Raw genomic sequence first — 144,179 nt, 5'->3', positions numbered from 1 at the left:
TACGTAAATTAACGCCCAATACTTGAACAGTTTAGAGTGTAATCCGGCAATTCAGGAGTCAGGACGCAGCCTCTGAATCGGGACGCAGCACCAGCTCTGGCCATGGTCTTTGTTAAGCCGAAAATACATGACCGGCGGTGCCGGGGATGAAACATCCTCGCCATGTCCTCCAGTAAAATATAAAACATAAAAATGACAATAGCCAATTCTGGTTCCATAGCTGTTTACTCAATTATAACAAATAAATTATCAGGATGGCAGTTGTACTCTCGCACCGTTGCTAGGCGCCAGGAGTGGTAATCGGGAACACCTGGTTGCGCAATTAGGAAATCCTATGCGAAGTTCTCTTACGAGAGGTTCTCTCGTATTGCGTAAGTTTAGGTTATGCTACGGGAAAGATTCATCTTCTCGAGATATTGATGGCAAAAAATTATTGTGGCGAACAGGACGATTGCTAATGAGCAACACCTGTGAAGCACACCGGTCTCGCATCTCTCACGGAGGAGCGGAAGCATAAAGGAGGAGCGACGACGTTGATGATCGAGAGAGGAACAGGCCTGTATTTTAGTTGAGTTTTGTTTTTTGTATTTGTGTTTTATTTTAGCCAGCAGTCGTCCGCGAGGGGCTGCTGGCCGTTATGTTTATTTTAGGTAAGCCAGCAGTCGTCCGCGAGGGGCGGTATTTTAATTTGGTTTGTTTTATTTTAATAAAATTTATTTGAATGTTCGCCGGTTCCCGCCTCCTTCTTCCCTGAACACTGCTACAATTATCCTTAATTTTGTATTCATTGTCAACGCAGTGCAGCAGCTAGCAGACCTAGAGCAGGCCATCTTGCGTGCTCATTGGCTGCCCTGCGGGCAACTGCTGCAGCCTACCAGTGAGCCCGGCGTGACGTCACGCCCAATGAAGGGCGCCCGCGCCTTCATAGCGTCATAGCCCGCCAGAAGCTCTCTTTACATTACAAGGGAGCTACCCCGCCCTCGTGTCCCGGTTCGCGCGTCAGGTCTGTACCCACTATCTGCCTGCTCTGTTACACGATCAAAAAAGCACGTTATGAATGTAAGTATCGTGCCCGCCAGAGAGCGTTCACGCTTGCTAACACAAACCTCCCCCCGGGGCCCGCCCGCGCGTTTAAGTGTTATCAAAAAAAGCAGGGCTTTAATAAGACGCTCCCCATCCATTATGATCAAATACACTTGTAAGTCTCGTGCCCGCGCACATGCGCTCACGTTTACAGGAAGCTTTTCCGCCCAGAGCGCTGCTCGCGCGTCAAAAAATGAAAAAAGAATGTTCCCCATCCCTTATGATTGGGACATCTCACATAAATCAGCCGGTTTCGGCTTTCAGCGAGCAGCCATTGCCCAGCTTTCGGCTCCGGTTCAGTTTCACAAGCCCGCAAATGGCGGCGATCTGAACCTGGAGGCCAGTCGCCTCCTAGCGGCTCACATAGCTGCGTGGGAAACTATCCCAGGGATTTCAGAATGGGTGCTGAGCACAATAAAACAGGGCTATACACTTCAATTCATTCGCCGTCCCCCGCGCTTTCCGGACTGCTACGATAGTGAATGCGGAAGTAGCACACCTAACTTCACGCAGAAATAGCAAAGCTGCTGTGCAAAGGGGCTATAGAAAAGGTACCGCCTTCTCTGAGCGAGTCAGGTTTTTACAGTCGATATTTTCTCGTACCCAAGAAGAACGGCGCCTTCAGACCTATACTAGATCTGAGACATTTGAACAAAGTGCTTGCGAAAAGACCGTTCAAAATGCTTACGACCAGGAAAATCCTTGTGCACGTTCGCCCGAGGGACTGGTTTATTTCTCTAGATCTGAAGGATGCCTATTTTCAGATTCAGATAATACCCCGTCACAGGCAATTTTTGAGATTCGCCTTCGACGGTCATGTATATCAATACAACGTCCTGCCGTTCGGCCTGTCCCTAGCACCCCGTACATTTACGAAGTGCATGGGCGCGGCGCTCGCCCCCCTGAGAAGTCAGGGGCTGCGAATAATGAACTATCTGGACGATTGGCTGATATTGGCACAGTCAGAGACAGAACTGCTATCTCACAGAACAGTGCTTCTCAGTCACCTGGAAAGCTTGGGTCTCACGGTCAACTGGACCAAGAGCTCATTACTGCCCAGCCAGTCAATTTCCTTTTTAGGAATAGAACTGGACTCAGTGACCATGACGGCTTGTTTATCGACACAGCGCGCGTGCCGTGTAAGCCACCTAGCCGCATCTTTCCAGAAGGGCAGCTTTCTCCCTTTGAAAACATTTCAAAGGATGTTGCGCTGTATGACATCAGCTGCAGCGGTGCTTCAGCTGGGCCTACTGGGCATGCGCCCGCTCCAACGCTGGTTGAATGCTCGCGCGTCCCGCCGAGCCTGGGTTTCTGGCGGCCAGAAAATCAGAGTGACTCAGACCCGCATAGCGGCTCTGCAGCCCTGGTTAGTAGCCGACTGGTACCAGCAGGGAGTGATGATGGGAACTATCTCTTATCGGAAAGTCATTTCGACAGACGCGTCCAACTCGGGTCCAGGCGCGCTGTTCGAGGGCAGACCGGTCTTCGGCCAGTGGTCAGACCAAGAGAAGTGTTTTCACATAAACTGTCTGGAAATGATAGCGCTTCCTCCCGTTCATACAGGACCAACATGTTCTTGTCCGCTCGGACAACATGTCTGTGGTATCCTATGTAAACCGTCAGGGCGGTGTCAGATCCAGAAATCTCTGCAATCTGATGGAACGCCTCCTTATTTGGTCTCAGATGCACCTGCGTTCGCTGAGGGCGGCGCATGTGCCTGGCCATTTCAACGACGGCCCAGACAAACTGTCCAGGGTCAATGTTCCCCCAGGGGAATGGTCCCTGCACCCCCAAACGATCCAGAAGCTGTGGCGCCTATTTGGCAGAGCGGAAGTCGACCTATTTGCGTCAAAAGACAACGCTCAATGCCCGACGTTCTTCTCGAAGGACGAGGACGCGCAGGCCCAGGTTTGGCCCAGCCTCCCGCTATATGCTTTCCCTCCGGTCTCTCTGTTACCACAGGTGATCAAGAGAATCAGGGAAACGCGCCACTCGGTGCTCCTCATAGCCCCCCTTTGGGAGAATCAGATTTGGTTCCCGGAACTAGCACGGCTGTCACTTACAGCTCCGTGGCCGATTCCGGTGAGGGCAGATCTCCTCTCTCAGGCTCGCGGCGCGATCTGGCATCCCCATCTGGTCTCTGGTCTCTGCACGCATGGTTGATCAACGGGTACTCGTTGCCCTGCCAGAAGGAGTGATGAACACGATCACGCAGTCTAGAGCTCCTTCCACAAAAAGGCTCTACGCGTCTAAATGGTCGGTGTTCTCCGGATTGTGCACCGACAGATGTCTGGACCCATGGACATGCAGGGTGGCGCATCTGCTCACCTTCCTTAAAGAGCTGTTGGATAAGGGGGGGTCCCCATCCACGCTCAAAGTATATGTGGCGGCCGTGGCAGCGTTCGCAGAATCGACGCACAGGCCCTGAAAGCCTTTTTCATTTCAACCACTAGACTCCGTGGGGTTGAAATATCTATCACTGAAAACCGTCTTTCTGACTGCACTGTCATCAGTAAAACGTGTGGGGGACCTGCATGCGCTATCTGTCAGCGCGTTGTGTCTTGAGTTCGGGCCGAATGACTCTAAAGTCATCCTCAGACCTAGATATGGCTATGTTCCTAAAGTGATGGGCACTCCATTCAGAGCGCAAGTTATTTCACTGTCAGCTCTCCCAGCATCTGACAGCGAAGGTGAGGTGAATCTCCTCTGCCCTGTCAGGACGCTGAGATTTAACATTACGCGCACCGCCTTCTTCAGGCGTTCAGAACAGCTTTTTGTTTCGTTTGGTGGGCGCACCAAGGGTCTCGCCTCCTCGAAACAGAGCCTGTCCAGATGGATAGTGGACGCTATAGCAGCTGCTTACGCGTCAAAAGGTCTGCAATGCCCTCAGGGCATCAGGGCTCATTCCATGAGAGGCGTGGCCTCGTCGTGGGCGTGGTCCAGTGGGATTTTTATCCATGACATATGTGTAGCGGCGCGCTGGAGCTCTCCGTCTACCTTTGTCAGGTTTTATAACCTAGAAGTTCCTGCCTTGCAGGCTAAACTTTTGTCAGTTTGAAGGAGAGGTGTATTTTGCCTAGATCTTCCTGCTCAGATCACTCTCACGTGACTTAGCTCTCCTGGTTGAGCTGCACTAGTAGGGTATGTGCCATGTGCCTATACAGACCGGCGCGCTGCTCTGTATTCCCTATGTGTGCTTATGTACAAGTGATGGCCCGCGTGGCTGACCACCTTATTTTTTCCACTTATGGGGTTCCCCTTAAAGTTCGGGGTCTCATGGTGGATGCTTAGCGCGCACGGCGTTGACAAAGTGTTCCTGTAGCATAAGCTAAACTTACGCAATACGATAGAACCTCTCGTAAGAGAACGATACTCGGTTACTAACGTAACCTCGGTTCTCTCTAGAGAGGGAACGAGTATTGCGTAACCGGCCGAGCTCGCGCCACGAGCGACTTCGCTTCAGTCGACAAAAAACCAGGGAATTAAGCCTACAGCCCCTACTTTTATACGCTAAGCCACACCCATTCTGGCGGGCTATGACGCTATGAAGGCGCGGGCGCCCTTCATTGGGCGTGACGTCACGCCGGGCTCACTGGTAGGCTGCAGCAGTTGCCCGCAGGGCAGCCAATGAGCACGCGAGATGGCCTGCTCTAGGTCTGCTAGCTGCTGCATTGCGTTGACAATGAATACAAAATTAAGGATAATTTTTTGGCTTCAATATCTCGAGAAGATTAATCTTTCCCGTAGCGTAAGCTAAACTTACGCAATACTCGTTCCCTCTCTAGAGAGAACCAAGGTTACGTTAGTAACCGAGTATCGGCTACATGGTATGCACCGGCCTTGAAGGATGCAGCCTTCACATTGGGACACAGCTAGAGACTACTGCTCATTTTTTCAAGATTTTGATAGCTTATTTTATGTAGGCTACTTGCTGGCTTTTTTTATCATTCAAATTTGGCTGGGTGGCTATTGACACATTTTTCTGTGGTGTGACAAACTCAGAGCACATACTTAATATTGACTTTATAATTTTGATAAAGATAACTTAATTTTGACAGGGACTTTAAATGTAGGTGTAACATAAACCAGTAAACTGTTTTTTGTTGTTGTTGTTGAATAATTTCCACATAACTCACAGAGCGACAGCCAACGAGCCAGAGGGCAAGTAATGCAATCATTCAGAAATATGACATCAATTATTATTTTTTGCTGATGATATAGGCCTACGCCCAAAAATTTTTTTCGTGCATATGATACGCAGTTTATGGCGTGAAATACACACGCACTCCCCACCCCTAATCCTAACCAAGGGGGTTTCAGTGCGTAGCATCAGGGGCGATTCCAGGATTTTATAAATGGGGGGGCACGGGGGGGACCAAGATCCAGTAAGGGGGGCCCATGGGAAATCAGAAAATTCAAATGGAAATAAATACTTGTTTAGAAAATATTAAGCACGATTTAAAAAAATCTTTGCAACGCTCAGTGACCTAATATAGATGGTATTAAATGTGGCACCGAACAAAAGCCTGAAATCATTTTGTATTTTACATTGATTGGACCAAACAGTTCCCTTTCAGTCGATAACGTCGGACGTAGTCGACGCGACTGAAATGGGATCACGCTAGGGAGCCTATCATCTTCGATTACTATTGAACGAGCCAATGGAATTTGGCGTGCGTGATTTGCATCACACACTCCGCCCCCGCGGCGCGGGTATAAATACGGAAGTGGATGCACGCACTAGTTGCCTTTCGCTTCGGAGCCGTTCGTCTTTGATGTCTCTGAAGAGTGCTGTTGTGTTCAACAAGCGAGTGTGTCGGTGTTCTTGCGGGAAGACCTCTCCAGTGTTGGTGTTCTACAGCGTGGTGCAGCGGTGATCGCGAGCTTCTCAGCTCTCAACTGCTGTTTTAACAGCATCAAATTTCTACTGTTTGTTTGTGTGTTGACGGTTGGTTAGAGGGCGAGAAGTGAGTGCTTCACTGTTAGTTGAAAGACTATTCAGTGTTTGCCGCGGTCATTCCCTGTGTGCTCCGGCACTGGTGACGGTCCCATTTCCTAAAAGAGCAACACGGGTGTGAGTGCGTCTTTTTCAAGATGCCATTCCATCCGTGCGTTTCTGGGTGCGGTCTGGCACTATCCCCTTCTGACGGTCACGAAAGTTGTGTCGCATGTTTGGGCTTACAGCATGCTGAGGCAGCTTTCGTGGATGAGGCATGTTCTCACTGCGGGAACATGTCCATCCCGGTGTTGAGATCTAGACTCGCCTTCGTTAAAAGCGTTGGTGCAGTCCCCACCTCTGGGCCCCGCCCCTGTTCTTCCTCTGGGTTACCTTCCCAGAGGAGGACTGGGGTGCCGTCCAAGCTGGGTGATCTGAGGATCACAGTGAGGGGTAATCCGCCCGGCCACGCCCCGTGGGTCCCTCACTCCTCTTTCACACCGCAACCGGTGGAGCTCCCCATTGATCCCGCTGGTCCCTCTGTAATGGACGGGCCAGCCGTGTCATTTGGGGCCCCTCCAGGGGATACATTGTCAATCGCAGCATCGGAGGGGGAGCTGAACTCTGGAGATGATGACTCGGCTGCACTGCCTCCCTCCGGGAGACCAGTGTTGCCCGAGCCAGATCCAGAGATGTCAGCTATGCTGAAAAAGGCCGCCGAGGCGGAAGGGCTCGTGTGGAACCCTCCACCGTGTCCCGAGCCGTCTCGGTTGGATGATTGGTATATCGGGGCGGGCCGTACTGGTTCTCAGTCCGCCGCCCCGGTTCCTTTCTTTCCTGAAGTGCATGAGGAGCTTACGAGGGCATGGATGGCACCTTTCTCTGCCAGAAACCGCCTGAGTGGCTCCTCCCCCCTCACTACCCTTGATGGGGGAGCGGTGAAGGGTTACGGGGCTATCCCTCCGGTGGAGCGGGCCGTTGCGATGCAGTTATGCCCAACGGCGGCCGCTTCCTGGAGAGGTGATCCTCGTCACCCCTCTAAAGCCTGTAAGTTCTCGTCCGCTCTTACGGGCAAGGCTTACAAAGCTTGTGGGCAAGCCGCTTCCTCCTTGCATGCCATGGCGTTGCTCCAGGTCCACCAGGCCCAGGCACTCATGAACATGCACGAGGGTAGTTCGGACCCTGAGCTCATGGGTGAGCTCCGCACTGCAACTGACCTCGCCCTCCGGGCGGCGAAGGTTGCAGCTCGCGCGGTGGGTTCGGCGATGTCCACACTAGTGGTCCAGGAGCGCCATCTCTGGCTCAACCTGGCCGATATGAGAGATGCGGACAAGGTTCGGTTCCTGGACTCTCCCATTTCCCAGGTTGGGTTATTCGGCGACGCTGTGGAGAACTTTGCCCAACAGTTCTCTACAGCTCAGAAGCAGACGGAGGCCATCCAGCACATCCTGCCTCGGAGGGACGCTGCTGCCTTCACCCGCCCCCCGAGGTCAGATCCTCCGCCTGCTCGTCGCCGAGGGCGTCCGCCTGCAGCCGCCTCAGCTCCCGCCGGACCACCGCAGCAGCCTTCACCCAGGTTCCGGCGCGGAGCCGGCCGCGGAAGGGGCGCCCAGCCCGCTCCAGGCGCTGCCAAGCCAGTTGGTAAGCTCCAGCGCAAAAGAAAACGCTGAACCTGGACGGGCTCTCAGGGATGGAAGAGTTGCTTGTGGAGTGGTCGCCGATCCACTCCCTCTGGCTGGTTGGAGGGCCGGTTGGAGTTTTTTGTTATGTGTGTGTCTGTTCCGCCGCTGGCCCCTATAAAAACGGGGTCAGCGGTACCCACATATTCAGAAAAAGAGCAATTTTTCTATTCCTGAGTCCCAAGTGGGCCAGTATGGCGGATGTGACCCTGTATAATAGCCTTACATCCCCCAGCTTCCCTTGGTCGCCAACAGGCAGCTTGGGGCGTTCGAGGACCCGGTCATCCGCCTTCTCACGTCCCCTGCCGCTAGTGGAGACAGGTAAGTGTTGCACTGCACACTAACACCACTATCTCTACTTTGCTGCCCCACCTCAGGCTCGGCTACCCCGCTCAAGTCAGTGATAGTAACATCACATTAGGTGTTGAGCAGACGTGCTCCTGAAAATTCAGTGATATTCTTCACACCAAGTGTTGAGCAGTGCTCCTGACTTGTGCGTGCTTATCTTATCCTGCTGGCGAAGGATTTGATATAGCCGCTCCTCCAGCCGGTACGAAGGCCAGTTGTAAACTCGTTCTTCGTGCTACTAGGTGGTGGGTCGTGACCATCTTGGCCCAAGATTGGTCTGCAGCTTTGACCTGAAGGACACGTGGTGTCCTTCCCCTCGAGCGCTCCAGAGCCCGTTGGGTCTTCAGGTCAACTGGAAGAGAGTAATCTCACCCACGGGCTGAGTATCTCTTTTTCAGTTTTGGAGAAGTACTCGGTCCAACACGTCTCTCCAGTGAGAATGTGTTCAGCTGGTGTTGAAGTGAGAAAGGGTCCCACTGAAAAGATTCAGAGGCTCCTGGGGTATACGATAGCGCAGCCTAAGTTGGCTTCCTCCGTATGTGACCGCTTCAGCGCTAGCTTTACGATCGAGTCCCGAGGTGACCGTGGCAGAGCAGCTCACCCTGTGTGACTATAGTTCATCCCGGTCTGCTGCCAAACCCTCCTCAGCAGAGGGGCCATGTACAAAGGGCGTGTTTTAACGGGGGCCTGGGCGACCCCCGACTACACGGGCATTCGTGCCTCGAGTTGTTAGACATTGCGGGTGTCACAAACTCTCCCGTCACCTCCTCCTTGGAGTCAGACGCTTCTGAGGGCGCCTTGTTCCACCCCTCCCGCTTACTCAATCGTGCCGCCATCGAGCCTCACGACAGTTATAGCCAGGGCAAGTGGAGACTCCATCCCCTGGGTCCGCTGGGTCTTGACCATTCCGGGGCCGCTCAATTGCCCCCCCGGTTTTATTTTTCCGCCAGTGTTTGGGTAAACCGAGCGGACTACCCTTGGACAAACACTGGGTCCCAGCTGTCCCAGGGGCCCGCAGAATACGTTTAACCCCAGTGAGCCTTCTAAGAAGTGACAGCGACTCAGGGTCGCCTTGCGCTGCTCAAGTCAGTGAGATCATCACACTTCATGTTGAGCAGAGTTGCTCCTGAAACTCAGTGAAGTTCATCGCACTCAGGTGTTGAGCAGCAATGCTCCTGTAGCTCAGTGAGTCCATCACAGGTAGCGCAGTGAATTCATCACACGCAGTGCTGAGCAGAAATGCTCCTGGTGCTCAGTGAAGTTCCTCGCACTCAAGTGTTGAGCAGTAATGCTCCTGAAGCTCAGTGAGTTTATCACACTCAGGTGTTGAGCAGTAATGCTCCTGAAGCTCAGTGAACTTGTCACACTCAAGTGCTGAGCAGAAATGCTCCTGTCGTTCAGTGAAATTCTTCGCACTCAAGTGTTGAGCAGAAATGCTCCTGAAGCTCAGTGAGGGAATGCTGCTGAAGTTCAGTGAACTTGTCACACTCAAGTGCTGAGCAGAAATGCTCCTGTCGCTCAGTGAGGTTCTTCGTACTCAAGTGTTGAGCAGAAATGCTCCTGAAGCTCGGTGAGTTTATCACACTCAGGTGTTGAGCAGGAATGCTCCTGAAGCTCAGTGAACTTGTCACACCCAAGTGCTGAGCAGAAAATGCTCCTGAAGCCCAGTGATCTTCACATGTTGTGTTGAGCAATGCTCCTGTCTTTTGCGCCCGTCACTTGCACCTACGTGCCAAGTCAGGAGAGGAACAGGTCTTCATAGTTGCCCCTTATTGGCCCAACTAGACCTGGCTCCCATCAACAGCCTTCCTGACTTCCCCGGAAAACTCTTCAGGGGCGGGGCACGATGGCACACGCGTTCTTCCCCCGGGGATTCCGGGCGGTCTTACATCTGAACGCGGAGGTTCAGGTGGCTATCACAAGAATGTGTGATAGTTACCATCACTTCTGCGAGCACCCCCTAGAATGGGGTAGCGTGCTGACGCCTTTAGAAGTGGAACCTAGTCGTTGAGTGCGTCTTCTCTCCAGAGGAGATCCTGAAAGCTTTCGATCACTTCAGTGCTCTCTTTCCTGCAAAATGGGTTGCAGTAGGCTGTTTTCCTAAATCACCCTCAAAATGATGTTGCCTCGGTGTTTAAACGACGCTCATCGGGTTGCAGAAGTATGCATAAGCACGTTCTGATTGTCAGGTTCCTGAGGAGCAAGGTCTTGTAAATCCTTGTGTCCCTCTTTATCCTCTTGGGCCTTGTCCCTGGTGCGACTGCACTGCAGAGACCGCCCCTGAGCCACTGCAGGTAGTGAGTTAAAAATTCTGTTATATCAGTTCTCCTGCTCGCGTGGTCTCTACTAGAGGGTAGGGACTTGCTCGCTTTCGGTCAACGTATTGTGCCTGGAGTCTGGGCGGCTAACTCTCACAAGCTGAGACCCCGGCTCGGATTGTGTCCAAGGTTCCTACCTCTCCCGTAATAGGAGCAGGTGGTGAGCCTGCAAGCGCTGCCCTGGAGGAGGCAGATCCAGCCCTGGCTTCTCTGTCCGTTCGCTTGGACGTGTACAGAATGCAAGTCATAGACCTCAGACCAGCTCTTCAAATATCTGTTGGAATTCAGCAGAGAGGGAAGGCTGTTTCCATGCAAAGTTGCACTTAGTGCTTGCCTTCATTTCGGCAAAGATCCGAGATGCAACATGTCCACTTAGGTGTTGAGCTCCTCTATGATGAGTGTAAAGTGCTACGCCTGGGCGTTGACGATATACTTTGCTAAACAGATTCTAGAGTTGGGGGCTGGACGACACCTGGTTGAACCGCTGCTTCCCGTGGGCTCCCTTCTCATGAAGCCAGTTTCACCGTGAGCCCGGTTCAAGTGTCGGCTTGCTGCGCCATTCCCCTCCTATGGACTGGATACGTGCGCCTTTCTACTCCAGTTGAGTTCCCTTAAAATTGAACCCTGTTGAGTTCCTCCACACCCCTCCGACGTCGGACGTGCGGAACGTCTGGTGTTAGGCCTACCACTCGTAAGCAGTGTGGAACCTGTGTTAGGCTGGGTCCATATGTTGCGGTCCCTTCGGTGACCCCATATGTGTATTCTTCCACGATACGGCTCCCTGCGGTGAGCCCGTGTCTTCCCTCGGCAGAGTCTCTCTGCCGTCACTGTCCGGTGTGTCTCCCCCCGTCTTAGGCTGGAGCCACCCCAGTGACATTCCATATGTTAGACTGCCCGGTTTCCGCCCAGTTCATATGTGTATTCTCCACGTTACCTCCCTCGGGTTGGATGTGGCTTCCGCAGCGTCCCTTCCTTCCAACGTACGGGGAACGCTTTCCCAGTGGTCCTGTAGGAACAGCAGTGACTTCCCTGGCCTAAGCCCTGTCCTTCCCCGCCTTAAGTTTGCGGGGGCATCAGGAGGCTTTGGTTTAGGCACTGGAAGGTGGCAGCGTTAGTGGCGTGTTCAATGGTTGATCCCATTTCAGTCGCGTCGACTACGTCCGACGTTATCGACTGAAAGGGAACGTCCTGGTTGCGTATGCAACCCACCGTTCCCTGAAGGAGGGAACGGAGGACGTAGTCCCCTTGCCACTACCGCTGGACCACCGCTGACCCCGGGTTACTCTCGGCTCCTCAGCGAAAAGCAACTAGTGCGTGCATCCACTTCCGTATTTATACCCGCGCCGCGGGGGCGGAGTGTGTGATGCAAATCACGCACGCCAAATTCCATTGGCTCGTTCAATAGTAATCGAAGATGATAGGCTCCCTAGCGTGATCCCATTTCAGTCGCGTCGACTACGTCCTCCGTTCCCTCCTTCAGGGAACGGTGGGTTGCATACGCAACCAGGACGTTTTGTTCTAATAAATAAAAAAACATTGCCTAGGCATTAATTAGTCATTTAACATGGTTTATTCTCAACACAAACATTGAATGTGTGTGTGTTTGTGTGTCGGCGAACGTTATCTGCATGAAATCTGTCTTAAAGAAACCTTGGATGTCCTGTTGCGGTGTAAAAATAAGCAAAAACCCATTCAGTATAAATTACACAGAGTTGCATGTAAAGTTCTCACATTTTAATGTTTACCACGGCTCTGCTTTTTTTGGAAAAAGATCATAGTGCCTTTAGTCTTTAAAACAAAGGATAAAGTAATATGTGGGTCATTCCTGGTATGCGGTGACATTTTGGCTTTATAAGTGTTGGGAAAAAGGACATGATTTTCATGTTTTTAGCATTCTATCAAAATTTTGACATGTTTAACTATAAGGAATACATATAGGTCAAGCTCAGGGACTCTATAATAATAATTATTGGTAGATTGTTCAGACACTGTCCATAAAAATATTACACCCTGTTAGGGACATATACATAGTTATCACAACATGTTAATAATGTAAATGTTAAACAATAACTTGGCTTAAAGCTTAAATAATAAGCTTTTCTTGGATAGTATATGTCCCTTATGCCATCTTAGATATTTTTTTTCTTCTTGAAACAAGCAAAACAATTTTTTATGAATAGAATGTGTTTCACATTCCACCCTGTTAGGTTTATAGATTTAACAGGGTGGAAAATTCTGAGTTAAGTTAGCCATAGCTCTTTGAGTGATCAACATTTGGAGCTAACCTTCTACAGATGAACAGAACTTTTATAACTATGTCAGATTTCTTTTTACATTTTTTTGATTGGACAAACATTCACCATAACATAGCCTAACAGGGTGGAACTTTAAGGGTGGGACAAGCAGGATAACATTTCAAAAACTAAAAACAAAGTTAGGAGTGAGAGTCGAAGCTTACCTCAGTTTGTACAGTTGAATTCCAGCAGGTAAAAGGAATGAAGTCACTTCTTGAAAACGGTCTCAATGAAATTGCAGTTGGATTTGGAAGGCAAAAAAGTACATACTAACAGGGTGGAAGATGACTTCAGGTATGCAGTAATTGAAGAAAATTTTAAGAAAAAGACCTATATTTCCACATGATTTATATGTATGATTAGAGGCAATTTAGCCTAGTCTATAACATAATTTAAAAATATTTTGAGGTTTTTGTCATATCATGGTTTCTATTTCTTGCAGAAGTTGATTACTGTGCACTGAGGACATGATATAATTGAATGCATACATCAATTAAAATTGTGTCAAATACAAAATAGTATTTTTAATGTCTATTATCTCTGTTTAATTCGTAAAGAATACTTAAATCTATAATTTAAGCCATTTATTATAAATATGTGACTAATTATATGTGACTAGAGAAAATATGAGTAAATAAATCATTGGGACAGGAAAGTCACCGCATACCAGGAATGACCCATGTATCTATTTTATATTTATATAGACGCGCTGCCGCGGAATAACACTGAAAAGTCATCTGCCGAAGTTACGTTAGCTAATCTAACTTTACTGGCTTGATCAGTCACACATGAAAGTAATCAGACTAACATATGGTGCGATATTTCAAAATATATACTGTAATTGAGAGTGTATACCATAAACAGTGACGTGTCGAGGTGTCTCTCACTCTCTCCTACTGTTTGAAAAACGCAGACCTGTGATTGCGCTTTGCGAATCGCAAATCAAGCAGTGATTGACAGCGCTCTGATCCAATAGCGTTGGGCATTGTCAGGTTGACAGTAAATCTAGCCCAATGATGTTGGGGGGGCACCAGGGGGGGCCAATCATATTCCAGGGGGGGCCAGTGCCACCCCGTGCCCCCCTTCTAGACACGCCCCTGCGTAGCATATGCACGCAAAAACAATTTTTGGCGTATAAATTGCACGAGAAATAATATTCGTTTCATAGATACGCACTGTTTTTACTTTACATACTGATTCTCTCGTAGTTGGTTTAATTTGTTTTAAAAGAGCTGTATGTAAGAAATTTATTTCAATTAATCATAAAATGGCCCTGATATGTCACTAGATCCGGCCAGGATATTGTTATTTAAAAAGTGAAGTTGCAGCCCTCAACTGATGTTGATGTTGTCATGTTGTGTTTTGGTCTGATGCACCACCCTCCACCTATCTACCAATCACAAAGTCAGTAGTGTTGCGGCATTCGGGTTGCCAGCCCTGCTAGTTACCACAGCTGCAGCTACAAACGTGTCGGAATCGGATTAAAAAAATTTCTAACGTTGCAAAACCAAAAAAAACTCGTTATGAATCCGAAATACTTAGTGACAAAACAAAGTCCGAAATAAAACCAGGATCTGTATAGGAGATGCCTTTGAAAGATGGAGACGGCTGAAAACGGAGAAGAATTTGAAGACAGATGCCAACGTTGCTAATTTTCTCCTGGACAGGTAAGATTCATCTATGTTTGGCTAACTTGTACTTGATGTAAATGGACATTTCAAATATTCATGACGGTCGAACAAAGTTATGCATGTTTGTGCAAAGTAACGTTACGTTAGCTCATATGGAGGAGGTGGGTCATCGAATTGAAAAGGTAAGGAATTGTTTGGGTAATAAAAACGGCGAGTCGTCATCACTAACATTAGCAATGCATTATCAGAGCCCGTTTCTCTGTCATTATGATGAGACGCTGAGGAAAACGTCTCGGTTACGTATGTAACCCTCGTTCCCTGAGTAGGGAACGGAGACGTTACGTCGGATGACGACGAATGGGGTTTCGCTTATAAAGCCTATCAACTTCGAGTATTACAAAACGAGCCAATGGCAAAGAAATGCCATGGGTCTGCGGAATTTGCATGACGTAACTCCGCCCCACCTCGTGGGTATAAAAGGAGGACACCGGCAACAGGCAGATATGTTTCTTCGCGTAGGAGCCAAGACTGAGCTCAGGCGATCCCCGCGGTACAGCGGAAAGTGGCAGGCAGACGTAACGTCTCCGTTCCCTACTCAGGGAACGAGGGTTACATACGTAACCGAGACGTTCCCTTTCGTTGTCACTCCGAGTTACGTCGGATGACGACGAATGGGGTTACCAGTCTAATCACGCCACCTTCTCAGCTGTCTTCCAGTGCCCTGCGTAAATCTGAGATCCCTGTCGTGAGACTGGCACGGACGAAGGACTCCTATTTAGCACAGGAATACCAAGGTACACTGGGGAGCATATCCCAAAGTTTAGGGGAAATATGCAATTACTGCCAACCCAGAGGGGGGGGGCCTTAGAGAATACACATATAACCCGAAGGAGACATATGGAGAACACTGGGGTGTCCAGCCGCAGGTGGAATATTTCAACCCCAGGGGTGGCAAGGTGGCTTGCCAAGGGAAAGACACATGCTCAAAGAGGCTTACAGTGGAAATGCACATGTGGGGGTCGCTCAGAGGAGGGACCATGCACACGGGAGGCACCTAGCCGGTGCGCAGGCAATAGACACTGGTGCCGACGTCAGGAGTGCTGGAGGAGCTCAGGGCTTTCGGGGAAGCTCACCTGAGGAGAATATCGCACGTATCCAGTCCGTGGAGTGGAATGGCGAGCAAGCAAAGACACCTGAGCGGGTCCGGTACTAGCTGGTTGAAGCGAGTACACGAGAGGACACTGGCTCCACTCGGAGATTACAGAATCTGGCGAATGTGTTAGGTGTCGCCCAGCCTGCAGCTCTGCAGATGTCTGTTAGCGAGGCGCCATGCGCTAGAGCCCAAGAGGATGCCACACTCCAGGTGGAGTGGGCAGTCACACCAAGGGGGCACGGTCGACCTTGCTGCTGGTAAGCCAAAGCAATGGCGTCCACTATCCAGTGAGACAACCTTTGCTTTGAGAGAGCCTTTCCCTTCAGCTTCCCACCATAACAGACAAAGAGCTGGTCTGAGGTCCTGAAACACTGCGTTCTGTCTACATAGGCGCGGAGAGCGCGTACTGGACAGAGCAGTGCCAAGGCTGGGTCTGCCTCCTCCAGGGGCAGCGCTTGCAGGTTCACCACCTGGTCCCGGAAGGGAGTGGTAGGAACCTTGGGCACGTATCCAGGCCGGGGTCTCAGGATCACGTGAGAGTAAGCCGGCCCGAACTCCAGGCACGCTTCGTCAACGGAGAATGCGTGCAGGTCCCCTACCCTCTTGATGGAGGCCAGTGCAACCAGGAGCGCTGTCTTCATTGACAGGAACTTAAGCTCAACTGATTGTAGAGGCTCAAAGGGAGCACTCTGCAGGGCAGTAAGAACCACCGAGAGGTCCCAAGAGGGAATGAGAGGAGGGCGAGGAGGATTTAGTCTCCTCGCTCCTCTCAGGAACCTGACGATCAGGTCGTGCCTCCCCAACGACTTACCTTCAACAAAGTCATGCTGTGCGGCAATGGCGGCGACATAGACTTTTAGGGTGGAGGGAGACAGCCTTCGCTCCAACCCATCTTGTAGGAAGGAAAGCACGACACTGATCGAACATCTCCGGGGGTCTTCTCGGTGAGAAGAGCACCAGTTGACGAAGAGGTTCCACTTCAACGCATAGAGATGTCTCGTGGACGAAGCTCTAGCGGAAGTGATGGTAGCCACCACCGGTGGTGGTAGGGTACTCAAACCTACCTCGTCCCATCCAGGAGCCACACGTGGAGGTTCCAAAGATCGGGACGAGGGTGCCACAGGGTGCCCCATCCCTGAGAAAGGAGATCCTTCCTCAGAGGAATGGGCCAAGGAGGTGCTGTCGCGAGGAGTACAAGTTCGGAGAACAAGGTCCAGGTGGGCCAGTACGGCGCGACCAGAATGACCTGCTCCTCGTCCTCCCTGACCTTGCCCAGGGTCTGCGCAAGAAGGCTCACTGGGGGAAACGCATATTTGCGGCCCCCAGAAGCCGGACCTCATTTCGGCTGGAGGGACAGTCTCGTTCGCACCCTTCGCCAGCAGGGTGGCAACCTCCGCTCTCATGATAGAGGCATTGCCACCGACCATAGTGGAGCGGACTCCCCTGAAGCGGGGAGGAGACCGCGCGAACTGAATCGCGTAGCCGAGCCTGATCGTCCACGCGACCCAGTGGGACAGGTTGGGAAGCTATAGCCAGGCTCCCAAGAACTGTACCAGCGGGCTCATACGAACCACAGACTTCCCACCGGTGGTGCAGCAAGGCGGAAAGACTGGCCCAGACGTGGACCGCATAGCGGCCCTGTGTGGGGGCACAGTCATTGACCGCGCCCTGACAGAGGAGACCAGGGGGCTGGCGACAGAGGAGGATGAGAGCGGCACGTTCCGGGGACGGCGCGCACTGTCATCCGGCTCTGGGACAGAGGAGGACGAGGGGTGCACGGCCCGGGGGCGGCGCAGCGTGTCGTCCGAGAACTCTGTGTGCTCAGGGATGGAAATGTCACTTCTTTCTTTAACCACATTAGGGTGCTGCCCACCCGTGGGTGAGCAGCGGTGAGTGGAGAACAAAAGCTTCTCCCCCGGCCCTCCACCGGGGGAAGGAGTGGTCCTGCTACCATCTCCTTAGAAGTGACTTTCAACATCCCTGAGCAGCCCATCTCAGGAGCGCCGCTTGGCCCGGCGTTTAGCGGGGGGCGGGGCTGGAGAGGGCTGGGGCGCCTTCTTACGGCTTCCTCCGCGACCGGGCCCGGGTGGAGGCTGCTGCTTGGGCCAGGCGGGAGGGGCGGGAGCCGTAGGAGGGCACCCTCGGCGGCGAACAGACTGAGGGTTCTGCCCGGTCGGCTGGGTGGAGGCAACAGCGGGCCGTCGGGGCAGAATGTGTTTGATGGCCTCAGTCTGTTTCTGGGCGGTGGAAAACTGTTGGGCAAAATCCTCCACCGCACCGCCAAATAGGCCGGCCTGGGACATGGGGGTGTCGAGCAGACGGGACCGCTCAGCATCCCGCATGTCAGCCAGGTTCAGCCATAGATGTCTCTCCTGGACCACAGCTGTGGACATCACCAGACCCAGGGAGCGTGCGGTCACCTTCGTTGCCTGGAGGGCGAGGTCGGTGGCGGTGCGCAGCTCATCAAAGAGCCCTGGGTCCGTCCTACCCTCGTGCATGTCCTTTAGCATCTGGGGCTGGTAGACCTGCAGAGTGGCCATGGCATGCAAAGAGGCAGCCGCCTGTCCAGCCGCTCTGTAGGACTTCGCCACTAGGGTAGACGAAAACGTACAGGCTTTGGATGGGTGCTTAGGCTCGCCACGAGAAGAAGCACTCTGAGGACACAGCTCCATCGAGGGGAGGAAAGGCGGATGAAACCAGCGATCGGTCACGGGAAGACATGGGAGTCTTCCAGGACTTCGAGATTTCATCATGCACATCCGGGAAGAATGGTATTGGGGCAGGCTGAGGACGGGAAGCCGCAGCTGCACCCAAAAACCAATCGTCCAGCCGCGAGCGCTCGGGACAGGGCGGAGGGGTCCACTCTAAACCGATGCTCGCGGCCGCCCGGGAAAGCATGGCCGTCATCTCTGGATCAGACTGAGCCACAGCCGTATTCACACCAGAAGGTGGCAGCTGTGATGAGTCGTCACTTCCAGATGAATCAGACCCGCCTTGTGATGCTGCGATTGACATCGTGTCTTCATCTGGAGCGCCAAAGGAAACCCGCGGGACATCAAACGACGGTCCCGCGGGAATCCCCTGAACGCTCGCGGGATGCAACACTGATGAAGGTGCTGTGGGGCACGGACAAGTAGTCGGCGCTTTGTTCCACACAGTCACTGTCAGATCACCCTGGCCACCAGCCGAAGTAGAGCCTCTCGAGGAGGCGCTAGATCGGGGTGTGGATGAGGGGACTCTCACTCTTGCGAGATCATTGAGTCTCGATCTAAGTGTTGCGATGGTCATGTTCCCACAGAGAGAACATGACTCATCCACGAGCGCTGCTCTAGCATGATTAATGCCCAAACACACTAGACAACGCTCGTGCCCATCAGAATCAGACACAAGTCGACCGCAACCAGAAGTGCACGGGCGAGGCATCTTTAAAAAGACGTGCCGCGTGCAAGCTCTTTTTGTGAGAGAAACTCAGTGCTGAAGCGCCCGCGGAGAACACACTCACTGGCAAACCACGCTCAGATAGGCAGGAAGTGTGCACTCGCCGGGAGATCGCCGTCACACCAACACTGGAGAGTTGCTCGTCTCGTAAGAAGCTGACAATCAGATAGCTTAGGGAGTGAAGAATACACTTGGCTCCGAAGCGAAAACATATCTGCCTGTTGCCGGCGTCCTCCTTTTATACCCACGAGGTGGGGCGGAGTTACGTCATGCAAATTCCGCAGACCCATGGCATTTCTTTGCCATTGGCTCGTTTTGTAATACTCGAAGTTGATAGGCTTTCTAAGCGAAACCCCATTCGTCGTCATCCGACGTAACTCGGAGTGACAACAAAAGGGAACAACATTAGCACGCCCATTGTTTATCATGCAAGTTCTACAGCCAAAAATAATAGAATGACACGTAATCTTTCACTTCACATATTTTAGCGTTATAGACGTGTACTGCAGGGTAAGTTAAAAAATACAGCTGGTCGCTTTCACTTATCCTCCTGTTTCTCCAGCAACCAATGGGTGGTGACCTACTTCCGGTTTCCGGTATTGTGTTTCCTGTTCAGCAAGGAAACTCTACTTGCTTAGTTGCTAGTGTACCATGATATCGACAGAGAAGGCAACAACATTACTTTGATTAGAATAAGTTGTGTTTAATTATTATTAATATGAGCTCAGGTTTTTACCTTTTTGCCATTTTACCTCAGTGAGTTAAGGTAAATTGGGCCGCGAAGAAAAACATAACTTTTTCAAAAAATATGTTCATATACCAAACTAACAACATTATTTCTGATTGATGCCATCAAGACAGTTCCCCTTCAGGGACTACCACTGCATGTAATCGCAGTGGGAACGCCCCCCAGCGTAACGCGTCTGAAGCATGAATGAAATCAGTCAAAGGAGAAATGGAGCATCACAGCAAGTGACGTCATTGACCAGGAAGCTATAAATATCCCCTGAATACACAAGCCGCCAGCTTCTGTCACTTCAGCAGCGCTCTGTGTGTGTGAACTGAAATCTCGATTGTGTTTGTCTGTTCTGTCAGGAGTTTATCACTATATCTATATAAAATATAAAATATATAAAAACCAAAGAATATGAGCGAGCAGTATAAGAAGTGTGTTTCCCCCTGTACACGATACATCACGGGTGGGGATTCACACCAGCTATGTGTGGCTTGTTTGGGAGTTCAGCATGCCCAGTCGGCTCTCGAGGGAGTCGATTGTGAGAATTGGGAGCGCTTTCCTCTGAGAACTCTGCGCTCGCGGCGATCGCTCTTCGAGGAGAGCGGTATGCTGCGAGCACCCCGAGGCTCGGGTCCCGCTTCTGTTGAGGCAGAGCGGCGGCGCTTGTCTTGGGGCTCCCAGATGGATCTCACCGGCGACGTTGAGACGGGCCCCGACCTATCTCAGCTTTCTCCGGCGGGATCCAGTGCCTCTCACCTGGCTCTGGAAGTATGCGCTGCGGCGATTACTTCTGCCCGGGTGGAGGCACATGATGATGTTGATTTAAGATTGTCCAGTTCTGAGGAGCTGGATGTCGAAAGCTTTGCATCTGAGGAAACTAGTTTGCCACATTATACTGCAAATGATGAAGGTTTGATGGATGTGTTATCTCAGGCTGTTGAAAAGCTTAGTATCGATTGGCCAGCTGATAGACAGCAGTCTACAAATAAAAGTAAACTAGACGATAGATTTCTGTCTGCATCACCTCAACCTTCTCGCCGGTGCCTACCGTTCTTCCCAGACCTTCATTCTGAGGTTTCAAAGACCTGTGTTTGACCGGTTTCTAGCAGGATTTACACAAATCAGTCTAATGCTTATGGTAACATTTCTGGTGCTAAATCTGCTGGTTATGTGACGATGCCGAAGGCAGAGGAGACGCTCGCGAGCTATCTCTCGCCTGCTTCGTCATCTTCACTTAAAGCACCGGCTCTTCCATCAAGACCACTTAAAAATACCTCTGTGCTGGTGGGGAAGGCTTACTCGGCGGCTGGGCAGGCGGCTGCTTGTCTACATACGATGGCTATTATGCAGGCTTATCAGGCCGACCTGCTAAAAGATGCGTGTGAGGGGGGGGGGAAATTTCCGCTGATATGATTAGCGAACTCAGGCAGACTGCCGATCTCACTCTTCGTGCCACCAGAGAGACCGCAAAATCTATCGGTCGGTCTATGGCAGCCATGGTGGCCACAGAAAGGCACTTATGGTTGAGTCGACAAGACTCTCCTTTTAAATGCTCCCGTTTCGCCTGCGGGCCTCTTCGGTGATGCTCTTCTTTCTGTCACGGAGAGGTTCCAGGAAGAGAAAAAACAGGCAGCTGCTTTTCATAAATTCATCCCTCTTAAAGTGCATGTCACTGGGGCTGCTGAACGTGGGCAGTCCCAGCCGTCGAGTTCGTCCTCCAAAAGAGCACAGCAGAAGCGGAGTGTCGCGTCTCGTGCCCCCCCGCAGAGAGACTGGAGGGACGAGGCGGCCTTCCCGGGGCAGGACTGATCTGAGGTCATTGTCGCTAGGAAGGCCGCGTCGAAAAAATCCTGACGGGCTGAACGTCAGGACTCTGAGGGTGGTCCCGATCGGGAAAGACTTGAGTTCACCGCACAAAAACACGGTGCCCTGTCTTTCTCGATGCCCTCAGGGGTCTGTTCTACTAACCCTGCCTATACAGGGCGTAGAGAGACTCGGCGAGCGGTTTCCCGAGGGACGCTCGCTCCCTCTGAGGAGGGTTGTGGAGTGCTCAGACCAGCTGTTTCCTGCCAGTATGTTACAGGGCGCTGCGTCTGTCACTCGGGATGTTCATCCAGAGGCCAGCCTCGAGAGGCTGGTTCCCTTAGTAGAGTTCCTGGCGGAATGGGAAATGCTTCCCAATGTTTCTCAGTGGGTCCTGAATATCATAAAGAACGGGTACGCTATTCAGTTCAGAACGCGTCCACCTCGGTTCAGAGGGGTTCTGCCTACTGTGGTGGGCCCCGAGCAGGCTCTGGTATTAGAACAGGAGGTAAAAACTCTGCTGCAGAAAGAGGCTATAGAACGGATTCCTCCACCCAGCAGGGAGTTAGGATATTACAGCCGGTACTTCATCGTTCCGAAAAAAGATGGAGGGCTGCGTCCCATTCTAGATCTGCGTCTCTTAAATCGCACTGTTGGGAAGCTCAAATTCAAAAAGATCACTCTCAAGCAGATCGTGTCACAAATCAGATCCGAGGACTGGTTTGTCACGATAGATCTAAAGGACGCCTACTTCCATGTTTCTATCCTCCCTCAACACAGGAAGTTCCTGAGGTTCGCTTTCGGGGGCGAAGCGTACCAATATCGGGTTCTTCCGTTTGGCCTAGCACTGTCACCCTGCACGTTCACGAAGTGTATGGATGCAGCTATAGCTCCGCTCAGGCTGCAGGGCATCCGTATTCTGAACTATATAGACGATTGGTTAATTCTAGCTCAGTCGGAACAGCAGGCGGTTCAGCATCGAGATGCTGTTCTTGCTCACATCAAAAGATTGGGGTTGAGGCTCAACGCCAAGAAGAGTGTTCTTTCTCCATTACAGAGAACCACCTTTCTCGGTGTAGTATGGGATTCGACGACGATGCAGGCACGATTGTCACCTGCTCGTGTTGCTTCGATTCTCGCTGCAGTATATCAGGTCAAGCTAGGCCACTCCTCCACCGTAAAACAGTTCCAGAGACTGTTAGGTCTCATGGCGGCTGCGTCCAACGTGATAATCTTTGGCCTCCTGCACATGAGCCCATTACAGTGGTGGCTCAGAACCAAGGGTTTCTCCCCGAGGGGAGATCCTTTTCGCATGATCATGAGTTCGCGACGGTGTCATCGCGCCCTGGTTATGTGGATAGATCCTTGCTTTATGTCCCAAGGACCTGTGTTGGGAGCTCCTTGTCGTCACGTTTTGCTAACGACAGATGCCTCTCTCACGGGTTGGGGAGCGATCATGAGTGGTCGCCCAGCTCGGGGTCTGTGGAAGGACCATCACCGTCTATGGCACATAAATTGTCTAGAGATGTTGGCAGTATTTCAGGCTCTGAAACACTTCCTCCCAGACCTAAGGGGCCACCATGTCCTTGTCCGAACAGACAACATCGGTGGTCTCTTATATCAACCATCAGGGGGGTCTGTGTTCTCGCCCGCTGTACAAACTGGCACGTCAGATCCTTCTATGGTCCCAGGGGAAAATTCTTTCTCTGAGAGCTATTTATCTCCCGGGGTATTTAAATCAGGGGGCAGACATCCTGTCGAGGCAGGGGCCGAGGCCCGGGGAATGGAGTCTTCACCCCGAGGTGGTGGAGCTCCTATGGGAGCATTTCGGTCGTGCTGAGGTAGACCTATTTGCTTCCCGAGAGACATCTCACTGTCCACTGTGGTTCTCTCTCAGCCAGCCAGCCCCCCTGGGGTTTGACGCGATGGTACATCCATGGCCGAGGTCACGCTTGTCTTCTGTTAATAGCCCCGTTCTGGCCGGCCCGAGTGTGGTTTGCGGACCTAGTGTCTCTCCTCGACGGCTCTCCCCTGGAGATACCGATCAGGAGAGATCTACTCTCTCAGGCGAGTGGGTCGATCCTTCACCCCCGCCCAGAACTATGGAGGCTGTGGGCTTGGCCTCTGAGGGGGCCCAGCTCATAGACTCTGGTCTCTCGACTGAGGTCGTTGAGACCATCCTCCAATCCAGTGCTCCCGCCACGAGGAAGTTATATGCAGCGAGGTGGAAACTTTTCACCTCGAGGTGCAGAGAGCGCCAGCAGGACCCAGTTAACTGCCCAGTTGGTACAGTGCTGGATTTCCTGCAGGACCGTCTCTCCACAGGTTTATCCCACTCCACACTGAAGGTGTATGTGGCGGCCTTAGCTGCTTACCACGCCCCTTCAAGCGGAGGTTCTCTCGGGAGACACCCACTTGTATCTCGCTTCCTTTGTGGCGCCCTGAGGCTGAGGCCTGCAGTTCGCACGAGGGTACCATCTTGGGATCTGGCCATTGTCTTAGAGGATCTCTCCCTAGGTCCCTTCGAGCCCATCGAGGAAGTTTCGGAAAAGTTCCTTACACTTAAGACTATCCTTCTTCTTGCTATCTCGTCTCTAAAAAGAATTGGAGATATTCAAGCACTCTCTGTGGCTCCCTCGTGCTTGGAATTTGCTCCTGGTTCGGTTAAGGCTTTTCTCTGTCCTAGACCAGGGTATGTTCCTAAGGTGCCAACCACTCCCGTTAGGCCTATAGTACTGCAGGCCTTCTGTCCTCCGCCTTTTTTGACGTCAGACCAGGAGGAATTGAATTTAATGTGTCCCATTAGGGCTTTAGATGCTTATGTCCACAGAGCTGCCCTGTGGAGGAAATCGGAACAGTTGTTCGTCTGTTTTGGGTCACCATATCTGTCACGGTGTGGCTTCATGTCTTGTTCCTGTCTGTCCTGTGTTTCCCTTGTCTTGTGTGAACTTTAGTTATTTCCTGTTCTGTGTCATGTTTTGTAGTCCTTTGTAGTTTTTCTAGTTTATAAGTATCCCCAGGTGTTTCTGATTAACCACGCCCTCTTGTTATCTTGTTTAGCTCGTTTACCCCTGTATTTAAGCCCTGTGTTTCAGCCCTGTCTTTGTGAGTTGTTAATGTTGTAATGGTTGCTGTTTCTGTGTTCCTGGTCTGAGTTTCTTTTGTTTGTTTTATCAATAAATGTGCTTGCAATTGGATTCACTGCTCGCTTCATTCTTCCCAGATCGTTACAGAACAACTCACCAAATATGAATCCAGCAGCACGGATCTCGCCTGATCTACACAACCTAGACCGGGAGTTCGCTGGACAGATCGCGGCCTTGGCCCTGGAAAGCCTTGATCTATTCCAGTATACGTGGGGATTTGTTCCTCTTGCTGCCTCCTGCTCCCTGGATGACGAGGCAATTAAAGTCTGTTACCGGCTGGGGGCTAAGGAGGTTAACCCGAGGGAACTCCCCAATCTCTCCGGTCTGGGCTGGAGAGAGGCGCTTTCCAGATGTTTGGAGAGATTCATCCCGTGTCACGCCAGGCCTTTACCACTGGTCCCTGTTCCGGTGGTCCCAGTTCCGGTGGTCCCGAATCCGGTGGTCCGGAGACGGAGGAGGAGGAGAAAAATGGCCTCCTCAACGACGTGTCCGGTGGCTCCTAAGCCAAAGACCGTCCAGCCAGAGACTGTCCAGCCAGAGATCGTCCAGCCAGAGCTTCACGTCAGCCACGTCCAGCCAGAGCCATTCTTCGAGCAAGAGCCAAAGCCAGTCTTCGAGCAAGAGCCAGAGCCAGTCTTCGAGCAAGAGCCAGAGCCAGTCTTCGAGCAAGAGCCAGAGCCAGTCTTCGAGCAAGAGCCAGAGCCAGTCTTCGAGCAAGAGCCAGAGCCAGTCTTCGAGCAAGAGCCTGAGCCCGTCGCCTGTTCGCCAGAACCGGAGCATATCACCTGCCCGCCAGAGACTGAACACGCCGCACTTGAGTCTGTCCTGGAAGGCACAGCGCTTATTGTGGTGTCCATGGCTGTTTTGTGTGTGTGGGCAGCACACACATCAGCGACAGCCCATGAACCCAGCCCAGAGTTTCCTTCGCCGCTGGTCCCGTCCAGCCCAGAGTTTCCTTCGCCGCTGGTCCCGTCCAGCCCAGAGTTTCCTTCGCCGCTGGTCCCGTCCAGCCCAGAGTTTCCTTCACCGCTGGTCCCGTCGAGCCCAGAGTTTCCGTTACCACTGGTCCTGCCCAGCACAAAGCCCTCTGCCCTGCTGATAACGCCCAGCCGACAGCCCGTTGATCCTGCGCCAGGGCCCACCGATCCAGAGACTGTTCAAGTCACGTCTGCCGATCCAGGGACTGTTCAAGTCACGTCTGCCGATCCAGAGACTGTTCAAGTCACGTCTGCCGATCCAGAGACTGTTCAAGTCACGTCTGCCCATCCAGAGACTGTTCAAGTCACGTCTGCCGATCCAGAGACTGTTCAAGTCACGTCTGCCGATCCAGAGACTGTTCAAGTCACGTCTGCCGATCCAGAGACTGTTCAAGTCACGTCTGCCGATCCAGAGACTGTTCAAGTCACGTCTGCCGATCCAGAGACTGTTCAAGTCACGTCTGCCGATCCAGAGACTGTTCAAGTCACGTCTGCCGATCCAGAGACTGATCAAGTCACGTCTGCCGATCCAGAGACTTTTCATGTCACTTCCTCCGAGCCAGTGTCTACGGACAAGATGGCCGCCTCCGAGTCAGAGTCTGTTCCTGTTCCCGAGCCAGAGTCTGTGTTGTCTGTTCCCAAGCCAGTGAGTGTGTTGTCTGTTCCCGAGCCAGTGAGTGTGTTGTCTGTTCCCGAGCCAGTGAGTGTGTTGTCTGTTCCCGAGCCAGTGTGTGTGTTGTCTGTTCCCGAACCAGTGTGTTTGTTGTCTGTTCCCGAGCCAGTGTGTTTGTTGTCTGTTCCCGAGCCAGTGTGTTTGTTGTCTGTTCCCGAGCCAGTGTGTGTGTTGTCTGTTCCCGTGCCAGAGCCAGTGTGTTTGTTGTCTGTTCCCGAGCCAGTGTGTTTGTTGTCTGTTCCCGAGCCAGTGTGTGTGTTGTCTGTTCCCGAGCCAGAGCCAGTGTGTGTGTTGTCCGTTCCCGAGCCAGAGCCAGTGTGTGTGTTGTCTGTTCCCAAACCAGTGTGTGTGTTGTCTGTTCCCGAGACAGTGTGTGTGTTTTCTTTTCCCGAGCCAGTGTGTGTGTTGTCTGTTCCCGAGCCAGTGTGTGTGTTGTCTGTTCCCGAGCCAGTGTGTGTGTTGTCTGTTCCCGAGCCAGTGTGTGTGTTTTCTGTTCCCGAGCCAGTGTGTGTGTTGTCTGTTCCCGAGCCAGTGTGTGTGTTGTCTGTTCCCGAGCCAGAGTGTGTGTTGTCTGTTCCCGAGCCAGTGTGTGTGTTCTCTGTTCCCGAGCCAGTGTGTGTGTTGGCTGTTCCCGAGCCAGTGTGTGTGTTGGCTGTTCCCGAGCCGGTGTCTGCTGTTCCCGAGCCGGTTTCTGCTGTTCCCGAGCCGGTGTCTGCTGTTCCCGAGCCGGTGTCTGCTGTACCTGAGCCGGGATCGCCCGAAGGGCCTTCTCCGCCGTGGCCGCCCGAGGGGTCTTCACCGCCGTGGCCGCCGAGGGGTCTTCACCGCCGTGGCCGCCCGAAGGGTCTTCTACGCCCTGGCCGCCCGAAGGGTCTTCACCGCCCTGGCCGCCCGAGGGGTCGTCTCCGCCCTGGCCGTCCGAGGGGTCGTCTCTGCCCTGGTCGCCCGATGGACTGTCACCGCCCTGGCCGCCTGCGCGGCCTGCTCCACCCTGGCCGCCGCCTGCGCGTCCTGCTCCGCCCACGTCCCATGGCCCATGCCCGCCATTGCAAGGCCCTGGTCCTGTTCCCTGCGCGGACCTGGCCCTCCATCCCTGCCCCAAGACCGCCTCCACTTCACCACCCTCCTGAACTTTTTTTGTTTGTTTTTTACGGGCGTCGGGAGCCGCCCATAGGGGGAGGGCTATGTCACGGTGTGGCTTCATGTCTTGTTCCTGTCTGTCCTGTGTTTCCCTTGTCTTGTGTGAACTTTAGTTATTTCCTGTTCTGTGTCATGTTTTGTAGTCCTTTGTAGTTTTTCTAGTTTATAAGTATCCCCAGGTGTTTCTGATTAACCACGCCCTCTTGTTATCTTGTTTAGCTCGTTTACCCCTGTATTTAAGCCCTGTGTTTCAGCCCTGTCTTTGTGAGTTGTTAATGTTGTAATGGTTGCTGTTTCTGTGTTCCTGGTCTGAGTTTCTTTTGTTTGTTTTATCAATAAATGTGCTTGCAATTGGATTCACTGCTCGCTTCATTCTTCCCAGATCGTTACAATATCATCATATTTTTTTATGTATGAAGGATGCAGCCTTGAAGGATGCAGCCTTCACATTGGGACACAGCTAGAGACTACTGCTCATTTTTTCAAGATTTTGATAGCTTATTTTATGTAGCCTACTTTTGCCGGCTTTTTTAATCATTCAAATTTGGCTGGGTGGCTACTAACACATTTTTCTGTGGTGTGACAAACTCAGAGCACATACTTAATTTTGACTTTATAATTTTGACAAAGATGACTTAATTCATTTTGACAGGGACTTTAAATGTAGGTGTAACATAAACCAGTAAACTGTTTTTTTTTGTTTTGTTGTTGAGTAATGCCTAGTTCACACTACACAACTTTAAACGTCGGCAGATCGGTGTGCTGTTCACACTACATGACTTGCTCTGGACTCTTGAAGTCGTTGTGCTGTTCACTCTACGCGATACTACATGAATGATCTGCAACAGGGGGTTACACACTACACGAGCTGACAACAACTCTGTCACTCAACGACTCTCTCCAGTCCCCCAAACCACGTTTAGTCACGAAAACACACGCGAGAGGTGGATGGGAACTATCGCGAAACAGGTGTTAATTACGTCTATTTAAAAATGGACACCGGGACAAAATTGGCGGTGCAAGTTGTTTGCGCAATGGTCTGTTCAGAACAAAGAAAAGAAATGGGGAAAATAAGAATATGGGTCAAAGGCTGGATAAGCGCACGCAGGCAGCAGGGATTGTCCGTGCTACAGAGAGAGTTGGAGGTGAGTAAAACATGTATTGAAGCAGCTGCCTGCTCGTGTTGTGGTTTGGCAAAAATGTTTACAAATACAAAGGGTTGTTGATTGTGATAAGCTGATTTATTTCTTTATTTGTCTTTTACATAGATGAATTATGACAGTGGGTTTAGGGAGATGCTGCGAATGACCGCAGACGAGTTTGATTTCTTGCTGGGGAAAGTCGAACACCTCATAAAAAAAGGACACCAAAATGAGACTGGCAATACCACCTAGAGAGCGTCTGTCTTTGACACTGCGGTTCTTAGCAACAGGTTGGTGTGACTGCTTATCAAAGTTATATAAAAACCGATGTAGTTATTGTTAATGTTATTGTCTCTGTATGTTTTATCATTGTTCTTTTTGTCTCATGCAGGTGAAACATTCAAGTCCCTCAGGTTCCAGTACAGGGTTGGGACCAGCACCATCTCACAGATAGTTGTGGAGACCTGTGCCGCCCTGTACCAGGTTATGAAGGAAGACTTCCTGAAGGTAGGCTGTTACGGCAAGCTGTGATATATTAACATCCAGAACATACATTCTGGATACTTACAATATACAGTACAAATACCTTGAAAATATTATTTGACTACAAAGTATGACCAGAAACCATGTCATTGTTAAATTCTGTGCATTTATTTATATTATGTATTTGTACTTGTATTACTTTATTTTTTATTTTTTATCTGTATATCTGTACTTTTTATTTGTATGTGATGTTATTTTTAACTTTATTAGATATTATTTTATCTACCTATTTTATGATTTATTTATATGCTGTGTGTAATTTTATCCCTAGTTTATCTTTAAAACCTTTTTTATGTTTTTAATTATATGCTCTTTGCACCACAAAAGGATGGCTATCCAATTTTGTTGTACTTGTGACTATGATAATAAAGGCATTCTGATTCTTACATAAATTCCCAACCACTGTTTTTCCCCCCCTATTGTTGTAGACACCATCAACAGAGGCAGAATGGCGGTCAATAGCGCAGGATTTTGCAAGCAAATGGCAGTTTCCACATTGCCTTGGGGCACTCGATGGAAAGCACATTCACGTGCAGTCTCCAACAAAAAGTGGCAGTCTTTACCACAACTACAAGGGCAGGTTCTCTGTGCTAATGATGGCGGCTGTAGATGCGAACTACAAGTTCATATATGCAAGTGTGGGTACCCAAGGTAGGGTGTAAGATACTGGACTGTTTGGACACTCTGACCTGCGCAAAGCAATGGACCAGGGCCTGCTGAACTTTCCTCCACCTGAGCCTTTGCCTAGCTCTGACATACTGATGCCCTATATGTTTGTGGGTGATGACGCATATCCCTTAAGACATGACCTGATGAAGCCCTATCCATTCAGGCAGATGGAGCACAGTCAAAGAGTACTGAACTACCGGCTCTCTAGGGCACAACGAGTGGTAGAGAATGCCTTTGGCATTCTTGCCAACAGGTTGAGGGTTTTCAGGTCGACCATATGCTTGGAGCCACACAAGGTGGTGAAGATAACAATGGCCTCCCTGTGCATCCACAACTTCCTCTGCGAGCGGAGGTCCGAGGCATATACACCTCCAGCCTTTGCAGACTGGGAGAATGCTGACCATAACATGGTTGATGGAGTCTGAAGGAATCATGGGATGGGGGCTTTTCAGCCTGTGGAGCATAGAAGAGCACGCAATGCAACAGTCACAGCAAAAATGAAGCGAAATCGTTTGCGACACTATTTTGTCTCACCAGCAGGTAGCGTTTCTTGGCAGGAGCAACACATTTAGAAAAGAAGAGATGTCGAGGTATCTTGTCAGCCTTTTCGTTGTGTGTGTTCTGCGTTGGCCTTTGTTGTTAAATTCTAAATCAATAAAGATCTTTAATTTACCTGTTATAAATTTTACATCGTCATTCTTTAAATCAGGGGTAGGCAAGTTCGGTCCTAGAGAGCCGCTGTCCAGCAGAATTCAGTTCCAACCCTAAACAAACACACCTGAACAAGCTAATCAATGTCTTCAGGATTACTAAGGCTATAGGCAGGTAAGGTTTTTTTCAGTGTTGGAGCCAAACTCTGCAGGACAGCGGCTCTCTAGGACCGAACTTGCCTACCCCTGCTTTAAATGGATACTTCAAACAGTATATTAACAGTATACATTTTGCACATTCCTGCAGCTTCCAAACTATTTTTAAAAAAAAAATTTGTTTAAAAGGCCAACAGACAATTAAACGTATAAAGAAATACTGTAAAAATGTAATGTATTGACAGGCTTTAAAGACACTATGCAATTTGAGATGCAATGGCTTTGAAAAAAACGTACAGACATGCTGTTTTGGTAATTTGATTTTCAAACATTTATTGGAAAAATAATTTATTAAAGTAAAAAAAAAATACACTGTATATTACTGTGCAAAAGCCATCCAGTGCCTCTACTTTACACTGCAATGTCAACATAGACTTTGAGAACAGTTATGGACATACATTGTACATACTTACTCATCCAAGATAATGGGAAAGTGTGTCCAAACTTTTGACTGGTACTGTATATTCAAATGTGTTGACAAGTGCAATAGTGCAAAAAAAAAAGGACAAATAAATTCACAACAATATGTAAACAGAAACACTGTAACAATGTAAGCTTTTCACAGTCTTTCATAATGGCCATTATCTTGCAGTGTTTGCAAAAAGGTTGGATGAGGACTCAAAGCTGATGAGTAACAAGGATGAGACTGTGCCTGTGGTGGAGCTGAAATGACTTGTGCATGTGAAGACAAGGATCTGTTCCTTTCAGTCTCCTGAGCGTCATAGATCATTACCATTATGTTCTTTTTCAGTCTTGCTAAATATCCAGGGTCTTGAATTTGCCTCAATTCCAGTACAACCTGGTTCCCAAATGCTGTTAATGCATCTGGAGTTGGTTGAACATCTACTTTAGCAGCCATCCTCTTTAGGACTTCAAGCTTCTGCAGCTCTACATCCGTTTCTGGCATCCTCTTGCGTTTCCCTCCCCTGGTTTGCACCGCCATCCTATCAGATGAGGCAGTCGAAGGAGTTTCCTCAACAGCTGTGGGTGAAGCTCCTTCATGTGATGATTCTACTGAAGCTGTACATGACAGGCTTGGTGCTAAAGGTGAGTCCGGTATTGATTCCGAAAGATCCTGCTCCTCTGCGTCACCCAGCTCGCTGAATGAAGCACCAACCTGGAAGAGTGATGATTATGAAACTTACTGGTAACACTTTATTTTACATTGGCCTTGTTAAATACAGGTGCTTCCCAATAAATTAGAATATCTTGAAAAAGGTCTTTTATTTCTGGAATTCAACTTAAAAGGAAATAATAACTAACTGTTATATAGACTCATTGCATGCAAAGTGAGATATTTCAAGCCTTTATTGGTTATAATTTTGCTGATTATGGCTTACAGCTTGTGAAAACCACAAAATCAAAATCTCAGAAAATTAGAATGTTACTTGAAAATACACAGTAGTTACACAGTAATCCCATGGTCATTGAACCCTATGATTGAACCAGGTTTTTGTTATTTTGGCAGTGTGGACAGCATCCCCATAAACCAGGAAGCACCTCTACATTACATGTACTTACCATAGTAATTAAATTATGTCCAATTACATAAACCTTTACAAAAACCTAATCCTACCCTAACCCTATAAGTAAATGTAGTTAATTAATATTACTTAAATATATAATTATACAATAACAATGACATGTTAAAAATAAATAAAGTGTAACAGAGTTACTTTAATCTGCACTTACAGTTTGTGGAACATTTTCCCAGCAATGTGTAATATTCAGTGCACGTTACCACGACATATTTAATCTGAGTAGAAATGTGTAACCTACAGTGGTTTCACATGGATGGTGAACAATGTAGCTTTTAATAAAATCCATGACTCTGAGGAGCCACCTTTGCCTTGGTGTCATGGGTTTGCTGCCACTCCCACTCGGTTTTGGTTTTAGCAACCTACAGTACTGCGTTCGCAGGGATATTGCCCTGGTCTTAACGTCCTCAACTGAAGAAGGAAAAAAATTAATACATTTTATAGTTATCAGTTGTAAATGCAGTCGCAAAATTCTTTGCCTGCTTCAAATTGCCTTGAACAATGTGACCACAAAAATCCAGCAATATGAATCAGGTACCATTAGGCCTAGATGCACATTTGTTTTATTTTAACATTTTAATTTTATTGAACCTATATTTATGTTACCATTACAGATTACAATGGAGATGCAATAAAAGAATATATGATATTTTCATCCTCTAATATAAATTCTCAATTTCAAAGACCACATCACCATTACAACCACAGTCCTGCAAATTATAGCCTAATGCAAATTAATATCATAGCTACACCTTGACTACAACTGCAACTGTAGCCTACATTTGATGTAAATAAACGAAGGTACAACAATTATGTTACAATTTATAAAGTAATAGTCATGTCCATTGAAACATTAATACATACAATGTTGTGTTATTACAACACAACTTCCATCTATCTCTCATCGTGCTAATGAATTTACATATTTGACGTTAGCTCACCTGGCTGCTGAAGAGCATTAGCGACTTCTGTCAAGTCAAGTCAAGTCATCCTCATTTATATAGCGCTTTTAACAATGTAGATTGTTTCAAAGCAGCTTTACAGAGATAAACATATAATTTAAGGTAACAGAGATTGGTTTGGTTTCATAGTGGTTCTTGAAAAATGTTTTTTCCAGCTAAAGTTAGTTTTGATTGATTCACTTCCGTCTAAATGATCATTTGTTATTAAATTAGGGGCCGCTAAGACGACACCATTCTCTCTAAAGAGACTTTAAACGTGAACCTGTGATAGACACTGATGGCGTTCACATGCGCATTAAGAATTGATTCTATAGTTGTGTGCGTTTGAATATATGTGCGCAGGTTTGTAATTCCTTACAAACCATGCCTAAACAAACTACCTGTCTTGTCTATAAATTTTGATGCAGAATTTTATTTTATCTTATCACTTTGGGTAGGTACGCAAACCGAAAAATTCCACAACGCTTTATCTGTAGAGTGGTATAGGGATCCTCCATAGGGAGAGGCTAGTTGGCACTTCAGCACTGCATTGTCATCAGGTCCAGGCGAAAGTCCTTCGTCAGATCTGGAAACGGCCTGGATCCGGCAGGCTGCGGGAAAACCTCGGGATAAACAAAGACACTAAAATTAGCGTAGATGCCATTCTTCTTATGATGTAACGAGTACATCAGGATTTAAGGGAAATGTTCCCAGTTCCGGCTGACCTAATCTAAGCAGCCTAATATTGAATTATAGAAGTCTATAGAGTGTTATGTGAATGCTAGGTCAAAGAGATGTGTTTTTAGTCTAGCTTTGAACTGACAGACTGTGTCTGCTTCCCGGACAATGTTAGGAAGATTGTTCCAAAGTTTTGGTGCTAAATAGGAAAAGGATCTACCGCCAGCAGTCGATTTAGATATTCTAGGTATTATCAACTGGCCAGAACTTTGAGATCGCAATAGACTTGAAGGACTATAATGCGTTAAGAGCTCACTCAAGTACTGGGGAGCTAAACCATTTAGTGCTTTGTAAGTAATCAGCAATATTTTAAAATTTATACGATGTTTAATAGGGAGCCAATGTAGTGTTGACAGAACCGGGCTAATATGGTCGTACTTCCTGGTTCTGCTAAGAACTCTAGCGGCTGCGTTTTGAACTAGCTGTAGTTTGTTTATTAAGCGTGCAGGGCAACCACCCAGTAGAGCATTACAATAATCTAGCCTTGATGTCATGAACGCATGAACTAGTTTCTTCCGCATTTGTCAATGAGAGCATATGAAGTAATTTAGATATATTTTTAAGATGGAAAAATGCGGGTTTACAGACACTAGACACGTGACTTTCAAATGAAAGATTGGAATCAAAGAGCACACCCAGGTTCCTAACTGACGACGAAGACTTAACAGAGCAGCCATCAAGTGTTAGACGGTATTCTAGGTTATTACGTGTGGAAGTTTTTTGTCCAATAATTAGAATCTCTGTTTTTTCAGAATTTAGTAGTAGGAAATTACTAGTCATCCAATTTTTGATATCAACAATGCATTCCGATAATTTTGTGAATTGGTGAGTTTCGTTAGGTTTGGAAGAAATATAGAGCTGAGTATCATCAGCATAACAGTGAAAGGTAATTCCATGTTTCCTAATGATATCTCCTAAAGGTAGAATGTACAGAGTGTACAGCAGCGGTCCTAGTACTGAGCCTTGTGGTACGCCATACTGAACTTCTGTCCACCTCTTCTCTTTCTCAGCTCGGTTGTGATACATCTCGTTTGAAATATCGTAGAGGCAGTTATGCTCCTGCCAGAGTTCTATTAAATTTTGCTCCATTTCTTGGTTGCATAATTTCCTTGAAGCCATTGCTGGTGCTGCTGCTATTTTTCTTTCGGTGACCTCAACCTATGCCTTGCTCTCTCATTGGCTGTAGCTCGCCACGACACGTGACACCACACGCTATCGAGTCGGCCGACAGCTCCAGATATTTGGCATGCTAGATATTTGTTCGGCATCGGTGACGCATCTGCGATGTGTCAGCGAGCGTTTTTGATGCGTCGTTTAGTATTTCACACTTAAAGATTGGCGAGCGCAGATCACCCGCAGATTTGCGCGCGATTACAGCCCGACCTGTCGGCGAGCTTGTTGACTTGCAAATCGGGCTTAAATCGGGCTTAAAATCCTGTAGTGTAAACTAGCCATAATTTCCACATAACTCACAGAGCGACCGCCAACGAGCCAGAGGGCAAGTAATGTAATCATTCAGAAATATGACCTAAATTTAATTTTTTGCTGATGATATAGGCCTACGCCCAAATTTCTTTTGCGTGCATACTGTATGATACGCACTTTATGGCGTGAAATACACACGCACTCCCCAGCCCTAATCCTAACCAAGGGGTTTTCAGTGCGTAGAATATGCACGCAAAAACGTCTATGGTTACGTATGTAACCCTTGTTCCCTGAGTAGGGAACAGAGACGTTACGTCGGATGACGACGAATGGGGTTTCGCTTAGAAAGCCTATCAACTTCGAGTATTACAAAACGAGCCAATGGCAAAGAAATGCCATGGGTCTGCGGAATTTACATGGCGTAACTCCGCCCCACCTCGTGGGTATAAAAGGAGGAAGCCGGCAACATGCAGATATGTTTCTTCGCTGAGGAGCCAAGACTGAGCTCAGGCGATCCCCGCGGTACAGCGGAAAGTGGCAGGCAGACGTAACGTCTCCGTTCCCTACTCAGGGAATGAGGGTTACATACGTTACCATAGACGTTCCCTTTCGTTGTCACTCCGAGTTACGTCGGATGACGACAAATGGGGTTACCAGTCTAATCACGCCACCTTCTAGGTGTCTTCCAGTGCCCTGCGTAAATCGAGATCCCTGTCATAGACTGGACGAAGGACTCCATTTAACACAGGAATACCAAGGTACACTGGGGAGCATATCCCATAGTTTAGAGGAAATATGCAAATATTGCCAGCCCAACAGGAGGAACTTAGAGAATACACATATGACCCGAAGGATGCATATGGAGAACACTGGGGTGTCCAGCCGCAGGTGGAATATTTCAAACCCAAGGGTGGCAAGGTGGCTTGCCAAGGGAAAGACACATGCTCAGAGAGGCTTACAGTGGAAATACACATGTGGGGGTCGCTCAGAGGAGGGACCATGCACACAGGAGGCACCTAGCCGACGCGCAGGCAATAGACACTGGCGCCGACGTCAGGAGTGCTGGAGGAACTCAGGGCTTTCAGAGAAGCTCACCTGAGGAGAATATCGCACGTATCCAGTCCATGGAGTGGAATGGCGAGCAAGCGAAGACACCTGAGCGGGTCCAGTACTAGCTGGTTGAAACGAGTACATGAGAGGACACTGGCTCCAATCGGAGATTGTAGAATCTGGCGAATGTGTTAGGTGTCGCCCAGCCTGCAACTCTGCAGATGTCTGTTAGCGAGGCGCCATGCGCTAGAGCCCAAGAGGACGCCACACTCCGGGTGGAGTGGGCAGTCACACCAAGGGGGCACGGTCGACCTTGCTGCTGGTATGCCAAAAAAAATGGCGTCCACTATCCAGTGAGACAACCTTTGCTTGGAGAGAGCCTTTCCCTTCAGCTTCCAACCATAACAGACAAGGAGCTGGTCTGAGGTCCTGAAACACTGCGTTCTGTCTACATAGGCGCGGAGAGCGATTACTGGACAGAGCAATGCCAAGGCTGGGTCTGCCTCCTCCAGGGGCAGCGCTTGCAGGTTCACCGCCTGGTCCCGGAAGGGAGTGGTAGGAACCTTGGGCACATATCCAGGCCGGGGTCTCAGGATCACGTGAGAGTAAGCTGGCCCGAATTCCAGGCACGCTTCGTCAACGGAGAATGCGTGCAGGTCCCCTACCCTCTTGATGGAGGCCAGTGCAACCATGAGCGCTGTCTTTATAGACAGGAATTTAAGCTCGACTGATTGCAGGGGCTCAAATGGAGGACTCTTCAGGGCAGTTAGAACCACTGAGAGGTCCCAAGAGGGAACGAGAGGAGGGCGAGGCGGATTTAGTCTCCTCGCTCCTCTCAGGAACCTGATGACCAGGTCGTGCTTCCCCACCGACTTTCCTTCGATGAGGTCATGGTGTGCGGCAATGAGGCAACATAGACCTTCAGGGTGGAGGGAGACAGCCTTCGCTCCAACCCCTGTTGAAGGAAGGAAAGCACAACGCTGATCGAGCAACTCCGGGGGTCTTCTCGGTGAGAAGAGCACCAGCTGACGAAGAGGTTCCACTTCAACGCATAGACGTGTCTCGTGGATGACGCCCTAGCGGAAGTGATGGTAGCCACCACCGCTGGTGGTAGGGTACTCAAACCTGCCTCGTCCCATCCAGGAGCCACACGTGGAGGTTCCAGTGATCGGGACGAGGGTGCCATAGGGTGCCCCGTCTTTGAGAAAGAAGGTTCTTCCTCAGAGGGATCGGCCAGGGAGGTGCTGTTGCGAGGAGTACTAGTTCGGGGAACCAGGTCCGGTTGGGCCAGTAAGGCCAGTATGTGTACCCACAGGAGCATAGACCACCTTGATGGTTGATGTACGCTACAGTGGCGGTATTGTCTGAACGGACTAGTACGTGTTGACCCCTGAGCAACGCCCGGAAGCGGTCCAGGGCAAGGTGTACTGCCAACAACTCGAGGCAATTGACATGCCATAGCTGCTGGGGTCCTGTCCAGGAGCCCGCGGCAGCATGTCCATTGCACATGGCACCCCAGCCCAAGGTGGAGGCATCTATTGAGACAACAACATGCCGTGAAGCTCGTTCCAGGGGGACACCCGGCCTGAGAAAACTGAGGTTCGACCACGGGGTGAAGAACTGACGGCAGGTCGGAGTAACTGGTACTCGGAGCGTGCCGTGTTGCCATGCCCACCTTGGGACTCGGTCACGAAGCCAAAGCTGAAGCGGTCTCATATGAAGCAATCCGAGCGGCGTGACCGCGGCTGCAGATGCCATATGCCTCAGGAGCCTCTGAAAGAGTTTCAGTGGAACCGCACTCCTGCCCTCGAATTGTCTCATGCAAGTCAGCAGTGACTGCGCGCGCTTGCTCGTAAGCTGCGCGTACATGGCGACCGAGTCGATGTCCATACCGAGAAAAGAGATCCTCTGCACGGGGCAAAGTTTGCTCTTCTCCCAGTTGACCCGAAGGGGAACAAGGGCAGCCTCGACAAGCTTCGTGAAGATGCGAGGAGACAGGGCTAGCCCGAAAGGGATAACCGCGTACTGGTATGCCTGCCCCTCGAAAGCAAACCGAAGGAACTGTCTGTGTCGACGAAGAATGGAGACATGAAATTAGGCGTCCTTAAGGTCGATCGCTGCAAACCAATCCTGGGGCCGTATGCATTCGAAAACGCGTTTGGCAGTGAGCATCTTGAACGGCATCCTGTGAAGGGAGCGGTTCAGCACGCGAAAGTCCAGGATTGGCCGTAACCCACCGGTTTTCTTGGGGACAATGAAGTAGGGGCTGTAACAGGCGTCCCCCCGGAGGGGCAGCGAAGCGGAGTAACTGGCCCAGACGTGGACGGCATAGCGGCCCGGTGTGGGGGCACAGTTAGCAACCGCGCCCTGATAGAGGGGGCCAGGGGAGGACCAGGCTGGTCGTCCCGCGGGGGCCTGCTCTGCCAGGGGTCTGGCGACAGAGGGGGACAGGGGCGAAGCGGTCCGTGGACGGCACGCCGTGTCAACCACCTCTGGGACAGAGGGGGGCGAGGAGAGCACGGCTTGTGGGCGGCGCTCTGTGTTGCCCGAGAACTCTGTGAGCTCAGGGAAGAGGGGATTGTTTCTGTTTTCAACCACATTAGGGTGCTGCCCACCCGTGGGTGAGCAGCGGGGAGTGGAGAACAAAAGATTCTCCCCGGGAGGGGCGGGAGCCGCAGGAGGGCGCCCTCGGCGGGAAACAGGTCGAGGCGTCTGCCAGGCCGGCTGGGTGGAGGCAGCAGCGGGCCGGCGGGGCAGAATGTGTCTGATGGCCTCGGTCTGTTTCTCGGCAGTTGAAAACTGTTGGGCAAAGTCTTCAACTGCACTGCCGAAGAGGCCGGCCGGGGACAAGGGGGCGTTAAGCAGACGGGTCCGCTCGGCGTCCCGCATGTCAGCCAGGTTCAGCCACAGATGTCTCTCCTGGACCACAGCTGTGGACATCAGCAAACCCAGGGAGCGCGCGGTAACCTTCGTCGTCCGGAGAGCAAGGTCGGTCGCGGCGCGCAGCTCATCAAAGAGCCATTGGTTTGTCCTACCCTTGTGAATGTCTCTGAGCATCTGGGCCTGGTAGACCTGCAGAGTGGCCATAGCATGCAGTGAAGCAGCTGCCTGTCCCGCCGCTCTGTAAGACTTCGCCACCAGGGTCGACGAAAATCTACAGGGTTTGGATGGGTGCTTAGGCTCGCCCCGAGAAGAAGCACTCTGAGGACAGAGTTGCATGGCAACAGAGTGTTCAACCGGGGGAAGCCCAGTGCAGCTGCCTCATCGAGGGGAGGAAAGGCGGATGAGACCAGCGAGCGGTCCCGAGAAGACAGGGGGGTCTTCCAGGACTTCGAGATCTCATCATGCACATCCGGGAAGAAAGGTATTGGGGTTTGCCGAGGACGAGGGTCGGCGGCCTTACCCAAAAACCAATCGTCCAGCCGCGAGCGCTTGGGACAGGGTGGAGGCCTCCACTCAAGTCCGTTGCTCGCGGCTGCCCGGGAAAGCATGGCCGTCATCTCCGGATCAGACTCGGGCACAGCCGTATGCACACCGGAAGGTGGCAGCTGTGACGAGCCCTCACTTCCAGAAGACTCAAACCCACCTAGTGATGCTGCAACAGACATGGCATCTTCCTCTGTAGCTTCAACTGAAACACGCGGGCCACCAGAGGGTAGACCCGCGGGAATCAGCAGTTCACTAGCGGGCACCGTCATTGAAGAGGGGGGCTGGGGTCACGGACACATAGTCGCCGCCTTTTTCCAGACCGTAACCCTCAGGTCACCCTGGCCACCAGCCTTAGGACGGGGGGTGGATGAGGGGACTCTCACTCTTGCGAGTTCACGGAGTCTCGACCGTAATGACGCGATGGTCATGTACCCAGAGAGAGAACATGAGTCATCCACGAGCACTGCTCTAGCATGATCAATGCCCAAACATACTATGCAACGCACGTGCCCATCAGAGTCCGATACCAATCTGCCGCAACCAGAAGTACACGGGCGAGACATCTTTAAAAAGACGTGCCACGTGTAAGCTCTTTTAGTGAGAGAAAACTCAAGTGTTGAAGCACCCGGGGAGAAACGCACCGACTGGCAGACCACTGCAACAGATCAGCAGGAAGCACGCTCTCGCCGTAGATCGCCGTCACACCAACACTCGAGGTACTCGTTTGTGAAGCTGACAATTCAGAGATGGCTTGTGGAGAGAAGAATACACTTGGCTCCGAAGCGAAAACATATCTGCATGTTGCCAGCTTCCTCCTTTTATACCCACGAGGTGGGGCAGAGTTACGCCATGCAAATTCCGCAGACCCATGGCATTTCTTTGCCATTGGCTCGTTTTGTAATACTCGAAGTTGATAGGCTTTCTAAGCGAAACCCCATTCGTCGTCATCCGACGTAACTCGGAGTGACAACGAAAGGGAACTATTTTTGGCGTATAAATTGCACGAGAAATAATATTTGTTTCATAGATACGCACTGTTTTTACTTTACATACTGATTCTCTCATAATTGGTTTAATTTGTTTTAAAGGAGCTGTATGTAAGAAATGTATTTCAATTAATCATAAAATGGCCCTGATATGTCACTAGACATTAAGAAAACATGTTCACTTATATCACTGACAACAGTAGTCCGGCCAGGATATTGTCATTTAAAAAGTGAAGTTGCAGCCCTCGGACCTGTACCATGATTGTAGTTGAACAAACTCAGGGTTACAGGATTAGTTAAGAGTTGACAAACCAAACCAATCCAACCAGGCTTTGTTGGTACCATGATGCTGATCAAGAACTTTCTCTGTCAACTCAGGCTTTGATCCTGAGTTTAGGAGTTTAAGTGTGACATCAGTAGCGAACAGCCAATCACATGTTGAGAAAGAGTGAAACTGAGATTAATTTCTCGCGAGAGGAAGAAGCGCAATTCACTTATTAAATACAAGTATTAAAATAGTAAGAATTTAAACAAATTTACACAGCAAGAAGAAAACAGCTGTCTATGAAAGAGGACAACTAAAAGAAAAAGTCTCGCTACTGTTATCAGTGCAAGTAAAAGTTCTGAAGTTATTTTATACAGCTGATAAAGGTATAGAGAGAATTGAACATTTAAGCTCACATGTAGTCATTTTATAGCTTCATCTATTGATGCTAAAGCGTATTTATATTACCTTATATATTTATTCATTTAAACTGCGTAATAATAATTGATTAACTAAAATTGTACATGTGTGATTGATAAAGGTTATAATACTTACATAAATAATATCTAAATCATACACATTTATTATTCTAAATAAGCATCACTAAAAACCAGACGATTTTGTCTGTAAAAATCATTTGCTATGTAGTGACCTTTAATTTGGAGTAGAAACAGGTGGAGTGACTTTATCGCATCAGACATGTGTCACTTTGCTCACAGCTGATTGGTCCAAGTTCGGTTTGCAACCTCTTACCTAGAACATAACCTGCGCCAGACCAGGTTAGCCGTGGAGCGTTACTATGGCGATGAACACTGCTAAAAGCCAAACCACTTTCATGGTCCCTAAAACCCAGGGTTGACGCAAACTAAACTGAAACATAGCTGGCTAGCCAACTAAACCGGCTTCATGGTATAGGCCCCTCAACTGATGTTGATGTTGTCATGTTGTGTTTTGGTCTGATGCGCCACCCTCCACCTATCTACCAATCACAAAGTCAGTAGTGTTGCGTCATCCGGATTGCCAGCTCTGCTAGTTACCACAGCTGCAGCTACAAACGTGTCGGAATCGGATAAAAAAAAAATGTCTAACGTTGCGAAACCAAAAAAAAACGTGTTATGAATCCGAAATACTTAGTGACAAAACAAAGTCCGAAATAAAACAAGGATCTGTATAGGAGATGCCTTTGAAAGATGGAGGCGGCTGAAAACTGAGAAGAATTTGAAGACAGACGCCATCGGTGCTAATTTTCTCCTGGACAGGTAAGATTCATTTATGTTTGGCTAGCTTGTACTTGATGTAAATGGACATTTCAAATATTCATGACAGTCGAACAAAGTTATGCATGTTTGTGCAAAGTAACGTTACGTTAGCTCATATGGTCATCGAATTGAAAAGATAAGGAATTGTTTGGGTAATAAAAACGGCGAGTCGTCATTACTAACATTAGCAATGCCTTATCAGAGCCCGTTTCTATGTCATTATGATGAGACACTGAGGAAAACAACATTAGCACGCCCATTATTGTTTATCATGCAAGTTCTACAGCAAAAATAATAGAATGACAAGTAATCTTTCACTTCACATATTTTAGCGTTATAGACGTGTACTGCAGGGTAAGCTAAAAAATACAGCTGGTCGCTTTCACTTATCCTCCTGTTTCTCCAGCAACCAATGGGTGGTGACCTACTTCCGGTTTCCGGTATTGTGTTTCCTGTTCAGCAGCGAAACTCTACTTGCTTAGTTGCTAGCGTACCATGGTATCGACAGAGAAGGCAACTGTTACAAGCAGCTGAAGCAGAGGCAAAAGCAGGATCACCGTGCAGCAGTGTTTTATTTAAATAAACTAGAAACTAAACAGACTTGGTAACCAGACTCAGGAACAGGACAGCGTGCATACAGCATTACAACAATGCAAGAACTCACAAAGACTGGACTGAAACACAGGGCTTAAATACAGGGGCAAACGATCTAAACAGGATAACAAGGGGGCGTGGTTCAACGAGAAACACCTGGGAAGACTTAAACAATCAACCAATGACACAACAGACAGGGGAACACAAGGCAAGATCACATGACTAGAACAGGGGATCATATGACAGACAAGAACCAGGAACAAGAAACAAAACCCAAACCGTGACATAGCCCCCCCCCTCTATGGGCGGCTCCCGACGCCTATCAAAACAAAAAAACACAAGTTCAGGAGGGTGGTGAGTGGAGGCGGTCTTGGGGGAGGGACGGAGGGTCAAGTCTGTGCAGGGGGCAAGGCAGTTCAGGCGGCCAGGGTGGACCAGGCAGTGAAGACCCCTCGGGCGGCCAGGGCGGTGACTCAGGCTCAGGAACAGACGACACCGGCTCAGGAACAGACGACACCGGCTCAGGAACAGACGACACCGGCTCAGGAACAGACGACACCGGCTCAGGAACAGATGACACCGGCTCAGGAACAGACGACACCGGCTCAGGAACAGACGACACCGGCTCAGGAACAGACGACACATGCTCAGGAACAGACGACACACACACCGGCTCAGGAACAGACGACACACACACCGGCTCAGGAACAGACGACACACACACCGGCTCGGGAACAGACGACACACACTGGCTCGGGAACAGACAACACACACACTGGCTCTGGCTCGGGAACAGACAACTCACACACTGGCTCTGGCTCGGGAATAGACAACACACACACTGGCTCGGGCTCGGGAACAGACCACACACACTGGCTCTGGCTCAGGAACAGACAACACACACACTGGCTCGGGAACAGACAACACACACTCGGGCACGGGAACAGACAACACACACTCGGGCTCGGGAACAGACAACACACACTCGGGCTCGGGAACAGACAACTCACACTCGGGCTCGGGAACAGACAACACACACACTGGCTCGGGCTCAGGAACAGACAACACACACACTGGCTCGGGCTCGGGAACAGACAACACACACTCGGGCTCGGGAACAGACCACACACACAATGGCTCGGGAACAGACAACACACACACTGGCTCGGGAATAGACACTGGCTCCGGTTCTGCAACAGACACCAGAACAGAAACAGCCACAAGGACAGACGTAAACACAGAAACAAACATAGAGCGATCAGGTTCAGGCGTGACTTGAACAGTCTCTGGACTTGAACAGCCTCTGGATCGGCAGACGTGACTTGAACAGCCTCTGGATCGGCAGACGTGACTTGAACAGCCTTTGGATCGGCAGACGTGACTTGAACAGCCTCTGGATCGGCAGACATGACTTGAACAGCCTCTGGATCGGCAGACGTGACTTGAACAGTCTCTGGATCGGCAGACGTGACTTGAACTGTCTCTGGATCGGCAGACGTGACTTGAACAGTCTCTGGATCGGACAGGACCAGCGGCGAGGACTCTGGGCTGACAGGAAGTACAGGGAGGACTTCCAGGCATTGCGGGACACGGGAAGTCCTCTTCCTCCTCCGTCTCGGAGAGCGAGAGGGCGCTGGGCTGGACGGAACCAGCGGTGAGGGCGCTGGGCTGGACGGGACCAGCGGTGAGGGCGCTGTGCTGGATGGGACCAGCGGTGAGGGCGCTGTGCTGGACGGGACCAGCGGTGAGGGCGCTGTGCTGGACGGGACCAGCGGTGAGGGCGCTGTGCTGGACGGGACCAGCGGTGAGGGCGCTGTGCTGGACGGGACCAGCGGTGAGGGCGCTGTGCTGGACGGGACCAGCGGTGAGGGCGCTGTGCTGGACGGGACCAGCGGTGAGGGCGCTGTGCTGGACGGGACCAGCGGTGAGGGCGCTGTGCTGGACGGGACCAGCGGTGAAGGCTCTGTGCTGGACGGGACCAGCGGTGAAGGCTCTGTGCTGGACGTGGCTGACGTGAAGCTCTGGCTGGACGTGGCTGACGTGAAGCTCTGGCTGGACGTGGCTGACGTGAAGCTCTGGCTGGACGTGGCTGACGTGAAGCTCTGGCTGGACGTGGCTGACGTGAAGCTCTGGCTGGACGTGGCTGACGTGAAGCTCTGGCTGGACGGTCTCTGGCTGGACGGTCTCTGGCTGGACGGTCTCTGGCTGGACGGTCTCTGGCTGGACGGTCTCTGGCTGGACGGTCTCTGGAAGGCTGGCCCCTTGAACGACGGTCTTCTTGGCCCTCAACACTGACATCAGCGGTGGCTGTGCCACGGTGGACATCAGTCCTGGACGCCCATAGACTGATGCCATGGCTAGCTTGATGGCTGAAGTGATGAGAAGAACAGGCTGAGGGGGTACTACGGGCTCACAGAGCTCCTTTTCCTCCACGCCCACAGTAAACGGAGAACCGCTCAGCAAAAGGGCCAGGTCGATATATTCTTCCAACAAGCCGTGTGGATCATGGGCAGGCATCACAGACCGGAGTGGTTCTGATAATCCTCCACGGAAAAAGATCATCAGGCATTCGGTGCTCATTTGCACGAGATGTGCCAGTTCGACAAAATCTGCCACGTAGTCCTCAATGGATCGATCACCCTGACAGAGACGCAAGATTTGGATATCTGGGCACAGGGTTGGCATGGCTGCTGCTGGATCTCGGTGCGGTGAGTTCTTCTGTTACAAGCAGCTGAAGCAGAGACAAAAGCAGGATCCACGTGCAGCAGTGTTTTATTTAAATAAACTAGAAACTAAACAGACTTGGTAACCAGACTCAGGAACAGGACAGCGTGCATACAGCATAACAACAATACAAGAACTCACAAAGACTGGACTGAAACACAGGGCTTAAATACAGGGGCAAACGATCTAAACAGGATAACAAGGGGGCGTGGTTAACGGGAAACACCTGGGAAGACTTAAACAATCAACCAATGACACAACAGACAGGGGAACATAAGGCAAGATCACATGACTAGAACAGGGGATCACATGACAGACAAGAACCAGGAACAAGAAACAAAACCCAAACCGTGACAGCAACAACATTACTTTGATTAGAATAAGTTGTGTTTAATTATTGTTAATATGAGCTCAGGTTTTTACGTTTTTGCCATTTTACCTCAGTGGGTAAAGGTAAATTGGGCCGCCAAGAAAAACATCAGTTTTTCAAAAAATATGTTCATTTACCAAACTAACAACATTATTTCTGATTGATGCCATCAAGACAGATATTATGCATAGTTTTTTTTATGTGCATGTTTGTTTTTTTATAGATTTATCATCCTTATAATAGTTTAGTTAGATTTGGTATGCCAGGCTACTTACCATGTAACTTTCTGGTGTAGTTTTGATTTGAACGATTCCCCCGCCCACCATAGCAACCATAAACTAATGAAATCACCTGTTACTTGTCAAGCACAGATATGACAACAGTTTGAAATCCTTTGCAGTCATTGGCTCTAAATTCCAGAGGGGCTGGGATCCCCAAACCTTAAATTGCCCATTTACCTGATGGCCCATTTTACCAGATATCACCCTAAGCTCTGCCCAGTGTAACCAGAAATATCAGACACTGAATATTTCAGATCACCGTCCTTAAATGTAGGTGTGTGTAACATAAACCAGTAAATTGAAAAAAAAAAAAAAAAAAATCCTCAGAACTCACAGAGCGACAGCCAACGAGTCAGAGAGCAAGTAATGCAATCATTCAGAAATATGACATAAATTATACTTTTTTTGCTGATGATATAGGCTTACGCCAAAAATGTTTTTTTGCGTGGATATGATACGCACTTTATGGTGTGAAATACACACGCACTCCCCACCCCTAATCCTAACCAAGGGGTTTTCAGTGCGTAGTGTTATAAACCTTGTTCTTCTTAAGTGTAGAAGATTTAGAAGCGAAAGACCAGAAGACGTTAGGATATCTTTCAATGCAGAAGTTACTCTTTATTAAAGACTTTGCTGTTGCGATGCTGTAGTCACCAAGTCTAACTCAAATAGCTAAAAAACACAGAGTTTATACCTTTCAAGGGGGAGGGATTAATTACATAGAGGAGGGGACTCTTGAAACAAAACATGTAAATGAAAGTACATGATTCAGCTGGTTACCTGATTTCATCAGGTAACAGTGTAACTCAGAGCCTTGAGATGCTAATCCAATCAGCCTGATTAGATCAACAAAAGGCCCAGCTGACCTTTGAGATGTGACAAGAGGTTAATGTCCGAAACCTTGATTGTCTCAAAATGGAAAACATTGTGTGCACTTTCTCAGTTAAAAATACTGTTGAACCTAAATAAAACATTTAATAATTTGTAACACTACATTTCCCCCTTTGAGAGTTCTAATAACTCTCACATTATATACAAATTTAAACACTTAAATTTGTTCTTGTAACTTTTGCCCGTTACAGGCACAAGCTCTGTGTTGATGTTTCTGCAATTGCATGCTGACACAGAAACAAAACATGCAATTAGGGTCCGTGAAGTTTCTATGGATAATAGTCTTTTCTGTTTGGAACTGTCATTTTTCGTGAGAGGCGTGATTCATTTGTTGAATGAAACACTTTATACTGTGGACGCATAGATAGTACACCAGTAGAACGAACAACAACATTGTAGTCAAGCTTAGTGTGTGTGGGTGAAGGAAGAAGAAGACAGGGTCGGCGGAATTGGGACTCGCACTTTATTCAGAAAATAAAAGAACAAAAAGGTGCGCTCGTGCGCCTTCACCGTAGTGTAGTACTACAGCACATGTATAACAAACACTCTGCCCGCTGTACCAGCTCACGCTGTATGTCTCCAGCTCTCAAGGTTCAGTCAAACGACCACTCTTCCCGTTTCATAAATAACTCAGTCCATTCAGTCAAAAACTCTTTCCACTTCGTGCATAAACTCTGCTGGTATCTGCTGCGGGTCGCGTGCGAGTCCCAAGCCCTTCTCTCTCGCCGCTCTCTCATTCCTGGCAGCTTATATGTGGTCTCCACGCCAATCACTGCAATCAGACACAGGTGTTCATCATCTGCACTTGACCTACTTACTCACCGCACAGCTCCCTGACTCGTCTCTCGCTACAGAATTCGCGAGACCATGCCCCCCTCGCCACAAACATAATTGCTATTTCCTTTATCCACAGCCAGGGTCTACTAATCAAGTTTCCGAACCATGAAGTATTATCTTCAGTTATCTGGAGTAATTTAGTTGAAAGATCAAGAATGTCTTGTTGGATTTTGGTCAAATTTTCTGTGGGGTCCATTCAACCCAGTGCAGCATTCTGGTCCGATGATGGTGCAGGCTTCCTCCTTGCGTTGCTAGAATGTAATCCAAGGCCACTCTGTTCTGTAAGATCATTATATTGTGCGAATCGAGAGTGCCCATGATGTTACCAAGGGCCAAAGCCGTATCATTGGCCAATTTCTGACCAGAATTCGATAAGCTTCTGACTTGATCAAGGGCTTGCATAACACCATAAGATGGTATTAATGCTCCAAGAGTTCTTGACCACCATGTTTGTGCACAACTGAGTCTTGGAATGCAGCCATCTTCTTTGTTTGTGGTAGGAGCTGCATTTTGTAGCTGTGGGGAGCTTGAGATGGAGTGTGTATTTTCTCTGATAGCTGGTAGAACATAAACCAGGGTGCACCTTCCGTTGAATTGGCTGGGGAGGAGGCTGTAGACAGAAGTTCCACATAACCAAAAAGTGTCAGTTGGTGGAGAGATCATACACAACTGATTTATTGCAAAAAATGTTGGTAGGGATGGGTTTCTGGAGAAACACTCATTTTCCTCTTTCTTATCTGTTGTACTAACGTACACATGGGATTCTGTTCCTCTTTCAATCACAAAGCTGCAACGTTCACGAGGAATTTCACCCAGTGGAGTCGATGCTGGAGCATAATTTTCCATGCACCAATAGAACATCATTGGCAGGAGTAGATCTGTCATGATGGGAGTAGCGGAAGTTAGGTTGCAGGATGGTCGTCCTGGAATGCAACAGGGAGAAGCTGGAGGAATTGTTGTGTTGTGACATGTATCCTTGTTGTATAATCCACTGGTATGATGATTGAATAAGGTACACGTGTCACATTTGGAAATAGGGTGTGCCACCCAGGGGATTCCTGCTCTTACTGAAGGTGCATGTGGCATGCAAACGTCCTTTCCAGGAAACAAGGCATTTCTTGACATATTCATCAGCTCTAAGAATATGTTGTTTCTGGAGTCCACACTTTGTGCGATGTCCATGATGCTTAGTAGTACGACAATCTTGATCATGTTGATGGATGACTGAAGGTTTCATATGCGTGTCTCTGCGTTGTGTATTTTTTCTTTCGTGATAGTTGGTTCGGCAGTGGGTCTAGTCGTTTTCTTGAGGTTGTGGCTTCATGCACAGATGACGAGTTCGGTGCGTATGAGTCTCGGGACAGTCATCAAGTGGTGTCTGCTCAGAGGAAGAAAGAAAAAACTAAAGACAGTAGAGCAGTATCTGTTCAAACACTAAAATTTGGAACCTTTTCTGAGTCTGCTAGACAGTAGAGTAGTATTTGTTCAAACAATAAGGTTTGTAAACTTTTCTGAGTCTGCTATTGTTGTTCCCTCTTTCCCTATTTCTTAAACCCTTTGACACCTAAGGAAACAGTGAGGTAAGGATGGACTAGGATAGTGAAGGCCTATGAGGGAAGTCTTCACCGCAGAGTTTGACCCCCGAAGCATATTGCTTTCGGTTCCTCTCTGGGCTCCTCACTGGTTCCGTGTCCTAACCTATCCCTGTAGGTGGGGGAACAACTTTACAGTGTGTACAATGAATCCAGGTTTTCCTTCCCTGACACAATACTGCAGCTGCTGTAATCAACATCACTTGATGTGGCCCATGCCACTTAGGTTCTAATGGCTTATTTCTGAATGACTTTATCATGACCCATTGACCTGGGATTGTGTGTCCACCTTCTGGTGGAGTCTGCCAACATGACTCAACTCTCTCTCTGGCACTCTGTACCGCCTTTGTTAGGTTTTCACAGTAAGCAATCAGGGCATCTGAGGCAATGTGTACATCAGCATTTCTAAGATCAATCACACCTGGCATCTGCATGGGGCGTCCAGTAATAATCTCATGAGGGCTCAGTCCTACTGTTCTGTTAGGTGATGCTCTCATTCTACACAGTACTGCTGGCAGTGCTTCGACCCATGATACCCCTTCCTGATGCATTTTGCTTAGTCTGGTTTTGATCGTTCTGTTCGATTGTTCAACCTGTCCTGATGCTTGTGGCCTGTATGGGCAGTGAAGATTCCACTTAATCTTCAAAATTCTAGACACTTCCTTGACTTCCTGTCCTGTGAAGTGTGTACCTTGATCTGAGTCAATGCAATCTGGTAATACCCATCTGGGAATGAAATCAGTGACAAGACATTTAGCAGTATGTGCAGCTGTAGCACGCCCTGTTGGATAAGCTTCTACCCATCTTGAGAACTTATCTATTACTACCAAAACATCAGTTTTTCCCTTGCAACGTGGCAATGATATGTAATCAACTTGCAGGTGACGAAATGGTCCTGGTGGAGCTGGGGTATGTGATGCTGGTGTAGTGGCTGCTGGTACATCATTATTTTTCTGACATGTAACACACCTCTTGGCTGTTTCTGTGGCTACATTTCTGAATTTTGGATTCCACCACTGATTTGAGAACCTGTGATTCATCGTTGCTGGACCACTGTGACCCAAAGTGTGTATTTGTTGAGCCAAATATGGCAACAGTGATTCGGGAGCTACATACTTTCCCCCTTTGGTCCAGCAACCGGATGAATCCACTGTGGCTCCTTTGTCTAACCATGTCCACGCTTCATACAGAGGAACGTCTTTGTACCAGTGATGTTATCGTCAGTGATGACGATAACGTAATGATTTCGTTGACGCACTTTTTTTTATGACGATAACGTGACGATGACTAGCTAAAAATGGCTCTAAGGTGACTAAAACATGACGATACGTTTTCGAGTTTTCGTTGACGAGACGAGACGGAACGAAAATGATTAGTTCACAATGCATGAAAAGTCGGACGTTCACAATGCATGTAATTTCTGTCTGTTTTGCGTGAAATCTGTCTGTATTGAGATAAAAAAAAAAGTATCAGTTGCCGTGCCGTTTCCTATCCTTGTTTTGGGTACGCCCACCACCCGGCTGGCGCACGCGCTCCAGACTTCACATAACAACAACAACACCTGCTGCTGCGACTAATTGCCAGTGGCCACACATCTTCCAAGGATCATGGCGGCGTCAAAACCAAGCGGGCTTGGTGGTCGGAAACGATGAGATAATTTATGGACATAGTTTCAGTATAGTCCATCAGAAAGAAAAACGGAATGCTTAGTATTGGGAGACGACGGTAAATCATGTGGCCACAAACTAGGTGGAAAGAATACCACAAACCTCAAGCGGCACCTGAAGGCTCATCACGCTGATATTTTTTCGAAGGTAAGTTAACTTACAAATCACGCTGGCTGTTAACATCATATATATTAAATTTTACTCGACAATCGGCTTGTGACACATTTCATGTCAAGCTTAAGGTTTTAAGTTACATAAAATCTCCTAGCGCAAATTTGCTGCTAACTTCAGGCTAATATTAGCTTGGTTACGCTAACGCTCACTTTTATTTGTTGAACATGCAGGGATTTTGGCCGGGTAGGAAGTGTAGATCCTCATTATGTTAAACCATATTGTGACCCTGGACCACAATAGTCTTATGTATCCATTTTTTTAAATTGAGATTTATACATCAATGGAAAGCTAACGCTTATTGATACAGCTTTCAGGTGAAGAATGGTTTGTTAGGGTAGGACAATATTTGGCCGAGATATTTTAAACCTATTTTAAATCAGGAATCTGAGGGTGCAAAAAAAAAAAAAAGAAAATCGCCTTTAAAGGTTTCCATTTCTGTTGGCAATTGTGCTGCATCCACTTACAAAAATATTTTTAAAATCTATTTAAGATAGGACATTTACTAAATGTCTTAATGGATCATGATCTTTACTTAATATCCTAATGATTTTGGCATGAAAGAAAAATTGCTAATTTTGACCCATACGGTGTTTAATTGGCTATTGCCACAAATCTACCCGTGGTCCAGGGTTCACGATTTCAGTGACAGTCTGAAATGTGGAGGGAAAATTAGTATTTCAGACCAGTTGCTATTTCCCATGTGTTTAACCCCCACCTGAACCGAGCACATTTTCTCCAGTTTCCCAAATCGAAAAGCTTCTTGAACAAATCGTCAAAACAGCGATGAAACGAGGATGAAAATACAATAGATTTGACACATCTGTGGCGACAACGCAACAGAAAAAGTCACAATCAGTTTGCAGCTAGAGTTATGTTCTATGTTGCCATAGTCTATTTGCTTTTAGTAATTTGTCTTACATGTTTGATATTAAAGACATTTTTGTTTTCTAAACATAATGTGTTGTAACATGATAATCTGCATAATATATATACTATTATTACTATTACTACTATAATATACAGTATACACACATACACATTTGTTGTTTTGTATTCACATGACATGACTTTTACAGATGTACTTTGTATATAGAGTAATTGTCTTTGTTTTCTCCTCATCCAGATCCCAGTGACCAGAACTCCTATACAGAAATCTGGTTGTCCAAATAACGACAGGGCACAGACATCTATCGAAACAGCCTTCGCCGCAGGATCCAAATACAAGTCAAACTCTGTGGAACAACATGTCAAAGAACAAGCTCTCGCTCTTTGGATTGGACGCACTGGTCTACCTGCTTCCACAGTTGAAGATGAAGATTTCATCCACATGATAGAGACCTTTGATAAAAGGCTGACTATACCCAAAAGAACAAAAATAAACAACTTGGTTGACAAGATTTATGATGACGAAAAACTAAAGTACAAAGAGCGGCTTGCCAGAGCACGTAAAATAACAATTGGGCTGGACATATGGACCAAAAAAGGACTCACCGCTTCATATCTGGCAATTACTGCATGTTTTTTTTTGTACTGTGGTAAACAAAGCACAGCACATATTGTTGAGACTTGATCAGATTGCACACCCACACACGGCAGAGTGTATTAAACGTTGTGTTGACTGATGCATAGAGGACTGGGGAATACCCCAACACAAAATTCTAACAGTCATAACTGACAACGGAAGCAACATGATTGCTGCATTCAAGTCAAATGAACCGGATGAGCCCTCTAGCTCCGACTCCGAGGATGAATCCATCGAGACGAGTGACCCTGAAGATTCTGAGGTGGCTGTTAGAGAACACCAGAGGTAAATTACTTCAGTTTGGTGTTAATTTTCTGTATGTCAGTCACTCTTGAGTTATGCTTGTAGGTTATAGTCACTTTTTTTTAGCAATTGTTCATGGCAATTTCATTGAATGTCCTTAACTATTTGTTTTTCCCTGTATTTTTGTCTATTCTAGGTTTGGAGCCATAGATATGAGTAGGACCCCCTGCGTTGTACACACACTACAACTTGTGGTGAACATGATCCAGAAAGACACATGTGTCAACCGACTGCTGAGAAAAGTTAGAGGTCTTGTTAAGCTCTTCCGCAAGTCATCGGTGGCAACTGAGCGACTGCTGCAGCTGTGTCAACTAACCCTGGTCAAAGACTGCCCTACTAGATGGTCCAGCACATATCAGATGATATCACGGCTTCTCCAAATCAAAGACTCAGTAGTTCAGGTTGCGGATGGGATGAGCTGGGACAATTTACTGTAAAGTAGGTGGCATAAGCTGTCCGCTTTCAGAGATTTACTCATCCCCTTCGCTGAGCATACCCAGTTGCTCCAGAGTGACACGCAGTCATTATTCCTTGTGGTGCCTGCCCTTCTGGACCTGCAGGGTCACCTGTCTGAGTTCCCCCATGCCCAGGGATCTAGCTTTAAGCACCTCGCTTCCCTGGCAATTAAGATGAAGGCAAACATGGACAAGAGGTTCAGCTGCTTTCTTGATCACACTGACTCCAAGTTTTCACCTCTCGCTGCTGCTGCATGCTTCCTTGACCCAACAGTTGCATCTGAAGCACTCATTGAAAACGATGACGAGCAAATAGAGGCACTTCTGAGAAGATCAGAATATTATATTGCTCAATTGGTGCCACCAGTTGTACGGGAGGAGGAGGCTGAAGATGAGGAGCCAGAGGAAGGAGAAGAATCCAAAGGAGAGCAGCCTCATAACAAGCGGCCCAGATTCAGATTTTTGTCCAAACCAAGCCGGCCTTCCAACAAGTCTACCCTCTCAAAGCCGTGTGTCAAGGAGGAAATCAAGAAATTCAAGGAGCAGTTGTCACAGCATACAAGCCAAGAGACTGCCCTAGAATTTTGGGCTGCACAGGGAGATTCTGTTTATCTGTGCTTAAAACCTATTGCCTTAGACCTGCTGGCCATGCCAGCATCTCAAGCATTTGCTGAGAGAGTCTTTAGCATTACAGGTGACCTCAGTCGTGGCCGTCGTAATAGAGCAAGAGTCATTTTAGAAAGAAGTGCTTTCCTGAAACTGAATCGAGATCAGTAGGCTAATTTAACGAGCATTTAATGTTTATTTTATTTTTTACAGATATGTTGTTTTATGTGATATTCTGTTTGGGCTTGCTGTGAGACTGCACTAGAGGTAGAACCCTCCTCTAATTCATTGTTAAACCAATGTTGTTTTTATTTATTTAGTAAGATAGTTTGCTTCTTCTTTTTTTAAGCAGAGACCAAATACAGTGTTTACATTATTCAGGGATTGTCTTATTCATTTTTATGTTCAACACACTTCAAGTGTCATGTTTGTCATACTTTATATTCAAGTATGCATTCCTAAAAACCTATGTTAAATGCACCTCATTATTATTTATTTTATTATTTTGTTTCAGAATGTTTGCAACTTTGCAGTTTGCTCAAGTTAAAGATAGACAGGGTTGTATGATGTTTGTGTTTACAAATAATATGCATCTTGTTGTTGCACTGGCAGACAAGTTGAAGCAGTTGAAGAAGTTGTTGTAGATCTTATGTGTTCCTCAATAGCTAATATTTTGGGCACGTTGTTCATTGCACGTTAGCAAGTTCACAAATAAAGCCACAATTGCCAAAGTAAGAATGTTTTTATTCCTGGCTTTTTTGGAGTAAAACAGTGATTCCACTGTTACCACTTTATCTGTGTGTAATGTTGTAGTAGCTCAAAGTTTTTTGCTGTTTAAACTTTAAACCATTCCTTTATTAATGTGATTACTGGTGAAGATAGCATTTCATATTTATGGAAAAACTATAACTTGAAATATGGGGATAAAAGGTTTCTGCTCAATGTGACAATGAAGTACAGCTTGGCAATGGTAGCACTGCATCTCCATCAATGAGAAAGTCTAGTTTATTATGCAAAGGTTTTAAGGTTAGCTGTTGTTTTATGAAATATAACGCTTATTGATACAGCTTTCAGGTGAAGAATGGTTTGTTAGGATAGGACAATATTTGGCCGAGATATTTTAAACCTATTTTAAATCAGGAATCTGAGGGTGCAAAAAAAAAAAAAAAAAAATTTTTTTGAGAAAATCGCCTTTAAAGGTTTCCATTTCTGTTGGCAATTGTGCTGCATCCACTTACAAAAATATTTTTAAAATCTATTTAAGATAGGACATTTACTAAATGTCTTAATGGATCATGATCTTTACTTAATATCCTAATGATTTTGGCATGAAAGAAAAATTGCTAATTTTGACCCATACGGTGTTTAATTGGCTATTGCCACAAATCTACCCGTGGTCCAGGGTCACGATTTCAGTGACAGTCTGAAATGTGGAGGGAAAATTAGTATTTCAGACCAGTTGCTATTTCCCATGTGTTTAACCCCCACCTGAACCGAGCACATTTTCTCCAGTTTCCCAAATCGAAAAGCTTCTTGAACAAATCGTCAAAACAGCGATGAAACGAGGATGAAAATACAATAGATTTGACACATCTGTGGCGACAACGCAACAGAAAAAGTCACAATCAGTTTGCAGCTAGAGTTATGTTCTATGTTGCCATAGTCTATTTGCTTTTAGTAATTTGTCTTACATGTTTGATATTAAAGACATTTTTGTTTTCTAAACATAATGTGTTGTAACATGATAATCTGCATAATATATATACTATTATTACTATTACTACTATAATATACAGTATACACACATACACATTTGTTGTTTTGTATTCACATGACATGACTTTTACAGATGTACTTTGTATATAGAGTAATTGTCTTTGTTTTCTCCTCATCCAGATCCCAGTGACCAGAACTCCTATACAGAAATCTGGTTGTCCAAATAACGACAGGGCACAGACATCTATCGAAACAGCCTTCGCCGCAGGATCCAAATACAAGTCAAACTCTGTGGAACAACATGTCAAAGAACAAGCTCTCGCTCTTTGGATTGGACGCACTGGTCTACCTGCTTCCACAGTTGAAGATGAAGATTTCATCCACATGATAGAGACCTTTGATAAAAGGCTGACTATACCCAAAAGAACAAAAATAAACAACTTGGTTGACAAGATTTATGATGACGAAAAACTAAAGTACAAAGAGCGGCTTGCCAGAGCACGTAAAATAACAATTGGGCTGGACATATGGACCAAAAAAGGACTCACCGCTTCATATCTGGCAATTACTGCATGTTTTTTTTTTGTACTGTGGTAAACAAAGCACAGCACATATTGTTGAGACTTGATCAGATTGCACACCCACACACGGCAGAGTGTATTAAACGTTGTGTTGACTGATGCATAGAGGACTGGGGAATACCCCAACACAAAATTCTAACAGTCATAACTGACAACGGAAGCAACATGATTGCTGCATTCAAGTCAAATGAACCGGATGAGCCCCCTAGCTCCGACTCCGAGGATGAATCCATCGAGACGAGTGACCCTGAAGATTCTGAGGTGGCTGTTAGAGAACACCAGAGGTAAATTACTTCAGTTTGGTGTTAATTTTCTGTATGTCAGTCACTCTTGAGTTATGCTTGTAGGTTATAGTCACTTTTTTTTTAGCAATTGTTCATGGCAATTTCATTGAATGTCCTTAACTATTTGTTTTTCCCTGTATTTTTGTCTATTCTAGGTTTGGAGCCATAGATATGAGTAGGACCCCCTGCGTTGTACACACACTACAACTTGTGGTGAACATGATCCAGAAAGACACATGTGTCAACCGACTGCTGAGAAAAGTTAGAGGTCTTGTTAAGCTCTTCCGCAAGTCATCGGTGGCAACTGAGCGACTGCTGCAGCTGTGTCAACTAACCCTGGTCAAAGACTGCCCTACTAGATGGTCCAGCACATATCAGATGATATCACGGCTTCTCCAAATCAAAGACTCAGTAGTTCAGGTTGCGGATGGGATGAGCTGGGACAATTTACTGTAAAGTAGGTGGCATAAGCTGTCCGCTTTCAGAGATTTACTCATCCCCTTCGCTGAGCATACCCAGTTGCTCCAGAGTGACACGCAGTCATTATTCCTTGTGGTGCCTGCCCTTCTGGACCTGCAGGGTCACCTGTCTGAGTTCCCCCATGCCCAGGGATCTAGCTTTAAGCACCTCGCTTCCCTGGCAATTAAGATGAAGGCAAACATGGACAAGAGGTTCAGCTGCTTTCTTGATCACACTGACTCCAAGTTTTCACCTCTCGCTGCTGCTGCATGCTTCCTTGACCCAACAGTTGCATCTGAAGCACTCATTGAAAACGATGACGAGCAAATAGAGGCACTTCTGAGAAGATCAGAATATTATATTGCTCAATTGGTGCCACCAGTTGTACGGGAGGAGGAGGCTGAAGATGAGGAGCCAGAGGAGGGAGAAGAATCCAAAGGAGAGCAGCCTCATAACAAGCGGCCCAGATTCAGATTTTTGTCCAAACCAAGCCGGCCTTCCAACAAGTCTACCCTCTCAAAGCCGTGTGTCAAGGAGGAAATCAAGAAATTCAAGGAGCAGTTGTCACAGCATACAAGCCAAGAGACTGCCCTAGAATTTTGGGCTGCACAGGGAGATTCTGTTTATCTGTGCTTAAAACCTATTGCCTTAGACCTGCTGGCCATGCCAGCATCTCAAGCATTTGCTGAGAGAGTCTTTAGCATTACAGGTGACCTCAGTCGTGGCCGTCGTAATAGAGCAAGAGTCATTTTAGAAAGAAGTGCTTTCCTGAAACTGAATCGAGATCAGTAGGCTAATTTAACGAGCATTTAATGTTTATTTTATTTTTTACAGATATGTTGTTTTATGTGATATTCTGTTTGGGCTTGCTGTGAGACTGCACTAGAGGTAGAACCCTCCTCTAATTCATTGTTAAACCAATGTTGTTTTTATTTATTTAGTAAGATAGTTTGCTTCTTTTTTTTTTAAGCAGAGACCAAATACAGTGTTTACATTATTCAGGGATTGTCTTATTCATTTTTATGTTCAACACACTTCAAGTGTCATGTTTGTCATACTTTATATTCAAGTATGCATTCCTAAAAACCTATGTTAAATGCACCTCATTATTATTTATTTTATTATTTTGTTTCAGAATGTTTGCAACTTTGCAGTTTGCTCAAGTTAAAGATAGACAGGGTTGTATGATGTTTGTGTTTACAAATAATATGCATCTTGTTGTTGCACTGGCAGACAAGTTGAAGCAGTTGAAGAAGTTGTTGTAGATCTTATGTGTTCCTCAATAGCTAATATTTTGGGCACGTTGTTCATTGCACGTTAGCAAGTTCACAAATAAAGCCACAATTGCCAAAGTAAGAATGTTTTTATTCCTGGCTTTTTTGGAGTAAAACAGTGATTCCACTGTTACCACTTTATCTGTGTGTAATGTTGTAGTAGCTCAAAGTTTTTTGCTGTTTAAACTTTAAACCATTCCTTTATTAATGTGATTACTGGTGAAGATAGCATTTCATATTTATGGAAAAACTATAACTTGAAATATGGGGATAAAAGGTTTCTGCTCAATGTGACAATGAAGTACAGCTTGGCAATGGTAGCACTGCATCTCCATCAATGAGAAAGTCTAGTTTATTATGCAAAGGTTTTAAGGTTAGCTGTTGTTTTATGAATTGCAACACTTGCTATACAACCTTTCAAACCTAAGCCCATTTTCAATACCATTAATTATTTTCAATTAATAATTATTAATAATAATATTAATTTTAACCTAAATTAATTTGTTAAAGACTACTTTTTTTAAACTAAAATTGACTAAAACTTGACTAAAACCTTTTTGTTTTCGTCGACTAAAACTTGACTAAAACCCCTTTTGTTTTCGTCGACTAAAATTAACTAAAACTATTAATTTTATAAGTGACTAAAATGTGACTAAAACTTAAAAGCATTTTCGTCCAAAAGACTAAGACTAAGACTAAAACTAAAAGGGCTGCCAAAAACAACACTGCTTTGTACAGATCAATTATTGATTCAGGAGGCATAATTGTTTCCTGTGCTGCACTACCTGAACACACTTGTACAGTTGCATAGAAACAAGCCTGTTTAGCTGCTATATCAGCAAGAGCATTACCTTTAGCTTCCGTAGTTTTAGTTGCGAGATGTGCTTTCACTTTGATCACTGCTAATTTCTTTGGAAGTTTCATGGAAAACATTAGATCTTTCACTAATTCAGCATGCTTAATGGGGGATCCAGCAGAAGTTAGAAACTGTCTGGTTTGCCAAATGACACCAAAATCATGAATTACCCCAAAAGCATATCTGGAATCTGTGTAGATATTAGCAACTGATCCTGAAGCTAGCATGCATGCTCTTGTTAGGGCTACTAGTTCTGCAGCTTGAGGTGAAAAATGATCTGGAAGACTTCCTGAAGCTAACACTTCAGTGGTGGACGTTACTGCATAACCTGCTCGTCTGTTACCTTCAATTACTTGAGCTGAACCGTCAACCAACAACTCAAATTCTGAATTCTCTATTGGAGTTTCTTTTACTTCACTCAGAGGTGTATATGTAAGCGTAACACAATCGTGAGTCATTTCTCCTTCATCCTCTAACAAATTCTCAGTCATTGCAGACATCATACATGAGGATGGGTTTGTGACTGGTGCATACTGTAAAACAATGTTCGGAGCTGCTGAGTTGCTAACCAATTTCTCCAACGGGAGGAGGTTACAGAAGTGACATTTGATTGATTCATTAATGCGGACACTGCATGAGGGCATTTTACATTTACAGTCTGACCTAACACCATTACTGTTGAAGCCTGAAGAGCTAGATGAACTGCCTGCACTGCTCTAAGACATGGGCCCATACCTTGAGCGACTATGTCAAGTTTACCAGAATAGTAATGAATTGGGCATAAACTGCCCCCTTGATCTTGCATTAGACATGCAGTCATAAAGCCTAAGTGTTCATGGACATAAAGCACAAAGGGTCTATCAGATTGGGCAATTCCTAATGCTGGTGCTTGACATAGTGCTCTCTTCAAATCATTGAATGCTTTGAGGTGAAATTCTTCCATACACACAGTATCTGAATCTTTACCATGGCCTTTCAACAAGTCATAGAGAGGCTGTGCAATCGAGGCATATTCTTCAATCCACGGTCTACAGTAACCTGCTGTTCCTAAAAATGAGCGGAGTGTTTTAATGGTAGTAGGCGGAGGTATGGTTTTGACTGAAGCTGCTCGATCCTGTGTAATGGATCTATTTCCTGCACCAATTGTTTGACCCAGAAATGGGACTTGCTTTTTAGCAATTTGAGCTTTGTGAAAGCTGCATTTGTGTCCTTTTTTATGCAAATAGTCCAACAATGATGCCAATTCAGTTTGATGTACCTCGTGATCTGTTGAGGCAATCAAAATATCATCAACATATTGGATCATTGTGGACTGTTTTACCGGACATTCTGGGTCATACAAATCACGTCTGACAGCCTGATGGTATATGGTTGGGGAGTTTTGAAATCCCTGTGGCAAATGTGTCCACTGGTATTGTTCATAGTCAACTGTGAAAGCTAACCATGGCTGGCTGTCAGAGTGCAATGGTACAGAAAATAATCCATTAAACATATCAATTACTGAAAAAATCTGACACTCTAATGGTAAGCCATTACAAATTGTGGACGGATCTGCCACTAGGGGGGTGATTTTATCAATATGTTTATTGGCTACTCTGTAGTCTATGGTGAGTCTCCATGTCCCTTTGGATTTCTTGATGGGCCATATGGGTGAATTACATGGACTGTTGGTTTTAACTAGCAGTCTTTGCGTCAGCAATTTTTCTACAATAGGCTTGATCCCCTGTATAGCTTCCTTGTTGATCGGATATTGTTTGGTGAACGGAGGTGGACTCCCCGTCAATTTTATTGGTTCTACACCTGTCAACAAACCACAATCATCCTTGTCTTTAGCCCAAATTGGATGATTCTGTAAGAAAGCATACTCTGGAGGGATTACATTATTGGTAGAAACTTGTGCTGAGGAAATTTTAATGCTAGCAAATTCTGAGGACATGTCTAACTTTAGATGTACTTGTCTCAGGAGATCCATGCCTAAAATTGCACCTGTATTTAATGGAGCACATAGCAGTTTTGTAGTCAGATTTTCGGGCCAAATTGAACATCTACGGGCGAGGTTTCATACAAACAGAATCTTCACCTACTACGCCAGTTAAAGAAAGTTTGATTTTCTTGTACGGAATGTCTAAACCTTTAGCCAATTTTGTAGGAATTATTGTAATTTCTGCACCTGTACCAAGCAAAAAGTCAATCTCTTTCTCTTGTATGCTACCTTTCACAAAAATTCTTGTGTCATTATGATGGATTACAGGTGAAAGGTAGCTACTCACAGCTCCAACAATTAGTTTTTTTCCTGGTTTTTTTGTGCTCTTAGAAGAGCCTGAACGAGCTGTCCTAAAGTTTCAGTGGACACTTGCGGAACTACTTCAGGGTTGTATGCAGGCTGAGAAGGAGCAGAATTATGCATAGCATTTTTTTTGTATCTTGCAACTTCTTCCTACACTCTTTCTCCCAATGTCCTAATTTTCCACAATAGTGGCATGTGCCTTCTTTTTTAGACCACCGGCTTTCTTGTTTTGCTGTGCTAAATGTAACTGCTGCTACTCTCACTTTGGCTTTAACATCAGCATCTCTTTCCCATGCCGCCAAACTGTCTAAGTTACTTCTGAGAGTTCTGTTAGACCAAGCTATATCTAGAAATGGCAAAGCTCTTCTGTATTCGGCCACAAGGTCATCTGACCAGATACGAATCAGTGGTCCTTTGTCATCGAGCACTCTTTCAGAATCATCCACTATTCCACTGTAAGTTACGGCTGACTGACAAAACCTCTCAGTATATTCGCACACATTTTCATCTTTCTTTTGTACACAGCTAGTAATTCTAGACCAATCTATTTTGGGCCCTAAGATATTCTTTAGGATTTTCAAAACACCTTCTCTCATATCACTTCTACTGGCATGTTGTAGTTCAGAAGTCACGGCAGATTGAAAACTATTGAATTCAGTTTCAGTTAAAATTTGTGACATTAACTGTGTGACCTCTGTTAACGACATGTCATATAGACGCATTTTGCTGATTAATGTTCTTCTAAATTCAGAAAACTGTGTATGTGCTGATGGCAAGCTCTGGGATAATTTCTCTATGTCTCTAGGTCCGAGTGCTTTGGCAACAGTTTGGATTTGGACAACAGAAGAGTTGGGATTTGCGGATCTACCGACCAAATCTTGTCTGGGTGAATCTCATATTTATGTGTTAGTTCTTGTCTAACTTTTTCTGTGACTATTAGGTTCATTTGTTCTCCTAACACTATCTGACCACAAAGGGGTAGCAAGACCACCTTTTTCAGTTGTTGGAACCAGCCTAGCATTCCTTCTAACCATTTTGTGATGTTTCTTTGTCATCACACAATCAAAAAAACAATAAAACTTCTCCGATCAACAGAGGGTACACTTGTTAACACAGATCAACTATTGTTAACCTTCTTTGGCAGAGCAAAGGATAACACAATATTACTAGCACTTTACGCTAATCTTCCCTGCCTCAAACAGAGGATAAAACAAAATATTAGCAAGTAATGCTAACCTTCTCTGTGAACAGAGGATGAACAAAAAAACAAAACAAATAACTAGCACGTAATGCTAAAATCTGCCCTGCCTGACAACAGAGGATCAACTTTCATCTCTAAAAGAAAATTTTAGAGGATAACACCAGTTTACCAAACTCTACAGCTGTCTGTTAAACCTTCTCTGGCGGCGCAGAGGAATGACAAATTTGTACTGGTCTTCAGTGGTTCTTTGAATAGAGTGGAATCTCACCAAATCATTGGTTGTGCGGAAAGATTCCGTCTGGAAACTCAGTCAGCTTTGAGATCTTTGCTGAGCTTGAAGTTTCAAGATTCAGTCTGGAACTGGAAATGTTGAGCTTGAAGTTTCAAGATTCAGGCTGGAACTGGAAAGTCAGATCTTTGTTGAGTACAAGTTCTGGATTCTGGTGAAGTTAATTCTATCCGGGTCACGGCACCATCTGTTGTAAACCTTGTTCTTTTTAAGTGTAGAAGATTTAGAAGCGAAAGACCAGGAGACATTGGGATATCTTTCAATGCAGAAGTTACTCTTTATTGAAGACTTTGCTGTTGCGATGCTGTAGTCACCAAGTCTAACTCAAATAGCTAAAAAAACACAGAATTTATACCTTTCAAGGGGGATGGATTAATTACATAGAGGAGGGGACTCTTGAACAAAACATGTAAATGAAAGTACATGATTCAGCTGGTTGCCTGATTTCATCAGGTAACAGTGTAACTCAGAGCCTTGAGATGCTAATCCAATCAGCCTGATTAGATCAACAAAAGGCCCAGCTGACCTTTGAGATGTGACAAGAGGTCAATGTCCGAAATCTTGATTGCCTCAAAATGGAAAACATTGTGTGCACTTTCTCAGTGAAAAATACTGTTGAACCTAAATAAAACATTTAATAATTTGTAACACTACAGTAGCATATGCACGCAAAAACTATTTTTGGCGTATACATGGCACGAGAAATAACATTCGTTGTATAGATACGCACTGTTTTTACTTTACATACTGATTCTCTCATAGTTGGTTTATGGTGGTAATAATTTATTCAATTTACTTAGTAGGCCTACTTGTTTCTTAGATCTTAAATGGTCTTGCTCGGACAGTTTTTCAAACAAAACAGGAGAGTATTCATGTAAGCTCTGCCCAGTGTAACGGAAAATATCAGATGTATGTTTTCTTTTCTTTTCATATTTCATTACATTATTTACGTAAATTAACGCCCAATACTTGAACAGTTTAAAGTGTAATCCGGCAATTCAGGAGTCAGGACGCAGCCTTTGAATCAGGACGCAGCACCAGCTCTGGTCATGGTCTTGGCTAAGCCGAAAATACATGACCGGCGGTGCCGGGGGTGAAACATCCTCGCCATGTCCTCCAGTAAAATATAAAACATAAAAATGACAATAGCCAATTCTGGTTCCATAGCAGTTTACTCAATTATAACAAATGAATTATCAGGATGGCAGCTGTACTCTCGCACCGTTGCTAGGCGCCAGGAGCGGTAATCGGGAACACCTGGTTGCACAATTAGGAAATCCTATACAAAGGCTACATGGTATGGACGAATAGGCTGCATAATTCGAAGTCCGCGGCCTTGAAGGATGCAGCCTTCACATTGGGACACAGCTAGAGACTACTGCTCATTTTTTCAAGATTTTGATAGCTTATTTTATGTAGCCTACTTGCCAGCTTTTTTAATCATTCAAATTTGGCTGGGTGGCTATTAACACATTTTTCTGTGGTGTGACAAACTCAGAGCACATACTTAATTTTGACTTTATAATTATGATAAAGATGACTTAAAGGGCACCTATTATGCAAAATTCACTTTTACATGGTGTTTGAACATAAATGTGTGTTGGCAGTCTGTGAGCAAAACCACCCAAGAATTATAAAAATCCACCCAGTGTTTTTTTTTACAATCTCAATAAATCATAAGCACTGTCTCAGAACGAGCTGTTCTAAGATTCGTCTCAATGTGACGTAGGATTGAGCAAGCCCCACCGACGTGGTTTGATTGACACTGTGGTTTTGGCATAGACCCCGCCCTCGGTGATCTGTACACCATCCTCCATTTTCCTCCAAATTCTGACGATTTGTGCTGCCTTGTCGAAAATGCCTCCTAAGAAACATAAGTGTTCTGTTGTGGGATGTAATAATGTACATAGTAGTTTTCACTTACTTCTGACATCAGAGCCACTGAAACGTTTTCAGTGGATGGATTTTATTTACGAAGGAAAGGCGCCACTTAAACTTTCAAAATACGTTTGTTTGCGCAAATCATTTTCTGACTGACTGTTTTGTGAACGAGGGTCAATTCAAAGTTAATCCTCAAGTGTGGATCGTTGCCTACTGTTCGCGATCCAACGTCACCTCCAGTAGAAGTAAGTGTATTTGATGATTTTTGAGCAAATAGTCATTTCAGTCGATGTCAGCCAATTCAACAACAAATGCGTCTAAAGTTGTTGTCGTCATCGCAGGATGTCTGTGTTTATAATTCAAACCTTGTTTTACGTGCACCACACGTTTATGAATATTTTTTTAAAGATATTGTATTATGATTTTCATTACACGAGAGTAGATGTTAAAACTTCATGCTGATTTGTACTCGGCTTTCGCCAAGATAAGCACCAACTAAGACATAGCTTTACAGTAACCTATGCTTCTCCATCCATTTACGCTTCTTTCCATATGGTGATGTAAATCTCCTTCTGTCTAGTGTTAACACGTGTCAGCACACACAACGGCTGCAACCAGTGCGGTCCCCCCATGACAACCGTCTGGATTGAGCTGAGTAGGGGACATCTCTAGGGTCTTCAAGTGGGCACCTTCCGTCCTCAGTGTTTCGTCGACTAGCCCACGACACCTCAAGAGGGCTCGACAGTGACTCTGGCGTCCCAGAGTCACCCCCCTCCGTCCCCCACTCAACTTAGCCCAGCTTACTGACCTCTACATCCCTCCTGCTGCTGAGACCTAACCACAATCTCACAATCTCTCCGCAACCCAACCACACGCGCCAACCCGTTTGACTAAGGCTGTCGAGCCCCACTGGTGCGTTAATATGCAGTTTCAGTGGCAACTTTTCCGTATGGCATACCACCTACCGCAAAACACAATATCTGCCCAACCACCCGTCATTCACGCAATATACACAGGAACGTAATGACTGTAAATACTATACAACCTATACAAATAAACCAACAGGGCGGAGGAATATTGTCTTCTGCATGTAATGTTATGCTAGAACAGGCGGCAACTTATTGGTCATACTACGCTTGCCTTCCAATGCTAAAGCCAAACATCGCAATACTTGGTCATGGCGCCAACTTAAACCGACCTTGGCTAAGAGCCACCTTACATCCTGTCAAAATGTGCCTTAATGTGGCAGGTGATGAACACAAAGGACAAGAGGGATCCTCTCCTACCCAGATGTTTAGGTTCTGCTTCTCTCGACACGTCGGGACTTCACAGAGATGCACATTTAAGTTTATCTGAGTTTATGTCTTTTATTTTTACATCCAACATCTGCACCCACACACACAACACATCCCAGCACTTACCCTACATCCCGTGGTTGGTTACGTTGTTTATATTTGTGTTACATACACATTAAATGTATGTTTTGCACTGTTTGCTCGTGGCATGGTCTCCTATTGATTGTTATGGCCTTGAGTCAGTCGTAACAGTAACATAAACAAGTAAACTGTTTTTTTGTTGTTGTTGAATCATTTCTACATAACTCACAACACTATTTTTGGCGTATAAATGGCACGAGAAATAACATTCGTTGTATAGACACGCACTGTTTTTACTTTACATACTGATTCTCTCATAGTTGGTTTAATTTCTTTTTTGAGGTGGTGATAATTTATTCAATTTACTTAGTAGGCCTACTTGTTTCTTAGATCTTAAATGGTCTTGCTCGACCAGTATTTCAAACAAAACAGGAGAGTATTCATCTAAGCTCTGCCCAGTGTAACGGAAAATATCAGATGTATGTTTTCTTTTCTTTTCATATTTCATTACATTATTTACATAAATTAACGCCCAATACTTGAACAGTTTAAAGTGTAATCCGGCAATTCAGGAGTCAGGACGCAGCCTCTGAATCGGGACGCAGCACCAGCTCTGGCCATGGTCTTGGCTAAGCCGAAAATACATGACCGGCGGTGCCGGGGGTGAAATATCCTCGCCATGTCCTCAAGTAAAATATAAAACATAAAAATGACAATAGCCAATTCTGGTTCCATAGCTGTTTACTCAATTATAACAAATGAATTATCAGGATGGCAGCTGTACTCTCGCACCGTTGCTAGGCGCCAGGAGAGGTAATCGGGAACACCTGGTTGCACAATTAGGAAATCCTATTCGAAGGCTACATGGTATGGACGAATAGGCTGCATCCTTCGAAGTCCGCGGCCTTGAAGGATGCAGCCTTCACATTGGGACACAGCTAGAGGCTACTGCTCATTTTTTCAAGATTTTGATAGCTTATTTTATGTTGCCTACTTGCCGGCTTTTTTAATCATTCAAATTTGGCTGGGTGGCTATTAACACATTTTTCTGTGGTGTGACAAACTCAGAGCACATACTTAATTTTGACTTTATAATTTTGATAAAGATGACTTAATTTTGACAGGGACTTTAAATGTAGGTGTAACATAAACCAGTAAACTGTTTTTTTGTTGTTGTTGAATAATTTCCACATAACTCACAGAGCGACAGCCAACGAGCCAGAGGGCAAGTAATGCAATCATTCAGAAATATGACATAAATTATTACTTTTTGCTGATGATATAGGCCTACGCCCAATTTTTTTTTTGCGTGCATATGATACGCACTTTATGGCATGAAATACACACGCACTCCCCAGCCCTAATCCTAACCAAGGGGTTTTCAGTGCGTAGCATATGCAGCAAAAACTATTTTTGGCGTATAAATGGCACGATAAATAACATTAGTTGTATAGATTTACTTTACATACTGATTCTGTCATAGTTGGTTTAATTTCTTTTTTGAGGTGGGAATAATTGATTCAATTTACTTAGTAGGCTTACTTGTTTTAAATGGTCTATCTCGGCCAGTTTTTTTAAACAAAACAGGAGAATATTCATGTAAGCTCCGCCCAGTGTAACCGAAAATATCAGACACTGAATATTTCAGATCACTGTCCTTAAATGTGGGTGTGTGTAACATAAACCAGTAAACTGGAATTTTTTGTATCATTTCCTCAGAACTCAGAGCGACAGCCAACGAGTCAGAGAGCAGGTAATGCAATCATTCAGAAATATGACATAAATTATTATTTTTTGCTGATGATATACAAATATACTTTTCAGTTGAGTTCAGAGACACTGTTGAAGTAGAGAGGTTGTTTGATTGTCCGCCAGCATTTTAAAGTAGATGAACACAATTTTTTTTAAATGTAACAGACAAAACTGAAATGTAAAGACATTGCTGTAAATTTTACAGTAACTTAATGGCAGCTGGATGCCAGTAATTTACTGTAAAATGTTTACAGTATTATTACTGTATTTTCATTTGTCCTTATAATAATCTTTTTAATCGTTGAACATTTTCTTTTTAGAAGTACAAATTACAAATCTTGACCTCTAGAAGCCAGTAGCTGAAGAAGAAAAAAAGAATTAATCGTCTGGGGAACGTTTGTATCTGTAGCATGCCAAAAACGCGCACACACACTGAAAAGCAAAACAGGCCTTAAAAAATAAAATACAGTAAAAGTCAGTTTGTGTTGTTACATTTTAGTAATTTTGCCAGTCAAAGTTGACAGCTCTCTGATGAGAAACACTGAGGGGTTCAGGCTGATGCTTTTCTTTGGACCTTTCCAGATTTCCATCTGATCTGTGCCTTTGGTGTTTGGTACCATCAGGGTTGATTCTCAGAATCCCAAGGGGGGGATGCATTATTTTTCAGACTGGTGTTGACAGAATTTGCCCTAACTCTCAAACTTGATGCTGCATTTACTTTAATAGAAGCACTACATCTGATTCTGAATGCATGTTATATTTGATTATTAAATAAGTAATTTAATAAATAATAAATCACATCGACTCATTTTACAATCCTACTTGCCCTTTATTTAGATTAAAACACATCTCATTAATTTGGTGAGGAACATGGGGTTTTGTGCACAAGGATGTAACTTTGGTTTGAAAAGTGGGGGGGGACACAAAAAAGGATTGTTCCCTCCAAATTTGATACATTAGGCTTCAAAAATATAACAACTTTTAATTTAAATTAACTTTAAACAATCCTCACATGAACCCATAATAAATGTTAAATTTACCTGTGCCCTTCCTGTCTAACAGGTACGGAATATACAGAAATTGAATAAGGTTATCAAATAGTCATTACTGCATTAATTATAAATTAAATATAGAAAAATCCTTATTAAAGCTACAAACATTCTTTAGACAAGATCAGTGAGTAATTTGCTCTGTTCCCCTTTGTTCTTTGGTTAACTTTACTGATAGACAGAATTTGCTGCTGTCCCACGATCTTACATTTCATTTTCTCATTTACTCTTGACTTTCATTTAAGATTTGACATATGACATATGTTGTATGGAGTTTGTAGTTTTTAATAAATTAAACAACATTTATAATATTAGTTAGCAAAACTTAGCTATATTGATTATGGTATATTGCTAACCATTTCCTCCTCTTCCTCCTCGAGCGTCAGCAGTGATGTAGCCTACAGTAGCCTACGGAGTGAACGGCTGCTGCAAATTCAAAGAACAGACACTGACTGATGGATGATTGTTTAAAAGCACTTTAACTCAGCTGTCTGGTAAACTTCCCGCTGAAAAAGACGTACTGTTAAATGTATTAAAAATGCATTAGGCTATAGTGTTGTCAAAAATATCGATATTTCGATAAATATCGATACTGAAATATCTGAACGGTACCAATACTAATTTCCCGAAGTATCGATACACCAATACTAGCCGAGCAGTCACTTTCACTTCTCTCCAAAGGCGCGTTGACAAACACCACACGTGACGCACTCGTCTCATTCGCTCTGGTTAAATAGCAAAAGTGAATGGAAAGATGGCGAGTGCGGCGTCCCCGCGACCGGCTTTGGTTGATTGATAAAGAACACCGCGAGCGGGCATGTCGGAGAATGGCGTGGACAGGACACGCGCTACACACCGCGAGCGGGCATGTCGGAGAATAGCGCGGACACGCGCTTCACACTGCGAGCGGGCTGCGGGCACCCAAAAGATTGTTTGACTATCAATATCCCTCTCATCACTCATTTTGTAAAATTATTTTATAGAATGTTTATAGAAAACATTTAAGGAATTGGCTCCAGGGGTACCATTTAGCAAGCATATGCTCAGCATCAGGGGTGTTTGTTTTTTGGACAGACCTGCACCACTGCTAAAAACATCCTAAAACACTGTAACTCTTCTCATTTTAACTTTTCTGAAACATTAACCAAGATGGCCTAGTATTGTTGTTGATATGAGTCTGTGTTTCGTTTTTTCACTGTAATTCTTAAAGTTAACATAATCTGACTGAGGAATCGTAGACAAGTAAATATTGTAACTGTGGTCAGATGTAAATTAACTTGTGTGTCTGTTTAACTTTATTCAAAAATTATTATTTAATTCTGCAATTTGCCTTCATTAGCGATTATCATCAATTTGATTACACATATACTAATTAAACTAAACTGAGCTAGACAATGGCATCTCTGAATTCAATAATGAAATGCCTTTAACTGAAAATTGAATGTGTAACCTTATTATTATACATTACTGACACTCTATCTTCCAATTTGATACAGTTAAGTGCTTCGACACAATCTGTATTATTAAAAGCAATATATAAATAAAGGTAACTTGACTAGATGCTGATCCAGTGAGCATTGTTTCCGTGTGTGATGCACACACGTTTGCGTTTAAATCTGTTCATCAAATTAAGTTAATGTATTAACCAGCATTTATGACCGATGACCAATGCATTTGTTACAGTATATTTTAATCTTTGATAACAGTAGGTAATAAAAACACAACGGATCATGTTAGCTCTGGTCCAATGAAAAAATATTAACAGATAGAACTCAGGACATTTTTGTTCATGTAAAATATACCTCATTGTCATGTTCTAGACTTGTAATATTTAGCTTTAAATAAAAAAAAGACCCCCTTAATATTGTGGCAGTTTTTTTCTCTGTGGTATCGAAAATGGTATCGAATATCGATATTTTTCAAGGTATCGTATCGAAGTTAGAAATTCTAGTATCGTGACAACACTATTAGGCTATACTATATTTGTATTGCCTACTAAAAATATACTCAACTACATTTTTAATACATTTAATAATACGTCTTTTTCCCCTTCCGTTGGTTTCATCGGCAGTTACACCCACACTTTTCTCGGTGAGAGGGTTCAACACCCGCTCTTTTTCTGCAGTTTTTCCGCAGTTTTGCACAAACGCCTCACTCAGTCGATCCTCCGTTTCTCTGGCCGCTCTGTGTCTGCGCTCGCTGCGGCTCCTCCTCTCCCCCTCCCTCTCAAACATGACACCGGCTCTGAGTGTGACCGGCTGATGATTGGCTGTTCTGCCTTAAGTCCCGCCTCTTTTGGTGTGTTAGATTTTTCAGTCAACTCGTGCTGAGGAGGCGGGAACTTATGGTTATGGTTATTTACATCTCCCTTTTCCAGGGGGGAGACCGGGGGCAGTTGTAACATATTTTACATTTTCCTTAATAACTCACAAACTACTTGAGATAGACTAGTCATCTTTTGATACAAGAAACATATATATGTGCACTAATTAATAATAAAATGTATATATTTTCACTTATAAGAACAAGACTAAAATATTTAATTAAATGCAAGAAGTCAGAGTGTTACAATTGCCCCTGCCAAGGGGGCAATTGTAACAGTGTGTGGGGGCAATTGTAACACTGAGAAATAACTCCTATTAACCCACTTTATCTCAAATAAAAGCCTACCTCAAAGTAATCACTTTATTGCTGTTGTATTTAATAATGTTACTCAAGAGTTCTCTTACGAGAGTATCTCTCGTACTGCGTAATATCTTACGCTATGGGGGAAAACCTCTTTTCCACGAGATATTGAAGCCAAAATTTATCCTTAATTTTGATTTAATGTAAAACGCTGTGCAGCAGCATGCAGACATAGGCAAGACGGCTCGCGCGCCTATTGGCTGCCCTGCGGCAACAGCAGCAGCCTATCGAGAGAGGCCCTGCGGGACGTGATACCCAATGGGGGCGCTTCGCGCCCATTTCGTCACGTCCCACCAGAATAGGCGTGGCCTTGGCCTATAAATACACCCGACAGGCTGATACAAACTGATTTTCATCTCTTCAGCGAAGCACTACTGCATCGCTGGATCCGGAGTGAGAAGCCGCGTCGTCTGAGTGCAAGCCTACAGCGGGACATGCCTTCGAGTCTGAAGCCGCGGGCCTTCACCTCGCCGCCTTCAGCCGCCGTACCTGCTACGCTTTCTGGCGTTGATATCCTTTTTCACTGCTAGTATGTGTTCGCCGCTGCAACTCACACTCTATTGTTCTAAAAGAGCTAGCGTCTTTTTAAAGATGCATAAATCCTGCGGCTCGTGCCAAGCCGCACTCAGCGACGGGGACTGCCATGTCATCTGCGTTTCCTGCCTGGGTGAGGATCATGCAGCTCTCGCTCTCGTCAACCGCGGATGCCCCCACTGTGAGCTGCTGCCTATGGTGACTCTGAGGCAGGGGCGGACTGGGACCAAAAAGTGGCCCTGGACTTTCTGGCCCACAGCAGCCCACCACATCCCAAATCATAACACATTGGCCCATTAATGTGCAGAATATTTTTTAACACCACTTATAGCATAAAAATATAACACAATACAAAAATAAATGCTATTTAAACATTTATTTTAAGTAACACAACATATATTAGGTCATATTTGCATAACCAAAGGGAAACAAACAGAAGAACATTAAGACACACAACATTATTAATATAAAACTATCAAGACAGCATATCAGCTAGTCAGGGGGAGCTAGAGCCATCAGAGCCTGTTGAACTGCTACTCTTCGCGCCAAATGTATAATCTGTTAATTTGAAGCATTTCACAGCATCTACCTCTAATGCTTTTTTTAACCGTCGCCTGAAATTGGTCCTCGTCAGCTTTTTTTCGGCCGATTCGACATGTCGGTGAAAGAGGGAACTCTGATTGGCTGTTCAGCATAGTGAACGAGTCAGTGCACTGCACGAGAATAATAACAAAACAGCGAGCAAAGAAGTCAAAACAGCACAGATAGAAGGCTGTTCTAATGTTACGTCATATTACCTGAGTGTTCCTTGGCGAATATTTAAATATTAACATGAGAGGAGTGGAATAAAGAAAATATTTAGCAGGATTGATATTCAGAATGGTAAGCACGCACTGCTTTGTTTACGGTGTGTATCTGCAGCCGCCAGCCGGCGGCGTCGGTTTCTCTTTTTGAATGACGAATATAGACGAATTTATCTGCAGAAATAGACAGTTGTCTCATTTACACCCAGGCGCAGAACGCGCATTCTAGCTAACAGTAGGCTGTAGTTCTCTCAGTGTGTTCAAGTGCGGCTTTTTTCCCGCGACACAGGCGATGCGAGGCGACACAGTCGGCTTTCATCTGCGCTAGTTCATCGGCGTTGGCTTGCTGTGTTTCCAGGACGTGAAAGAGGGCGTGTTTCAAGATACGCAATGGAGTAGACCAAACTTAACAGGGAGGGAGGGCAATACACTCACATGCATGCACACGAAACACACTCCTTGTTGGCCGCGCCCGCGCGATCGATTCCCTCATCCATTTAGAAAATAAATGTAATATTATGATTTCCGTCATTTTTTATATATAGGTAGGCTATATTTTTTTTATATGTGTACCGGGCCGGCCCACCGGGAAAAGTCCCGGTGCTCCAGATGGCCAGTCCGCCCCTGCTCTGAGGACTCGCCTGGCATCCTTCTCAGAGCCTGCACTTCAGTCCGCTGTTACGACGCGCCGTAAAAAGCGTCGTGTTCAGCGCGCACCCGAGCCTTCTCCTGCCCGCCAAAGCTCGCCGGTTCGCCCGCCAGCTTCGCCGGCATCGCTCGAGTCGCTCACCGACGGACAGCGGCCTCCGTCTGCCACCGTTTCCGCCATTGAGATCGACGAAACAGCCGAGGCCTGTTCTATCCTGGCGTCGGACAGCGAGGATTGGGCGAGCTCTGTGGACCTCCATCCCGCTGTTTGCGAGCCTTCTGGACGAAGGGCTGGCATTGAGTCTGAGTTGATGCGTCTGCTCTCTCAAGCCGTCGAAAACCTCGGCCTCGACTGGGAGGCGCCCGCGCAGCCCCCGCACAACCGACTGGATGGATGCTTCCTCAAGAAGGACCACGCCCCATCACAGTCCAGACCCGCGCCTTTTCTTCCTGAGCTTCCCGAAGAAGTCGCAAGGTCCTGGAATGCCCCCTTCTCGGCCAGGATGCGTACCTCTGTCTCTGCTGCATTCTCCACTGTGGACGGTGCGAAAGATAGAGGGTACCTTTCTCTTCCTCCTGTGGAAGCAGCGGTAGCAACACATCTCTGCCCGCCCTCTGCTGGACGGCGAGCACAGACGGTGTTGCCATCTAAAGCCTGCCGAGTGACGTCAGCCATGCACGGTTGCGCTTACACCGCCGCCGGGCAAGCTGTGTCGGCGCTACACACAATGGCCATCCTGCAGATCTTCCAGGCCGACCTTCTCCGAAAAATGGACAAGGAAGGCGCGGGATAGATCAGCGTTGCGCATTTAAGGAGCGCTACAGACCTGGCTCTACGCGCCGCTAAATCTGCTGCACAGGCCGTTGGGCGGAACATGGCCTCTCTCACCGTGGCTGAGAGACATTTGTGGTTAACGCTGTCTGAGATGACGGACTCGGAGCGCTTTGTGTTTCTCGACGCGCCCATTTCGTCAGCAGGCCTCTTCGGATCTGCCGTCAAAGATTTCACGGACAGAGTTCCAGGAGGTTCAAAAGACAATCGCAGGCTATGAAGCACTTCCTCCCGAAGCGCTCTAGCTCCGCAGCAGGTCGCTCGAAACAGCCGTCTGCCCGGAACTCACAGCCACAGCCCGCACCACCCGCCGCCGCTTCTCAGCGCCGCCAGGCCCGAGAACAGAGACCGCGCTCTCGCTCTGCTGGACGCCGCCCCCCTCAGCGCGGGCCCCGGCCGAGGATCAAGATCAAGCCCGAGGTCTCAAAGCCTTCCTAGCCATCCTAGGAAAGCGACGGTGTTCAAATCTCGCTGCGGCCGGATTTTCACCGAAACATTTCGCTCGTCCAGTTCCATGCAATGTGACTGTTCCAGCTTATTTAGCAGTCAACAAGCCGGTTCATTTGCCCGCTTGCCTGCACACAAAAGCCGTTTTCACGGCTACCCAGATAAATCCAATAAAGAGTGTATTTTCTGGTGTTCCGGCCAAAGCCGATGGTGTTATGAGTGTTGTAAGAATGCCCACGTCTCAGTGCCCATTCCCACACACAGACACAGCCCGCCACAGTTCAGGGCTAGCACAAATAAAATCGACTCATGTCGATTGTGCAAACGTCGTGAATGTGCCTACGACACAGTGCCCACAAACACTACACATTGCGTGTCCCACGGTTTCTGTAAAAACGAAACCAACACACATTCAGTCAGCGCAAGCCGACGGTGTTTTCAGTGCAGTAAATGTGCCTGCTGTCCCGCGCCCACATTCTCTCACAGACACGCTAAAACCCACGGGTTTTGTCCCGCTCGCTCTCTCTCCACAATCTGTCATAGAGAAACCGAGCGCGACCAGGCTGCCCGCCGTGATCGGCGCGCCCCCCGCCTCGCACACTTTAAACACAGTGTTTATGTCTCAGCACACCGAAGCTCTGCAGCCGCCGCTGTGCCGCGGCCAGAGCTCGGATCGCATTTTACCTCTAGCTATTCACGCAAATGCGTGGGCAAAGCTTCCCGGGGTATCGGAATGGGTGTTGAACACTATAAAGAGAGGCTATTCGCTACAGTTCGCTCAACGTCCCCGCCGTTACACGGCGCGTGTCGAAACCATGGTAAACAAAGAAGTATCTCATCTACTTCGAGCCGAAATAGCGAAACTGCTGAGCAAAGGGGCCATAGAACCTTTATCTCAGGCTCAGAGCGAAGGGGGGCTATACAGCAGATATTTTCTGGTACCCAAAAAAGACGGGGGTCTCGGAACCATTCTAGATCTGCGGCAATTGAACAAAGCACTTTTGAAGCACCAGTTCAAAATGCTGACAACCAGGAAAATCCTTGCGCAAGCTCACCAGGGAGACTGGTTCATGTCAAAAGATTCTTGAGATTTGCCTTCGAGGGCCAGGCATATCAATACACAGTCCTACCGTTCGGCCTGTCCCTAGCACCCCGTATATTTACGAAGTGCATGTACGCGGCTCTCGCGCCCCTGAGACTTCAGGGCATGCGAGTTTTGAACTACTTGGACGATTGGCTGATTCTAGCTCGATCACACTCAGAGCTCATAAAACACAGGACCACATTACTCTAGCATCTCGAGAGGCTGGGTCTTACAGTCAATTGGGCGAAGAGTTCGCTGTTTCCCAGCCAGAAAATTTCTTTTCTGGGAACAGTGCTGGACTCGCTGTCTATGACAGCACGTCTGTCGCCGGAGCGCGGACTGGACATTCAGCGCGCCGCGGAATCCTTCCGTCGCGGCTCTATAGTCCCGCTCAAAAGGTTTCAGAAAATGCTGGGTCTCATGGCCTCAGCATCTTCGGTACTTCAGCTGGGCCTGCTTCGCATGCGCCCACTGCAGTTATGGCTGAAAGCACGAGTTCCAGCCCGGGCGTGGACCCCTGGTCTGTTTCACCTCAGGGTCGACATGAAATGCGTTTCGGCTCTGGAACCGTGGAAAATAGCCAACTGGTATCAGTCAGGCGTGAGTCTGGGGACTCCCTCGAGTGTGACGGTGGTGTCTACGTACGCCTCCACCTCGGGATGGGGAGCGCTGCTCGAGGGCAGACCGTTTTTTGGCCAGTGGTCGGAAAGAGAAATACCTTCTACACATAAACTGTCTGGAAATGCTGGCAGTCGACAACGCGCTACGGCGTTTTGTCCCCAGATAAAAGGCCACCACGTCCTGGTCCGGTCGGACAACATGTCAGTGGTGGCATACATAAATCGCCAGGGTGGCGTCAGGTCCCGAAACCTTTACAGGCTGATGGAACGCCTCCTGGTCTGGGCTCAGCACAACCTGCTTTCACTGAAGGCAGCGCATGTGCCTGGTCACCTGAATCTGGGACCAGACAGACTGTCCAGAGACAATGTCCCAGCAGGGGAATGGTCGCTGCACTCGCAGACGATCCAACTGCTGTGGGAGACATTCGGCAGAGCACAGGTGGACCTGTTGGCGTCACAGGAAAACAGCCCAGTGCTGCTCGTGGCTCCGCTCTGGACGAACCAGATTTGGTTCCCAGTCCTGATGCAGCTGACCAGCACTGCTCCATGGCCTATACCGGTGAGGAGAGACCTCCTCTCTCAGGCAAAGGGCTCGATTTGGCATCCTCGCCCGGATTTATGGTCCCTACACACATGGGCCATCAACGGGTACCCGATAACCTCCCGGAGGGAGTGCAAAACACGATCACGCAGGCTAAAGCCCCGTCTACTAGACGGCTCTACGTGGCGGCCATAGCAGCGTTTGCAAAACCAACGTCTGGCCAGTCACTGGGGAAAAACTACCTGGTCGTACAATTCCTCAGGGGAGCTCGGAGGCTGAATCCTCCCAGACCCCCCTCAGTCCCTGTGTGGGACCTTTCTACGGTTCTGGAAGCCATGAAAGGTGCCCCATTCGAGCCGATCCATTTGTCAGACATGAAACACCTGTCTTTCAAAACTGTATTTCTTGTGGCTCTTGCTTCAGTGAAGCGCTTAGGGGACTTACAAGCGCTTTCAGTAAGCGCGTCATGTATGGAGTTAGGGCCTAATGACTCTAAAGTCATACTCAAACCAAGGCACGGGTACGTCCCCAAATCCCTCAACACACCGTTCAGGTTATTTCCCTCTGCGCCCTCCTGGTGAATAATGAGGAGGAGGATGCTAATCTCCTCTGCCCCGTCAGGGCGCTGAGAGCTTATGTATCCCGCTCGTCTGTCTTCAGACAGACTGAACAGCTCTTTGTTTTGTTTGGCGGGCGCTCCAAGGGACTGGCCGCATCAAAACAGAGCCTATCCAGATGGATAGTTGATGCCATAGCGCTGGCTTACACTTCTAAGGGCCTGCAGTGTCCTTTGGGTGTCAGAGCGCACTCCACGAGAGGCGTGGCCTCATTGTGGGCGTGGACTAGCGGGATTCCCTTGCAAGATATCTGTATGGCGGCAGGCTGGGCCTCGCCATCTACATTTATAAGGTTTTATAACCTAGAGGTTCTCGCCTTACAGGCCAAGCTGTTGTCGGTCTAGAATTCAGTACTATCTGCCCCGCTGCGCCGGCGCAGAATGGTGAGTTTTGCTTGGGCATCGCTCACTGATTGATAGAACAGTTCCATGGGTGTTGAATGACCCGTACTTATACCCAGTTCAGGCTGAACACATTCACCCTGTCTGCGTGAAAAACTGTTAACATAACTAGCTCCCGTGGGATACTATTTCATGGGGAATGATGCTTGTAGCCTCTCTTCTCCGACTCTCTGTGAGTCAACGGTGATTATGCACTATATGAGCCCCGGGCTACTGCCCTTGGGACTTTGGTGTCGGATCCCAGTATGCACGGCGTGTTGCATTGTGTTCCCCATAGCGTAAGATATTACGCAGTACGAGAGATACTCTCGTAAGAGAACGTACTCGGTTACTAACGTAACCTCGGTTCTCTCTAGAGAGGGAACGAGTACTGCGTATCTTGCCGTGCATACAACAGCGCTGGTGCGCTTCAGCGATGAAAACCAGTTTGTATCAGCCTGTCGAGTGTATTCATAGGCCAAGGCCACGCCTATTCTGGCGGGACGTGAAGAAATGGGCGCGAAGCGCCCCCATTGGGTATCACGTCCCGCAGGGCCTCTCTCGATAGGTTGCTGCTTTTGCCGCAGGGCAGCCAATAGGCGCGTGAGCCGTCTAGCCTATGTCTGCATGCTGCTGCACAGCGTTTTACATTAAATCAAAATTAAAGGATAATTTTTGGGTTCAATATCTCGTGGAAAAGAGGTTTTCCACCATAGCGTAAGATATTACGCAGTACTCGTTCCCTCTCTAGAGAGAACCGAGGTTACGTAAGTAACCGAGTACGTTTTTTTTTGTATATGGTTCAATTTTTTTTAGATGTCAGGCATCACACGCATTATATAAAAAAAATTATGTTAATTGAAGATTTGTTAATACTGGAACAAACATTTATTTTAATACACCCTTTTAAAATGAAGTTTTACAATAGAATTTAGTGAAATATGTTCATTTTTTAACAGAAAAGTATGTCAACACACACAAACAAGCTTATTACAATGGGCCTTGTGGCTCGGAGGCAATTGTAACACAGTGTTACAATTGCCCCCGATACTGCAGCCATGACAAAATCTTATGTGCTAGCTAGCCCAACCCAATTAGCATAGGTTGTTCATGTTCATTTTTAATCAATAAACGAGGGATAAAATGTATATAAGTAAAAAATTCACAGACATCTAAACTTTAGACAGCAGAAGAAAAATACCCAAAAAATAACTTTCATACCTCAAAATCAGTTTGTCGTTAACAACTTCTGCTAAAGTTGAAAATTTCTCGCTTCTTTTCCACAGATAGAGAGAGAATCCTACTGGGCATGTACAGATTAAGTGTCATCACTCTAGCTTGTTTCTGATTGGAGGAATTGAGTGTGTTACAATCGCCCCCTGTTACAATTGCCCCCGGTCTCCCTACTTTGAATGAGTGTTTATGCTTTCGAGGTTATTAAATAAGCTTAATATGTGTTTATGATTGGGAAGATGTTATGTTTATGTTTTGTTGACATGTCGAGTGTTTTCGGTATTATATTTAGTTTTTTAGACTTAACAGCACAATACTTTATTTAAGTAGGCATTCTGTTTGTGTTGCGTGATTTAAAGAAAAGTGCGCACTTTGCTCACGCGATCATTCAGCATGGTGATTTGGTGTTATCTCCAAAATAAAAACTCAAGGGTTTTTCTTGCAAGTGAAGAAATTAGGACAAAAGTATTATAATTTTCCTATTCTATAGCGTTATATAAAATTTACTTTTGAAATATTCATTTTCTTTTGTAGGCTAGCATACATTTATATGGATTTTCAGTCATAGGAATAATTATATAAATCATTATTATATTATTATAATAAATGTTTGGCATTCTAAAACACCAGTGATAATGTAATGTAGACTGAGACTCTAGGCCCTATATCATAACTAAAAATAAGTTTGAGCCCTCTTTAGGTACAAGGCAATGCTTTTCCTTTGTTCAATGTGCACAGTTCATGGGTCGAAGCCAGTTGAAGCTCTTAATTTTGAGCTCTCAGAGTGCCCCAGATTGATGCATTTAACCTTAAAATGTACAAAATTTTCTTTCGGGGGAGCATGCCCCCAAACCCCCCTAGAGGGACAGAGGTCCACACAACATAGTATTACAAAATCCAATGGGAAAGAACGATCATTTATAAACTTTGCCCCAGCATAATGTTAATGCCAAATTTAAATGTCCTTGGACAAACTACATTTGTCCTGCCTAAGGAGGGGCCAACAAGACATTGTGCCCTCTGAATTCTTAAACAGGGCCCTGACCACATCCATCCCCCGCACTTTTAAAAAGCTTGCTATGCCCCTGGTTACATTACATTATGTTTGCCTGCTTAACACATACTTCAGCTAATTTAGTTGATGTCATCTTACTCACCTGTAGATGTTATCACCATTACGACGGCAATCACAAGAAAAGACTCCAAAAGACACCTCCGACATTGCAGACGACATGATTCAGACAACAAACTTTAAAATAAAACAAAATAATGATCAATGGTGTTGCCTGGGGTCCTTCGGCCCAAATGGACCCGACGCATTTAAATATATATTTTTTTAAATCATAGCTTCATTGGAATGGTCTGAAATTTGGTGACTTTTTTGGTACTTGGTATATGAACACCCCAAAAAATTGGGGACATGATTTGAATAATCTAAGTGGTTGTAAAAAAAATTGTCACACTCAGGACCTTCGGGTCCAAATGGACCCGCATAGGAAATGAATGGCAAATTGGCAAAAATGTGAAAATACCGAGTTTTTTTGTGCGTACAATCTACAAATCAGCCACGATCCAGAAAAAAGCACACAACAGTGAAGGGGTAAATCTATAAAACATCAAGAGTGCAAAACAGACACATCCACACACACACACACACACACACACACACACACACACACACACACACACACACACACACACACACACACTTTTATACATAAACAAACTAATAAATTCAGATTACATATGTGTTTTGCATTTTTAAAATGCTCAGTTTGTCCACCAGATGGAATCCATCTCTTTTCAAAAATTGCTTTCATGAAGTCGTCCCGGGTTACGTATGTAACCCTAGTTCCCCGAAGGGACGGACGCTGCGTGAAATCGCAGTGGGAACGCCCTCAGCGTGACGCGTCTGAAGCATGAATGAAATCAGTCAATGGAGAGAATGAGCGTACGGCGAGTGACGTCATCGACCAGGAAGCTATAAATATCCCCTGAGTACACAATATGCCAGCTTAAAAGTTACTGAAGCAGCGACCCAAGGGGATGCCGAGAGTATGGCAGGACACGCAGTGTCCGTCCCTTCGGGGAACTAGGGTTACATTCGTAACCCGGGACGTTCCCCTTCAGGGACTACCGCTGCGTGAAATCACAGTGGGAACGCAATACCCACATCCCCATACGACCAAATCCCCGTCGTGTGTCATTAGGAGACACAAACCGACGAGAGAACCTGAGCCCCGGGAGTGGAGCTAAGATCGAGGGAATAAAATCTAACGAAAGTGTGCGGTGAGGATCAGCCTGCCGCATCACAAACGTCCTGAAGAGAAGCTCCTGAAAGAAGAGCTGTAGAAGCAGCCATACTCCGGGTGGAATGAGCCCTTACAGCCAAAGGTGAAGGCTGATGGGCCGAACCATAAGCAAGTGGGATGGCCTCGACCACCCACTTGCTCATCCTTTTTCTAGATGCAGGACACCCTTTCTTAGGTGACCCAAACAGACGAACAGTTGTTCCGATCTCCTCCACAGGGCAGCTCTGTGGACGTAAGCATCAAAACCCAAACTGGGCATAGCAAATTAATTTTCTCCTGGTCTGACGTCAGAAAAGGCGGAGGACAGAAAACCTGCAGAACTATAGGTCTAACTGAAACAGTTGGAACCTTAGGAACATAACCTGGTCTCGGAAAGAAAAGGCCTTAACCAACCAGGAGCAAATTCCAGGCACGAGGGAGCCACCGAAAGTGCTTGAATATCTCCAATTCTTTTTAGAGATGAGATAACGAGAAGAAGGATAGTCTTTAGAGTAAGAAACTTTTCCGAAACTTCCTCGATGGGCTCGAAAGGAGCAAGGGAGAGACCTTCTAAGATGATGGCCAGATCCCAAGCTGGTACCCTTGTGCGAACTGCAGGCCTCAGCCTCAAGGTGACACGAAGGAAGCGAGACATAAGCGGGTGTTTCCCGAGGGAACCTCCACTTGAAGGGGTGTGGTAAGCAGCTAAGGCCGCCACATACACCTTCAGTGTGGAGTGGGATAACCCTGTGGAGAGACGGTCCTGCAGGAAATCCAGGACTGTACCAACCGGGCAGTTAACTGGGTCCTGCTGGCGCTCTCCACACCAAGAGGTGAAAAGTTTCCACCTCGCGGCATATAACTTCCTCATGGAGGGAGCTCTGGATCGGAGGATGGTCTCAACGACCTCAGCCGAGAGACCAGAATCTATGAGCTGGGCCCCCTCAGAGGCCAAGCCCACAGCCTCCATAGCTCTAGACGGGGGTGAAGGATCGACCCACTCGCCTGAGAGAGCAGATCTCTCCTGATCGGTATCTCTAGGGGAGAGCCGTTGAGGAGAGACACTAAGTCCGCAAACCATACCCGGGCCGACCAGAACGGGGCTATTAGCAGGAGACTGAGCCCGTCCCGGCGAACCCTCTCCAGAACTCCTGGGAGCAGAGCGATCGGGGGAAAAGCGTACAAGCGTGACCTCGGCCACGGATGTACCATCGCATCCAACCCCAGCGGGGCTGGATGGCTGAGAGAGAACCACAGCGGGCAGTGTGATGTTTCTCGAGAAGCAAATAGGTCTACCTCGGCAAGACCGAAATGTTTCCATAGGAGTTCCACCACCTCAGGGTGAAGACTCCATTCCCCGGGCCTCGGCCCCTGTCTTAACAGGATGTCTGCCCCCTGATTTAAATACCCCGGGAGATAAAAGCTCTCAGAGAAAGAATTTTCCCCTGGGACCATAGAAGGATCTGACGTGCCAGTTTGTAAAGCGGGCGAGAACGCAAACCCCCCTGATGGTTGATATAAGAAACCACCGATGTGTTGTCTGTCTGGACAAGAACATGGTGGCCCCTTAGGTCTGGGAGGAAGTGTTTCAGAGCCTGAAACACCGCCAACATCTCTAGGCAGTTTAAGTGCCACAGACGATGATGGTCCTCCCACAGACCCTGAGCCGGGCGACCATCCATGATCGCCCCCCAACCCGTGAGAGAGGCATCTGTCATTAGCATAACGCGACGACAAGGAGCTCCTAACACAGGGCCTTGGGACAGAAACCAAGGATCTTTCCACATGATCAGGGCGTGATGACACCGTCGCAAACTCACGATCATGCGAAGCGGATTTCCCCTCGGGGAGAATCCCTTGGTCCTGAGCCACCACTGTAACAGTCTCATGTGCAAGAGGCCAAGAGGTATCACGTTGGACGCAGCTGCCATGCGACCTAGCAGTCTCTGGAACTGTTTTACAGTGGATGACTGGCCTAGCTTGACCTGATCTACTGCAGCGAGAATCAAAGCAATACGAGCAGGTGACAATCGTGCCTGCATCGTCGTTGAATCCCACACTACACCTAGAAAAGTGGTTCTCTGTAATGGAGAAAGAACACTCTTTTTGGCATTGAGCCTCAGCCCCAGTCACTTGATATGAGCAAGAACGACATCTCGGTGCCGAACCGCCTGTTGTTCCGATTGAGCTAGAATCAAGCAATCGTCTATATAGTACAGAAAGCGGATGCCCTGTAACCTCAGCGGGGCTATAGCAGCATCCGTACACTTCGTGAATGTTCGGGGTGACAGTGCTAGGCCGAACGGAAGAACCCGATATTGGTACGCTTCGCCCCCGAAAGCGAACCTCAGGAACTTCCTGTGTTGAGGGAGGATAGATACATGGAAGTAAACGTCCTTTAGATCTATCGTGACAAACCAGTCCTCGGATCTGATTTGAACATCCCCAGTGACAGACACAGCGCCCTGTAACGTACTGGCAGGGAACAGCTGGTCAGGGCACTCCACAACCCTCCTCGGAGGGGGCGAGCGTCCCTCGGGAAATCGCTCGCCGAGTCTCTCTACGCCCTGTGAAGGCAGGGTTAGTAGAGCAGACCACTGAGGGCATCGGAAAAGACAGGGCACCGTGTTCTTGTGCAGTGAACTCAGGTCTTTCACGATAGGGACCACCCTCAGAACCCTGACGTTCAGCACGTCAGGATTTTTTTTTTTTTTCGATGAAGTAGTATCCTAACTCCCTGCTGGGTGGGGGACCCATTCCGCCAGGAACTCTACTAAGGGAACCAGCCTCTCGAGGCTGGCCTCCGGATGAACATCCCGAGTGACAGACACAGCGCCCTGTAACATACTGGCAGGAAACAGCTGGTCTGAGCACTCCACAACCCTCCTTGGAGGGGGCGAGCGTCCCTCGGGAAATCGCTCGCCGAGTCTCTCTACGCCCTGTATAGGCAGGGTTAGTAGAACAGACCCCTGAGGGCATCGAGAAAGACAGGGCACCGTGTTTTTGTGCGGTGAACTCAAGTTTTTCCCGATGGGGACCACCCTCAGAGTCCTGACGTTCAGCTCGTCAGGACTTTTTCGACGCGGCCTTTCTGGCGACAATGACTGTCCTCAGATCAGTCCTGCCCCGAGAAGGCCGCGCCGGAGAGCACCCCGCCTCGTCCCTCCAGTTTCTCTGCAGGGGGGCACGAGACGTGACACTCCGCTTCTGCTGTGCTCTTTTTGAAGACGAACTCGACGAAAGACTTTGCTCTGGTTGAACATTCTGCGTGACAGACACAGTGCCCTGTAACGGCGCACCGGCAGGGAACGACTGGTCTGAACACACTAGAACCCTCCTTAGAGGCGGCGAGCGTCCCTCGGTAAAAGCACTCGCTAGACCCTTCTACGCCCTGTTTCGGCAGGGTTAGTAGGACGGGCCCCTGAGGGCGCCGGGAGAGACAGGGCACCCTTAAGGGAGGTGAACGCAAGTCTCTCTCGGCGGGGACCCCCCTCAGATTTCCTTTGAGCAGGTCGGCCTGAAAAGCCTGCATAAAAGTCATCGTATGCAAACATGCAGCCGCCTGCCGAGCCACCGAGTAAGCCTTCCCCACCAGCACAGAGGTATATATATTTATTTATTTATTTATTTATTTTTTGGTGGAAGAGCCGGTGCTTTAAGTGAAGACGATGAAGCAGGAGAGAGATAGCTCGCGAGCGTCTCCTCCGCCTACAGTATCGTCACATAACCAGCAGATTTAGCACCAACAATGTAACCATAAGCATTGGACTGATTTGTGTAAATTCTGCTTGAAACCGGTCTACCCAGGTCTTTGAAACCTCAGCATGAAGATCTGGGAAGAACGGTAAGCACCGGCTAGAAGGTTGAGGTCGTGCAGACAGAAATCTATCATCTAGATTGCTTTTAATTCTAGAAACCTGTCTATCAGCTGGCCACTCGATACTGTAATTTTTTTTTTTTTTAGCTTTTCAACAGCCCGAGATAATACATCCATCAAACCTTCTTCATTTGCAGTATAATGTGATAAACTAGTTTTCTCTGATGCAAAACTTTCGACATCCAGCTCCTCAGAACTGGAAAATCTCAATTCAACATCATCATGTGCCTCCACCCGGGCAGAAGTAACCGCCGCCGCGCGTGCTTCCAGAGCCGGGTGAGAGGCACTAGATCTCGTCGGAGATAGCTGAGATAGGGCGGAGCCCGTCTCAACGTCGCCAGCGAGATCCATCTGCGAGCCCCAAGACAAGCGCCGCCGCTCTGCCTCAACAGAAGCGGGACCCGAGCCTCGGGGAGCTCGCAGCAAATCACTCTCCTCGAAGAGCGATGGCTGCGAGCGCAGAGTTCTCAAGGGAAAACGCTCGCAATGCTGACAATCGACTCCCTCGAGAGCCGACTGGGCATTGCTGTACTCCCAAACAAGCCACACTTAGCTTGTGTGAATCCCCACCCGTGATGTCTTATTTTTTACCGAGTACAGGGGGGAACACACTTCTTATACTGCTCGCTCATATTGTTTTTTTTATATAAAATATATATAGTGAAAACTCCTGACAAAACAGACAAACACAATCGACAGATTCAGACACAGAGCTGCTGAAGTAACTAAAAGCTGGCGTGTTGTGTACTCAGGGGATATTTATAGCTTCCTGGTCGATGACGTCACTCGCCGTACGCTCATTCTCTCCATTGACTGATTTCATTCATGCTTCAGACGCGTCACGCTGAGGGCGTTCCCACTGCGATTTCACGCAGCGGTAGTCCCTGAAGGGGAACTAGGCTTGACTCTAAAATGAAATACAGCTTTAAAAAAAATAAAAAAAATATATATATTTTTTTTATATAATTTTCTATTATATTCAATGGGGGGAAAACTGGGGGGAAATGGGTCATATTTATTGCATAAATATTAATTATAAATCATAAAATTCTCAAAACACCAAAAAAGAAAAGTAAAAAAAAAATGATGATTTTCTTTTAATAAATATGAATCCCACCCTTCCGGCCCATTTGGACCCGAAGGTCCTGAGTGTGATTCTGAAATGAAGGACCTGTTGAAAACCTTTTATCTTCTCAAGTGTAGAAAAGATAGAGTTGCAGACCAGGAGATTGTTGAGGGTGTAAGTTCTTTATTTCGTCGCTGTAGTCATCTCAATCAAGTCTAACTAAGGGAACTTTACATTGTAGTTTATATACATTTCAAGGGGGAGGGATTGCATATAGGTGGAGACTTCTCTGAAAACAAAGCAAATGTAAATAAGGTATACAGATTGTGGAACCTGCTCAGAATGAGACACGAGAACAGGAAAGACATAGACTTCTCGTACTGAGATGACAACTCCTAGACAAATGGTTTCAGTAATAAAATAGCAGCTGTTCAAACTTGCTCAGCATCACTCTTCACCCGGTAAAACAATGAGAACAGGAAAAGCCTAGCCTTCTCGTAATGAGATGGGACAGTCAGGAATATCCTGCTGGTAACCCCTACCATTTGCAGAGATTTCCTGGTCTCATCATTTATAAACTTTCTCAATATAAAATACTATTGTATTGGAAATCTAAATTAAACATTTAAATAAAATTTGTAATCCTACAGACCCCAGAGGGTTAAAGGGTTAGTTCACACAAAAATGAAAATTCTGTCACCAATTACTCACCCTCAGCTTGTTCAGAACCTTTATTAATTTATTTCTTGTGCTGTATACAAAAAAGTTTTTTTTAAAAACATGAGTAACCAAACAGGTTCTGGTCCCCATTGACTTCCATAGTTTTTTTTCCCCCTCTCTATTATGGAAGTCAATGGGGACCAGCAACTGTTTCATTACCAACATTCTTCATAATATCTTATTTTATGTTTAGAAGAAAGAACTTCATGCAGGTTTAGAACAACAACTTGAGTAAATGATGACAAAATATCACCTTTTCAAGGGAGTAGTATGAAGCTGCAGTCTCGCAGCCTGCAGTTACAGTCCCCCACCCAGAGTCCCGCATTCTCAGACCCCTCGTTTTTCGAGACAGTGCCTCATATCAAATTCGATCGGATAAAAATGTGAAGAACTCAGGCCAAAACGTGAGTATCGTCAATTTTATTTAGCAAATCATACTCATTCGATTTCTTTTTTAATCAAACTACTTTATAGCTCATTGATACACCAACAAATTTGAGCCGTTATTGTGTTTTTTCGCCTTTTTCCCCGAAAATATTTTGATAGCTAACGTTAGCCTTTAACCTGTGACTTTTTGTAGACAAGCCATTGTAAAAATTTGATTAAAATTAGTTGACATTAAAGTAGACCAATTAAATACATTAAGTCAAGTCAAGTCAAGTCATCCTCATTTATTTAACGCTTTTAACAATGTAGATTGTTTCAAAGCAGCTTTACAGAGATAAACATATAATTTAAGGTGTTAATATCAAAGAATGTCATCATTAATTATTTAATCAGATTTACCGTTTGACCTTTTTTTAATTACCGGACATTTTCTCCTAAAACTTATAAAACGTAAGTATTAAAATGAATCAATATTAATTTAACTGTGATATGAAGTTGTTACCAGGCATTTACAACTCATACAATTGCCTAATAATCAAATTTACTATGCCTTCACTATGTATTAACCAGTCTATGGTATTAACATGTGAGCTAGAATGTGTCATAGGTATGCTTGTAATTTGCATTTACAAAGAAAAAAAATATTATTTATTATTACACAATATTTTTGACAATGGCATTCAGTGAAGTCAAGGAATTTGACAGAGTGATTGCAAAAAGATTGAAAAAAGAAGGAATATTCGCCTACCAGAAAGTAATTATTTTACCTTATGCATTTACATTACATTTTACATTTATTCATTTATCAGACGCTTTTATCCAAAGCGACTTATAAATGAGGATTTTTTTTTATGCAATTGAAGACGAAAAGTAAAGATACTCACAATTCTTTCTTCCTTTTTTCTTTGCTTTGTCCTGTTTACAGCAAGATGATGTTTAGGGGATCGTTAAATAAAGTACAGAATTGTTTATTATTGGTGTTTGAATATTCTTATTTGAGTTTTACTTCGCATTCAAAATATCAAAAAACAGGTTCTGTAATGTTAGCATGGTATAATGTTAATTAGACCATTATAGGTTGAACTGAAAGAAAAATTAGAATTTGAATAAAAAAAAAACATTCTAGCAATATAATATCACATAATATTTTTCAGAAGATAGTTCAATCTGTAATTGTATCCCTTCCATCAGTAATTTTCTTTCAATTACACCCACGCTCAAAAAATAACTACTGGGTAATTTGTTAGTCAGAGAACACAATGAGTTTTTTTGGCACATGCATTAAGCAGGGGACGCAAATATTTATTTGGTTAACTTAAGACTTAATAACGAGACCGTAATATTGCATCCTATTGTTTTCAATGGCATTTGGATAAGGGTGTTATACAATCTTCCGAACAGCAGGAGGTGCTGTCTCAAAAAACGGGGGGTCTGAGGATGCGGGACTCTGGGTGGGGGACTGTAACTGCAGGCTCCGAGCAAGGGGGTAATCCATTAGGCGGAAGTTGAAGCTGCCTCCGGGGGGCGATATTTTTTTTCACAGGATGGTAGGGGAAAACTCATGAATATTCATTAGGGAACTCATGCCTGATTGGTCTGATGAGCTACCCCCTAACCCCGCCCCTAAACCTACCCGTCACTGGGGGTCTGATGACCTACCCCTAACCCCTCCCCAAACCTACCAGTCACTGGGGTTAAGACCAATCAGGCATGAGTTTCCTAATGAATATTCATGGTCTTCCCCTACCATCCTGTGAAAAAAAATATCGCCATCAATACAATCATTTTTAATAATTTTGGAAGATTGTGCTGTAGCCTACATGCATTTATTTATCTGTTATTTTTGATTGTATTATGTGTGTGTGTGTGTACTAGCCAAATATTTAAATCTAATGGATATATACATAAACATGTTCAAAATAAACTAAACTAACTAAAATTACTAGAACTGCAGATAGGCTACTCAAACGATTACAATCCTAAAGTAGGCTATTTTAAAGTCGATTTTAGTCACTTCTTTTATCATGTCATATTGTAATTATATAGCGTAATATGTTATATTAAATTAATTATTATAATTATTAATAGTATTGTAGTATATTAATAAACATTATATTATGTTTTTACAATACTAAATCATGTTAATTATATGCCCAGCAAGCATGCTATCTTTACCAATGCCTAATTTCACCGTGCAAATTATATTTAAAACATTCGCTTCTTGGGCGGTTAAATAAATATGACTCATTTGACTTACATTCGACTTAGATTAGCTGTTTAAGTTAAATTACTAATCTTAACTATCATTTAGTTAGCAATAATTAGCCTTTGCCTAGTATCTCCTTACATATACATATTGGGTATAAATTAATAAGTTCTTGAATATCATTTTACATAACTTATTAATATAAAGCATTAACTTAATATGGCGTACTGACGTTAAATTTTAAATAAATAAATATTAAGCAAAATGACAAAATAATTAATCAGAATACTTACCAAAAGTTGCTGCAGGTCGTGCTTCACCGTCTCTGTGCACGATTAACGTTGGGTGACTGTCTATGGGTGATTCAGATTTGTCTTGGCACAGCTACTAGAAGATTTAAAACTGTCAGTCAGGTTGCTCACGTGACATCTACGTCATCAAGCTCAGTTTGAGCCTGCGCAGAACGCTTGGCTATCAGGAAGTGAGTGCCCATGTTCGGCTTCAACTCTCTCCGTTGAAATCAACGGGGTCGCTGTGTCCATTTCTTTTACTGTCTATGGCTCCGAGTCTGCAGCTTCATAATATAGAGAATGCGGAGATGACGTCACGCCGTGTTGCATTATGGGTCCGCGGCCATATTTACAGGATCGCGCCCTATTCCGCTCATTCCGCTGTAGTGAAATTCATGTGTTGGAGGCTGCTTTTGGATTTTCTATCACTATTTTAGATATGGTTGGTCAGTTCTGCTCGATAAGGGATTGCCATAGCAGGTCACACGACCGTTCAGGGAGGAAACTGGTCAACGGGGTACGTTTTTTCAGCGTTCCTTCTTGGAAGAAACAACAAGGGAAGCAGGTCGAGGAGCTAACGAGAAGACACCGGATCGCATGGGTTGCCGCACTCAGGAGGAAAAACTACACTTTTCACAACATCCCTGCAACATACCCAGCCGCTGCAAAACTGTGCATGAGCTTCAATGGATTTATAGCTCTTAAACTCCTGCAAAGTATACGCACTCAATCCAAAAACAAGGTAATTGACGATGTCCGGATATGTGAGAGGAGGTAGTGCGTCTGGATCCGTAATCCAGTCTTGGGCTGCCAAATCATATGGATCGACGTTGTTTATGGTGGAAAGTTTGTCCAAATAACGTTTTTTAGCAGCAGCATTCAATTTTTCCCGGTAGGGTCCCTTCTCTTTTTGTTTCAACTTCTCCATTTATTCCGTTCTTCTTCAATTTTACGTTGTCTCACCCAAACACACCCACTTTTAAATGCCATAGGAACGGCCGGCGAAAAGGTAAACAGAGAGACCGTGCCTGTAAAGATGGCGCCCACGTCCCATAATGCAACACGGCGTGATGTAACTCCGCATTCCCTATTGTTTTAAGGTGTACTATCCCTTTAACTTAAGTTTTCCTCGGTATTTTTCACATTATCTCACTGTTAATGTTGTTACATCTGCCTATAGCTAAGTTTTGATAAAAAGGGGACGGAACATACAAATGCTATTATGCTTCTCTGTTTAGTAGGCTAAGTTTACTTCGGCTAATTTAGGTCAAGTTAACCTACCATTTGATGTTATCACCGTTATGACGGCAAGGAAAAGTCTCCAACACACACCTCCAACGTTGCAGACTGCAGATGTCATTATCCAGATCACAAACCTCAATATAAATCAAAGCATGAATTTCAAAATATTGTTTAAAACCCGCACTTTAACAAGGGTTTCGTGTATCTCACATTACCACAGTATTTCACGTTAGTTCGCCACGATTAATGTTAAGTTACATACGACTCCGCCTGATGAGAAACTTACGTTAAAGAGGCAGCGGAACACACAAACGTTAAACAAAGAGTTTATAATTTGGCTAATAGCCTATAGGTAAACTTAACTTAGGCTACACCAATTCATATTATCACCGTTACGACAGCGACCGGCTGACAGTCAGAAAAAAATTGATAGTTTGCTGTTAACACTAGCTATCTGAAAACATTTGAAAATGTTTGTTTTACATAAAATATAAATAATATACTAACCTTTTTGGTGAGTTTCTCTTTTGTCGATGCATTAACTAGTAGTCTAATATGTAGTCATTGTTCATTGCCGAAGTATTTTTTGATACAGTGTGCGACAAATCAATCACTCCTTTACGACTGGCTCCTGCACATTCATTCACTGAGCTCGCGGCTGCTGCAACTTGCGCTCTCTTCACGAATCAACCTCCACGGGCAGTTTTTACTGTTTTCTCAGACAATAACTAGGCTGCTAAAGATTTTGCTTTAGTTTAATTTTTGGGACAATCAGGGCCGGGACTGTCACGAATTTCTGCTGTGCTGCGCTGCACGCGCTGAATTAAAGTTACAGCGCATGGTTCGTGGTCAGAATGAACAGATTGACATGAAAATATAATAATCTTACCATAAATGCATTTAATTAAATAAAATGTAGTAATCTCACCATAAATGTATTTTTGGACTTGCAAACTTGGAGGAGTTCCGTTTCCCCCCACTTCAAGCACTGTCGAAATCCACGCAAAATAGTCTCGTTTGTTTGTGCTTCCTTGGGCTGTTTTGCTGCTTCGGTTTTTAAAATATTAGACACTGAATTATAGACGATGATGTCACCAGCCCCCGCCCTGCTCCATAATTCACCCAAAAAAGGCTAGTCTTCGAATTTGACCCGTCAGATTCCGTGACCTTAGCCTATATATTTATTAATATCTGATCAATATGTTTTATAAAATAGAAAGGAGAGATGGTTAAACATCAAATGAGTCACTTTATTGAAGATTAGCCTACATTCAGATATGGTGAAATAAACGGCGATCTTATTTTTCGGTATGAATTTGACCCGTCAGATTCCGTGACCCTATACTGTAGCTATATATTTATCAATATCTAATCAATATGCTTCATAAAATATAAATGGGAGATGGTCATACTGTACATCACATGAGTCACTTTATTGAACATTACAGTTATGAAGAAATAAAGAGCGGTCACATTTTTCGGTAGCTATGAATTTGACCCGTCAGATTCTGTGATCTCAGAGTAATAGGCCTATGCATTTGTAAGGAAAAACTGTAGGATCTCCAACATTATTGGGTAATTACAGTTAACAGTAATACGAATAAAGATAAGCATATGTATCTGTCGTGTCTTTCCCTTTCTATAAAGACAGAGGACACTAAAGAAGAGTCAGAAACATCAATTCAGGAACGAAAGAACTTGCATCTCTTTTAATGCTCACATTCACTTGTATATACTCTGCCGCACGTCACTACGTCATCATCACATGACTTCACTCGTTACTTATGTCTTAAAGTAACAACGCTTTATACATAACACTCCCCCCCCCCCCCCCCCCAAACAGAATGTCCTCTTTTTTTTTTTTTTCAGGAACAAAATGTCAACACAAAAACATCTTCAGTCAATTACTGAACTTAAATAAAGAGCTTAAACTATGAGATTACGGAGTCACTCATTATATTTTTTTTCCTTTTTTTTCACTATAAATCAAGTCTTTTAGGTGGGCGTCTTTCTCTTGTGGAATAACGGCGTTCTGCGTTTGACATGGGCTCTGAAACAGATATGTTGGATCCTGAGTCTGGTTGTTTTTCCAAGTTTTATATCTGCGGAATGTTTTCAGTCTCGGGCAGAGCCGGCGCCAGCCGAGCGCTGATGAGGGGGCGTCTGAAATACCGAGAGGGGGCGTTCACATTAACGCACGTCACCACTTTTTGCCAGGGTCGATCTTCTCCCCACCACTTTTTAAAACATCTTCGCGGCACGGATGTACCAATACAAATTAATAAAACATCTCCAGTTAACTAGCAGAGGATTCATTTTGTTCGTTTGTCAAATTAGAGTTGTTCTAGCGCTGAAATGTGTTGCTTTTTTAAATCAAGTGATCAAAGTGCTCGTTGCCGCTGCGATCAGTGAAGCGGATACAGTGTTGTCTTGTGGCTCGCGCAGTTTTCACACTGACGCGCGTTTCAATCTATCGCTGTTGCGGGAGACTCTATTCATTACAATGAAATCACAAAATAAAATGCACACAAACGTGTCCCTGCTTGATATAGACTGTTATAGACGATTGATAAGACGTTTTGATGAGAGAGAAAAAAAAACTTTTTGCTAAAAAGACTTAGCCTTCCCCTGGCAACGGACTTGAGACTAGCAATATACAATTCGAGTGAAATTTTCTCCCTCAAAGGCAGCCTGACTGCTTCTACCAGTTGCTTTCATAAAGAAATGCTGCACATAATTGCTGGTCTAGGATCAGTTTCCTCCACTCCATAACCAAATGATAAGCGCGACTGGGCTGGCTCAGCTGTGGTCTGTGGAAAACGACGTAAACTGCATGCGTGCGCACGCGCAGAGATAATTCATGCGCGTGATAATTCATTTTATGCAGGATTTATGCATTTTTTCGATAAACAATTTTTAACCCCTTACCAGTCGCCCCCCTTTTTGGCAATCGAGTGCAAAATGACATACCCATAATAAAATGGTTGTTGCTAAGGAGTCCTTCTGACTATACACAAAACCAAGGTATCATTTAAAAGCTAACACTTGACAGTTTACTGTGAAAAACTCAGAATTGCTCTAGCAATTACTAATAGAGAGATAAAGCAGCTCAAAAACAATGCACAATTTTTTTGAATGTAAAATTCGGGATCACCAGGGATCCCTGCGGCTCTTAAATAAATGAAAGCAATATAATTTATAAATTGCAGGATTTATGCATTTTTTTCGATAAACAATTTTTAAATAAATGAAAGCAATATAATTTATAAATTGCAGGATTTATGCATTTTTTTCGATAAACAATTTTTAAATAAATGAAAGCAATATAATTTATAAATTGCAATGTTTTTATTAAATTGTTATCACTTTAAATAGCCTACTCATTCATTTGCACGTTGTGTCCGAGTCCGGCCCGGCCCGACAAATTAACTGTAATTATGAGCCCGAGCCTGTTTAGGGATAAAAATTGCTAGCTATGAAATTAGCCTTGGCAAGACAAAGACGTCAGCTATTTTGTTTAAAAAATCAGCAACATTTCATCTAAATTTACTGACGTTTTCAACTACTTTCTAAGTTACTTTCCCCCGCCCGCAACATTAATGTTTTATCCCGCTCCTGCCCACAAATAGACTTTTTTTCTGTACCTCCAAAATACAAATACTACGTGTCGCCATCATACACATCAGACAGCAGCATAAATGCTCCTGATAAATTTGTTACTAAAGCATTAACTTTAAAGCTTGTTAAAGCACACATATAGTTGTTCTTGTTGCTTTTCTGCAACAGAAGAATAAAAATGTATTACTTTTTATATGTTTTATTCATAAATATTTCTAGTTTGAGGGAGTCCCGTGATTCGCGAATCGTTTTATTCTCCCGCAACCCGCACACAAAGAGTGATGTGCATTACCGCCCGCGCCCGCGCTCGGCCATCAAATCTAGTCCCGCGCCGCACACTATTGCGTTGAGTGCACGTCTCTAGATCAAAGGCCCGGCCCGGCCCAAGGATAGTGACGGGAAATATCGTCGGTTCGGGTCAAGTTCGGGCTTGGGCAGAGTATCTAAGCGCTAATTGAGAGTGACATAACCACAAAACTAAACAACGAGGGCATCATCAACGCATGATGCCATGTCTAAACACAGGATTTTGCTGCATTAGGTAAGGCAATGTTTATTTATATTGGCTGCCAGGCATTCAGTGCTTGTTTTTTTTTTTGCTCAAATTAACAGTTTGTAAACGTATAGTTGCGCTAATAACAAGTGAGTTAACGGGAGCGTTTATACTGGGACGCTTAAGTTGTTGCTAGGCGACGTTGGTTAAAACTACATGGTTATGAAATCTATTTAAATGCAGGGGAAGCGCACATCTTAGCCTTACCCTGGAGTTGGTTCACCCTCCGCCTATGCCGACTCTCCCGATTGCCCCCGATATGCATTATTCAACCTTGAAATTATGGAATATCCGTTCTACAGTCCGTAGCCGTCGTGTGATCTTTCCCGTATGAGAAATTTAACGTAATGCTAGGGTGAGCGAGCACGCAAAATCAAACGACCAATCAAAATTCGACTTTGTCTAACAGACTTTCCTTAATTAAAATATTATTAATTCAGCTTAATATTAACAAAAACAAGAAAATGTAATTGTCAAATGTGATTTTTAAATACCATATTTTATCAGTAAAATCCCGTTTACATTCATGGTGATCTGAGGGGGCGGGAGAGTCCCGTTGAGGGGGCGTCGCCCCATAGACATAATAAATACATAGACGCCCTATTGGCCGCTTTGTAACGTTGCTGCGATACGTCAACGCGTCCGCCATTTTGCGGAGGGCACGACTGCACTGTAATCAAATGCAAGTAAACGGTGAGCTGCGGTTTTTCTGGATACAAACAAAACAACATTTATCAACTGATTTCAGTGGTTTGTACGTGCTGTACAAAAAGTTCCATCTCTAGTTATTTAAAATCTCGATACTTCTTATAAAACATTTTTTTTAAAATAAGGAATTGTCAAAGCTCAGGCTTGTCATGTAGGCTATCTGGCTTTTTATTATTGGTTAAGAATTGTGAAGATAATTTAATTTTTATATTAATAAAATAAAGTTTTCTTATTGTGGAAAAAGCATTTTCTGTGATTGACCCGATTTTAGCAATAACAAAGATAACTGATGGATCCTTTATGGTAATACATATGATATGGTACAACTACAGTGCAATGCAAATAGTAAATATAAGATAAAGTATGAAGTAATAGTAAATAGTTTAGTCAATAAAATAAACAAGCAGTATACAGCTAATGAATAGTATAATTATATAATAGCATAAGTAGCTACATAATATAATAATACACATATTGATAATAGCATATAGTTTATGTATAATACTATAATAATAGCAATGGAATAAGAAATATCAATTAAAGTATATAGACAATAAAAAATAATAAGTTAAATAGTGACTATGAATAGTACAATCATTTAACAGCATAGATTGATAATTGCAAGTGGTATAATATTATTAAAATAATAATAAGAACAGCAAATACAATGTAATATCAATTGCAGAATAATATAGACAATATGAACAAATATGAAACATTATAATATTGATCATTAAACTGACATTTAACAAAAATATGTGTGTAATTTTATTATAGGCCTACATATAGTGAAGAGAATGTAGCCTATCTAAATAATTATATCTTAAAATATTCCTACATAGCCTATATAAAATAAAATGTCACAACCCTGTCTCTTTTTGTGAGACCAAAGATCGCCCGTTAGATATACACAAGACGAATTATATCTCATGTTCAACCACTAGACTAGAGACATCAGAGCCAGCGGCACACGCCAGAAGCACTAGCCGAGGTAAGGCTGTTCCAGGCGGGGTACATGAGCGCTGAGCGCCCGGTGATCCCCTGGATCTCACAACAAATCAAATTTTTAAATAGGCGCTATCTTTATAAATAAACCACAGATTTGAGCTTTAAACAACTACATTGTCGACTGAAAAACTATTAAAACTACATTTCGTCAGACAATAACAGTAGTATTTTTAAATTTCGCGGCTTTTCTCCCCTGAACATTACTATTACTAATTATATCATGACCAAAAACAACCAGAAACAAATATTCAGTCTTGCTTGTGAAAGATAATTCCTCGAGACCTGTTTTCAAATGTGTGGCGATTTGTACAGCCCGAAGCAGCGCACGAAACAGGCATTTTTCTCAATTCTCGTAATGAGAAGTATTATAAAGTTGCCCTCCGCAATATGGCGGCGCCGTTGACGTACGCTCCAGCTGCCAATAGGGCGTCTATGTATTTATTATGTCTATGCGTCGCCCCCTCACGCCCCCCCCGTGGCGCCGGCCCTGGTCTCGGGTGACACAGGTCCTTTTTCTGGTGTACGCGGTGTGTCCACAGTCACTTCTGGAACCATTGGATAGTCCAAACAAACAGTAGGTGTGACAACAGCAGACTCCACCTCAGTAGCAGATCCCAGCAACAGCTGATCCAAGTGTCTTTTCCAGGTAAGCTTGTCAGATGTTAGTACAGTGTATGACACTGGGCCGGTTTGAGCTATCACTGTCGCTGGTACCCACTTTGGTCCTGAAGTATAGTTGCGTGCCAGAACATTTTGTCCAGGATGGAACAGTCTGCTTTTAGCCTTCATGTTTCTTCTGTGAACTTGTTTCTGTTGCTGACGAGTTACCACCTCTTTGACAGTAGAAGGTCTCAGTAAGTCAAATCCAGAGCGCAGCGGACGCTTCAACATCAGAGAAGCTGGAGAAACCTTTGTTGTCCCATGGCTGGTGTTTCGGTATGACAACAGGAAATCATTCAGGCACCGCTGAAGGCTCCCTTGTCTTTGGGATGTCTTTAAGGTGTGTTTGATGGTTTGAACCATTCTCTCTGCGAGACCATTCGTGGCTGGGTGGCACGGAGCTGATTTAATGTGTTGTACACCACATCGTTGTAAAAACACAGCAAATTCTTGTGATGTAAACTGTGGCCCATTGTCACTGACGAGCTGTTCAGGGTAGCCAAAGCGGCTAAACATTTCTCCCAGTTTCACTACTGTTTTCTCAGCAGTCGTAGAGTGCATAACAACAACTTCAGGCCACTTACTGTGGGCATCCACCATTATTAACAACATTTTCCCTTCGATTGGACCAGCAAAATCCACATGTACACGCTGCCAAGGGATTTCTGGCCAGTCCCACGGGTGTAACGGGGCCAATTGAGGTTCATTTCTCACTTGCTAGCAGGACGGACATGACTTTGCTTTTCCTTCAATGTCCCCCTCCAGACCTGGCCACCAAAAATAACTCCGAGCTATTTCCTTCATTCGCACAATACCACAATGGCCCACATGGAGCTTCTGGAGGACCGGTTTTCTCAACGATGGAGGAATGATGACCCTCTGTCCCCAGAGAAGACATCCTGAATGAAATGACAGTTCATTCTTTCTAGACAGGTATGGTTTCAAGTTGGTGGTGTCCTTAGGCACGTGTCCATCTTTTACCATCTCCATGACTGCAGACAGAATTGAATCGTTCCGTGTGCATCTTCTCACCTGTGTGGAGGTCACTGGAGCCGCTGTGACTTGCTCAAGGTAGAAAATATCTTTCTGCTTGCTCTCGGGACATGTCACGGGTAATGGTAGTCTTGATAAACCATCTGCCTTTCCGTGTAGCTCTGCATTCCTGTATCTTATTTCATATGGGTGCGCTGATAACAACAGAGCCCATCTCTGCATTCGGCTAGCTGCCAGAGAGGGAATACCTGTGTGTGGCCCCAGAATGGTGGTTAAAGGGCGGTGATCAGTTAGCAGTATAAACTGCCTGCCATACAGATACTGGTGAAATTTTCGAACACCGAAAATGATTCCCAAAGCTTCTCCCTCAATTTGCGCATACTTGCTCTCTGCTTTGTTCAGTGTGCGTGAGGCAAATGCTATTGGCCTTTCTTCTCCTGAAGGCATGATGTGGGAAATCACAGCTCCCACCCCATAAGGTGACGCATCACAGGCTAACTGCAGGGGAAGCTTTGGGTTAAAATGGGTTAGCACACCGGACTTCACCAGAGCTTTCTTAGCTTCTTGAAAAGTGGTCTCACATTGCTGTGTCCATTCCCATGACTGGTTACTACACAGAAGTTGGTGTAAAGGTTTCAACAGTGTGGCTAATCCACTGATGAATCGTCCATAATAATTTAGAAGACCTATGAACGAGCCGAGTTGGCTGGTGTTCTGTGGTGCTGGAGCCTCTAATATGGCTTTTACTTTTGAAGGTGCCGTGTGCAGTCCATCAGCATCGATCACGTGACCAAGATATTCAACTGACTGCTTGAAAAACTCACATTTGTCTTTTCTCACTCTTAAACCATATTCCTTTAGGCGCTGGAGTGTACCATCCAGATTATTCAGATGCTCCGCTTCGGTTTTTCCTGTTACCAAGATGTCATCTAAGTAGCACTACACCCCTGACAGGCCACTTAACACCTGGTCCATGGCCCTCTGGAAAAGCGAAGGGGCGGATGTGATACCAAAAGGAAGACGCTGGTATCTGAAAAGCCCCTTGTGTGCGACAATTGTCAGTAACTCCTTAGAGTTCTCATCTACTTTCATTTGTAGGTAGGCTTGACTCAAATCAAGTTTGCTGAACCGCTTCCCCCCTGCCAAGCCAGCAAACAGATCATCAATGAGGGGAAGTGGATACTGGTCAGGAGACAGTATAGGCTTAACTCTGACTTTAAAATCACCACAAATTCGAATGGAACCATCCTTTTTAAGCATGGGTACAATAGGCGTTGCCCACTCACTGTTACTCACTGGTACGATGACTCCACTGGTTACCAGATCTCCCAGAGCGGTCTCAACTTTTGATCTGATAGCATATGGCACAGAACGGGCTTTGCAACACTTGGTCTTACTATCAGGCTTAATGTCGAGCTTGGCTGTAATGTCTTTCATCGTGCCCAGTTCATCCTTGAAAACATCAGTATGTTTTTCTAGAACATCCCTGAGCTCCGTGTTTCCCTTTGACACCATCCGCACCGTCAGCCAGTCCAGTTTAATTGTTTCCAGCTATTCTCGTCCAAGTAATGCTGGGTATTCCCCTTTTACCACATACAGTGGCAGCGTTGCTGATTGACCATTTAATTCCACTTCCACATCCATTACCCCTCTTATAGTCACAGGCTCCCCCATATATGTTTTCAACACTATCTTGGATGGCTTTAAGTAGACATGTTTTAGGGTTTTGTGGTACACAGCATCTGACACGATTGAAACAGCAGCGCCAGTGTCTATCTCCATACACACCGGCTCTCCCTCAATGACAGGTGTCACCCAATAGCCTTTGGAGTCTCCTTCCATGGCTAGAATATTCAAAGGAACTTCCTCTGAGGAGGAATCAGTGTCATCTGTGTACTTGCAATTTGACTGCATTGTATACACATTCTTCTTGTTCTTTGATGTGCCAGTCATTTTTCTGAATTTTTGTTTTTCAGCCTTTTGTTTTCCTCTGCAGGCAGGTTCTGTGGCCTTTTTTTCCACAACTACGACACATCAACTCTTTACTCCAACACTCAGATGCAAGATGTCCGACTTTGCCACATCTAAAACATGTTGCATTTGTAGGTGTTTTGCCAGGGGAATTCTGGAATGTGCTCATGTCAGCAGACAATTTATGGACTTTATCTGAGCTACTGAAATGCTGTGCTTCTTTAGCAGCAAGTTCCATGCTTACACTTATTTCAGTGGCTTTCTGCAATGTGAGGTTACTTTCACTTAACAGCCTTTTTTGAATGGCTTCTCTTCTTAATCCACAAACGAGCCTGTCCCAGATGGTATCATTCAAAACATCGCCGAATTCACAGTGTTCTGAAAGTTTCTTCAGTGCAGCCACAAACATAGTAACAGTTTCTCCCTCTTCTTGATTTCTCTTATGAAACCGAAATCGTTCTGCTATCACCAGCGGTTTAGGTGAAAAATGTGCACTCAACACTGCCACAATCTCAGCATAAGTTTTCTCACCTGGTTTCATAGGCTGTACGAGACTGCGTAGCAAAGTGAAAGTCTTTGCACCCATCACACTGAGGAACGTAGGCACAATCTTTTCACCCTCAATGGCGTTTGCCTGCAGGAAATATTCAAATTGCTCCGTGTATGAGCTCCATTGTTCAACATTTTCGACGAATTGTCCGATATGTCCTATGACGCCAGCCATAATGTCTTTTCGTATCAATTTACAGGCACCAAGCTCGTGTCACGTTCAGCTGTTTTCTGCACTTCACTACACTTGTATTCGGCAATTCAAACACGCAGAGGTTCTTTCAAACATCCTCGTCGCCACTTTGTCGTGTCTTTCCCTTTCTATAAAGACAGAGGACACTAAAGAAGAGTCAGAAACATCAATTCAGGAACGAAAGAACTTGCATCTCTTTTAATGCTCACATTCACTTGTATATACTCTGCCGCACGTCACTACGTCATCATCACATGACTTCACTCGTTACTTATGCCTTAAAGTAACAACGCTTTATACATAACAGTATCAGACAATGAGAATATTTAATACAAAACGAAACCATCATTAACACAGTCCAGCATCAGACAACAACAGCGCAGTATAATGTTCACACCAAACGGGTGTCGACGCCTGAGAAAGCAGAAAATTATCCAGACGGTCCAACAACGCACTTGTTCTTTCACCTACAGACGCGTAGTAATCTTCGGAAACACTACAATTTCTCTGTTCACTCTCCCCCTCATCTGCCAGTAAATTTAACGCTCGTATCAGCTCTGCCGCCGCCATGTTTCCTTCCAACACCTCTAAATATGTAACATATATAGCCTATGTTTACCTTTTGCCGAGCCCCGCCTTGATGCAGTGATTGACGGGTCGGGGCGGGGACATTATCGGCTCCGAATGCATTTTCAATTTGCACATTGAATTTTCCTACATTCATTGCGGGACATTTAATGAAAATGAAATCTGTCTTAACTGTGAGTGCAAATGCAATTAAGAAAAATAACATTGAAATGATAATATTGCTACAGTTTTTGCTTGAACATGTTAAAATATCTAATAATTTCAGAAATACATTTTAATTTTAATTTTGCAACTTATAAAGCATTAAAATATGTATTCAATTTACATATTAAAACTAGTGTATGAAATGGCAAATGTAAATCATATAATTGATTTTTCATTTTCATTTTGCACCAACCTTGCACAAATAATGGAAAATGCAAATTCAAATACAGAAATTCATTGCCATTTTACATATTGCCTTGTCATTTTGCATATTACATTTCAAATTGAATATTGCTACTCATATGCTTCCATAGTATGGCAATGTCATGTTTCATAATTTATAATCTTTACAAAACACATTGTCGGAAAGGTCTGAGTTTCAAGATTTCATATTTTGTGATAGAAGTGGAATTTGGATAGATATTTATTAATGTCTACAGCAGAATTCATAAAAAAAAGAATCAATGGAATATGTGGCAACCGGCGGCTATTTTTGGCATTTTTGGCAGTCTAAACAAAATCTCATGGGAACTTTTTTGTGATATCAACTTCAAATTTTGAACACAATTTGGTTAGAGATATGACTTTGTTTTTAAAGTAATTTTAGAGTAAAAATATTTTATGAAATATATATTTTATATAAAAGAAAAATATTTAGTACAGTACATTTGACTTACAGTAAATCTTTTTCTTTAGTTTAACAGGTCTAGTGACATATCAAAACTTTTAAACAGAGACCTTAGCTAATGTAGACAGAGAATAGAAGCCTTGTTTGCTCAGGCGCTGACGTTATCAGTGCCGTCAAAATAAAAGTTTCAAAACATCGGCCAAACAGAAAAATATATTATGTACTTCTTGGCCGATACAGATAATTAAAAAATTATAGGTCAAAGATTATAGGTGCTGCCTGTGTGAAAGAATTGAACGTCACATCTCACACCCTGGATTCAGATTTTGAACAGAAACTATTACATTGTGTTAACTGATAGTAGCTGATAGTTACTAAAGTAAAAGTACAGAAGTCGTTTTTAAAAGTACTTAAGTATCAAAAGTAAAAAGGTTCTGACGTCAACCCGACTTTAATTACCAACCAAAATGCAACCCCTGCAACCAATATCATCCACTGACTGACATTACAACTTTCTACTCAAGGATCTTGACATAAATGTAGTGGAGTAAAAAGTGCGTACGATATTTGTCTTTCAAATGTAGTGAAGTTAAAGTTTCCAGAAAAAATTATACTCAAGTAAAGTACAGATACTAAAAAAAGTGTACTTAAGTACAGTACTCAAGAAAATGTACTTCGTTTCTGTCCACCTCTGACTAAAACTGTTTTATGTATAATTGAAAATAGCCACTACTTTCCAACCCCTGTCATTTTTCTAGTTTGTGTACTTTTTTTATCCATATCAGAAAACGTCTTGCATTCTGCATAGACCTCACTTGACAGCATTAGGGGTTTCATACTAATTTGAACAGAACTAATATGCAATAATTCATCCAATGTTTGCCAGTTTTAGACGCTATATTCTTGATAAAGCTGTTTGTACAGGGATTTTTTTTTTCATGAATGATGGTCTCATTGGCTATATTTAATTAATAATAATCACATCAAGTTCATCCAGATATCTTGGGGAAATCTTTGATGACAGTGACAGTCATGCAGGTTTGCATTTCACAACATCGGGAAGATCAGGCCCTTCATAACTGAGCATGAAGCACAACTTCGGTTCCAGATCCTTGTCATTTTTAGGCTGGAAAATTGCAATGCTCTTCTGGCTAAAAAAATTACTTGGTGTTGCTTGAAGTGACCAGTATCTGAGCATGTTTACACTCATGCTTTCCTTTGGGTGGTAGTATTTCTGAAGGTCGTAGCCTGTCCTTCTCACTAACTACAGAAGTCAAGAGAAGTTGCTGCTCCCAATGAGCCTCTCAGGCTAGAATATGTCCTTCTTGGGACACTGTAAATCACATACTGTAGGATGTGCTTTAGGTGTTGACATGCTTTTAGACTCTGTCTAGTAGAGTCACTTACTGTAGTTATGCTCAAACAGGTGTGCACAGGCAACTTGGCAACTTGCAACTTGGCCTTTTTATGTGCACAGGTATCGTCATGCCCTGCCGTCTGCCAATAGATTGGCATGTTTACATGTGCTCAGACATAAGCAACCAAGGGCGTTTTCTCTGCATGTAGTTCATTGTGAGCTGAAGAGGAAGAGAAAAAAGATGTGATGGTACTGAGATCATATAAACCCATATACAAAGACTGTACTACTATAGTACATCAGTGGATATCTGATGTATTTACACATTTGTTACCCCTGAAGTGTTCATCAAACCTCATCTCTCTCTCTTTCAGATGGACGGGCCGATGCGTGTGTTGGTGACGGGTGGCAGTGGGCTGGTGGGACGAGCGATAGAGCGAGTGGTGAAAGAGGGCGAAAGGAGAGAAGGAGAAGAGTGGATATTCCTCTCATCCAAAGATGCCAATCTTGTGTAAGAAAACCCTTATCAGACATCACAACATAATCCAGGCAGATGAGCAATGATTATGTCAGAGATCAAATTTTGAATAAGGAATAACAAATTTTATTAAATAAAATGTCAAATTATAAAGACAACAAATAAATCAAGTCAATATTAAATTGTAATTGTTAAAATAACTCTTATAGAGCAATAGATTATAATAAAATTCAAAGTAGTGTATCTAACATATGAAGTTTGTGAGGATCAAGTGTAGAGAAAGAAAGGCCCAAAAAAGTAAGAAATCTGCAGAATGCAAGGAGAGGAAAAATAGAAGAAGCCTTTTTTTAGAGTTAAAACTAAACATGCTGTGCATATGTAACATTAAGGAACTAGGGAAAGTAAAGAAGGGAAAGTATGTACAGAACAAATGTACATATATCTTCTGTGGAAGTCTCAGGACCAAAACATTTTCTTCCAATCATTGCATTCAGTAATGGCAAGCCCTGACGTTCTAGATGTGACATACTCAGAGATGTTCATGTCCTCAGACTCAGATTTATGTGTTCCTGAGTTTTGAACTTAAGGAGGCGGGGCTTTAGAGACACTCTGAAGGGAGGGTGGGATCTAATGCTTTCAAAGCTAGCTTGCTCTATTGCTAGCCTCTCTGAAATTGCCTACTCTACTATTAAGGATGTATTCAAGACAAAATGTACCCTAGCAGGTCTTATTAGGTCATCATGTTCATGTAAGACACGAATGAGAAGGGTCTTGCTGCAGACTTGCACTTGTATTCTCAGACTGGCAATTGGAATTGCCACTTGCATTCTCTGCTGCCTACGACGTCACTTACACTTGACACAAAATAAATCTAAGAAGTATTGACAACGGGGCCAAGAAGATGGAATGGTTTAATTATTATTACTTTAGTATTGTAAATATTTTTGTTGCTGCTTATGTCTTTATCGCGGGAATATAATAAATGCAGCATTCATAACGGCTACAGAATGAGAGATAAAGGCTGTAATACTAATGTTGTCCACCAGAGGAAGCCACAGGGTAACAAATCCTTCTAGGTTTCAAAGTGTAAAATCTGTGTCAAATAGTTCTATTATGGAAGCCTGTTTCTGCCACAGTTGACTAAAAAATAGAATTGTTTAAGTCATAATAAGGATAAACATTCTCAATTATGACTTAGTATCTCATTATATTGAGAACATTTCTCATAATAATGACTTGGTATGTTATTCTTAGTATTCTTTCGTAATAATGAGAAACTTTCTCGAAAAAGGAGTTATTTTCTCACAGTAATGAAAGACTTTCATACAACCGTTGCAAGTATGCGTTTTCCCCAGTAAACCTGCTCACATAGACACTGTGCAAAGTCAGGGAGGACGGGGAGCAGGTCTTGATGCTTGCGCCTTACTGGCCCACACGGATCTGGTTCCCAGAACTCATGCTTCTCATGACAGACTTTCCCTGGTGGATTCCTGAAAAATTCCTATAATTCTCAGACTCCAGAATCTGAAAATGGACTGAGCGCGTCCCCAGACACCAAGCAGGGCAGACCTGAATGTCCCTGGGCCCCATCATAGCCTACACCCGGCACAGTACAGCGCCTATCACGACGCAAGTGTTTTTTGCTAGTTTCAGCCTTACGCAGTTTTCATTTTCACGTCGTGCACCACATTGTTTAAATAGCAAATGCATTTGCGCCAATTTATGCACCCATGGGCTGGTGGTCTGAAAACAGGTGGAGATTGCAAGTGACGTCAAGAGTGAAAGTGCAAGTCTGCCGCTAGACCCTATTGGAGAAATTATGGTTTTTGGAGAATATAGCAGATCTTGCAGTATCTCATGTCTGCAGAGATGAAAACAGATGCACTTTGATACCAAGGCACATCATGCAATCAATTCTTAAGGAAAATACACCCAGAGAAATCAATAACATGTACAGGAAAAATCATGTAACAGAATTCTTAAGGAAAAGATTAATAAGGAAAAAAATGATAAAAGAAATCAATAAAAATAATAAAATTAAATAGATTCAAATAAGAAAGATTTCGCATACATACAGTCGGCAACGCGTCATAGTTGGGGGGCGTGGTCGGCGTGGGGGAAAACACCGCGAACAGTGTTGCCAGATGTACGATAATTATCGTATTTGTACGATAATTTTGACCTCTGTACGATCAATAATAAAAAAATCCCATAATGTACGATCATTTCAGAGTTTTCAGTCGTTCGTCCGAACACACATCCTACCGCCTCTCTCTTTGACCCAGAATCATTTCGCAGGCTCACCTGCCTGCACGCAAGCACGTATCACACACACACAGGCACCACACGGTGTCGCCTGGCCCGCACGTCAACACTACACCACTACACCACTAAAACGGAACCCTCCTCCACCGGTCAAGAAAACGACTCGGTTACTAACGTAACCTCGGTTCCCTGAGAGAAGGGAACGAGTATTGCGTAAGTAGCTTACGCTATGGGAAAACTCCTTTTCTCGAGAATATTGAAGTCTTTATGTAAAACGCATTGCAGCTGCACAGCTGACAGCAATGAACGAAGGAAGCTCGGTCATTGGCTGTGCTGCGGCAACTTGCTCGAACCAATGACGGGGCGACTCTGAATGCGCGACCAATGAGCGCGCTTCGCGCCCGCGGGCGTCAGAGCCCGCCAAGATGGGCGTGGCCAAGAGCTATTTATTGGGCGCCCCGTCATGTGAGTTCTTTAGGTTAAAACGACAGAAGCGAACTAACCAAGCACAAGCACGGCAGCTTACGCAATACTCGTTCCCTCCTCTCAGGGAACCGAGGTTACGTTAGTAACCGAGTCGTTCCCTTTCGAGAGGTCTCTCCTATTGCGTAAGTAGCTTACGCTATGGGAACACCATGCAAAACGCCGTGCGTGCTGAACTTCACCTTATGATAGCCAGAGGCAGGTGCCTGAGCTGAAAAGCAAAGTTATCATCCAACTAGCCGGCAGAGGCGAGCTTTATATGTGGGAAAAATACAGAGCGGCTAGAAGGCGCTCAGTGTGACACAAGCACATACATAATCTAGATACGAACTCGTAGTTCAACTAGTATCATGCTGATAGTACATTGGAATGCAATGTCGGGACCTGTAGGTTGTAGAACCTGATAAATGTGGACGGTGAGGCCCAGCCTGCCGCCGCACAAATATCCTCGATCGGTATCCCGCTCGACCATGCCCAGGAAGAAGCCACACTCCTGGTGGAGTGTGCTTTGACTCCCCAGGGGCATTGAAGTCCCTTAGCTTCATAAGCCAGCGCTATAGCCTCAACTATCCAGTGAGAGATTCTCTGCTTTGAAGCGGCGGAACCTTTCGTACGGCCGCCAAAGCATACAAACAGTTGTTCTGTCTGTCTGAATAGGGCAGAACGCTCCAAATACACTCTGAGAGCCCTAACGGGGCAGAGTAGATTAGCGTCGTGTTCGTCTGCTGAAGACGATAGCGCAGTTAGGGAGATAACCTGTGCTCTGAAGGGAGTGGTGAGCACTTTAGGAATATACCCATGTTTCGGTCTACGGACGACCCTGCAGTCGTTAGGTCCGAATTCTAGGCAGGCAGCGCTTGTCGAAAGCGCGTGCAGGTCGCCCACTCTCTTGACCGAGGCGAGTGCCAGCAAGAGCGCAGTCTTGAGCGAGAGCTGTTTAAGGTGCACGGTTCGGAGTGGTTCGAACGGGGGCCCTTTAAGAGCGTCTAGGACAGTAGCTAGGTCCCAGATCGGCACTGAGGGGGGGCGTGAAGGGTTCATCCTCCTAGCGCCCCTCAGGAAACGAATAATTAGGTCGTTTCTTCCCAATGGACGTTCCATAACAGGGTTGTGTGACGCTGTGATGGCCGCCACATACTTTGAGCGTGGAGGGGGTGCGGCCCGCCTCCAGAAGCCCTTGTAGAAAAGCGAGTACGTTCGTAATCTCGCATGTCTCAGGGTTCAGGCCCTTGGCATTACACCAGTCACTGAACACTTTCCATTTCTGGGCATATAAGCGTCTCGTGGAGGGCGCCCGCGCCTCAGCGATGGTTTTTAGCGCCCCGCTCTTGAGGTTCCTGGGAACCCGTTGAGGGGCCATGCGTGAAGGGCCCACAGATCGGGGCGGGGATGAAATATCATCCCGCTGGCCTGACTGAGGAGGTCTGGCCTCAGTGGAATCGGCCGTGGTGCAGATTGCATTTGCATCAGATCTGGAAACCATGTTTGGTTCTTCCAGAGTGGGGCTATCAGAAGCACTGCGTTTTTCTCCTCCCTGACCCGACTGATGACCTGTGGCAGCATCGCGATCGGGGGAAAGGCATATAAGGGGCGGCTCGGCCAGCTCTGGGCGAGCGCGTCCGTGCTCTTCATGAAGAAAAGAGAGCAGTGCGCGTTCTCCTTGGAGGCGAAGAGGTCGATCTCCTTTTTGCCAAAGTTTTTCCCAACCACTGAATCGTCAGCGGGTTGAGAGCCCATTCTCCTGGGAGAATCTTGTCTCTGGATAGCATGTCTGCCCCCTGGTTCAGGGCGCATGGCACATGCGCTGCTCTCAGCGAGCGCAAGTTGTGCTGGGACCATAAAATGAGTCTCCTGGCCATTGAATGCATGGAGCTCGACCTGACTCCACCCTGGCGATTTATGTACGACACTACCGTCATGTTGTCCGTTCGGACCAGGACGTGTTCGTTTTTTAGATGTGGAAGCAGGGCTCTGAGAGCCAAAGCGACCGCTTTCATCTCCAGACAGTTTATGTGTAGGCGCTTCTCCGGGTTTGACCAAAAGCCGGAGACAGGCCTGCCCTCGTAAAGGGCCCCCCAACCTATTTTGGAGGCATCTGTCGTTATCATCTTTCTCCTTGTGTTCACACCCAGACTCACGCCTGACTGGTACCAGTCGGCGGCTTTCCAGTGCATCAGGGCTTTTATACAGCCGTGGTTCGCTCTGATTAAAAAGTGGCCCGAACGCCACGCGTGAGTAGGGACGCAGCTCTTGAGCCAGCGTTGGAGAGGGCGCATATGCAACAATCCTAGCTGGAGTACAGCCGATGCTGAGGCCATGAGACCGAGCATCCTCTGAAACCACTTGACGGGGGCGCGCGCGCCCGCCCTGAATGATGTTGCAAGGCGCCGAATGGTGAGCGCGCGCTCTGATGAGAGACGCGCTGTCATTTGCATCGAGTCTAGAACTATTCCCAGGAAAGAAATCCTCTGGTTGGGAGATAGTATGCTTTTTGCAAAATTGATTCTTAGACCCAGGCATTCTAAAAGGCTGATAATCCAAGATCTGTGTGTTATTAACTGACTCTCTGATTGTGCTAGGACCAGCCAATCGTCGAGATAATTCAGTATTCGCACTCCCCTTCGTCTCAAGGGGGAAAGTGCTGCGTCCATACATTTCGTGAATGTACGGGGAGCCAGGGACAGGCCGAACGGAAGTACTGGTAAGACTATCCCTCGAAAGCGAATCTCAGAAACGGCCTGTGATGAGGCGCTATTGGAATGTGAAAGTAAGCATCTTTCAGATCCACTGAGAGAAACCAATCTCCTGGGCGTACTTGCGCGAGGATATGCTTGGTTGTTAACATTCTGAACGAGCGAATCATTAGTGCTTTGTTCAGGTGTCTGAGATCTAGGATGGGGCGGAGACCACCATCCTTTTTCGGGACGAGAAAATAGCGGCTGTAAAAACCTGCCTCGCTCATAGAGGGGGGAACAGATTCCACAGCGCCCTTTTCTATTAGTTTGCGCACCTCGGTGCGTAGAACCTGTGAACACTCCTTTCTCACTTTCGTCTCGACCACAGTCGTAAAACGTGGTGGTCTGCGAGCGAACTGGAGCGAGTATCCGTGCTTTACTATATTCAATACCCATTTCGGCATATCTGGAATGTTTTCCCATGCCGCTGCGTGTACAGATATGGGCTGAATACAGGCTAGGGGCGGGCCGCTGTGACGTAGGGACCCGGCCAGCGAATCGCCTGAGCTCGTAGCTCTCAGAGGCGTGGGCGCGCGCTGAGCAGCTGAGTGAATGGGCGCGTGTGTGCTTACAACAGTGCGCACTATGTCTGTAAAACTCGCAGCCTGAGCTGGGGTTGTGTTTGACACTGTAAGGACAGTGTTTATAAGTGGGGGTGCATAAACAGTGGTAGGCACACGCGTCACTTTTATAATGTTTCCCGCTTTTACTGGGGATGAATTCATAACTGTGTGAACAGTGCTTGTGTGTAGTGGTGCGTACATGACCGTAGGCACGTGATCTACATTCATGGGGCGCGCAGCCTGAGCTGGGAATGAATTTGGCACTGTTTTGACAGTATCTGGGAATGCACAGTTTGTGGACATGTGAACCCTTAGTGACACAGGCAGAAAAATACTCTTTTTGTGTTTTCTGTGCGTCGCCGTAAAAACGGCGTTTGTTTGCAGGTGAGCGAGCTCTGTGACTGGCCCATTGACTGCTGTATGGACATTTCCAGCCGCCTGTAAGGGGACTGGGTAATGTTTGAGCTTTTGCAGAAAGAGTGGTCCGGCTTTTGCGAGACACGCACTCTCTCTTCTCATTCCTGTGGCTAGGACGGCTTTCGAGGCTCAGGGTTCAGCACAATCTTGGGCCGAGGACCCCGTCGCTCAGGAGGCGGCTTGCGGTTGTGGGAGCGCGAGCGGCGTCGAGCGTCAGCATGAGGCGCGGGCTGAGAGGCGGTGGGAGCTGTTCTAGCCCGCTGCGGCTGTGGCGGTCTCTGTCTGCTCTGCGATGAGCTGGAGCGCTTGGGCAGGAAATGGCGCATAGCTTGTGAAGCGTTCTGGGCCTCAGTGAAGCCTTCGGCGAAACCTTTAACCGCCGGTCCAAACAGCCCGCTGGTGGAGATAGGCGCGTCGAGAAACGGCGCCTTATCCGCGTCCTTCATCTCCGTCAGAGTCAGCCACAGATGGCGCTCGAGAACAGTCAAATTAGCCATGGCACGGCCAATAGACTGGGCGGTGGCCTTCGTGGCTCGCAGAGCTATATCAGTTGCGCTGCGTAGGTCCTTAAAGGCTTCGGGGCCAGACTCGTCCATAGAGCGGAGAAGCTTAGCTTGGAACACTTGAAGTACCGCCATTGAGTGAAGCGCTGATGCATCTTGGCCGGAGGCGGCGTAGGCGCGACCGGCGAGAGGAGAAGTAGTGCGGCGGGGCTTCGAGGGGTGGGAAGCGTTGGCTTTCCATCCGGTGGTAGAGGGCGGGCAGAGATGATTGGCCACGGCCTCCTCGAGGGGCGGCGTTCCCTCGTAGCCTCTTTCCTTCGCGCCGTCCACAGAGGAGAGCGACGAAGAAAAAGAAGGCTTCAGACGCGCAGAGTGGGGGGCTTTCCATGACTTGGTGAGTTCGTCATGAACCTCCGGGAAGAAGGGAGAAGGCCTTTGCCGAGGGGCCTGCTGGCGCCCCTGCAGAAACCACTCATCCAGTCGGCTTCGGGTTGGTTCTTCGGGAGAAGACCAATCGAGCCCGAGGTCCTCTACGGCCTTCGAGAGGACGCGGATAATCTCCGTATCCATGGTGGAGCCCCCGCTCGTGCTAGCTAGCGTCGACGGGGCGGGGTCGAAAGTGGAGCCCGGCCAGTCGTCCGATGCAGCGTCGATGGACAAGCTGTCATCCATTCCCCCATCGTCCTCGGACGCGCCGAAAGTCACAAGGCCCACCGCTCTGCTAGAGGGGTGTGGGTCCGGCTGGGTGAACTGAACCGGCGGTAGGGAAGGTAAGAGCGGCGGTGAAGCACGCGGAGACTGGCTCGGCGTGACGTCACTGAGCTCCGGTTCAGGAAGCCTCTGTGAGCGGCGCTTTTTCTTAGTGCGCGGCTCAAACAGAGGGGTGGCGGCGATGGGCTCGCTCACGGCGAAAACGGCGAGGCGAGCCCGCAGTGCGGAGAGACCCAGGTCATCACATTCCGGGCATCCGCCCTTGGACAAAGCAGCTTCTGCGTGGTCCCGGCCCAGGCAGCGAGCGCAGATGATGTGACGATCCCCGTCCGGGAGAAGGTCTCTGCACGACGCGCAGGAAGGCATTTGAAACAACGCCTCAGAAAATTGCTCTTTTACAAGTGTCGCGGGGCGAACAGATGTAAAGATACTTGCGTGTGTGGCACGCCGGATGGCTCAGTAGGATGGCGTTCGAAGGCGGCTGAAGGTGCCGACGTCCTCGTAGCAATCCCGCTGGTATGCTTTTCGACGGCGGCGAAGGCTTCAATAATCCAGAGGATCCAGCGAAGAAGGTGTTCGCTGAAGGAGATTAAATCTAAAGAACTCTCATGACGGGGCGCCCAATAAATAGCTCTTGGCCACGCCCATCTTGGCGGGCTCTGACGCGTGCGGGCGCGAAGCGCGCTCATTGGTCGCGCATTCAGAGTCGCCCCGTCATTGGTTCGAGCAAGTTGCCGCAGCACAGCCAATGACCGAGCTTCCTTCGTTCATTGCTGTCAGCTGTGCAGCTGCAATGCGTTTTACATAAAGACTTAAATATTCTCGAGAAAAGGAGTTTTCCCATAGCGTAAGCTACTTACGCAATAGGAGAGACCTCTCGAAAGGGAACGGAATCCCCGTTCCGTTTTGATGAGACATCCCTTATGAAAAACAACTATAGGGATCTTGTAGTTTTTAGGACAAAATATTATAGTAATCCCATAGGAATACTATAGTATTTTTGGGACATACTATAGAAGTAACGTTACTACTGTATAGAGGTAGGCATATTACAGAACATAACAGAAGTATTACACTACTATTTATTGCTTGTAGCCATTCTGTCCTCCTTTCCGGTTCTGTGTGTTTAAACTACAATTCATAATTTGTTTGATTATTGGGGGTACAGAAAACGACACAGCACCTCTTCGGCATGATTGTCACGTGTATTTCAATGAGCCCCAAGGCAATGTTTTCCCCCACGGACTAAATTCACATCATGTGACGGGGCGTTCCCGGGGGCGTTCCCAGACCAACCGACTGTATCACCAATAATCAATGCAATATCAAATCATCACATTTATCATGTACTTTATTTTTGTCAAATGCACGATAACTGTATTTTGTCGTGCATATTTAACAGCACATATTAAATGAAGTGCTGTTTCAGGAGCGCTGAAGAGACGAGATCAGTTTTCCAGAAACATCGTCCGACACACGTCATTCATTTGGCCGCCATGGTGGGCGGACTCTACAGAAATATGAGACAGAATCTGGACTTCTGGGTAATTATTAACATTAAGGTTGGAAATATCACTGTTGGATCATTGAACTGTATGTTGACTGTATTGTTTTGTTGTTTCAGAGAGATAATGTGCACATCAATGACAATGTGCTGTGCATGTCTCAGGAGTTTGGGGTGGTGAAGGTCGTTTCTTGTCTGTCTACGTGTGTTTTTCCAGATAAAACCACCTATCCGATAGATGAGACCATGGTAAATTCACACACACACACACACACGCACACGTATATGTACACGTACACACACACACACACACACACACACACATAGCCTACACATACACACACACACACACACACACACACACACACACACACTTTAACTCACTTGTAACTAGGGGTTGAACCAGGGGGTTGTTCCTTCCACACTCCACACACACACGTTATATGCGCCCAATAATAGCACACATTTATCTACGTTAAGTTTAAAGCTAGCCAGCCATGTAAAGCATGATTGTGAGTGATTTAAGCCAGTATCTGATTGGTTTCATGAGTCTGTTTGCATTAATTGTGTTTCTGTAACTTCTACAGACATGTTTCTCTCTTTCTGTTCTGTCAGATGCACAACGGTCCGCCACATGAGTCTAATTACGGTTATGCCTACGCCAAACGCATGATTGATGTCCACAACAGGTGAGATTTGATCCCTAATTGGTTAATTGGTTCATGAATGGGTGTATCTCAGATCATGTCTATTATGAAATTTTTATTGGGGGGTCAGTAAAAGCAAGACCCGGCAGTTGCAGTCATCTACGGTCCATGTCTCATTCTTCACCTGCAAAAAGGGTTTGAAATTAACTTTTTCACTCACTGGCCAATTAAGGGCTTCTACATTTTGAAGTTAGTGGCCATTCAGAACTTCTGCTAGCCAAAAAAAAAGAAAAAAGAATTAAACCAGATTAACTATGTCACATCTTATATTTATCATATATATACAGTGGGGCCAAAAAGTATTTAGTCAGCCACTGATTGTGCAAGTTCTCCTACTTAGAATGATGAGAGAGGTCTGTAATTTTCATCATACTGAAGGGGGTGGATTGGAATCCACTGCTGCTTCAATGTATATGTAATGATTGATTATAATTAAGGTATTAATCAATATTTTTCCTTCTAAACATCAAATGAGTTGAATGACTTCTCTGGAGATTTTACTTTATTTATATAAGTTACCAGTGTGATTACTGAAATGTTCTTTTCATGTATTCTTTAATGTCTGTATTTGATATCTGAATGCAGTGCTTGCTTATTTAACCCAGCTTCCAGAAATGAAATAGGGACTTGTTTTGTGTTTGAGAAAGGTCTTCAATGTGTTAAAACATATAGGGGTCATTGAAGCCAATAGTTTAAGGGGCCATTTCTTTTTTAAAGCCTTTCTTTCCAGTTAGACTAAAGTTTAGCTATCCTTGAGAGAAAGAACGCATTATCTTGATGTTTTGAGAGGACTCTCCTGTTTATAGTGAGAGCCTGGCCAAATCCAACCTACAGTGTGTGCAAACCTGGTGAAGTCTTACAGGAAACATTTGACCTCTGTCATTGCCAACAAAGCTTATGTTACAAAGTATTGAGTTGAACTTTTGTTATTGACCAAATACTTATTTTCCACCATAATTTACAAATAAATTCTTTAAAAATCCAACAATGTGATTTCCTGGATTTTAAAAAAATAATAATAATTTTGTCTCGTTGTAGTGTACCTATGATGAAAATTACAGACCTCTCTCATCATTCTAAGTAGGAGAACTTGCACAATCAGTGGCTGACTAAATACTTTTTAGCCCCACTGCATATATATATGATAAATATAAGCTGTGACAGTTAATCTGGTTTAATTCTTTATATATATATATATATATATATATATATATATATATATATATATATATATACATACACAGGTGCTGGTCATATAATTAGAATATCATCAAAAAGTTGATTTTTTCAGTTACTCCATGCCACGCCGCATTGCTGCAGTAATTCAGGCAAAGGGAGCCCCAACTAAGTATTGAGTGCTGTACATGCTCATACTTTTCATGTTCATACTTTTCAGTTGGCCAACATTTCTAAAAATCTAATAAAATTTGGATTTCATAAATTTGTTTTCTTATTCAAACAAAATCCTGTCATCCAGCATCTCCTCCCTTCCTCTTTCATCCTTATCCTTCTGTTGGAAATGTTGGAAAATAACAATGTCTTTTCTGTTAACCAAATGCTTTTTAATCTTCGCTATTTCTTCAATGCAAATGAACAAGCGCGCCGTTATTTGCTGCGTTTAGCAGATTCTGAAGAAGCCATTAAAGTGTACAACACATTTCAGTTCATAGAGTGAGAAGTGAACAAAATTAATTAACCTAAAAAGAAATTTAAAGAATATTGTGAGGTCAGAAAAATCGCCATGTGTTGTTTTACGAGAGCACAAAGCTCAAGAAACAATTGATGCATACGTCACAGATTTTTGCAAGCCAAAAGACTGAATTTGAATTTGGCGATCTGACCGTTCCCTTTCGTTGTCACTCCGAGTTACGTCGGATGACGACGAATGGGGTTTCGCTTAGAACACCTATCGACTTTGAGTATTACAAAACGAGCCAATGGCAAAGAAATGCCATGGGTCTGCAGAATTTGCATAGCGTATCTCCGCCTTACCTCGTGGGTATAAAAGGAGGACGCCGGCAACATGCAGATATGTTTTCGCTTCGGAGCCAAGAGTATTTCTTCACTCCACAGTCATCTCTGACTTCGCTCTACGAGACGAGCTTCTCTCTCCGGTGTTGGTGTGACGGCGATCGGCAGCGAGCTCACAGTGCCTGCTGATCTGTGCAGTGATCTGCCAGTGTGTGTGTGTCTCCCTGTGCGCTTCAACATCGCGGAGTTTTTTTCTCCTCTCATAAAAGAGCTCGCACGCGGCACGTCTTTTTAAAGTGCATTTCTGGTTGCAGCGGACTGGTATCGGACTCTGATGGGCACGAGCGCTGTCTAGTATGTTTGGGCTTTGATCATGCTTGAACAGCGCTCGTGGATGACTCATGTTTTCTCTGGGAACGTGATCATCGCGTCATATATTGGTCGAGACTCGGTGAACTCGCAAGAGTGAGAGTCCCCTCATCCACCACCCGATCTTCGGCTGGTGGCCAGGGTGACCTGAGGGTGTTGGTCTGGAACAAGGCGCCGACTCTGTGTCCACACCCCAGCCCCCCCTCTTTAATGACGGTGCCCGCTAGCGAACTGATGATTCCACGAGTCTACCCTCGGGTGGCCCGTGTGTTTTCATTTGAAGCTACAGAGGATGATGCTGTGTCTGTAGCAGCATCACTAGGTGGGCTTGATTCTTTTGGAAATGATGACTCGTCACAGCTGCCACCTTCTGGTGTGCATATGGCTGTGCCAGAGTCTGATCCGGAGATGACGGCCATGCTTTCCCGGGACGATTGGTTTTTGGGTGAGGCCACTGACCCGCGTCCACGGCAAACCCCAATATCTTTCCTCCCGGACGTTCATGATGAGATCACGGGTCCTCTCGTTGGTCTCATCCGCCTTTCCTCCCCTCAGGGGCCGCTACCCATGGGTACACTGGGGTCCTCCCGGTTGAACGCTCTGTTGTTCCCGGCGCTATCCTAAGCACCCGTCCAAAGCCTGTAGTTCTTTTCGTCTACACTAATCTGTGGCGAAATCCTATAGTGCCATAGGACAGGCAGCCGCCTCACTGCATCCTATGACCGTTCTGCTGGTCTACCTGACCCAGATGCTCATGGACATGCAGGAGGGCGGGACTGACCCGAGGCTCTTCATTGAGCTGCGCGCCGCCACTGACCTTGCTCTCCGAGCGATGAAAGTGGCCGTACGCTCTCGGAGTCAGGTGATGTTCACCAGTCTGGGGCTGACCGGTCTGATGTGCACGATGTCGGGCGGACCCGTCTGCTCGACACCCCCATCTCCCAGGTCGGCCTCTTCGGCGCTGCAGTTGAGTGCTTCTGCCCAAAAGTTCTCAACCGCCCGTGAGCAAATTGAGGTTATTCTGCCCGACGGCCCCACCGTCCGCTCAGATCCCTCAGTCTGCCCACCGCTGAAGGCGCCCTCCCACGGTTCCAACCCCGCCCGTTCACCCGGGCCTGGCTCTGGAAGACCGTAGGGGGGATGCCACAGCCCTCTCCAGCCCTGCCCCCGCTAAACGCCGGGTTAAGGGGCACTTTTGAGATGGGCTGCTCTGAGATGAGACTCAGTTCTTTCCAGGAGTTGGTAGCAGGGCCACTCCTTTCCCCGGTAGAGGGCTGGGGAAGAATCCTTATTCAGAAAGAGCTGACTCTCTCGTCTCTGAGCATACAGAGTTCTCGGACGACACAGAGCACCGCCCACAAGCCGTGCTCTCCTCGTCCCCCTCTGTCCCAGAGGCGGTTGACACGGCGTGCCGTCCACGAACCGCTTCACCCCTGTCCCCCTCTGTCGCCAGACCCCTGACAGAGCAGGCCCCCGTGGAACGCTGGTCCTTCCCTGGCCTCCTCTGTCAGGGTGCGGTTATGACCTTGCCCCCACACCGGTCCGCTATGCCGTCCACGTCTGGGCCGGTCATTCCGCTTCGCTGCACCACCGGGGGGACGTCTGTGGTTCTTGACGCCGCTGGCACAGTTGGGAGCCTGCCTACAGCTTCCCTATATGCTCTGCGCGAACCATCGGCTCGGCTATGCGGTTTAGTTCGCACGGTCTCCTCCCCGCTTCAGGGGAGTCGCTCCACTTTGGTCGATGGCTATGCCCCTATCATGAGAGCGGAGGTTGCTACCCTACTGGCGAAGGGTGCGATTGAGACTGTCCCTCCAGCCGAAATGAGGTCCGGGTTTACAGCCCCTACCTAATTGTCCCGGAGAAGTCTGGTGGGTTACGGCCAATCCTGGACCTACGCATCTGAACCGCTCCCTTCACAGGCTGCCGTTCAAGATTCTCCTGGCCAAACGCATTTCTGGATGTATGCGGCCACAGGATTGGTTTGCAGCGATCGACCTGAAGGACGCCTACTTTTATGTATCCGTTCTCCTTCGACTCAGACCATACCTATGGTTTGCTGTCAGGGCACGCGCATATCAGTACGCTGTTCTCCCATTCGGGTTAGCCCTGTCTCCTCGCGCCTTCACAAGGTTGTTGAGGCAGCCCTTGTTCCTCCATGGGAACACGGGGTTCGCATCCTGAACTATCTCGGTGACTGGCTGTCTGAAGCTCACTCCTGAGACCAGGTTTGCGAATACAGGGACCCAGTGCTCCGGCACCTAGCTCGTCTGGGCCTTCGGGTCAACTGGGAAAGGAGTAAACTTTGCCCCGTGCAGAGGAGCTCTTTTCTCGGTATGGACTTGGTCGCCTTCTCCACTCAGTCATTGCTGACTTGCCTGAGACTATCAAGCGCAAGAGTGCGGTTCCACTGAAGTTTTTTCAGAGGCTCCTGGGGCATATGGCATCTGCAGCTGCGGTACGCTGCTCAGATTGCTTCATATGAGACCGCTTCAGCTTTGGCTTTGCGACCGAGTCCCGAGGTGGGCATGGCAACACGGCACCCTCCGAGTACCAGTTACTCCGACCTGCCGTCAGTACTCACCCCGTGGTCGAACCTCAGTTTTCTATGGGTCCGAGTGCCCCTGGAACGAGCTTCCCGGCATGTTGTTGTCTCAACAGATTTCTCCACGGGCTGGGGCGCCATGCGCAATGGACATGCTGTCTCACTCTCATGTTGAGCAGAAATACTCCTGAAAAATTCAGTGAGATTTATCACACCCAGGTGTTGAGCAGAAATGCTCCTGAAGTTCAGTGAATTTCTTCACACTTAGGTGTTGAGCAAGGTTGCTCCTGAAGCTCAGTGATTCTCGCATGTAGTGTTGAGCAGTATGGCATGTCTATTGCCTCGAGTTGCTGGCAGTACGCCTTGCCCTGCACCGCTTCCGGGCGTTGCTCAGGGGTCAACACGTACTAGTCCGATCAGACAATACCGCCACAGTATCGTACATCAACCGTCAAGGTGGCTACGCTCGTGCCGTATGTCGCAACTCGCCCGCCACCTCCTCTTATGGAGTCAGAAGCATCTGAGGTCGCTTCGAGCCATTTTCATTCCCGGAGTCCTGAACTGTGCAGCCGACAAGCTCTCACGGCTTCAGCCCCTCCCTGGAGATTGGCGACTCCATCCCCAGTCGGTTCAGCTGATTTGGGACCAGTTCGGGGACGCACAGATAGATCTGTTTGCCTCTCACAACTCGACCCATTGCGACCTGTATTATTCCCTGACCGAGGGCACGCTCGGCACGGATGCACTGGCGCACAGCTGGCCGCGGGGCCGCAAATATGCGTTCCCCCAGTGAGCCTTCTTGCGCAGGTTTTGCGCAAAGTCAAGGAGGTCGAGGAGCAGGTCCTTCTGGTAGCGCCCTACTGGCCCACCCAGACCTGGTTCTCCGAACTCATACTCCTCGCGACAGCACCTCCTTGGCCCATTCCTCTGAGGAAGGACCTTCTTTCTCAGGGACGGGGCACCCTGTGGCACCCTCGTCCCGATCTTTGGAGCCTCCACGTGTGGCTCCTGGGCGGGACCAGGCAGGTTTGAGTACCCTACCACCTGCGGTGGTGGCTACCATCACTTCCGCTAGAGCGTCGTCCTCGAGACACGTCTACGCGTTGAAGTGGAACTTCTTCGTCAGCTGGTGCTCTTCTCGCCGAGAAGCCCCCCGAAGATGCTCGGTCGGTGTCGTGCTTTCCTTCCTTCAAGAAGGGTTGGAGCAAAGGCTGTCTCCCTCCACCCTCAAAGTCTATGTTGCCGCTATTGCCGCACTCCATGACTTGGTAGAAGGTAAGTCCTTGGGGAAGCACGACCTGATCATCAGGTTCCTGAGAGGAGCGAGGAGACTGAATTCTCCTCGCCCTCCTCTCGTTCCGTCTTGGGACCTCGCGGTGGTTCTAACTGCCCTGCAGAGTGCTCCCTTTGAGCCTTTGCAATCAGTGGAGCTTAAGCTCCTGTCGATGAAGACAGCGCTCCTGGTTGCACTGGCCTCTATCAAGAGGGTAGGAGACCTGCACGCATTCTCCGTTGACGATGCGTGCCTGGAGTTCGGGCCGGCTTACTCTCACGTGATCCTGAGACCCCGGCCTGGATATGTGCCCAAGGTTCCTACCACTCCCTTCCGGGACCAGGTGGTGAACCTGCAAGCGCTGCCCTCGGAGGAGGCAGACCCAGCCTTGCACTGCTCTGTCCAGTTTGTGCTCTCCGCACCTATGTAGGGGGACGCAGTGTTTTAGGACCTCAGACCAGCTCTTGTCTGTTATGGTGGGAAGCTGAAGGGAAAGGCTCTCTCCAAGCAAAGGTTGTCTCACTGGATAGTGGACGCCATTGCTTTGGCATACCAGCAGCAAGGTCGACCGTGCCTCCTTGGTGTGACTGCCCACTCCACCCGGAGTGTGGCGTCCTCTTGGGCTCTAGCGCATGGCGCCTCGCTAACAGACATCTGCAGAGCTACAGGCTGGGCGACAGCTAACACATTCGCCAGATTCTACAATCTCCGAGTGGAGCCAGTGTCCTCTCATGTACTCGCTTCAACCAGCTAGTACTGGACCCGCTCAGGTGTCTTCGCTTGCTCGCCATTCCACTCCACGGACTGAATACGTGCGATATTCTCCTCAGGTGAGCTTCTCTGAAAGCCCTGAGTCCCTCCAGCACTCCTGGCGTCGGCGCCAGTGTCTATTGCCTGCGCGTCGGCTAGGTGCCTCCCGTGTGCATGGTCCCTCCTCTGAGCGACCCCCACATGTGTATTTGCACTGTAAGCCTCTCTGAGCATGTGTCTTTCCCTTGGCAAGCCACCTTGCCACCCCTGGGGTTGAAATATTCCACCTGCAGCTGGACACCCCATTGTTCTCCATATGCATCCTTCGGGTCCATCCATTTGGGCTGGCAATATTTGCATATTTCCTCTAAACTATGGGATATGCTCCCCAGTGTACCTTGGTATTCCTGTGTTAAATAGGGGTCCTTGCTAGTCTTACGACAGGGATCTCAGATTTACGCAGGGCACTGGAAGACAGCTGTGAAGGTGGCGTGATTAGACTGGTAACCCCATTCGTCGTCATCTGACGTAACTCGGAGTGACAACGAAAGGGAACGTCTCGGTTGCGTATGTAACCCTCGTTCCCTGAGTAGGGAACGGAGACGTTACGTCTTCCTGCCACTTTCCGCTGTGCCGCGGGGATCACCTGAGTTCAGTCTCGGCTCCTCAGCGAAGAAACATATCTGCATGTTGCCGGCGTCCTCCTTTTATACCCACGAGGTAAGGTGGAGATATGCTATGCAAATTCCGCAGACCCATGGCATTTCTTTGCCATTGGCTCGTTTTGTAATACTCGAAGTCGATAGGTGTTCTAAGCGAAACCCCATTCGTCGTCATCCGACGTAACGTCTCCGTTCCCTACTCAGGGAACGAGGGTTACATACGTAACCGAGACGATTCACTTATCAGGGATATTATCGTATGCTGGATAAAAGACGTTAGTGCGTGCAAGATTGTTGCGTGAGGCAGACCTCCCGTTGGATAAAAGCAATCAACACCTGGAGTTAACGAGTCAATGTCAAATCAGATGAAACACAAAGAAAAGGGGAGGCAAAACAGTGCAGAAAAGTAAATAGCATGCAATGAAAAGTCACCACAAAGCAAACGTGAAATGTTCAAGATGTTTACCAACATGAATGCAAAAAGTGCCCAGCTTATGGTCAAAACTTGCAAAGCATGCAACAAAATAAACCACTTTGCGAAAATGTGCTGAACGCAAGTCTCCACCAAGAAAATACAAGCAACAGAACAAGATGAGCAAAGTGATTAATTTCCTTCTTTCTGGGCCTCGAGTCAGTTAACTTAGTGTAATAGCGTAAGCTTCTGTTGTTGTACGTCACACGCATCACCCACACCAGCGTCGGCCAATAGTGAGCCTACGTGTGACGTAGCTCTACGCAATCACACTACGTTAACTGACTAGAGGCCCATAGAGAAGGAAATGAATAGTTGAAATAAAGTCGTTATTTTTGTTTGTTTTGTTTGTTTTGTTGTTGCGCACAAAAAGTATTCTCGTTGCTTGATAAAATTAAGATTGAGCCACTGTAGTCACTTGGACTATTTTAACGATGTCTTTAATAACTTTTCGGGGCTGGCAAGTTTCAATCCCTTAAGAAGCCTATAGAGGAGTGATCCAGCTCTCAGATTTAATCAAAAATATCTTAATTCGTGTTCCGAAGATGAACGAAGGTCTTACGGGGTTGAACAACATGAGGGTGAGTAAATACTGACAGAATTTTCATTTTTAGGTGAACTATGCCTTTAAAAGAATTTCATTGCATATTCATAGAACCGCGTCAGGGACGGCGCCAGATAATTTTTAAGGCAGGTGCTGAGGGGGTGCTAGATCATTGACAGGGGGAGCTGCCCAATTATATATTGAACATATTAAATTGAACATTCAGCATTCAATCAAATATTCTTAAAGATTTGTTATTATTAATAATGTTATTTCAACATAATATCTCCTTATTTCAACATAATATGTGTGCGTGCAACAAGCAAGATGTGCATTTGTACGTCCGGTGACACGCTTGCATTGATTTTTATTAATAAACTAGTGTTTTCTGTGTCAGTGTCAGATGCAAAGATGAAGTTGACGATCGCCATCTCCATAGTGAACGCACCTATAGAGAGAAATGCACATAATGGATTACACAATCAGAGAGTGTGTATAATTGTATATAAAATATAATATAAAATGAATAATTGGTTAAAATTAAGATACAATTTATACAAAACGAAATTCACTTTAAAGAAACATTTTACATAACAAAAAACACTTTCTACATAACAAAACTTAAAGAAGTGGTCAAAATCATGTCTGACCCACTCCATGTCTATTGTGCATCCTATCTTATGCTGTTCACTTTTCATTAACAACATAGATGGGAAAAAATAACATTATAATATTTTAACAAATATGAAACTAAATGCACTTATTTAATGGCTACAACACCTGTAGTAAAAATTAGGCAAGGGTGTAGAGTTACGTTCAAGTTTTTTTCAAGCATGAAGAAAGTTTTTTCAAGGAAAAATTTACATGTATAATTTTGGTGATCAAAGATTAGTTTTAAGGGATAAAATTATTGACTACAGGGGGCCTTTAAATTTAAATCAATAAATTCAATTAGAAGGATGATAATGCACTATAGGGCTGTTACCTGTAAAATAAAATCAGTATCAACAAAAGCCATCTTTGCACTGTAGATGTGGGACGTAGGCTACAGAAGCTGACTGAAGTGCATTAGGTATATTTACACAGACTGTTTAATGCAGAGGAGGCAGGAATGCATTTACACTGCAATTACAAGTGCATAAATAATGTAATGAAATTAATGTTAGAAATATAAATATATAAAATATATATTTTAAATGTAGAAATATGAAACGATGGAAACAATGAAATTATACTTTTAAATATGAAACTAAAACAGCCAGTAGATGGCAACAAGTCACTGTTTTAATGATTGACTGAGTTTATTCAGTCATTCAGAGGATTGTTTAAATACCCAAAAAAAGACATATATACTCTTCTTTTTTCACATTTCTTTGTATATTTATTTTATGTATTTATTTGTTGTTGTTGTTTTTTTTACATTTCTTTGTATATTAATTTATGTATTATTGTGTCAGCTTTGGAATTCCAAAATATATTAGTACTATCAAGAAAGAAAGAAAAAAGAATGTTCAGCAAAAAAAAAAAGATTTGGGATTCCAACTTGCTTCAATACCTAAAGAAAAATTAATGATAGCATTTCCACGTCTTTCCAAAAACAGAGAAATATATTTAGGTCATCCGGGTACTTATTGCCTACTCTTTTATGAGTACTGTGTATTCAGACATACTACTTTAGTCACATTCTGTTTTTCATCTACTATATATTTGGGAAGTATGCGATTGCGGATGCAGCCATGGTCTTATTATTGGGAGATACAAGAATCCGTGGCTCTACCATTGGAGAAACCGTAATGGCTAACTTGGATCACGTGTGCCTAACCAATCATGTGATAATCAATCATATTATAACCTTATCGTCATTGAATTTCCTTCAGAGTTGTACGACAGTCAACCACTGTTTACAGATACCATAGAAATGAATGAGAAGTGCCGTAAACTGAAAGGAGCATGCAACAGAATGGGTCTCACAATGCTTCATCATTCTTGCATGCTTTCTATTGTGGGCACCATCCACTCAGCGCAAACTTCATTTAAGACAGCAATACTTTTTGAAGGATTGTGAGTTCAGTGCAGTGCGACTGAAGATACGTGGACCATCTAGGGTGACCACCCGTCCAACTTTGCGTTTTACCGCACAGCATTTTCACCCATTGTCCCTTACGTCGCAAAACGAGAAAATGTCCCGCATTTACATCAGTCTGTTGGTTTTTTAAGAAAACGGGCATGCGCTCTTTTGCCTTTTTAAGGTGTGCGCCTGTGCGGGTCCTTGAAGTGTCCATCCCAGTCTCGTATGAATGGCTGCCCGACTTCTAGGAGGAGTCATTCTCTCTGGCTCGATAGGGGTAATTAGATCGGGCCCAGGCCCAGTTTGTCAACCGCCTCAGGGATGAGCATTGTGCACTCTGACCCATCATCCAGAACTGCGTAAGTGTCTAGTGTCCTGTATGTTTTGCACAGGAGAACTCTTATGGCAGCAGAACATGAGAGTGGGCAGATGGTCTGTCCAGGTGGAGAACTTTCATACTGGTGCTCACTAGACAACTTTCAGCCTTGGACTGCTCAGTGTTGGGGCATGCGTTGGCATCATGCAGGACTCTCAGATGCTTCCCTCGACACACATCACAGAGCCTCTTGATCACATTGCACTGCTTGATGTGCTCTCCCGCATCTCCATGTCTCGTATTAACTCTAATCCACTCTATGACCTCCTCTCTGGTGAGTTTCTGAATAATGGGACACTTATTTAGGAAGTGCTCCGTTCCCTCGCAATATGGACTGTAGGGTTTTGCTTTGCTTTTCCTTCTAGCCACGGTTGAGCTTTGACCCTCTTGTCTGGTTGCTCGGTTCAGCATATAGCTCTCTGTTCCGTGTAGCACCATAGTTGCTGGCTTTCTGATATTGTTTGCTTAATAGGAAAAGGATCTACACCTGCAGTTGATATTGATATTCTAAGTATTATTATCAACTGGCCAGAATTTGCAATAGACGTGAAGGACTATAATGCGTTAAGAGCTCACTCAAGTACTAGGGAGTTAAACCATTTAGTGATTTGTAAGTAATCAGCGAGATTTTAAAATGTATACAATGCTTAATAGGGAGCCAATGCAGTGTTAACAGAACTGGGCTAATATGGTCATGCTTCTTGGTTCTAGTAAGAACTCTAGCTGCTAAGTTTTGGACCAGCTGGAGTTTGTTTATTAAGCGTGCAGGTCAATAACCCAGTAGAACATTACAATAATATAGCCTTGAGGTCATGAACGCATGAACTAACTGTTCCGCATTTGGAATTGGGGGAAAAGTAGGAAATTACTAGACATCCAATTTTTTATTTTTTTGTCATTGTAGCAATGTTCAGGGAAGAAGGAGGCGGGAACTGGCGAACAATCAAAATATACTTTATTTAAAATAAAACAAACAAACCAAAATACTGCCAGCAGCCCCTCGCGGACGACTGCTGGCTAAAATAAAATACAAATACAAAAACAAAACACAACTAAAATACAGGCCTGTTCCTCTCTCGATCATCAACGTCGTCGCTCCTCCTTTATGCTTCCGCTCCTCCGTGAGAGATGCGAGACCGGTGTGCTTCACAGGTGCTGCTCATTAGCAATCGCACCACCGGCCTCGCGCCGTTCTCTCACGTCCCCCGGCCGTCCTGTTCGCCACATACCCCCATCGCCCCTCACAGGCCGGGTGTACCCACGAGCCTGTGCCTACTCCCCCCCCCCCCCCCCCCCCCCCCCCCCCCCCCCCACTTGAAACATTTGTTGTGTTCAAATACTTTTGTTTGATTTTTTTTCATTGCAAACAGCTGATAGTCTATAAATCTTGCCAATAAACCTGATTTGCAATGGGGGTTGAACAATAACTAAATATCATTAGAAGGTTTATATAAAAAAATATTGCTTATGCGCAATTTAAACGATTGTATACAACAAAGTTATTTGAGTGTGGGTTATTATATCATGAAAATATAGAAGTTGATTTGAATAGTTTTGGTTCTACTGTTAATTTTAACATTATATAATGTACAGTAGGCCTACCCAAGAGAGAGGGTCTCGTGTAGTTTACTAAGTTCCTGGAGGGCCACACAGCCCGGCAGTGTTTAGCTTCAACCCTAATTAAACATGTGATCCAACTAATCAAGTTCTTCATGATTACTAGAAACGTCCAGGCAGGTGTTTTGGAGCTGGTCGGAGCTAAACTCTGCAGGACTGGAGTTTTACATGTGCTAATTAATTGATAATAAAAAAAATTTCCCTAAGAAAACTGATATGTACCTGAAATGTTTCCAAATACAGTGTTTTAAGTGTGTGTGTGTGTTTGTCCATTAGGGCGTGTTTTCAGCAGTATGGTCTGCGATACACAGCCGTCATCCCTACCAACATATTTGGACCACATGACAACTTCAACATTGAGGACTGCCACGTGATGCCGGGGTTGGTACACAAGACGTACCTGGCAAAGAGTGAGACATGTTTAACTTTCTGGAACGATCTGAAGCCACAGTCACATTCAGAGCGTCCCACATGTTGGTAAATTTGCGTGTGTTTGTGTGTTTTGTAGAGGAAGGTAAACCTCTGGAGGTCTGGGGTTCAGGTCGAGCCCTGCGTCAGTTCATCTATTCTGTGGATCTGGCTCGTCTGTTTGTGAGAGTTTTGAGGGAGTATGAAGAGGTGGAGCCCATCATTGCGTCAGGTACTCGATGAGTGTTTGACATCAAACATTTTGGATCGGTTTCATCAGAGCTCAATGGCTGATCAAATATCAAGATCATGTCTCTCTTGATTTTCTTTGCCTTTATTTCTTTCTCTCTAGTCGGAGAGGAGGATGAGTTGACCATAAAGGATGCTGTGGACGCTGTGGTTGAAGGGTTTGGGTTTAAAGGTGAAGTGATTGTATCCTTTCGAATATATACATTGTCTGCAGTTATTATTATTTTTTTACAGCTGACAGAACTGCAATCATTGTTCTGTGGAACTCAAGATAAGATATTTTGTAGAATGTCTCGACTGTTCTTGAGCTGTTGAGTTTAAAAAAAGCACCACCTGAATGACAGAAACCCTTTAACCCTTAACTAAGCGCTCTCAGTATGACACTAGTAAATCAGACGGCCAGATCAAGAAAACCGCCAGTAACGCCAAACTACGCAAATACCTGCCAGACTTCAAGTTCACACCGTTCAAATCAGGTGATCAATCCTCACTTCTAGCTTCAGCAATTACTAAATGTTTTTTCAATAGTAGTAAAAAGTGGAGACCAAAACAAGAACCTTTATAAGTGCTTTCCTTTTACAGCTGTCAAGGAGACGTGCGATTGGTTAGCGGACAATTATGACATTGCCCGTAAATGAAGGTCTTCACATCTCATTGGCGGTGGGGGGAGCATCTTAATGCTGGAAACCGTCTCGGTTACGTATGTAACCCTCGTTCCCTGAGTAGGGAACGGAGACGTTACGTCGGATGACGACGAATGGGATTTCGCTTAGAACACCAATCGACTTCGAGTATTACAAAACGAGCCAATGGCAAAGAAATGCCATGGGTCTGCGGAATTTGCATGGCGTAACTCCGCCCCACCTCGTGGGTATAAAAGGAGGAAGCCGGCAACAAGCAGATATGTTTCTTCGCTGAGGAGCCAAGACTGAGCTCAGGCGATCCCCGCGGTACAGCGGAAAGTGGCAGGCAGACGTAACGTCTCCGTTCCCTACTCAGTGAACGAGGGTTACATACGTAACCGAGATGTTCCCTTTCGTTGTCACTCCGAGTTACGTCGGATGACGACGAATGGGGTTACCAGTCTAATCACGCCACCTTCTCAGCTGTCTTCCAGTGCCCTGCGTAAATCTGAGATCCTTGTCGTGAGACTGGCACGGAAGAAGGACTCCTATTTAGCACAGGAAGACCAAGGTACACTGGGGAGCATATCCCATAGCTTAGAGGAAATATGCAATTATTGCCAACCCAGAGGGGGGGACTTAGAGAATACACATGTGACCCGAAGGAGACATGGAGAACACTGGGGTGTCCAGTCGCAGGTGGAATATTTCAACCCCAGGGGTGGCAAGGTGGCTTGCCAAGGGAAAGACACATGCTCAAGACGCTTACAGCGGAAATACACATGTGGGGGTCGCTCAGGGGAGGGACCATGCACACGGGAGGCACCTAGCCGACGCACAGGCAATAGACACTGGCGCCAACGTCAGGAGTGCTGGAGGAACTCAGGGCTTTCGGGGAAGCTCACCTGAGGAGAATATCGCACGTATCCAGTCCGTGGAGTGGAATGGCGAGCAAGCGAAGACACCTGAGCGGGTCCAGTACTAGCTGGTTGAAGCGAGTACATGAGAGGACACTGGCTCCACTCGGAGATTGTAGAATCTGGCGAATGTGTTAGGTGTCGCCCAGCCTGCAGTTCTGCAGATGTCTGTTAGCGAGGCGCCATGCGCTAGAGCCCAAAAGGATGCCACACTCCGGGTGGAGTGGGCAGTCACACCAAGGGGGCACGGTCGACCTTGCTGCTGGTATGCCAAAGCAATGGCGTCCACTATCCAGTGAGACAACCTTTGCTTGGAGAGAGCCTTTCCCTTCAGCTTCCTACCATAACAGACAAAGAGCTGGTCAGAGGTCCTGAAACACTGCGTCCTGTCTACATAGGCGCGGGGGGCGCGTACTGGACAGAGCAGTGCCAAGGCTGGGTCTGCCTCCTCCGGGGGCAGCGCTTGCAGGTTCACCACCTGGTCCCGGAAGGGAGTGGTAGGAACCTTGGGCACATATCCAGGCCGGGGTCTCAGGATCACGTGAGAGTAAGCCGGCCCCAATTCCAGGCACGCTTCGTCAACGGAGAATGCGTGCAGGTCCCCCACCCTCTTGATGGAGGCCAATGCAACCAGGAGCGCTGTCTTCATAGACAGGAACTTAAGCTCCACTGATTGCAACGGCTCAAAGGGAGCACTCCGCAGGGCAGTTAGAACCACTGAGAGGTCCCAAGAGGGAACGAGAGGAGGGTGAGGAGGATTCAGTCTCCTCGCTCCTCTCAGGAACCTGATGATCAGGTCGTGCCTTCCAACAGACTTACCTTCGACCGGGTCATGGTGTGCGGCAATAGCGGCAACATAGACTTTCAGGGTGGAGGGAGACAGCCTTCGCTCCAGCCTATCTTGAAGGAAGGAAAGCACGACACTAATCGAAAATTTCCGGGGGTCTTCTCGGTGAGAAGAGCACCAGTTGACGAAGAGGTTCCACTTGAACGCATAGACGTGTCTCGTGGACGACGCTGTAGCGGAAGTGATGGTAGCCGCCACCGCTGGTGGTAGGGTACTCAACCCTGCCTCGTCCCGTCCAGGAGCCACACGTGGAGGTTCCAGAGATCGGGACGAGGGTGCCATAGGGTGCCCCGTCCCTGAGAAAGGAGGTCCTTCCTCAGGGGAATCGGCCAAGGAGGTGCTTTTTCGAGGAGTTCTAGTTCGGAGAACCAGGTCCGGGCGGGCCAGTATGGCGCAACCAGAATGACCTGCTCCTCGTCCTCCCTGACCTTGCGCAGGGTCTGCTCAAGAAGGCTCACTGGGGGAAACGCATATTTGCGGCCCCGCGGCCAGCTGTGCGCCAGTGCATCCGTGCCGAGCGTGCCCTCGGTCAGGGAATAATACAGGTCGCAATGGGTCGAGTCGTGAGAGGTAAACAGATCTAACTGTGTGTCCCCGAACTAGTCCCAAATTAGCTGAACCGACTGGGGATGGAGTCGCCAATCTCCCGGGAGGGGCTGAAGCCGTGAGAGCTCGTCGGCTGCACAGTTCAGGGCTCCGGGGATATAAATGGCATGAAGCGACCTCAGATGCTTCTGACTCCATATGAGGAGGCGGCGGGCGAGTTGCGACATACGGCGGGAGCGTAGACCACCTTGATGGTTCATGTACGCTACAGTGGCGGTATTGTCTGAACGGACTAGTACGTGTTGGTTCTTGAGCACGGCCCGGAAGCGGCGCAAAGCAAGACGTACGGCCAGCAACTCGAGGCAATTGACGTGCCAGAGGCGTCGGGGTCCTGTCTAGGAGCCCGCGGCAGCACGTCCATTGCATATGGCACCCCAGCCCGTGGAGGAGGCATCTGTCGTTACAACAACATGCCGCGAAGCTCGTTCCAGGGGCACTCCGTCCCGTGGAAAACTGAGGTACGACCACGGGGTGAAGGTCTGACGGCAGGTCGGAGTAACTGGTACTCGGAGGGTGCCGTGTTGCCATGCCCACCTCGGGACTCGGTCACGGAGCCAAAGCTGAAGCGGTCTCATATGAAGCAATCTGAGTGGCGAACCGCGGCTGCAGATGCCATATGCCCCAGGAGCCTCTGAAGAAACTACAGTGGAACTGCACTCTTGCGCTTGATAGTCTCAGGCAAGTCAGCAATGGCTGAGTGGAGAAGGCGACCAAGTCCAAACCGAGAAAAGAGCTCCTCTGCACGGGGCAAAGTTTACTCCTTCCCCGGTTGACCCGAAGGCCCAGACGAGCTAGGTGCCGGAGCACTGGGTCCCTGTATTCGCAAACCTGGTCTCAGGAGTGAGCTTAAGACAGCCAGTCACCGAGATAGTTCAGGATGCGAACCCCGTGTTCCCATGGAGGAACAAAGGCAGCCTCAACAACCTTGTGAAGGCGCGAAGAGACAGGGCTAGCCCGAATGGGAAAACAGCGTACTGATATGCGCGCGCCCTGAGAGCAAACCGTAGGTATGGTCTGAGTCGAAGGAGAACGGAGACATAAAAGTAGGCGTCCTTCAGGTCGATCGCTGCAAACCAATCCTGTGGCCGCACACATCCAGAAATGCGTTTGGCCAGGAGCATCTTGAACGGCAGCCTTTTAAGGGAGCGGTTCGGACCAGGATTGGCCGTAACCCACCAGACTTCTCCGGGACAATGAGGTAGGGGCTGTACACCCGGACCTCCTTTCGGCTGGAGGGACAGTCTCAATCGCACCCTTCGCCAGTAGGGTAGCAACCTCCGCTTTCATGATAGGGCATAGCCATCGACCAAAGTGGAGCGGACTACCCTGAAGTGGGGAGGAGACCGTGCGAACTGAATCGCATAGCCGAGCCGATGGTTCGCACGACTCAGCGGAACAGATAGGGAAGCTCTAGGCAGGCTCCCAACTGTGCCAGCGGCGTCGAGAACCACAGACGTCCCCCCGGTTGGGCAGCGAAGCGGAATGACCGGCCCAGACGTGGACGGCATAGCGGCCCGGTGTGGGGGCAAGGTCAAAACCGCACCCTGACAGAGGAGGCCAGGGAAGGACCAGCGTTCCACGGGGGCCTGCTCTGTCAAGGGTCTGGCGACAGAGGGGGACAGGGGCGAAGCGGTCGTGGACGGCACGCCGTGTCAACCACCTCCGGGACAGAGGAGGACGAGGAGAGCACGGCATGTGGGCGGCGCTCTGTGACGTCCGAACTCTCTGTGTGCAGAGACGGGAGAGTCAGTTCTTTGGAGAATAAGGATTCTTCCCCGGCCCTCACCCGGGGAAAGGAGTGGTCCTGCTACCAGCTCCTGGAAAGAACTGAGTCCCATCTCTGAGTAGCCCATCCCAAGAGCGCCGCTTAACCCGGCGTGTAGCGGGGGGCGGGGCTGGAGAGGACTGTTTTGGCTTCCGACCGCGGCCTCCAGAGCCGGCCCGGCTGAGCGGGCGGGGTGGGAGCCGCGGGGGGGCGCCCTCGGCGGTGGGCAGACAGAGGGATCTGAGCGGACGGCGGGGCCGTCGGGACAGAGTCAACCTCAGTCTACTCCATCCCCGAGGAGCCCGTCTCAGGAGCGCCGCTTAACCCGGCGTGTAGCGGGGGGCGGAGCTGGAGAGGGGACGTGGCGTCCGCCCGCGGCCCCCAGAGCCGGCCCGGGTGAACGGGCGGGGTGGGAGCCGTGGGAGGGCGCCTTCGGCGGTGGGCAGACCGAGGGATCTGGGCGGACGGCGGGGCCGTCGGGACAGAATCAACGTCAGTCTGCTCATGAGCGGCTGAGAGCTGTTGGTCAAGCCCTCAACCGCACCGCCGGAGAGGCCGACCTGGGATATGGGAATGTCGGACAGACGGGTCCGCGCGACATCCAGCACATCAGACAGGTTCAGCCACAGAATGGTGAGCATCACCTGACCCAGGGAGCGTACGGCCACTTTCGTCGCTCGGAGAGCAAGGTCAGTGACGGCGCGCAGCTCAGTGAAGAGCCCTGGGTCAGTCCCGCCCTCGTGCAGGTCCATGAGCATCTGGGTCAGGTGGACCAGCAGAATGACCATGGCATGCAGTGAGGCGGCTGCCAGTCCCGTGGCACTATAGGATCTCGCCACAAGCGTAGACGAAAAACTACAGGCCACGGGCGGGTGCTTAGGATTGCGCCGAGAAGAAGCACTCTGAGGACACATAGCATCGCAACAGAGCGTTCAGCCAAGGGAACCCCAGTGTACCCAAGGGCAGCGGCCCCATCGAGGGGAGGAAAGGCGGATGAGATCAGCGAACGGTCCTGAGAAGACAAGGGGGTCTTCTAGGACTTCGAGATCTCATCATGCACGTCCAGGAAGAGAGGTATTGGGGTTTGCCGCGGACGAGGGTCGGCGGCCTTACCCAAAACCAATCGTCCCAGGAAAGCATGGCCGTCATCTCCGGATCAGACTCAGGCACAGCCGTATGCACACCGGAAGGTGGCAGCTGTGACGAGCCCTCACTTCCAGGAGACTCAAGCCCACCTAGTGATGCTGCAACAGACATGGTATCTTCCTCTGTAGCTTCAACTGAAACACGCGGGCCACCAGAGGGTAGACTCGCGGGAATCAGCAGTTCACTAGCGGGCACCGTCATTGAAGAGGGGGGCTGGGGTCACGGACACATAGTCGGCGCCTTGTTGCAGACCGTAACCCTCATGTCACCCTGGCCACCAGCCGAAGATCGGGGGGTGGATGAGGGGACTCTCACTCTTGCGAGTTCACCGAGTCTCGACCTATATATGACGCGATGATCACGTTCCCTTGCGAGAACATGAGTCACCCACGAGCGCTGTTCAAGCATGATCAAACACACTAGACAGCGCTCGTGCCCATCAGAGTCCGATACCAGTCCGCTGCAACCAGAAATGCACGTGCGAGCCTTCTTTAAAAAGACGTGCCGCGTGCGAGCTCTTTTATGAGAGGAGAGAAAAAACTCCGCGATGTTGAAGCGCACAGGGAGACACACACACACTGGCAGATTACTGCACAGATCAGCAGGCACTGTGAGCTCGCTGCAGATCGCCGTCACACCAACACCGGAGAGAGAAGCTCGTCTCGTAGAGCGAAGTCAGAGATGACTGTGGAGTGAAGAAATACTTTTGGCTTCGAAGCGTAAACATATCTGCTTGTTGCCGGCTTCCTCCTTTTATACCCACGAGGTGGGGCGGAGTTACGCCATGCAAATTCCGCAGACCCATGGCATTTCTTTGCCATTGGCTCGTTTTGTAATACTCGAAGTCGATAGGTGTTCTAAGCGAAACCCCATTCGTCATCATCCGACGTAACTCGGAGTGACAACGAAAGGGAACAATGATTTCTTCTGTTTTTTTTTATTTATTTTTTTACTAATCTGTCAATCAGGGTATGTTCTGGTTTTCTCTAATGATTTGTACTGTGAATGACTATAATACACTCACATTTTAAATAATATTGTTTAATGTCTTTTTTATATACATAATTTTTTGAATATTTTAAGGTTCCTAAATTCACACATGTCTAGAAAATCAGTTTTCATTTCATTCCCAGCAGCATTACAAGTTATTCTTGTGGGAAAAAGAGACTTTCACTTTCAAATCCAAGTCATCAAGTAAAGTTAGATTTACAAATATAAATAAAGAAAAAGCAAGACACTCTAAAATACATAAAAAAATTATTTTAAATTTGTAGCGACCACTCTTTTGTGTCGTTTCATTTTCTTTGTTTTTGTTATTAATTTATAGCCATTTAGAGAATAGGGTTTGTATCATTAGAATTTTAGCAATTCTAATTCTTACTGATTCCCAGTTTCGAATCCAATAAGGTAAAGTGAGTAATTTTCCGTTTCTTTTGTTCTTTGGTTAACATTAATGACACAGATTGCAGCAGGATTATTAGCTGCTGTCACTTTAAGACTGTCACAATATGAGGTAAATCCAGCCCTGGTACTGTAACACACGCATTTTCTTTCTCAACTGTTCTCAACATTGACTTAAAAACCTATACTGTGTTTACGAGGATAACTTGACGTAATTGTAGGTATATTTGTCCTTTCAAGTACAGGATGACGCGAAAGAAAACTAAATTCATTATTTGCCCACTATCTGGGAGTTTTATGGTTTCTATAATAACAAAAACATTAAAGTAATATTAAGAATAGACCTAAACTATAGTATTTGTAATGAAAAAACTTAAACACGTGGGAAAAAAAACAACATCTAAAAGTGACTTATATTGCCTTCATATTACCTAATGTTTCATTAAAGCTAATTGTAAGATTAATAAAATACCATAATGCAACATTTCTACAGTGTTAGTGCATGGTAAATTTTTATAGGGTGGTGCTGTGTGGATTGAAAAGCTTGTAATTACCCATTTGTAGTTTACAGTTTACCCAAAGACTATAGGTACTGTATATCTCAATGGTCTTAGCCATTTAGTCTTGTTCATTCAGACACGCTCGGGCCCTGGGGCTCTCCAAAGTGATTTTTTCTCTTGCATTTGTCGCTTAGTGGGTGTTAATAAGAAATTAACTTCTACGATGAATCAGGATTCAAAGAGGCTTACAAAAAGGTAAACACATCATGTTTACATCTTAATGTTGATAAAACAGTCTGTATGTTGTTTTTTACTAAAAGAGCAAATTACAATATAAAAGCAGAAGTGTTTATCTAGGGACAGAAACTTGAGGTTGGTCATGAATTTAAATATTTAGGAATAATAATAGATTCTCAGCTTTCTTTAAAAAAAAAAACATGTGAAGAAAGTTGTGAAATTGAATTTAGTGTTTTAAAACTAACTTAAGATCTTAGATAAAATGCCAAATAGTTTTCATCATTGTAGTGTTTTAACAGTTTTATTTTTTGAGTTGGGAACATTTGATTAAATTTGTTGATTTAGTAGGCCTACTTGTTTCTTGGATCTTAAATGGTCTTGTTCCACCAGTTTTTAAATTTAACAGGAGAGTAGTGTGTCGTCATTGGGCGATCACATGACTGCTGTGATGGCATTCACCTGTGTAAGGACACAAAGGGGACTTTAAAAGAGAGGTGTGGGGCAAGTGAGAGACTCACTGGGGTGGTGACCTATGGAGATCGTCTTGGCTGTCTCTCGGGGACAATAGGTCCTCCGGAGATGAAGATAGTTAGGTAGTTAGCTGCCTTGGGGGCGAGAGAGGATAGTTAGAGGGGGGGGGAATTATTAGAGTGTCACCAATTACCTCGGAAGATTACTTGACTGTCACCCACATTCCACTGAGACTCAGAAAAGTAGCCTGCTATGACGCGAACATCAAACGGACTCGAAGGAACTTGAGCTGTAAACACCGCCCGGCGTGCAGTTTGGTGGCGGCTGTGACACGGAGGTTGCCTGCACTAACTACCCTATATGGATGGGTCTTCTTCACCCTGAGGGAGAGAAATGCTTTTAATTTATTCCTGTATGAATGAACGGTTGTGAGTGTGTAACGAATAGCGGGCCAGGGAGGGGGGTCGGGGAACTGAGACCGGAGAGTTCTGCCCTATACTGTGTTCACCGTGTGCCTATGGATTGGGGTGTCCTGTTGAGTTTAAAGCACTGTGGGACATGTTAAGCGTGAAACTTACTGTGTGTAGATGACTTGTGCCTTGCGGGTCTTTTTGTCTGTCTGTTCTCTCATTCGTCTCTCTACTGGTATCCGCGATCAAGAGTCTTATCTATTTGAAATAAAGTGTAAACCCTTTCTGATTCAACTGACTGGCTGTTGAGAGTTTTTGATCACCGTAGGGCTGTTCATGAGGTTTATTACAGTATTCATGTAAGCTCCACCCAGTGTAACCGAAAATATCAGACAATGAATATTTCAGAACACCGTCCCTAAATGTAGGTGTATGTGTAACATAAACCAATAAGCTGGAAAAGTTATTTGCCATTTCCTCATAACTCACAGAGCAAGTAATGTATTAGTAATTAAGAGAATTAATACACATTCTAATACACGATTCATCAGATGTAATTTCATAAATTATGGTCTCATCAGAAATTCATTGATGAAAATTATTATCCCTCAGATCATTAGGATCACATCGGCTAGAAATACCAAGGGTTCACTCTAAGCATGGCGAGTCTGCTTTTAGCTACTATGCCAGCCGCTGCTGGAACCAGCTTCCAGGAGAGATCAGATGTGCTCCTACAGTAGTCACATTCAAATCCAGACTCAAAACACATCTGTTTAACTGTGCATTTACTGAATGAGCACTGTGCCACTGTTCGTCCGACTGTTTGCACTGTATTTTATTTTATGTTTTAATTATTCTGATTTCTGTATTTTATCTTTTATTCTAAACTGTTTTAATTATTCTGATTTCTTTTGATTATTTTAATTTCTTCTATGTAAAGCACTTTGAATTACCATTGTGTATGAAATGTGCTATATAAATAAACTTGCCTTGCCTTGCCTTGCCTTGCCTATTATAAGGCATTTAAGATTGTCTGTATACTATTGTGTTTTTGGGCCATATTGATACTTCAACAGAGATGGCTTGACTTTACAGGGAGAGGTCAGAGGTCAAACTTGCTTTACCTGTTTCAGCTGTCTATAGCCTATAGAATGTGCATAGGCTCCTATTGTACAGTATCTGTTGGTGTTCCTATTATTATTAGGGGCCAAGCACCGAAGGTGCGGAGGCACCTATTGTATCTGTTCCAGTTCTTATTATTATTCTTCGTTCTTCTTCTTTTTCTTCCGACTGAACGTCTATGGCAGCCCATAGAACCGCTGGTGGGAAATTTGTGAAATTTGGCACTGATAAAGGTCAGTCCAAACTTTCACCATAGCAAATTTGGCATCTCGAACCCAATTCTTCTAGCGCCACCACCTGTCCAAAGTTTCACTCATATTTAGTCTAATAACATTTGATCCATAATGGGTAGAAACAAATTTATTTTTCCCGCTGATTCCTGAGCTCATGACGATTCAATTGCACCCTATTATGTCATTTTTCGTCATAAAAATATGTCCGCCATTTTGAATTGTCCAGCAAACCTACTTTTTCGAACTCGTCCTAGACAGTTTGTCCGATTTGCACGAAAATTTAACCAGATCATCTTCAGGCAGTGCTGACAAGTCAATTCGTTGAACCGTTTTTGATAAACACACGAACAAATTTTACATAGCACTTGCGAAAACAGACATAACGCTGTATCTCCGCAACTCTTAATCGTATTGACCAAACTTGGTACATGTCATCACAAGCATGACCTAAATATACATGCTGCGTTTCGGCGCAGCGCCACCTACTGGTCCGAAGATACGAAAAATGGCTATTTTTGCTTATAACTTATGAACGATTTGTCCAAAAAAAAGGAGTCGACTGATATCCAATTTTTTCATATTGACTAATTTAGCCGTGTACCAAAATGCTATATTTTCTGAACGTATCGTTATGAAACTCTGTATGGGTCATCAGTATGATGCCCTGAAGGAGCCTGAGAAATTTTGAACCAGCGCCTCCTAGTGGTAAAATAAAATTTTAAAATGCTTTTAACTCTGGGTGTGGTTGACTGATTTTCACCAAAATCGAATCGTATCATCCCCAGACCGTGCCGTAAAACGTATGGATTTCGTGACGATAGACAAAACCGTTTTCGTATACCACAGCATCAAACTTGAGGCATGCTGCCAAAATGACTATTAAGGCTTTATCTCTGCATTGCCTTGACCTTTTGACACCAAACTTTGTATGTGTCATTGTCACCTCACTCTGACCACATCAGATCGATTTCGTAACTGCTCCACCTATTAGTTGAAAGTGATTAACCATTAAATCATCTTATAAGTTACTGTATGATTTTTTAAGCCATTTTCCCCAAATCCTCTTAAAATGTCTTTAATTGCTCCTTGCTTCTGTCTGTCTGACACTCCCAGCCATGTTGGAATGTCTTGCCGTCTGCTTTTTATGTCTGTATTAGTTAGTTAGTATCCCTGGCCCCCTGTACTGCCAGCTTCGCCCTAGCTCATTGCACTGCCGGCTCCGCCCTGGCCCATTGCACTGCTGGCTCTGTCCTGGCTCATTGCACTGCCGGCTGTACCTGCTCCGCCCTGGCCCCCCGCTCTTCCTGATTCGCCCTGGCCACCCGCTCTTCCTGATTCGCCCTGGCCACTCACTCTTCCTGATTCTCCCTGGCCACCCGCTGTACCTGCTCCGCCCTGGCCACCTGCTCTACCTGATTCGCCCTGGCCAACCACTGTACCTGCTCCGCCCTGGCCACCCGCTCTACCTGCTTCGCCCTGGCCACCCGCTGTACCTGCTCCGCCCTGGCCACCCGCTGTACCTGATTCGCCCTGGCCACCCGCTCTTCCTGATTCGCCCTGGCCACCCGCTCTACCTGCTCCGCCCTGGCCACTCGCTCTTCCTGATTCGCCCTGGCCACCCGCTGTACATGCTCCGCCCTGGCCACCCGCTCTACCTGCTTCACCCTGGCCACCCACTGTACCTGATTCGCCCTGGCCACCCGCTCTATCTGCTCTGCCCTGGCCACTCGCTCTTCCTGATTCGCCCTGGCCACCCACTGTACCTGCTCCGCCCTGGCCACCCGCTCTACCTGCTTCACCCTGGCCACCCGCTGTTCCTGCGACGCCCTGGCCACCCGCTGTACCTTATTCGCCCTGGCCACCCGCTCTACCTGCTTCGCCCTGGCCACCCGCTGTACCTGCTCCGCCCTGACCACCCGATGTACCTGATTCGCCCTGGCCACCCGCTCTACCTGCTCTGCCCTGGCCACTCAATCTTCCTGATTCGCCCTGGCCACCCGCTGTACCTGCTTCGCCCTGGCCACCCGTTGTACCTGCTCCGCCCTGGCCATCCGCTGTACCTGCTCCGCCCATCCGCTGTACCTGCTACGCACGAACAAATTTTACATAGCACTTGCGAAAACAGACATAACGCTGTATCTCTGCAACTCTTAATCGTATTGACCAAACTTGGTACATGTCATCACAAGCATGACCTAAAGATACATGCTGCGTTTCGGCGCAGCGCCACCTACTGGTCCGAAGATACGAAAAATGGCTATTTTTGCTTATAACTTATGAACGATTTGTCCAAAAAAAAGGAGTTGACTGATATCCAATTTTTTCATATTGACTAATTTAGCCGTGTACCAAAATGCTATATTTTCTGAACGTATCGTTATGAAACTCTGTATGGGTCATCAGTATGATGCCCTGAAGGAGCCTGAGAAATTTTGAACCAGCGCCTCCTAGTGGTAAAATAAAATTTTAAAATGCTTTTAACTCTGGGTGTGGTTGACTGATTTTCACCAAAATCGAATCGTATCATCTCCAGACCGTGCCGTAAAACGTATGGATTTCGTGACGATAGACAAAACCGTTTTCGTATACCACAGCATCAAACTTGAGGCATGCTGCCAAAATGACTATTAAGGCTTTATCTCTGCATTGCCTTGACCTTTTGACACCAAACTTTGTATGTGTCATTGTCACCTCACTCTGACCACATCAGATCGATTTCGTAACTGCTCCACCTATTAGTTGAAAGTGATTAACCATTAAATCATCTTATAAGTTACTGTATGATTTTTAAGCCATTTTCCCCAAATCCTCTTAAAATGTCTTTAATTGCTCCTTGCTTCTGTCTGTCTGACACTCCCAGCCATGTTGAAATGTCTTGCCGTCTGCTTTTTATGTCTGTATTAGTTAGTTAGTATCCCTGGCCCCCTGTACTGCCAGCTTCGCCCTAGCTCATTGCACTGCCGGCTCCGCCCTGGCCCATTGCACTTCTGGCTCTGTCCTGGCTCATTGCACTGCCGGCTGTACCTGCTCCGCCCTGGCCCCCCGCTCTTCCTGATTCGCCCTGGCCACCCGTTCTTCCTGATTCGCCCTGGCCACTCACTCTTCCTGATTCGCCCTGGCCACCCGCTGTACCTGCTCCGCCCTGGCCACCTGCTCTACCTGATTCGCCCTGGCCACCCACTGTACCTGCTCCGCCCTGGCCACCCGCTCTACCTGCTTCGCCCTGGCCACCCGCTGTACCTGCTCCGCCCTGGCCACCCGCTGTACCTGATTCGCCCTGGCCACCCGCTCTTCCTGATTCGCCCTGGCCACCCGCTCTACCTGCTCCGCCCTGGCCACTCGCTCTTCCTGATTCGCCCTGGCCACCCGCTGTACATGCTCCGCCCTGGCCACCCGCTCTACCTGCTTCACCCTGGCCACCCACTGTACCTGATTCGCCCTGGCCACCCGCTCTATCTGCTCTGCCCTGGCCACTCGCTCTTCCTGATTCGCCCTGGCCACCCACTGTACCTGCTCCGCCCTGGCCACCCGCTCTACCTGCTTCACCCTGGCCACCCGCTGTTCCTGCGACGCCCTGGCCACCCGCTGTACCTTATTCGCCCTGGCCACCCGCTCTACCTGCTTCGCCCTGGCCACCCGCTGTACCTGCTCCGCCCTGACCACCCGATGTACCTGATTCGCCCTGGCCACCCGCTCTACCTGCTCTGCCCTGGCCACTCAATCTTCCTGATTCGCCCTGGCCACCCGCTGTACCTGCTTCGCCCTGGCCACCCGTTGTACCTGCCCCGCCCTGGCCATCCGCTGTACCTGCTCCGCCCTGGCCACCCGCTGTACCTGCTCCGCCCTGGCCACCCACTCTACCTGCTCCGCCCTGGCCACCCGCTGTACCCGCTCGGCCCTGGCTACCCGCTGTTCCCGCTCCGCCCTGGCCACCCGCTATACCCGCTCCGCCCTGGCCACCCGCTGTACCCACTCCGCCCTGGCCACCCGCTGTACCGGCTCCGCCCTGGCTCATTGCACTGCCAGCTCCGCCCTGGCTCATTGCACTGCCGGCTCCGCCCTGGCCCATTGCACTGCCGGCTCCGCCCTGGCCCATTGCACTGCTGGCTCCTCCCTGGCCCATTGCTCTGCCGGCTCCACGCTGGCCCATTGCTCTGCCGGCTCCGCCCTGGCCCATTGCACTGCCGGCTCCGCCCTGGCTTCCTGCACTGCCAGGTCCGTCCATGCTCGGCCATGCCACGGTTCTAGCCCTGTTCCCCTGTACGGGCCCTTTTGTTTTATGTTTGATCACGTTCTGTAAATAAACTGCACTTGGTTCTCTACAAACTTGCCTTCAGGGATCGGGTGGCCAGGGCGAATCAGGAAGAGCGGGGGGCCAGGGCGGAGCAGGTACAGCCGGCAGTGCAATGAGCCAGGACAGAGCCAGTAGTGCAATGGGCCAGGGCGGAGCCGGCAGTGCAATGAGCCAGGGCGAAGCTGGCAGTACAGGGGGCCAGGGATACTAACTAACTAATAGAGACATAAAAAGCAGACGACAAGACATTCCAACATGGCTGGGAGTGTCAGACAGACAGAAGGAAGGAGCAATTAAAGACATTTTAAGAGGATTTGGGGAAAATGGCTTAAAAATCATACAGTAACTTATAAGATGATTTAATGGTTTATCACTTTCAACTAATAGGTGGAGCAGTTACGAAATCGATGTGATGTGGTCAGAGTGAGGGCCCCATTTGTCATGACATCGGCAGCGCTTACTCTCATTTATTTCCGACAGAGTTCACGCACACAGTCTGTCTGGTTGAAGGGTTTTTGTTATGATTTATAATATAATTTTTATAAGCACATTTATCAGCTTAAACATTCATTTCATTTATTTGGTGCCAGCTTTATGTTCATTATTGTTTGTTTGTATCATTAAACTCCACTGCACTTGGATCCTCATCTCCGCCTGCCTTCCTTGATTCCCCAGCAATGGATCCAGCAGCAAGATTAGTCCGCCAGCATCAGGGTAATGGCCCCTTCGAGGACCACACTAGAGATTTTCTAGACATTGCATATATATCCAACCTGCCAGCCTGTGCGCTTATTGTTTTTATTGCCCTGGCCACCCACTGTACCTGCTCCGCCCTGGCCACCCGCTGTACCTGCTGCGCCCTGGCCACCCGCTCTACCTGCTCTGCCCTGGCCACCCGCTGTACCTGCTCCGCCCCGGCCACCTGCTGTACCTGCTCCGCCTTGGCCACCTGCTCTACCTGCTCCGCCCTGGCCATCCGCTGGACCTGATTCGCCCTGGCCACCCGCTGGACCTGCTCCGCCCAGGTCACCCGCTCTAACTGCTCCGCCCTGGCCACCCGCTCTGCCTGCTCCGCCCTGGCCACCCGCTCTTCCTGATTCGCCCTGGCCACCCGCTGTACCTGCTCCGCCCTGGCCACTCGCTCTTCCTGATTCGCCCTGGCCACCCGCTGTACCTG

General features: G+C 46.5%; 1 protein-coding gene and 1 long non-coding RNA gene across 3 annotated transcripts; one reads left to right on the top strand and one right to left on the bottom strand.

Annotated features, from left to right (window-relative positions):
* Nucleotides 1–46,501: 46,501 nt before the first annotated feature.
* On the top strand, nucleotides 46,502–129,120 carry LOC143741271 (GDP-L-fucose synthase-like). 2 transcript variants are annotated; one of them, XM_077233695.1, is made up of 10 exons: nucleotides 46,502–46,538; nucleotides 105,135–105,271; nucleotides 114,345–114,459; nucleotides 114,540–114,668; nucleotides 115,035–115,108; nucleotides 128,050–128,183; nucleotides 128,282–128,413; nucleotides 128,534–128,613; nucleotides 128,807–128,906; nucleotides 129,013–129,120. In XM_077233695.1, the coding sequence occupies exons 2-10, from the start codon at nucleotides 105,135–105,137 to the stop codon at nucleotides 129,066–129,068; spliced, it is 957 nt and encodes a 318-aa protein (XP_077089810.1). In that variant the 5' UTR covers nucleotides 46,502–46,538; the 3' UTR covers nucleotides 129,069–129,120. The 2 variants fall into 2 exon arrangements, with proteins under 2 accessions (XP_077089810.1, XP_077089809.1); XM_077233694.1 differs by lacking the exon at nucleotides 46,502–46,538 and adding an exon at nucleotides 68,132–68,179.
* Nucleotides 69,588–92,113, bottom strand: LOC143741256 (uncharacterized). The gene is made up of 4 exons (XR_013204980.1): nucleotides 91,770–92,113; nucleotides 87,597–87,636; nucleotides 80,809–80,900; nucleotides 69,588–69,653 (listed from the first exon to the last, which is right to left on the bottom strand). It is a non-coding gene; the product is annotated as an uncharacterized LOC143741256 (long non-coding RNA).
* Nucleotides 129,121–144,179: the final 15,059 nt, after the last annotated feature.

This window comes from Siphateles boraxobius, unplaced genomic scaffold (genome assembly GCF_051911475.1).
Source record: "Siphateles boraxobius isolate OS27281-9 unplaced genomic scaffold, OSU_SipBor_1 183, whole genome shotgun sequence".
NCBI lineage: Eukaryota > Metazoa > Chordata > Actinopteri > Cypriniformes > Leuciscidae > Siphateles > Siphateles boraxobius.
This window is presented reverse-complemented; position numbering and strand designations above follow the sequence as displayed.

Coding starts and splice junctions, on each gene's coding strand:
- LOC143741271 (XM_077233695.1), top strand. CDS start 105,135: ATGGACGGGCCGATGCGTGTGTTGGTGACGGGTGGCAGTGGGCTGGTG. Junction 105,272..114,344: donor TCCAAAGATGCCAATCTTGT/GTAAGAAAACCC, acceptor GTGCTGTTTCAG/GAGCGCTGAAGAGACGAGAT. Junction 128,184..128,281: donor CAAGACGTACCTGGCAAAGA/GTGAGACATGTT, acceptor TGTGTTTTGTAG/AGGAAGGTAAACCTCTGGAG.